We start from the raw sequence: 144,179 nt of genomic DNA on the forward strand, positions 1-144,179 counted from the left end.
CCGCGTTCTCGACTCGAAGACCTTGAGGAAGGCAGCAGCTTTCGTTGGCCGGGCGCACTCATTACGAAGCGAAGATTAGACCATGTTGAGCAGAACGCTCGCTTCGATTACTTTCGTCTTCGAAGGTCCCTGAGCGCATGCTCGTTTTGTTTCGCTTTTTTACCTGCATGCTTTGCGACTCCGTTACGCGTAATGTGAGAAGCCGCTCCTGCCTATTAATCGCAGTGCCCGTACTTACTTCCTGCTGGTGATTAGGCAGCCCGCTATTCGAAAGAGCTAATCTCGGGGCTTCGGGAACATCTGACGTCAACGATTTCTGCGAGAGCCACGTGCCCAGAATGAGCAGTCGCTTTAAACGACCGGTAGCCGTGTCATCTCTTGGTAGGGCCCGCCCTAACAGCTTATTTGCAGTTTCTGGAAATGGCTTAATTCACTCTGCTTGCGACTGCAGTTACGTTTTCTCTTTTTTTGCTCAAGGTGGCACGTGTGCAGATGCTGCCTTCATAGAGTGGCGGGAGGGTTATTTTTGAGAGCGCATAATTCGCCTTTGCGTTAACGTGAACGAAGACGAGAAGCTGACTGGTAATTTGTAGGCGAAGCGCATTTAGGTAGCCTACCTGGTTGACAGTTGAAAATGTTGGGAGGTGCGGGTTTGGAGATGAATAGGTGTGTGGGCGTGATTCATATTTTCAAACAATTACTTTTTAACAGCGAAGCTGTTTAAGCCAGCCGTAATTTGTGGTGTGCACCAAGAACCTGCCGCGCCGTAGCCATAGCAACCCGGAGGAGAAGACCGCGTGCATGCGCACGCGGTCTCCTCCTCGCTAGCTTCTTGCCTTCCCGACCGGTGATAATCTATAGCATTGTCACCGGACAAAATGTTTCATTATCGGTGATATAAGGTTGTATATTTTATTTTTATTTTTCAGCAGTGAAACGTGCCCATTGTTGTATTTCATTTTGTGTTTAAAATATCTATAAACCTTCTTACATTTTCAGTGTTGCTTTTTCTGTTGTGACATACTTATGTTCGGAGCATTTTCTGTGCTCGTTTGATCATGCGTATTTCTTGACTTTGTGATGTTGCGTTACTTAATTGTGACATATTTCTGTTTCTCATGTGAAAAAAAAAAAGATTACACCATCTTCCCGTAGGGGAACCCTGAGTAGTATGCGAAGCAGCCATGGGGTCGACTCAAGGTAGTTTTATCAGCTGTATAAACTTGGACATGCAGCAGCACCAGCAACGCGCAGAACTGTCGTCGACGCCGTCGGCGTTTTGCCCGCGTTCGCACCGAACACGCGCGGCGTTGGTAACTGTTGCCGGTGCCTCTGGGGCGCCTACCGTCGCGCCTCTAACCTAAGCTGCTTCACATTATCGCGCGCGGAGCCGCAGGTGTTGCCATTCGTTGCGCAATCCGGAGAGGAGCGTCGGAGAGGAGGAATGCCGAGAGGAGAGGAGATGAGACAAGGAGAGGCGAGGAGGATGCACATGCGCAGTAGGTGTGTGGACGCCGCACGGCGGAGGGAGGGCGGGAGTGACATAGCCCCAACCATAAGATGCTTTGCATCTAAAAAATAAAAATTACACCATCTTTCCGTAGGGGAACCCTGATCAGTAGTATGCGAAGCAGCCATGGGGTCGACTCAAGTTCCCATTAGTTTTCAGTTCATCGTTTCCGTTAGGTTGAGGTACGTAGCTAGCGGCTTCGCGAGCCCGAAGTTCGGGATCGGCCTGTCGCCGCTGCCGTTTCGTGGCAGCGGCTCGAGCCCTCTTCTCCGCGGCGCTGTCCACGGCGCTGACACTGGCGTTGACGCTGGCGCTGTCCGTGGCACTCATCGCGGCGTTGCGAGAAGAGAATGAGAGGAGCGGAGCGCGCGCGCGCGTCATTATACCGCGAGCTACAGTGGCGCCTCCCAGCGGAGTATGCAGCGCCTACCGTCGCGCCTCTAACCTAAGCTGCTTCGCATTATCGCGCGCGGAGCCGCAGGTGTTGCCATTCGTTGCGCAATCCGGAGAGGAGAGGAGGAATGCCGAGAGGAGAGGAGGGGGAGGAGTATGCGCATGCGCAGTGCGGGTGATGAGCGTCGGAGAGGAGATGAGACAAGGAGAGGAGGGGGAGGAGGATGCGATTGCACAGTGCGGGTATGGACGCCGCACGGCGGATGGATGGAGGGAGGAAGTGACATAGCCCCGACCACCAGATGTTTCGCATCTAAAAATAAGCCAAAACCATATCTTGGTGCCAACCTCCTTTTATTTAGTAATCTCAATGAAAAATTTATATGAGATAGGAAAGTGAAAACGAGCGAGCAGCGATGGAGTTGCATGTTACCATTGCTTTCTCACGTGACCACATAATGCGCGCTGAAGATAGAACTCGCGAGATATGCCTCAAAGGACTCATTTCAATAAGTCAAGCAATATTTTATACTGGTAACGGTGCACGAGGTCCCCGGGAAAAAACTTCTGCATGCTGTGGATTGAGAAGGATAGAATTCCACGCATCGCAATGAGTGTGTTCAAAACGAAACCAGTGGCTCAGTGCGCGAGCAAACGACGAATAGAAATGCAAACATCCTCTTATGGTTGTCTAGCGCTAAATGTCTTTATTGTTAAGCTATTTATTTGTGCATGAGGCACAAGTAAATTGATTTATTAGCGATACTTTTATTCTTGTTTTCTTTATAGCCCGCTTTTAAGTAGCCTGCCCCACCTGCCTTATCAAAATATACATCAACAAAGCAAACGCTGATATCGCAGCGCATCAACAGAATTATTGTCATTTTAATACGGAATTTTAATAAAAATATTGTGTTCTACGTGCAAAAAAAAAAGAAAAAAAATACACGATATGATTGAGGCACGCCGTAGTGGGGGACTCGGGATTAATTTCGACCACCCGGGGTTCTTCAACCTGCACCCAATGGAGGACACACGCGCATTCTTGCATTTCGCCCCCATCAAAATTCTGCCGCCGTGGCCGGGTCCCGTGCCATCTGGCTTAGCAGCGTGACGCCATAGCCTCTACGCCACCACGGTGAGTGCTTATAATGTGTAATGAGCGAGCACTTATTTTCAATGGCTTTACAGAAATATTGATGTGTTAGCGTGACGTGTCGGGGCCTTCCTATCGAGGCAGTTCAGCGTTGCCGGTAACCTGCAAAACAGGCGCGCACGCACAACGTGTAAGCTCGGGCTTGTTGGAACCCCATCGCAGAATTTCTGGCGCACAAAAAAAAAAAGAAAAAAAAGAAAAAAAGAAAACACCGACATTTTTATCTTCTTTTTTCCGACTGAAATGCACGCCATCGCCGGCATACGCACTGAAAGTTGATTAGAGTGGTACACGTGTATGCAGATAATGCAGATAACTGTCTGCGCATGCGCAGCTGTTGCTGGGACCGAGCCAGCGCGTACCCCCGAGAACTAAAATTGTCGGCATGCTTGGGTGTGTGGTGCAACCGGAACGAAGTAACTGGCTCTGGCCGACGCGCAGCAACACTCCGGGAACGTCGGAGTATAACGGAAACTGCTCCAATTCGCGCCATGTTGATCGAAGACCCGCCGCAGCGTGAACTCCGCTTCTGCGCCGGGCTGCTCTTGCGGAAACATCCCCGTGTCCTCCAGGGCCTCAGAATGCAGTCGGCAGTCACAGTTTCGCCATGTAAAGGCGAGAGAACCATCACGGCTTGTAGCAACGAGTCCTTTCCTGCAGGTGGACATGCTGGACCCCCTGGAGTCCAAGACGGGAAAATACGGCGTGCTCTCCCTGCGCACTCCACCGGCGTCACCGACGAGCACGGCTGGCGGCGCGGACTCGGCCTTCGAGTCCAGCGACGTGCTGGACGACGAGGAGTCACTCGACGCACGACGGTCAGTGCCTGCGACCTATAGGGCCGTGAATTTAGTTTCCCATCCTTCGAGGGCGGCGGTGCTCTAATGCCGAGCAGCAGAGAAGGACCATTCGAGAAGCTCCACTCGAGTGCCACTTATCGAGTGAGGTTGGTTTTCGAAACAGCGAGGAAAGGCCGGACGTGAAGAAGGGAAACGCCAGACGGCACTGTCTTTCTTCTTCCGTGTTTTCCGAACTGTTCCGAGAACGTAACAACTCGCCCAACTTAAGTGATTAAGGCAGAGCCCGTCAGAACGCATGCAGCGAAGAAAACAACCCATGCGGAAACAGGGTTTCATCCATTTAACGTAGCAGGGCCGAGGCTCGGGCTAGTTGACTGAAATATAAATTTTGAAGAGAAGCCCAAGACGAGGACGGGGCGCAGAGAAAGAGGATGGCTACAACACAACGCTGACAAATAGGTCGCGTCCTTTGTCATTGTGTCAGCTGTCTCTTTGAGGTCGAAAGTTTAGCTTGTTTTCTCTCTTTTTCGCACCGCCTAGACGCGGCGGATACATCACTGACGACACCACGCGGAGCCTGTGGAGCGGTCGCATGTCGGCACCGTCGCTAGGCGGCTCTGGCGAAGTTGCCTCTTCGCGGCGAGGCTTAGTTAGTGCCGCCACCGGAAACGAAGAACTGCCCACTTCCGGCCGGAAGGGCGTCAACTACCGTGTCCAGGATGTGGTTGTGCGCATGCGCAAGAGGGCCCACGGCAGACCTACCAGACTGTGGAGCGGCATCAAGCGTGAGTAGCAATCCCTCTTGTAAGTTTGACAGTGGAGAGAGAAAGAAAATAGGAGGGGAGGCAGGGAGTGCAATCAAATGAAAGTATGGTTAGCTACCCTACATGGGAATAAGAGAGCAAGGAAAAGGGAGAGAGGCAGCAGCGGGCACACGTAGAAGGAAGGGTGCACAGGAGTACTATAAACGATCACTCAAGCCGGTCAAACGATCACTCTTTTACAGCTGGCTCCGATACCACTCATCATGCAAAAAGAAAAAGAAAGGCAAAGTTAATTAAGATAATTAATTCAGGCACTCGAATCTAGGAGCTTCGGTGGGAGTCTTACCCTCGAGCTTACGTGGCAGTCGAACCTACGACCTTTCGCGTTAAGGTGAAGTTAATTAATATAGTTAATCGAGGCACTCGAACCCAGGGCGTTTGGTTATAATTAGGGCGAAGTTATTAAAGGCAGAGATAATTAAGGTAGCATCAATTAAGGCACTCGAATCCACGACCTTTGATGGGAGAAAACGAGTAATAAGAAGGAACAATGCATTCGATGGAGGAACAATGCAGTCTCGTCAGCGCGCAGGCCTTCGCCTTCAACATCTTTGGCGTATGCTAAAGTTACTGTCAATTTTAACAGAATGAAATAATTAGTTGACGTTTGCTACTCGCCGTGGTTGATTAGTGGCTTTGGTGTTGCGCCGCTAAGCACAAGGCCTCAAATCCCGGCCGTGGTATCAAATTGCGGTATCAAATTCGGGCCCCGGTGGCCGCATTTCGATGGGTGCGAAGTGCCAAAATGCCCGTGTACCGTGCATTGTGTGCACGTCAAAGAACTCCAGCTGCTCAAAACTAATCCGGAGTGCCCCGCTACGGTGGGTCTCATAATTAGATCATTGTTCCGGCACACAAAACCCCAGAATTTTATTTAGTTGACGTCTACTGGTCCGTAACGACCAGCTTATGCACACCGCTTCTAAAGTTACCTGTCTAACCGCGCGTTCCGTGTTAGAATAGGTAATGTCCTATCTCTTCAATTTGCCCAGCAAACTGGTGTACCACAAGGTGGTGTGCTAAGCTGTACCCTTTTCCCCTGCATACTGTCATAGTGCACGTACAATGTTTTATTTGTATATGTGGATGATGTGCAAATCAGCTACACATCTTGTAATCTTGATATCGGCGAGCGACAAGTAGATCTTGGGTTTAATGAATTCTCTAATTGGGTAGACGAGAATTGATTCAAACCAAACCCCCGAAGAAGTGTCTGTGTCGTCTTCTCGAATAAGATCGGTATATATTACCAGACCCCGTTATTGATCCTAATGGAGAACGTCCATCTGTGAGCCATGAACATAATTTTTTAGGCGTCATTTTAGATTAAGTTGACTTTTATGTCATGCTTGAAATATCTGAAGGACCTGAAGACAATAGATCCACTGAAGCTCTTGTCCCGCACATTTTGAGGAAGTGACCGGAGATGCCTTTTGAGCTTGTATAAAAGTCTCGTACTATAACTAGTCTATAACTATGCTACGCCTATAGTGCTTTAAAGATGATAGATTCCGTTCCCCACCTGGGTACAGATGTCTTAAGGGCTAGTCCTGTAGAAAGCCTCTACGTTGAATCCAACGAATGGTCTCTACATTTCCAAAGGACATATTTTAGTTTCTTCTATGCCCTGAAGGTTAAAGCAGATGTTGAGCATCCATGTCATTCCACTATTCTCGACATATCCACTGTCAGGTTGTTCCGTAACCGCCCAGCTAATGTGGATCCTTTGAACCTTTGTTTAGAAGCACTGGCGGAAGATTAGGGCGTCCCAATTTCAGGAAATGTCTTAATGGTTCCCACTAGCCTACCCCCGCCTTGGCAATGGCCAGGTGAGTGAGTACTTGATGCTTCCAAGTCTTTTTTACTGGTGTGGCCTCTGCAGCCCTGGGATCGTGGTTTTCAATATGTGGTGCATTACATCCTTAAACAAGTATTTTCACAGCTTGAGCATACACGATACTCTCGGCTGTTAAACACATAAGGCTAACGAATCTTAGCCGGGCTATTGTGTTCACGAACTCGTTGAGTGTAGTCAGAGCCCTTCTTAGTTAAAGAAATCATAACTCCGTTTTTAATGAACTATACAGCTTGTTGTGCTCCTCGTATATGTGCAACCAAATGATAGTCGTATTGGCGATTGACGGAGGTAATAAAGGCAATGTATCTGCTGACGAAAATGCTATATCAGTAACTTTTAGCAACACAGATGCAAATATCCGCACCCCTGTCACAGAATTGTAGAATTTCCCCTGTCACAGACCTAAAGTCTTTTCTACGCCATAATTAAGCTGAGGAAGTATTGGCAAGGACGGTGGAATACTCATAAATCAAATCAGTCACACATGGTTAAACCAAAATTAGGGAGCTTAATAACAGAGAAAACACGCACAGTACAAGGAAGTGCTTTTTGTAGATTAAGAATAGGACACACGGTACTCACTCTTACCTCTTGACTGGAAGCGATCCCCTGACATGTCGTACGAGTTTCAATACTCTGACAGTTATCCATATTTTTCTTCAATGCCTTGCTATAAAAGCAGAGAGGAAAAAGTTTTTCCCTTCCGCATATCGCGAACACAAACTCTGCACTCAGCATTTTTTCTTAGCAATTAGCTGCTTTTTAACTTGAAAACAGTTCAAAACGTTTTAGCCGGAACAAACATGCAGAAAATCATTTGACGGGAATATTTGTAGCATGTGCCTAAATCCATTGCCTTTAAGGGCCCTCTTGGAGGACTATTGCTTATGCCACCGACATGCTTTAGTGTACCATTATTCTTAATGAAATTCTATTTGTCATAGCGCACACTAGTCATTTTCATTATTTTAATAGCTATACATCATATGCCATTTACAGCGGTGTAGGCTTAGGCCGTTTTACGGTCATATAACACCTACCATGAGCACTCCATTTTCCACTTCATTCAGCATTCATTGACAGCACATCATTATGTGTCATGGCGCTCTTTTGTCATATCTGGCCCTTGCACCATTATACATCACACATCATCATGACATAAATTTAAATGCAAATATAGGGAACTCACGTCTGCGTCTTTGCATAAAATGTACATTATTAGACGGCTTACAAAAGCGTTTCTGTGTGTGTGTCGGGGGGGGGGGGGGGGGTGTCATGGTAGGTTTGGTACTACTAAAAGGGGTCACTTACTGTTAGACTTTGAGAAACACTGCTTTAAGGTATCTGTTGTGGGGTTTCACAGTGAAACAATATCTATCTATCTATCTATCTATCTATATATATATATATATATATATATATATATATAGGTGCGGGCTTCATTTTATCGACGTGTATTCAACCTGTTACTGCAATATTAACGAAAATATTTCTCTCAGATTACTTTATCAGTCGGCGTTGATCAAGTGTTTCTCCTTTGTGTACCTTTATGCGGTTTTAAATAACGCAAAAATCGAGCCCTCTCAGTTCCCTTTGCGCCCTTACGTACGTGCAACGCTATTCGCAAATTCCGGCCAACCTTGCGCTCGGCCTCGCGCAAGAATTTTAGCCGCATGAACCGTGCGCGCGGCGTGCGAGCGGCATGGTTCTTTCCGAGCGGCGCTTGGCCAAACAGCGTTCGCTGTCTCGGCGCCGTTCCTCGGCCTCTGCGCTACACGACCGCTGGGGAAAAAACAAAGCGAAAAATAAAGCGGGGGCGTTGCGGCGCACGCGCCCGTTGAAGGAGGAGGCCGGAGACGCCGCAGTGTCTCGCTGCTCTCCTCTCAATCGAGCTGGCGCGTCGATATCGATATGCGCAAACAACGGGCCAGCCTCGGAGGAGGAGACGGGCCGGGGACATTTCAGACCAGCTCCCCCTTCCCTCCTCTCTCTCTCACTTCGTCTCCAAACTGAGAGCGCGTGGAGAGAGGGGGAGAGAGATAGGCAGATGAGATGACGGGCGGCCTCCATGGTGCTTCGTATGGCGGACCACCTTATATAGCATGACGCGCGCTTCCTCCGCCCTGTTGCGCGGCTGCGATGTCCTTCTCCCACCAGGAGCGCGTATCGCAGATGAAGCACTCCGAGAGATCGGAGCGTCTATTGAAGCAGCGCCATGGGACGAGAAAAAAAAAGAAAGGAAAACCATACGCAACAGGATTAGCGCTGATTACTGCCAACTAAACTTTACTGGAAAAGCACTAGCCATTTACTGTCACGTCGAAAACGAGAAACCCATCCGCGGCATTAGCGCCGTTGTGTACGTTATTGTCCTCGTCCCGTCGCGCTGCTTCGAGAAATCTTCAAGACGAATGAAAGTGTATTTCGCACATGCGCAATAACGCTAACGTCTCCGGCATTTAATTTAGGATTGTATCTCTTTAACATGAACCATATCGTGCGGATCAAGTTGTTGCTACTCTGCGAGGCTGCGACATTTCTTGGAAGGGATGTGGGCCGATCACGAAGGCAGTGCAGTCTAGCACAGCGTCTCAAAGCGCTGGTTGTAGCGAGCAAAGAATGCGAGAAAATGGCAGGCGCCGCAGACGTTTCAAAGAGCGACTGTGGCACCACGTGGGAAGCATGCGGGGATTACCGTGGCCTAGAGATTCCATCCCGCCATCGCTCGTACATAACATTATTAGCTGATTTCACCCACTCTGCAGGTATCTAGCAGAAAGCTCCAAGTGTGTTGAGAGATAGCGTCAATGGTGTGCCCGAAATCGCAAGACACGAGGTCTGTAAACGACACTGTGATAAATGAGCGTCGTCCGCGGGCGCACGCTTGCGCACTTGTCGGGATGTCACAATCTAAGTTAGCACTGTCATGTACTGGCCTAGTTTATTTATTTATTTATTTATTTGTTTGTTTGTTTGTTTGTTTGTTTGTTTGTTTATTATTTATTTATTTATTTATTTATTTATTTATTTGTTTATTTATTTATTTATTTCTGTAGAACATAGAGAAATGGAATAGCCGAGATACTTTCTGCCTCAACCTCTTCACAGCAGCCAATTTATAATAGAAAAGAACAGAACTTCATTTGCAACCGGACGTAATCGTTGAACTTTTATTTTTACGAGGTAAAAACAAATCGCAAAACGCTGTTTGCTTGAAAAAATATCTTTGGGTTCACGCCACTTGCTTACACTCCTGCGTATTCCCGCTAAATGCATGCTATATACGTATACGAGTATATATGTGAAGCCGCAAGGATGGTCCACAAATGGTCCACATCCGCCTTGGCTGCGGATGTGGACCATGTGGTCGTGGCGCTGTGGACCAGTGGTGGCGCTGTCTGAGGCTCCCAGGGTTAGTTGGAGTCGATAAAGAAAAATACCCCAGAAAGTGGATGCGAAAACGGCGCCGCGGCAGATCGCACGCGTAATGCGAAGACTAGGTTCGTATCCCACCTGCGGCCAGTTGTATATTCATTCACTTTCATTTCCATTTATTTACCATTATTATAATTCAATCAAGAACCGCAGATAATTTCCCTGTCCTTGGTGTCATTAAAGTAAACTATTCACGCATGAAATTCTTGCGCCTGCTGCTGGTTTGCACGACTGCTCTTGTCATGGCAACTTTGCCATTGCGGAGCGATTAACAACTGCATCCTACTAAGGACAGTCTTCAACATGTTCTTTTTAGCGTAAACTGCATTACGGAAAACATAAACTTCATTCATAACTTAAGTGTTCAGACAATTACCTCAAATTGAAGTCGGCAGACATCTTTTTTTTTTCTTTTGTTTGACTGTGAAAGCTAGGCAGTGTCGTTAGCGCCACTTACCAACAGGACGCTGAGTGAAAGCGTTACTGGGTCTTTGGCCGCAAATAACATCCACGGAGCGAGCCACCAAGGATCTTTTCGAATATTTAGGTAATATAGGCCCAGATCCAATGCTGGGAACGGGCACTTCAGACACGAACGTGTGCGTCCTACTGTCTAGCTTCTTCATCACTCCGTTTCCCCATCTTTCCGACAAGAGTGGCAGGCTATATACAGGAAATGAGGCCGACCTCCCTGCGGTTCCTCAATGAATTCTCCTCTCTTTCTCTCTCGCGCGTTCAGGCTTTATTTTTCTCGCGTATAGATAGATCGTGACGAAGTTTCGATCAAAAACAGAGCCCAGTCCAAGTTTATCTCCTGGCGTCTCGCTGCTCTGCAGAGGCTAAAGACAGGCGGTCTCAGCGTAGCGTAGAGGGAAGTGGCGGTCATGCGTCACCTGTATCCTCGCGGTTGCCTAGCAACCAGACGGCGTGCACCACCGGCGCCGACGGCAGTTCCAGAATCTCGTCTTCCAGACGAGCCTCGCGTTCAATGCGCGGCCATGCAAATTGGCTGCATTGAGTGCCGGGCACGAGCCGTTGGCTGCAGTGGCCTCTCCCTCCGGATGCTCCTGGCCTCCGCCGCTCCTCCCAACATGTGCACTAGCCGAAATATCCGTGGCGGTGTGGTTTTTAGACGGCTGCCCTCGGCGCTTGCCGAAGTCAGAGAATGCCTGGCGGTGGGCCATGGCATTTGTACGGCTCCCCAAACGGCCGTGAATCGCCGCGCATCCCTGTGCAGAGGGCCCTGCCTAAACGCCGTCGCACTTAAATCTGTGCAGCGCAGTGGAAGTTGAGAGGGCACTGCCTAAACGTTAGTTTATTCTCTTTTAAAAGCGTGCACCACTGCCGGAGCAATGAGGAGTGCTCCGGTGCGTTACCATGAAAATACTTTAAAGCTGTCCCTAGGGCGCGCAAGGTAGTGGAGTCAACATCAGCGTCACACAGGCCGTTATGCAGCCTGTATCATTAGGTAATGTAGCGCTATTACGCGCATAAGCGAAGTCTCTTTTTATTTCCTGTTGTTTAGACGCCTTTCTATATGTCACCGTTTAACAATAATTTTATTCAATGCAGCTGTGTATGAACGTGTTCCTATTTATTTTATGGCTTCTTTATTATTGTATTTTATTCATTTGAATCTTCGTACTAGAATAACATTTTTGTGACTCGATTTCAGCTGCGTGCTCTAGGTACGTTTAATACATATTAATAATTTACATACTATATTTCATAACGGCGATATGTGGATTTTTATAGCAGAAGGGCCACAGGTGTAACCAACGATCTCCAGAACATTGTGTTTGCATTGTCCGAAGACAAATTGATCGTCATCACCTCGTGGCGATGATGTGTCATTATTTCGTTATCAATTCATTTAGGGAGTAATCACGTTGCTTCATCGTCTGCTGTTGTCATTACTGCCAGCATTCAGATGAGCGATGTAGTCGCGAAACAATGTCACGCTGCTGTCGAGAAGAGCCCCGGTAGTACACGTTAGCTTCCGTTAATGTAATTCCCCGAAGTAATACCGAAGGTTAAATTCTTGATTTGTCACCGCCTAATCGAAATTCTCCTTACTACACTAACTACTTCAGTGGCCCGTTGTCATCGTCTGCTTGCTCTTCCCAAAAGCAGACGATACTGCATCGGACCTGAACTGTTGGAACGTTGCACCTCACACGACATTGCGTGGTTTTACAAGTGTCTGGAGATGCTAGCTTCGTATGGGCTCTAGTTTTAACGTGACAGCGAGGCACGCAGAAGCGGGGACGGCAGCGTGTTTCAACGGGTCACATACAGCGCACGATACATACAGTTCCTCCGGTCAGCGAGCTCAATAATGAGGTGTTTGTAGGCGGCTGTGAACCGAGGGATCGCAGAACTTTCGCTACTGGCTTAATTAAGTCGGACGCTGGTCGTCACCTCTTATGAATGTAAACAACGTAATAAAGACCTGAGATTAAGCGTAGACGAGTAGTAGTTTCTTTTTCTTCTTTCAGTTGTTGCAGTGGTGGTATGTTTAGAGATGCGGCAGTTTACCACTGAATGAAAGTGCCGATTGAAAGCTGGATGGCAGCAATAACGTTTTTATGAATTCGTTTGCGACTAATACTCTCTCTCTCTCTTTCTTTTTTCTTAATGAGAATGGCTGAAGCCGACGTCGCGAGCGCATTGGCTCACTGCAAAGCTTTGTAAAGTTATCCGATTAAATTTCCTTTGTTCCAATACTCGCCATAGATGGCTAAATAGAAAGCAAAGGAACAGCAGCCATGTTAACTCTGGGTCCAATTACGGCGAAGCCGAAAAAAAAGACAGCTTCGTGAAGACAGCATTCAAGTCAAGATGCGCGAGGCGGCGTCAGGTCGCTGAGGCGTATTCCAAAAGCATTCCAGGGCTCGAAGCTATCTTCTTAGCCATACGAAGTACGCTGGCTTCGATGCTGGTCAGAGTTGGAACACACCAACTTAAGTTCTCGTAGGATGCCAGCGGAGCACGTGAGCGTGACGTCATCCGAGTATATAGTGTCTTGGAGTCGAGAAAGGAATTAGGAGTTTGTATGTCGAATTGAGACGATGTCGTCGGAATAAAATACAATCTTCTGTAGCTGGGGCAAGTAACTGATAGAACAGGGCGAAGCGGGGATCATAGGGAGACGCACTGAGACAAAGAAAAAAAGAAACACATCAGCAATCTGCAAAGTCAGCGTGCATACAAATCTGTACAAATGGTTGAACACTAGTCACCAACCCTGACGAGTGACTCATTCCACCGGCGTAGTGGCGCCATATATACCCATCGCGTTCCAAGAAACTTCTCGTTCCATTTTCTTCGAGGCCTTTTCGAGAAGCAGTCTTTTCCATCGCGACTCGTATTCCATACGCCATTCGACAGTGAAAGCAAGAAGATGCACTAAGAGAACATCACAAGGAAGATAGGAAAATAGGAATCGGGAAGGAGAATCTTCGAGGCATCGATGTCCATCGCACCCGCCGCGCTATACACAAGCTACGCACGGAGGAGCGCGACACGTCTCGGTCACCCCCGCCCCTTTGGAGCCCTTGAGCGCCTCGGATTATTCTCGGGCTCGGCGGTATTACTGGCAATAGGCGACGAGGGTTGAAGGGAAGAGGCGCGTCCGGAGACCGCGTTATCGGCAGATCGACGCGAATATACCCGCAGCGCATAGGGATGTGCGAGTCGAGTGCGTACCGTGTTTGCGTCAACAGAACGCGACGCTAACAAGTAGAAGGCAGGACAGCCTTTCTGATCACTTCGAGCTGCAGGCCGATATTGAGGTTATTTCTTCCTTGCGCTATTAGTGATTGACGAGCGTTGAAAGAAAGTTCAGCTCGGGTTTTACTTACGGCCTGTATGCACACACGCACACGCACGCACACGCACACACAAGAAGCGTACTTACGCTGCAGCTGCTCGTATGAGCAAGTGTCATCCAACGAGGACGCTCGACATACTTGTATCGCTTATCAAGGAGGCTGGTCTTCATAAAGAAGTGAGAGTGACGTCCCAACTCCCGAATAAAGTACAGGTGTGAGCGCTGGTGCGAGCCTTGTGCCGCAATAAAATTAGACTGGTCGTCTGGTATATAGCCGCCAGGTCGACCAGTTGTGCTCGTTACAGGCAGATCGGGTACGGCATAGTTTGGCTCCTAAGACTCTCCAGCTGCTTGCCATATGGTTTTTCGCGCTTGTTTTAGGGGCGAAGCTCCTTAGGGTCGAGCCTTGTCCGCCGTCGTCGCGCCGTCGCGCTGTTGTAGCCACGCTAGTACTCGCCGCTCCCGCTAGAGGCGCAACTGTGCTCTCTTTATTAGGGTGCCTCGATGCCCAGCGCCGCCGTCCAGGGTGGAGACAACCCCGCTGGCGCCGCCATATTGAGTCACACGAGCTGAGACTCAGCTACGCTTGCGTTCATAAATAGTGTTACTCGCGGCGCACTTCCAAGTGCTTTGCCTTGACTGAGGTATTTTTTATCGGTGTCACATCTGCACATCTTTATAACCAATAGCCATTAACTCGTCGAAGGTCCAAGACGTAAATGTATGGCGCCGGGAACATGCCCCAAGTTGCCTAATTCAATTTACATTTAATATGCCGTGTGTATGTTTGAAATACGCACTATTTTTTTTTTTGCGCTTCGATGCTTGGTATATAAGGTTTGCGACCCCCTGTGTGTGGAAGTTTTTCTTTTTCGCTGTTGTATTTTGGTTTACACGTCACGCCTCCTTTACCGTAGCCAGCTACTCGCACACGGCGGTTAGTTTCCCTTGCGTTGCGCGTGCTCTTCGCGTTCGGCGCAATTATTTGACGATATCTACGCGCAATATTGTTTTTTTTTTGCCCACAAAACTGTGTGCTGACAGGATTAAGCTGGTGTAAAAATAACTGCGATGTGAAAATAAGGTTTAGTTAGTGCTGTAGAGAAACATATAACGTAACTTGTCTGTGTCAATCTTGCGTAGTACACACAAGAAACCAAACGATGCACAAAAGACATTTACTTATAATGTCTAGTACAATCAATCATGAAAGAGATATGTACATGAAAAATTATATGTACCGTGTGGCGCCTGAAGGTTATGTTGAAAGACGAGAGAAAAAAAAAAAGAAATTCGCAAGGTAGGCTCGACACACAATTCGGGATAGTGAGAGTTTCTTTTTTTTTTATTTATTCATTACATGGGGGGGTTTAAGTGAGTACATCAATCTTAATACACACAATATAAATCGAAAACAAGAATGCAAACAAGAAAACGCAACCGCGGGTAATATTAATCAAGATATCCAGCCAGAATACATCAGCTACCATCGAATACGTCGCATCAGCCAAACACATCGATGGCGAGTACAGAACATTTTATAAATAACCATTAGAACACTGATAACTACATTGAAAAAATAAACAACACTGCATACATATCGCGTACAAAAACCGTAAATGAAACTAAGACAGTCAAATACAGATTAGCAATGTTTTTCACTTCGAAAATATAGTCCATGATGATGTAGGGCTGTTGACTTTAACAGACGGCGCCCATCCTGTCGATTTCCCTCGTACTGGTCCTCTTCAAAGTGTTTCTAAGTACAAGTAAAACAACAAAAGTGATTATTGATATGAAAAGTTGCCTTGTAAATACAGAGAACCCATTACAGTGCTTAAAAATAAATTTTCGCAGAAGTAATGCTGTATTACCTCGCTTCACACGTTTCGAAGAAATGCACAGGCTACAACAGACACCATGCCAGAAAGCGCCGAAACATTTTGGTCCCATGATGCCCCTTAACTCTACTACACCTGGGCATACCGTGCACAGGCATTTAAAGACTGTTACAGTACCCACTACGATCGGGAATGAGCACGAATGACCATCGGCTTACGAGCACCACGCTACAAATATATTCGTCTAAAAAATCAGCTATATAACGTAACAACCTGAGATCCCCAAGATATCTGCTGAGAACAGAGAAAATCGCAATGCTTCGCTTGCCACGTACACAACAGCCGCTCTCCCCAGAAGAAGCACTGCGTTCTTTAGTCCCAAATAACCAGTAGCGAAAAAAGAAACTGAGGAAAAAAAAAAAGACAAGAGACACACGATGTGTGCTTCCCGTGAAAAAGTAAAATAGGTGGTTTACATGACGATTTGTAGCTAATGTAAGGCTATTTCGCCGCGAAGCATTTTCGTCAGTTCTTAAAATAAGGGTACTACTAGCATAGACTGCGCCGATCAAAACGCCAAAAGCCTATGCGACGCGCGCTCGCAAACCATAGTCTACTCAGCATCGGTGCAGTGCTTAGTTCGTGAGCGAACGTAGGTACGTGAGCGAGGATCAGAGAATACTTTCTTATTTAAATGAAAAACACGATGCGATAGTCTAAACTTTCTTGACACTTACATCGCAAATGTAGGAGCTATCCGTTGCCTTCCTGTGATACCGCTTTACTTGGGCTTCCCATCTCTTCCTTCGCTCTGGGTATACCGGGGGAAGCGTAAACAACGAAGCCCTTTACGCGTCGATCCGGTGCACTTGGGAACACAACAGCCCGTCATGTCGACTCGATGCACTTGACAAGCTTGTCATTCATGCGGCTGAACACTGTCCAGCAAGTAGAAGCGTCAGCGAAGCATCCGCGGGCACTGTGTCTCGAACTAAGCACCGACACCAAGCACTCGCAACCGCTCGCTGTGACTCAAGATGGCGTCGCAGCGAGAAAGCGGCGGCGCGGGGGCGGTCAAAGGATGGCACCACCCTGAACGGCGGCGCTGGCATCGAGGCACCCTACTCTTTATCTTTCTCTCTCGTTCCCGACGCCCTCTCTCTCTCTCGTTCGTAGCTAGCGGCGCTGCGGTGCACAAGGGCGTTCGTTCCCGACGCACGCTCTCTTTCTCTCTCGTCCGTAGCTCTGGTTTACCCGAATGATCCCCCTATGCTTCGCCCACTCATCATCATTCACGTCGTGGATATGCGGTGATGAAAGACACAGCAAAGTTTAGCCAGTCTTCCGGCTACGAACTCATTAACTGCGACAGCAGCATGCTTTCACAGTGGACACCACTATCGTCCCAAGCGGCGCGGTGGTTAGCGCATCCTATTCACAACTCTACATTGCCGCAGTGACATCAACAGGGATGTAGCTTTTTAATCGCCCTATGGCAAAAGGGAGGAGGCTGCCTGATGACGACGATATAACCACAGTGACTTGACGAACATGGCTGCCGTAGTCAGTGCAAAGAAAATGAGGGTCGTATGAAAAACTGCTGTCACAGTAAAATGACAATTTCATGTACTCATTACATCCTCTGCAAGTCTCTTCTTACGTTCAAGTGTCTGACTGACCCCGGCTGGCACGTTTATTTTAAGGTGCAACTATGGCCGCAAACAAGAACATACACCTAAATGTTATCATCATTTCATATACAAGCCGCATGATTGTAAACAAACTGGTATTGCGCAGGCAAAAGAGCAGACCTTCGCACTTCTTGTCTTGGTCGCTGTTCACTAAGGGGGTAATGTGGGCTTGCTGCTGATCCATTGCGAGCAGTAAACGCATAGAGCGTTGCGGACAAGGACAAAAGAAGTAACAGGACACGCTTGCCTCTAACTTCCCGACAGTTTATTTTGAAGCTCGTGAGACGTTCTTATGATAGCCAATGAGTTCGCTGCACGTCGCTGTTCCCCGATTTGAACAACAGCCTTGGTCGAGTGACGTTTGAAACTTGAACGCTTCTATTATTCTTGTCTCCCAAACAAAATAATTCGAGCCAGTATATAATGCTTTCTAAATTTTAAAATGTTATATGCCTTGATGGTAGGTGGGGGCAGCGCAGCTGGATCTCACTGACGTCATGCTTTGCGGCTTGTCTGCAGTAAAAAAATGGCTACCACATTGAAGACTCCTTTATTTTTCGACATGGTGTTCAAACAGATTCAGCCATCTTTAAAAATGTGTATGGAAATTGCGTATACAATGTGAACTTTTGATTTGACTGAGCCGAATTCCTAACGACATTCTCGTGATTTTCCGAAACAAATATCTGAAATAAATAGAATGTGCCGCCTGAGCTTCGTGTTCAAGGTAGTAAAAGGTCATCTAAGCAGCCGAACTTCTGAGTACGTGCAACTTTCGTCGGCTTATGCTATCGGGCAACGCCACTTCCTTAGTTTTGTACCATTCAAATATAGAAACACTGTAGGGTGCCACTGTGGCAGAGCAATACGAATTAGATGAATTCCAGTACATTCTGTGATAGCTGATGCCTTTAAAAACTAATGTTATTATGTTTCAATGCTGAATACGACTGTATAGCAGTGGTGTTTGCAAAAAATAAATACTTTCGTTTCATATTTATTGTTCATCTTGCCTTTTATACATAATCTATACTACTCTGCTATGGCTGCTATGATCAGAGTTAGAACTATTCGAAATAAATAAATAATTTTAACGTTATTATTGTTTTCCAGCTATTCTTGGACCAGATTCGCCACCTATTTTCGCTGATAGTGCGCTTATCTCGAGAGGCCTATTCGCTTGTTGGCGTGATCTCATCTGGTAATCCTGGTGCAGGACCATGTGGCAAGGTCGGCGCCGACAGGCTAAATGAAAATAAGGTACAGGGGCGTTCGTAGCAAGCGAAGGACGTCTACGTTCAGAACTTGCGCGAGGCAGAGTAAGTAGCAATCGCGGGACTTAGTTTCATCGTCGAAGGCACGCGATATTATCGTGAATGAGTTACAGTTGTCAGCTGTTCGTAAATTTTATGTAACCTCATGGCAGCTTCTTCTGAACTCTATGGAGTGGCGCAAGCTAGCAATGTCATACCCTAGATAGCCTTATCCTGCTGCTGGTGTTGCGGCATGTTACACCACATTGCAGTTGGCGTGTACGGTGAAGTTGACTTCAAAAGTATAGCTGCGTTGGGGCTCGCCATTAGTTTAGGCGGTTCGGTTTGTTCCATAAGTTATAGAGCTCGATCGCCTAGCAAAAAAAAAAAAAATATTTCGACTATAATTCTGTCAGGTTTCGAAGAGCGAGCGTTAAGAACTGCTTTAGCTTAAGATTGCGGAAGACAGTTTAAAAGATTGGCTGTATTCGAGGAAATACGTTGAACGTTGCGAAGAGCGTGAGCGGCGCCTCCGTAAATTATAAATAGAAAGGAGGTGTAAAATAAGGCGTCAATACACAATACACACTATATATATATATATATATATATATATATATATATATATATATATAGAGAGAGAGAGAGAGAGAGAGAGAGAAAGGAAGTGATGTGCGAACATCGCGAAGGAGGGAACTTGGGTGTTTAAATATACAACACCGACAAAGCGGCGAAACGCTGTTCTGCTAAAAAAAAAAAAAAAAAGAGGGGGGGGGGTGCAGCATATACAATGAATGAGATAAGGATGCACATATAAAGAGCAGGAGAGATATGCGAACATCGGCAGTGTGAAGAACCTGGCTGCCTGTGAATGCAGGGCCCCGAACGCGACCGAAGGCTCGCTTAAAAGAAAACACAGAAAGATGAAATAGAGGGCTACAGATAAAGTGGATAGGTTGGGCGCCCACGAGGCACGTCTCTGTGCCGAGCCTGGAGTCACGTTCCGGCGTTTTCTCCCCGCGGTGTCGCTGATGCGCCGACGATGTTTTGAGAGTCCTTCGTTGCTCGTAGGGATTCCCGAGGGAAAGAAAAAAAAAAGAAACTGTAGGAGGAAGGCAGGTCGAACGGCGTGTTTGGAGTGTGCTTGTGCGTGAGCGGCGAGCTCCTTTCGCGTATAAGAGCGATGCGATCCTTTGCTGCGTCGACCCCTCCGCTGTATGGCTCCGGGTACGTGATGCATAAGTAAACCACCCAACCCCGTACCCTCACCTTTCTACCTCCCTTCCAGCGATCGGCGAGTGGAGAAGAAACGTGTTGTCTCCCTGCGGAAGCTGGAAAGAATAATAGAGGCAGAAATAAGTAAAGTGAGACAACGCAGCTCGGAGACTTCTGCGCGATATTTTTTCTTTGCTCGTTTGTCTTTCTTTTTATCTCTATTTCGTTTCTTGGTTTAACGCTTTCATTCTTGTTTTCCTTGCGGAGCTGGCCTGCAGGTGGCACAGCAGAGTGCGATCAGTATAGGAATCAGGGTTCGAGACGGTCACCCCACAAATGAGCCATCGTCGAAGTGGACTTCCCATCGATGCTATGACGCTTTTTGTCAGAACAGACCCTCGCCCGGCAGTTGCGATTCGAAGATCGCTTTGAGCCATAGATATCGCGTTGGTGTCATCGCGGATAGGGTCGTTTGTTTGGCGGAGAAAAGGGGCGTGATGTCGATCTAATGTTCTAGACGAACGTGACAGTCGAGTTAGAGCAGGAGGAAATCTGAGAACACGCGAGGCATGAGCGGGGGGAACCTCGGAAGGTAAAGTTTTGGCTCTGGCATCCATGGGGCACGCATCGTATAGAGCGTCAAACTTTAAACCCTTTCTTTTTTCCGATCGGTATGAGAGAATGTTATTGGCATTCACCCAACGGAATTCATTGACCACGCTGCTGAATTGCTGCTCATTTCGAGTTTTTCTTTTTCGGAGTAGTTTCAGATTTCAGCCGCCCATTGATGGGCTACCGGATATGTGGTGCGAGGGAGACAGCGTTGACAAAAATGAAAACAAACCTGTGCACATCTTCTGATCGTTATAAAGGGACGTGAAATGCTGTCTTTCGCCAGGTTTGCAGCTATTTACTATATAGACCTTGCAACGGCCAGATGGCGTTGTCACTACTAGCTGTTAGGGCTAAGAGAATGAAATGGCACACACCAAATGACGGGAAACACCTGCGCGACCTACTCGCTTTGATTTCCTTGTTTAGTTTTGATAAAGTCACGGTATAACCTAATTTTGCCTCATATTTTTTTTATAGAAGTCGGGCGTTATCCAAAGTTTTTTAATTGTTTAGTTAGTGTTCAGTTTCGTTTTTTTAGGGGGGGGGGGGGAGATTCATGTAATTCTTTCTTCACATTCAGGAAAATGTTATAAGCATCATCAGCATTGAAAATCCGGCGAATGACACACGGGCACTCCAAACACCTTTGAACTAGGGGACATCTACCTCAACGGCGTTCATGCGTGGTGACACACGACAAAGACGTATCTCCTTTTCAGTGATTGTTCCTTACGGAAAGGGAGATATCTGAGCTCCTTTATGGGCATGAAGCGGTAACTTCGTACGTAGCTCTTAAACAACACAAAGCTTGACGAACACAATGGTGCCTTTTTATTAATGTTAGTGCTTGCCAAAATGCTTCTATAGTTATCAGTGACGTGGCTTGACCAGACACACCTTTTCTTTAAAGTTTTGTCAGTCTCAGTTGAAGGCAGCAAAGCCTTTGCTGCATTGCTTACTGAAAACACATAACGGAGACCGCGTCATACCGAGTGCCAGCGGCTGAGGCGGGCTGATGAGGGGTCCTTCAGCGTAAAGCGTACGGCTTTAGCCAGAGGAAAAGTGCAGAGCATTATCCGTATTAATGTACACAACAGACTGCAATGCATTTGTATCCATGATGTTCAATCTGACGGAAGCCCAATCAAATCTTGTATGCATCAAGGTTCTGTATTGGGCCCCCTGCTGTGTTTAGTGTATGTGAATGAGTGTTAGTATTCCCACTACTGGTGAGCTGTTAATGTAAACTGATGACACGAGCGTCGTCTTCTCCCGGGCTGACTTGGTGGAGCTCGAAGCGACATCAAACAACTGGCTGTGCGAATTCAATCTATAAGTATCGTCTAACAAACTAAAAATAAATGTACAAAACACAAAATTTATGTTGTTTTCTCCTAAGTATAAAACAATAGATTACGCGTTAAAACGTCATTACGGTGGCTCATTACTTGATCTTGTTGATTATCATTTCTTTTTAGGCGTCTATTTTCAGTCTAACTTATGCGCGGCACATAAACAACGTTAGAATAAAAGTCGCAAAGTCCCTTGGCATGCTTAACCGTTCACGTGATTTGTTACCAACCTAAAGAAGGAATTGTATTTTTCTACCATCCATTCTCATTTCAGTTATTATGTGTTGGTGTGGGGAACGGGTATTAGAACTGACAAGGATTAGCTTTCTGCGTTACAAATGAAAGCACTTTGACTACTCAACTAAGGATATCACATTGATACGTCGCCCTTTAAGTCAAAGCATAAAATTCCACATATATGCCTTGTATATAAAATTAAGTTGTCAATGTGCATATATTGTGAAGTATCGAGACACTGCAGTGCCTCTTATCGTCTGTTCCTAAGCAGGAACACTGGCCATTAATTGCGCAAGACGCAGGTAGTTGTAGAAAGAGCGCGAACAAATTATTGAAGACGAACAATGGAGTATCAAAGTATGAATTCGTGTAATTAGCACCCTGCTATAATTGAATTGACACAAACAAGTGCAACTACACAAAAATTTGAATTCCATGTTCACTCACTTATCAATTTAAAAAAGAAGTCCAGAAATATGTATGGTCAAGTTTGGTTACGGCTAAACGTGTGTACTGCCGTCTCTCATACATTTTGAACTTATTGTGACATTTGCCTACTTTGTTCATGTTATAGTTTGCTGTACAGTGTGTGGTAAGAGTGTTTACTTATGTGCGTGAAATGTTACTATTAGTACATGATTATTGTGTAACCGGAAATTCTGTAATTCTGAAATTTTTGTGACAGAGCTACTTGGAAAATGAGCCTGCGCCCTAAATTCCCGTGCAAACGCGCGTGAGCACAGAACAGCAAAAAAAAAAAAAAAAAAAAAAAATCAATTGATGTGCCAACTATCCTTATTTGCAAAAAAAAAAAAAAATGTTTGTTCATTTTGTAACACGACTACTGTTGCTGTTGCGCCCAGCTTGAGCAGGACTCCGTCAGGAGGTTAATCACCTCCTATTGTCCTGACCCGCGGCCAATGTCTTGCATTGTTCAAAAACTAATTAACTGAATAAATTAAATGAATAGAAAGCGGGGTTACTTCAAAGGACTTTAGTTTGCCTGTGTGTCAAAGGTTTAAACTTGCCTCAGTATAATTAACTGGACATCAATACTGCTCTTGTTTCTGAAGTTGGGATTTTTTACCATGAAGTGTATTGGAACACTCAAGTCACGGCGGTAGCGGCGAGCGCGGTAATCAGTCGTCCAATCTGATCTCGCGGGTCAGAGTCCATCCACTATTTTATGCGTGTCTCACCGTATGCATTCCAGAATAATCACCGGTGCTCGAATACATTCTATAATGTGTATGACGCGATTCACTTCGCGCGCGCCATCTGATTAAACGCTATGGAATCGCTATGGAATCGCTATGAAATCGGTGAAAATAATGAAGTTTCGCATACAGTAGGCACGTCTTGCGTCGAGAGTTAGCTGGGTAGCAGTGATAATGGGCGAAAAAACGGTCACCGGCAAAAAAAAAAACAAAAAAAAAAAAAACAAATGTGTACGCGTGTCAGTACTAAAAAGCAGAGGCTAACTGAGGATAAGCGCTGCCACACAAGTTTGCGATGACAGGTAAAGCGGCAGGTTTTTTGGAGCAAATTAGGAACTAGCGCTGGTTAGGAGACGGCGCAGCGGTTTGAATGTGCAACTAAAATACCAGTATTCTGCTTTAATGGTATATGTTGTCAGGGCTAGATGGTTCATTCATGGGTGGAATAATAAGGGCAAACTTTAGACGTGGACAGTGAGACGGACAAGGAACAGACGCTAACTCGCAACTGAATTTCAGTGGTTTGGATATTGGGCCATTACACCAACACATTATGCTGGCATTTAGTGGTCCTGTGTGCGACCTAAATGTCTAGGAGTACCACTGCATGCCTACAAGTTCAGTGCACATTACTGGAGAGAGCGCGTTCCAGCCCTCCAGCGCTACACAAATACCTTTGTCTCCCACCGCCTTCCAATATTTGGAAGAACAGAAGGCTGCAACATGTTTTTCCCGACCAAAGCTTAGTTTTCTATTTCTTTCGAGTTCTTAAATGCGCAAGGCTTTACATTCAATGTTCTCACATAATTTTTCAACATTCATATGGTCTTCCAGTTTTGAACCTATGAGACGCGATAGCATTTTTCGATCAGTGAGTGCTGGAGGGTTAGGGTTAGAGCATTTGTATGTGCGACAGTTAGCCTCGCGGTTTTTGTTTTTCCGGGATGGCTCTCATTCTATATTATGAGCCTTCTTGCAGGTTAACCTGGTTCATGTCCTGCCGGAATTGGTGGTGTCTTCTAATTTCCTTTCTAGACCTTGTTTATTTGGGTACATGAGTTAGGTTTATTTTTCAATTTCTTTTATAACTCTTCGTTTTTCTAAAGATTATTTGTTCACTGTGTCACGAAAAATTTTTTACAAAGATTTATTATCGATTTTGTTGCCGCCACCGCCGTTTTATCGATCAATATACATCAGATTTCCAGGACATGTTGTACGTGCAAGAGTGCGAAAAATGCCAGTTCCCCTTTCTACAAAAAATTTTTGTTTGCAAATCACACTGAAACCTTGCCAGTTAGAACATCGCTTCGGAAAAAGAATATTTTCGTTTCGGCAATTAACTGTCGCCTTTGTAACGTGCCTGAAGCTATTGAACACTCTTTTATTGATTGCAAAGATTGCATTTTATTCTGGGATGTCCTCCATAGAAACTTGTAGAAATATCTTGATCTAAATTTTCACAATATCCGATATTTTGTTTCGTTTGATGACGTGCCACTCGATATGTGTTTACTGACAGGCCTTCATAGCCATGGAAAACTCGCATGCAATACCGAAATGCAGAAAGAAAAATTTCCTCGAAAACACATTTTTCGCAAATTATTACGTACTTAAAGGACATTTACGATCAAAAGGAATGTCAATCGGATTGGTATGCACTTTTGATTTGGTGTTTAACTTCTCCTTTCAAGTTTTTTTTGTGATGGAAGGTGTTACTTTGTGTGACGTTTTCGTTGTATGTACTGCTCGTCGACCTGTCATTGGCTATGACCACCTGGTGCTCGTAAGATTGTAAGTAATTCCTGTAGATACGTAACTTCATTCACGGCAATAAATACCATGTAGAAGAAGAAAAGTGCAATTGTGGCCTAAGGTTTTGTGCACCCGGCTGTTGCGTTAGACGACAAAGGTTCGATTCCCACATCGGCTACGCATTGTTTTTCAAAGCGAGACGAGATAGGCACCTGCCAGCGCAAAGAACGAAGCTCCGCATTAAAAGTGTATTTAGGGCGAGGTTGGTGCCTGTATGTGACCCCGGCTACTGCTCTTCTCTGACATGGTAGTTGTCCTCATTATGTTCATCACACACACACACAAAAAAAAAAGAAAGCACAGGAACATTCGCGTGCTCAAAGTTCGCGAGCAATAATATATAAATCTTCCCAACATAATTGTTAAATAATATAAATGTTCTTGGTTTTTTCTCTGCTCGTATTGTTGTTCTTTTGAAATTATTCTTGTTCTTTCTGTGTCCCTTGTGTCGTAGCACGTCAGCGTTGGGCTTGGAATGTGGCACTCAAGATTCAACTGCCTAAACGCGATGTTCATTCATGTGAATCAAGCGGCGTTACCTGTAAGGCACAGCGAATCCTGATACTGCTGTATATTGCACCGGTTTTTAACCTTGAAAATCCGAAACCGGGATGTCAGAGGAAATTACGTCGTGAAATTCAATAGGGACCCTGCGCCTCTGTTTACGATAATTGATAGCGCGTACATTATTATGAGAAACTAAACACGCTTGGAATTGTCACATGCTTCCGAAGCAGTATATTGCAAACGTGTGGTCCCTAATTAGCGATATCGAATTACTAAATGCATATGCACCCTTCCTATAATTTTTGCTTTTTCTGTGTGTATAGGTCATGCGCGTTTCTAAGCTGGCCAGAGCTCTCCAGAGGGCGTGGTTGCCTATTGTGGTGTATTTTCGCCACCAGTAGCATTCTACTTGGCTTCCAGCTAAAAAAATGTAAAAATGTCGAGAAAGGATGCTGTCTAGTTCTTTAACAGAAGTAATCACGCTATTGTAGCTCCAGTGCCTCTATGCAATATTGCGGATGAGTCGTCGGCGAGCAATACGTAAGGGCAGTCCTGTCCTGGAGTGGGCTACGCGGAGTCATCTGGGGGCAAGCCAGAAAACGAGGAAGAGCTCGGGCAGAAAGCTTTTTCGCTGTCGCGGATACTATTTCTCGTTAATGTGAAAGCACTCGTCGACATCAGCACTAAGCCTGGAGAGGCTCTGCGAGTGCAATGGCCAGGGCTCGTCGGGACAAAATTCGCCTCTCGTTGTCTTTCGTGGCGCAGCATACATAGGTATCGTATTATACAGCCTCTCTCCTCGTTCATCTATTTCTTGTTTTTATATTTCATTCCTTTTGGTGGGTTGGTTGCTGCAGATAAAGTTTTGAACGCGTTCAGTGGTTCACTTATGGGGATGGAGCAACAAAAACGACGCAGCCAGCGGTTCTTTTGTGCAACGACGAGGCTGCCGATTACAGCAGTTCATGTTAGTCAATTACGTGTTTGTGGGTCGTAGGCAATTAAAAGTAAGAAAAAGAACATATACATATAGATAAAAAATTGAGACGAAATTCTAGACTGTGAACTGTCCTGCTCTCACGGTAGATTCCTAAGATTTATTTTCATCACTTTCGTACTTTTTTACCGCTGAGCTTTCAAAGTGATGAAAATTTATCTTTTGCTAAATGACTTCTTCATATTAAATTACAGCTTGGCATAATTCATCATATTTATTCTGCTTCAAACTCTTCATCAGTTGCTCTTTTGTAGAATTGCGTTGCTTACGCGAGTCGCTGAGGTTCGGAGCTGCAAACATGGATTAGTTAGAAGCTTTGTCTTCGAGAAATGCTGTTTTCCTTTCAGTCGACGTACAAACCAGCCCGCTACTTAACTCGCAGCTCGTCTGTAGCAACAAAGAAAACATCGTTCCTATTTCTTGCATTTTCTGTGTTCTCGTTTGGTTTTATCAAATGTTAATTTTGATTACAAATGTTACATTCCATGTATTGTCACAACTAATTAACTTCTTTACACCCCATGCGCTAATATACGTACTTATGGGTGATATATATATTTTACTTGCCTCTCTCATAGAAGCTTTGCAGCGCTGCGGCAGGGGGCCAGCCATATTTGATCACGTGGGTGCACATCGAAGAGGTAGCATTGTGCTTGAAAAGCACGGTCGCGGAGCAGCCGTACGGTGGCGATAACAGCAATAATTTTCGAACACATCATTAAAAGGCACGCGTATGACCACTGGGTGGTAGTGTTGCAGCAGGCGGGTTTAGCCCGACGTCTCAAAGGAACGCAATGACCAGGCGTATCTAACTCTGGGCCCTCACTCGTAATGCAAGCTCGTAATGGGAAGAGCCTTCTTTTTGTAGCCTATAAAATAGCGTCTTCTTTTCTCTACCCAAGTGCGGGTACAGCCACATAGGACACAAATCGGGGAGGCCCAGTCTTAAATAACCAAGCTTGCGTGTAGGCGGTGCTTAAGTTGTAACGCGATGAAGTATTGGATAGTTTTTTCGCGAATGAGTCCTTTGACCGCACAGGGTTGATGTGGAGCTCTGTGGAGCGTCCCAAAATGGTTACGGATTGCGTCATTAGTTTGCTGCGAGTTTTTCGGGGCCCTTAGTTTCAAAACGTTATGCAACACAGTGATAGATAAGACAGTGACCCGTGTCCCGTGCATTAGGGACTCGTTAAAGACCACGGGTGGACAAAATTAATCCGGAGTTCCCCGCTATGGCGTGCCTCATAATCAAGTCGTGGTTCTCACAACTAATACCCCAGAATTCAATTCAAGAAAAGGTAGTCTTCGACGGGGTTACGAGGAGTGGTAAACAGTACTAAAAAGTCGTGCAGATTCTTGTAGGAGATGGTTTCTTTAGCCAATCAAAAAATCGGTTTACCAGCACCAAGTATTGGCTCACGTAAAGTACTCATTGGCGGCAACGTCGCTGTTTGCTGTCCACGCCATGTTTACCCGAAATTGCTTTCGCGAGCATCATGTAGGCTTCTGGTTGAACTAATTTGTCGTGGCTGGGAAACTGTTTTTAGAACATCACGCAGAAAACGCGATACCTAGGAGGCCGCTGCAAAGAGTACCACAAAAAAAAAAAAAAAAAAGATACAACACTTTCTTTTATTCTTTTGTTCGACGTCTGCTCATGAACACGATGAATCGCACGGCACGAAGCGATTTAGTTTTATGCCGTGCAATTTGCGGATTTGCAGTGACGCTGCCCCACTTTCTCATTTTTAATAGCAATGCCCGAAAGCATCTGGCGGCTTTCACATCGCTGCATAGTTTTGAGGAGATGGGTTGTAGAGACTATAGGAGCGAGAACAGCAGCGGATAGAGAGAGAGAGTGATAGAGAGGAAAAATAAGAATACGGAAAAGGCTGAATGAAGCATGAAAAGCTAAGATCTCGGTGAACCCATTGGGAAATCAGCCGGAGTTACCGGAGTTGGAGGTGGAAAGGAGGGAGGGGGCGGGGGCGGTGTAGCAGCGAACGAGCAATCGCCGCCGCTTACAGCTTGCGGGCGATGCAAGCGTGTCTGGCATTTTTTTTTTCGAACCCCCGTCTTGTGCCGATATTGTCGTCGCCGCCTAAGAAACAAGGCCCGAATGGGGTCGGCACCGTCGAACAGCTACGCTCTGCGCTCCAGAAACCGTGCACCTCGTGTACGAGCGACGAAGATTGGCGATGCTGGTTGTGTACGCACTTTTCATAAGTACTTTGTTGCTGGGTTACTCGGCCTTGCACGGCCAGGAATGGCTCCTCAGCGTAAACATACCGATACATGGATGCACTTCCTTTTGTTTTGCTAAATTAGATATACACACGTTCTGAGTGTATATACTGCTAAAGAATAGAAATCTTGGCAAGTGGATTACGTTCACGATGTAGCAGCGCAAAGAAGGAACAACACAGCGCTTATGCGGTCGTGTGTCCGTTCTTTGCGCTGCTACATCATGAAGCAAGACTTAAAAAATTTTATAAATTGTGTTTGTTTATTGATATGAGAGAGAGGAATGAGATGGGAGTGGCAGAGAGGTTAACCGGAAGAGAAGGTTCTAGTTTGCTACCCTAAACTTGTGCAAGGCTAAGACGAAAGAGAGTCTCAAAGAGTAGCGGTTAAAGAAAGCAAACGTGCAAAAAATATCTGGGGTGAGGAATGGCGAACAAAACTAAAAACGCGAAAAGCACCGAGAAACACTGAAGGCAGTAAAAGTCACGAACATTTGTGAAGCTGCGCACACTGCTATCTTATAATACAGCCACGTCTCTTTAAAAAAGAAAAAAAAAAGCGGCAGAATCCATCTCACGATGACTGTTGACGTTGCATTGAATCAATATGGTGACATAGCGTATTGCCACTGTCGAAGCGAGTTATGAGGCGTGTACTGTAGTGGGATTCCTCTTTCACGCTTCCCTAAGAACACTAGGCGGCATCTAGCGCCGCCGCCGGAAAGCCTACGCGTGGCCTCCGAAATGCATGGCGCCGAACGGTGAGAAACGCGCTATGCGGCGCTCCTCTGTCGCGTGTCTTTCTGGACACGCTGCGCCATCTTGTGGCACAGCCGAGAAGTCCGCGCCTGGCCTCCGAGACTAGACGCGTGGAACGCCGGTGCCTGCGAACGCTGAGCATTGTTCGCTCGCTTGTCGCACACCCAGTGGCACATACTCAGTGATCCAAGTTGGCGAGAGGTTCATTGAAGAGCGGCGCATACACTGTGTATTTACGGCGCAGCCTGCTAATGCGTCGGGTTGCTGTCCTTGAGGAGCCGTTGTGACGAGGGTACGATGCCGCTGAGCACGGGAGACAGTTAAGGACCTGTTTCGTCATCGTTATGCAGCACATCATAAGTGGCACATACCTAGTTACTCAAGTAGGTGTTAAGGATGTTCATTGAAGAGCGGCACACACTTACTGGCACTTATCAGTGACCCAAGTTGGCACGAAAGATGTTTATTGGAGACCAGCAATTTCCGAGGGGCACATACGTACTCAGCTAGTACTCCGAGTCGGCGGCAAATACTTTTTTCGAACAGCGGTACCTATCCAGTCCCGTATTTTCAGTGACCCATGTCGACGTGACAGAGGTTCGTCGAAGAGCGGCACGTACACATCGCCGCAAACTCGGTGACCCTAGTTGGCCCGATGGTTGGTTTCGAAAACCGTTCCCCCAGCACAGCATCCTTATGTGCTACCCATTCGACCACGGACTACCCAGTGATCCAGGTAGGCGGAAAAACTGTTAGATAGAAACGTACACAGATACAAACATAGCTCCCGGAAAGGGCGTCAAGTACCCCAAGAATGCTAATGCATTAAGCGTTGTTAATAACATCGATGCCTTCCTGCAACGTCGATTGGAGCTGACCTACAGATGAACCACATGCGGACGTCGTCTGAGTACAACGCAGACCAATCGGAAGTTTTTGCGGTAAAGCTGTCGTTACGCAATTGAAGAGAAATCGGCTAAGTACGTTAGGCTGCGGTACGTCCGGCGTGAAGCTTTGATATTTACCTTGCCTTACATTGGTTTGCAACACATTTGACCTGTTACTGAAAACCTGGAACATATATCGCAGGGATCGGCCACGTATATACCAAGGTCTAACATACTAACAAGAGCATGAGCCGCCGTAGTGGCTTAGTGGCTATGCATGGCGTTGCGCCGCCATGCACGAGGTCGCGGGCCCGATTCCCTTCCGCGGCGACCGCATTTAAATGAAGGCGAAATGCAACAACGCCCGTGTCCCGTGCATTGCGTGCAAGAAAAAAAAAAAACCCTAGGTGACCAAAATTAATCCAGAGACCTCCACTGTATCTACGGACTATACAACCAGCTATGCCATTACAACAACTTTCCCGCCAGTTGCGCTGCAGACGTCACTGACTTCTTGCTTCGCGACGTTATCTAACACCACGGCGCACTTCAAGTTCTCACTGATCAGACGGTAATTACTTGCCAAAGTCATCGACACTTACTTCGATCATGTGCTGCTAGACGCAAGCTTACTATTAGCAGACTTGTACGTAACGAATTGCACGCAATTAATTACTTGTAATCAAATGCATTTGTATCTTTTTTAATTTAACGAATGCATTTTTAAGTCCCTAAGAGACGCTGTAATACCACTTACATTTTACAATTACCCTTACAATACAATTACAACCAGTTACTTTATTGACGGGGCAAGCCGTAACAGGAGACGCCGCCTTTAGCACTTGAATTTGGAAGGGACTACAACAGTAGGATACTCGGGGTGATTGTCCAAAGTGGCAGCCTCGTGGAAGCGCATAACTATTTCGATAGGCAAAACTGCATTTTTCGCACCTCTCGTGGAGGCGCTTTCAAGCGGCATCCATAGACGGTAAAAGTTGCTACTCATTTCTTTGCTTAGCGCAGTCCATAATTTCTCTCATATAGACAAGCTTTTCACCGTTAAACGTAGATGTGTCTGCATGTAGCGCCACTCATGCACACACATATTTTAACGCGAAAGCGTTAAGGGCCCCGTGTCGCAGAAAATCCGGCGTCGGCAACCGGCGTGCGATGTCGGCGGGTGGCAGAAAAATAATCCCCAACCATGCAGGCCCTCCGAATATATTTATGCATATGCCACGCCTTCATATATGACGTGCGAGTTATATTGCCACACCATTCTATCACTAATGTTTCTCTTACCTTGTCTCACACTCTTGACAAAACCATTCCTCGGAATTTTGAGAATGACAATCCGCAAACAAATGTCATGAAACAAAACAGCCACAGCGCATGCCTTTATGTTAAATATTCTCAGACTGAAATATTAAAAGTTCGAAACAAACACGGGAACCTGAAAAAATGTAATTTCTTTGGTGCGGTTGTGCACTATCTCCGGGATCGGCCCACGCAAGAGGCTGCGTTTCTACCAGAAAGCTCGCCTACGTGCATAGCGTTCGCCGCCAGGGTTTGGCAGTAATCATTATGGTTGCATAAGCTGCAGTCGTCGGGAACCATGAGAAGCAATCGGGGATCTTTGAATGCTATCGCGTTCCACTCTTAAAACGAAGCTTAAGCATCCTCCAAATTTTTGCGATTGTAACGCGCAGTATTTCGAGGGATGAATGATAAGCTGCTATATCTTTAATTACATTACAGATTTAGCCACTTTTGCGATGAATGTTAACTTATTTCGGCATCCCTTACAATTCTTCGGTTTAATTTGAAATTTTCAGCATTTCTCTACCAGGAGCGTTTTCTCCTCACCCCAAGAATGAGACGCTACGTTTCATGAGGATCCAGACGCGAGCATTGCAGCATTGTGGGATCACGATATCGTGCGTAAAATCTTGATATGCTACACATCGTCATTCCTTCCAGCGCGCACATCGAGCGGGTTTTCAGTGTCGCTGCTGATGTCTTGAAAGAAAAAGAGGCGTGAGGAACGATTAAAATTGTGAAAGAACACTCGTTTAGTGAATTTAAACAACGTTTGAAGGGCTGCAAGAACGCACTAAAAGAGCCAGGCCAGCTTGTTTTACATATTTACGGTATTCGTGCAATATTAAAGCTCGAAGGAAAGTGACGTAAAAGTAGTCGATTACTTTTCAGTAATTGCGCAGTTACTTTCGTGAGGCAGTAACTGGTAACTGTAATGGATTACATTTTTATTGAAGCAATTTGTAACTGTTATCGGTTTCTTTTTCTGTAACGTGTACAAGTCTGCTTACTACAATCTACCACCCTCAAACAAACGGTCTTACGGCTCGGCCTGAACCGGACAATAACTGATATGCTGACGATGTATGTTTCCTCCTCTCATAGAGACTGGGAAACTGCTCTACCATTTTTGAGATTTGCTTATAATTCCTCGCGCCACGACACGGCTGGCAACTCACCCCTCTATATTGGTCCGCGAGCCGACCTTGCCTTTTTCGAAACTCTGATTACCATCACAGTCGGCTCAGTTGTACGCTCGTGATGCCATAGCCGCGGCGGCCCGAGCACGCCATATTGCCCGCCTTTGTCTCTTCGCTTCACAGACACGCCAGAAGTGCCGTTACGACCACCACCAACCAGGTGGTCTCCATCTCGGCGTGTTGGTCTTTCGAAGAAGCTCCTCTCGTGACACTCCGGCCCTTGCCGCATCCTCCGCCAGGGCGCCACCGCACCTTCCCCTCCCTCTGATGTCATCCATGTCATCCACCTCAAATAATACCTGTCTGGAACCTGTGAGCCGCACCAATAAGGCGCTTCTTCTACCGCGTTTAATGTCCCAGTTTCTATTGAGAGAAGAGGACATGGGTGGTGGCCTTGGAGACGACGATGACGATTTGGTGGTTGCTCTTCTACGCATGTTGGCTCAGCCATTCAAAGCCATCTATAAATACACCTACGCTTCCCGTAGCAATCTCGAAAGACTACGATTTTTTATATTTCCACAGCTAAGTTCATGTTCGACGCTTGTGATAAGGTACGGCATCCATAGCTCAGCGCTGCTACAACGGTGCAGCAGCGGTACGTACACCGCAGGTTGTGAATATGAAATGTTTATATGACATTACATTGTTAGAGATGATAAGGTACAATTTTTAAATTTCACAATGCTAGAGTATATACAATTATAGGTATGTACGTCACTCGACTTAATTACTGAATGTTCATCGCTTAATTTTTCATGGTTTCGACCGTGTCTTGACTGGTGAGATCACTACTTGTTTCACAGATGGATTCACCGGTTAAAGCGGAGCAAGCCTAATGTGCGTCATTGCTGACATCAATGCGCACTTGTGGAAGAACCTAGGTGCGCTGAGCCTAGAATCTGAGAGCGGATGTGTCGAACGATAAGTGATTGCACATTGTTTCATTGGTGCTCTGCTGGGTCTGAAGGTTACACAGAGCGCTATCTGGGCATTTGATATCAACTGTCCGCTCCAAATGTAGTTCCAGGTCAGTGTTTGACACATTGTGTTAGAATGCACAGCCTTCGGGATCGGGCCATGAAAACGGTCAATGTTCGACATGAAAAACCGGTCTACATTCGACAAGGACGCTTCGCATTAGTAGCGAGCTGCACAGAAAGAGAGCGACACAGCGCAGGCGAGATAGAAGCAAGAACAAGAGCAGCGAGGCGCAGGAGAATGAAAAAAAAAAAAAAAAAACATTGTTTCTGCACCGAGAACTGGAAGCAGTTACACGACGGAAGGACTGCGTCCCCGAAACAGAAATGGTCCCCGTTCACGGTACAAGTACACGATCGGTTTCGTGTCTCAGTGATGAGACACAGAAGAATGCCACGTATACACTTCTCCCACGTCAAAGGGGGGAGACGAGGGGACGAGAAAAGTGTACGAAGGAGGGAGAAAGAGGCGAACGACGCCGGGAGGAAAACACTCCTGCTGCGTGGCTCGTCGCCTGGCTTCGACTCGACGTTGACTCACCACTGGCATCCCGGGGCGCGCGAGGAGACGAAGGAAAAGTAAGGAGCGACCAAGGAACACGAGAACGAGCAGTGAGCACGTAGCCATTCGGTGCACAAACACAACCTGGAAACTATCGCTGCTGCTGCTTACTACCGAGCGGACTATGGCAGACGGTGCCCCCGGCGTAAAAAAGCATACGCGCGCTTAGCGATTGAACACAACACGTCGAGGGGGCAAACCGGTGAGAGGCGGCAGTATGTGTCACAGGCTAACCTCCATAGCCTCCCATCTCCGGCGTTTCTAGCATTTTTTTTACCTTTGTGTATGGTTTCCAGCGCGATGCGCGCTACAGAGACTATTGACTTAAGAGATCGGGACACCCTGATTCCTATCGAACCCGCCTTCCCGCTTTATGGCGTTTCCGACTGATTGGCGTGCTCGGGATTCTCCGTGTGCGCCCGGCGAAGTCAGCGGTGTCGGAGTGCGTGGGATGTTGGGGGGTGGGAAGCTGGCTGCCGGATGTCGAAGGAACACAACGTGCCGGCGTTGTCGGGCGGAAACGGGCGCCGGCATCAGCGCGCGTTAAACGCCGCAGTTCAGCTAAAGCCTCGGCCTCCGTTCTTTTTCTCGTTGCGCTTTTTCCCCTCCCTCTTTCTAGGGATTGAGGGATTCGGGAGAACGGGAGATGCTCGCTGCCTGTTGCCATGGGGACCGAGCTGTAAGGGCCGTAAAGAGAACGCGCCGCAGCCGCCGCCGCCAATGACATGGGGCGCATCTTTTCTTTTCCGATGGGAAATCCGGGCCGCAGAGGACACGTGCTTCTGCGTCTGTCGCGAGCGGCACGTGAAGCGACACTGCGTGGCATGCAGCGTCGGGAATTCATAACGGGAAAGACCGTAGACAGCCACGCGGCTGGAATTATGGACGCGTAAAGGGGGGAGAAAATGGTGATTGAGGGGACGGAAATAGCAAAAAAAGTTTGCTTTTTATTGTCACTTACGTTTTATGGAATGCAAGTGACAAATCATCAAGTTATTTCAACGGTTGGTCCTCGAACGATAAAGGTTGGGGTCACCTGTTGAAAAAAAATTAATTGCTGATTTAGATGTATATGCGAGAGAATTACCGAGACAATCTCTTTGAAGGTCCATGATTTGAACCGCATTCACCACATTGCAGAGTGTTGTTCAGGAGCTCACTCTACAGTGATCAGGAACAGACCACTGTCAGTTGCACTATACGTATACTGTGATCATTTTGAAGCTTTCCGGCACTTTTAAATATTGTCTGCTGCAGATAACATAATTATAGTCCTTGAGGTGGATTATTTAGAGAAGCCGACATTACTTGCACGAGGAATCAAACCACATTCAATCAATTGAGAAAGATAACTAATTAACTTCGTAATTAATTTCTTTACGGCAGATATTACAATTTACGAATTCACCTCTACCACGTGACCTACGTGTACCCATACTACGTCACTCACTTTCACACTTCACACACATACTTTTTTTTGCCGCTTTGACACTCCTAATGGTACTGCATTAAAACTGAATGCTTCATTGAATGCTTCAGACTATAGAATTGGTGGTAGAACTTGGACAGGATGGGCTATTTACTTGGTGGTTAAAATTGTTGATTACCAATTTCCGTAGCGCCTCCTTGCCAGCGCTAGTTTCCTATAGGCAGCGAGAAGGCATAGAAAAGCTTTTGGTCACAAACCATGGTTTTAAATTACATGATTACGGATCGGTAACCCTCGTATCTTCACGGCAAGACCCTCTTATCTTTACGGCGATTTTTTCTCGCTCAATCACTCGTTGTGGTCTCGGTAGCACGAGTTTGTTGAACACTGTTTGCACTAATAGAACGTAAAAAAAAAAAAGAAAAAAAGAAAAAGAATGCCACTAGAGCAGATGAAGAAATCAAAGCCACATCAGGCCATCTGGCTATTCAGTGTAAATCTGGTGGTTTGGAGGAAAAACAAATCCGATTGTTACAAGGTGTGACAAGACAGTGTGCGAAATTATGGAAGAAGACGAGATTATAAGACTATTCAAAGCACGCGCGTTAGTTGAGTCTTCGCTTGTGTTATCGGTCAGCGCACTTCGTTTTCTGCACGTGAATAGTGACTACGTTCCTCGATGTGGTCCCGTCAGTCCCGAGATGCCTAACGGCTTATCTCTTACACTGTCCGTTCATTCCTGTGCTTCGACTTGTTGCACCTGCGCATGTACTATGCTGGTCTGCGCGCAATGGCTGCTGAGTGGCTAGTCTGCGCTCCAGTGACATGTGTTCTCGAGTCGTTGTCTGCCCTCCACTCGATGGGGGCGAAATACGATAACACCCGTGTACTTGGATTTAGGTGCACGTGAAAGAACCCCAGGTGGTCAAAATTATTCTGGAGTCCCCCACTACGGCGTGCCTCATAATGAGAACGTGGTTCTGGCACGTAAAACCACATAATTTGATTTTATTGCCACGCACTGCAGCAAAAAGACGGCTGTTATAGTTCCTGGGTGGTGTTTTGACCCAGTTCGGTTTCAAATGGGCAGACGCTTCCCAGCTTACTCTCTCTGCGTCGCAGGTGGCGTGGTGGCCCGGTACCAGGCGGGCCGCAAGGTGTGGCCCTACATGATCAGCATGGCGCTGGTCTACATGGTGACGCTGTCCCTGTTCCCGGGCATTGAGAGCCGCATCGTGTCCTGCCGCCTGGGCACGTGGATGCCCGTGCTCCTGATGGCGCTCTTCAACGCGGCAGACTTCGTCGGAAAGGCGAGTGGCATCGCTGCATGCGTGCTCGGTGGACCACCCAGGGTGTTCAGAGTTCTCTGCTACGGTGCTCCTCGTAGCCTCCGTGCTACCTTAGAAAACCACTTCCTTATCACGCTACTATCCTAACTTTTGACCAAAAGTGGGCAATTTTTTTTTTTTTTTTGTGGCATGCCCTAGAGTGGCATTGTTTACATCGTGTTAGTGCCACTACCATGCGGCGTGAAACAGGATCAGGAGCGCCGATCTCATCGTTCTCACTTTTTTCGCGACGAGCTAAGTGCATCGAGAAACTAAAAGGGCCATCTTTACTCAACCTACCGAACAGTGGTTTTCGAATTCGATTCATCGGTAAATTCAGCCTTTCTTCTCTGCGATGAAGCCAACGAAGCTAGCTGCAGGTACCGGCAGCGCCATATTTAAAGACCGCAGTTGTCAACACATCTTAAAATTTTCTCCACCAAAGTTTACGGCTTTCTCCACGATAGTTTACGGCTTTCTGATTGCGCTGTCTTACGTAATTTGTGCAGCTATCTACCAGGAATATAACAAAACACTCAGACGAAATCGGCACGCCCACGGCATTGCAGCAGCTAGTTCAATAAAACGAAAATCATTTTTTTAAAAACGCGCGGGTGAACACAACTCGTCCAGGGAGCGGAATGTGTTAAACCCCATCAATGGACTTAAACCATTCGCCTCTATGACCAGGAGAGGCCTTAATAATTAATGTGTCGACTGTACAGGTGTCACTAGAAGCATGGTGATCCGACGAAACAATGGAGAAATGACGTTGACGAAAATAACAGGTCGCATTAAAAGTTTGCTCTACAATTCGCAATGATGTATAACGGGTAAATACTCCGAATATCTGTAGGGGACCCACCACTCTGAATATTTCGGTTTCTTGAATTCATTGCGGTCGCGATTGCAGTTTAGATTAGCGAGTCGGTAAAAAAATTTACTGTTTAACACACAACCATTCAGTTTAAAATGTAACGTCTTTTGGATAACTATACTCGATCGCAATCGAAGAGTTAAATCCAAGCTCCTCCCACGAAACCCCCCTGCACCGGTTTTCCGTGCCCTAAAAAAGTTCCGGCGGAATGCCAACATTGAAAGACAATCGCCTCCACTTATGTCACGAAACTAAGCGATCGGAATTGGTCGGATCGGGAACGCAAATTCTCTTTGAGTTGGATAGTTGTTTATTTGCCGCAGCGCTTTTAACTTTTCACTGAATATAGGTTTGTTCCCCGATGAGCACTGAAATTTCACGCGGGAAGACCTTTCGTCGGAGCTATGCGTTACTATTCGTGTGTATTATAAATCATGAAATTTGACTAAACCACACGTATTGTACGCAATCATTAAGGTTACTTGGGAAAGTCCATTGTTATTTAAAAAATACTGGCACATTTCATCGGAGTTGTAAATACTCGCACCACATGTTTCTCGCCGTAACAGGGTGACACTTAGCGAACAGGAAGAAAGTTGAGAAGCACACATAAAATGTGTTAATTTTATACTGTTGTTGAAACGCTGGACCTGGCATCATTGACAATGTTGTGACATTATGACAGCGAAATTTGCTGACGTCATGTAGCAATGAGGCTATAGGTATGATGACGTTGCTCATACAGATAAAGAAAAAAAAAAGCACTGCGTTTGTTTTTTTGTGGTATTAGAGCAAATTATTCAGGCTGTTCTGATGAATGCCTGTATTGTTTCCAGGGTACAGAGGGCTTTGACATTGATTTATCGCGATAAAAAAATGGAACTGTTGTCTATACCTTTTTGATATTGGCTACAGTAAAGGCTGTTGCCCGATTTCCACTGAGTGGCACAGCGATTTACGTCGTTCCGCGACCGCTGCGCGCTCCCCGGAACTTGTTTTCCTCAAGTGGGTCAGGCCGGAGTGATCGACGCCATTGTGGACAAAAAAAAAAAAAAAAGCAGGTTCTCCCCCGTTTTGTGCAACGTTTAGTCACGTTGCGTGTTTACCACGGAGTCACTTCCCACACATACAATGGGAGACGAACGGGAACAGTGCCTTGTGCGCAGCTGGAAATAAAGCAAAATTGCGCGCATCATGTGCCTCTTTGCATAGCAATTAATCGAAACGTATCACGAAAGCTACACTTAACGTAGACCTCAGCAAGCGCGTTCGATCTGCCGTATTTTTTTTTTTTTTTTTTTTGAGCGATAGCTTGCGTTGAAGGCGTTCTGACGTCAATGTGACGCACAAGCCCGACGCAACAACAGGGACACGTTATACTATTCTAGCGAGAAATCCAAAAGCAGCACCAACATACACTGTAAAAAATAATTTACACTATTAAACGTGAACAAGGGTGCAAATTGGTCTATTACTCACATCCGTACATCCTCTTCTGGGTGTAAGGGTGTCAGTTAGATTTACACCCTCGTTTACGTTTAAGTGTGTAAATTATTTTAGTGTTTGCTGAACCCCGTTGAGGTAACCTAAAAAGGCTTCGCAAAAATATATATCTCCCTTCCACTCCGTCGAACAGCGAAGCTGTGTTAGTTACACCGAGTGTTACATGTGCATGTATTGCATGTGATGCACTTGCGTAAGGACAAGTAAACGCAGATCTATAACACGAACTTATATTAGAGACGATCTTGGGCTACCTCAACGCGAAAAACTTTGCCTGTCTGTCACTCTATTCAACTGCCCGGCCAAAACCAACCAAGTTACTAGCACTGGTGGCACGGGGTCATACATGTCAACATTATGCAGCGCAAAGGAAACCTCAGGCCTATTTGAGGCAAAATATATGTACATAACCGTGATCCGAAGCGTTCATTTAATTAAGAATACACATTGGGCTGGTTTTTACGTTGGTAAAGGAAAAATCAACGCGGTAGAAATGGTGTCGAACGCTTTAGAAATGGTGTCGAAGAGACGCTACGCGTTAAAAACAAGCCGACTGAAGCCGCGGTTCCGTAGCCGGCTTTAACCCATTAAGTATCAAGAAAAATCTACCAATTACATTTTGCAGATTTTTTGTGTGAGATTATATTTTCACACTAAGTACATTCTCAAAAATTCATGAGTGCCGCTTTATTCTTTGAAACGCTACGATAGCGTACTTTATAAAATACGCTGCAGGCCTTTGTAGCAGCAAAACCTGATGTAGGTCACCATATGTACATGCTAAATTTTGGAGCTTCAAAGAACAAAAAGCTTGCAGCGAAGAGTGAAACAAACTTTGCGTAAGCCCTCATAACCTTCTGGTAGCAAAATGGGCATTTTAGTGGAAAATATTATTTGCTGGGAGGTGTTTTTACTATTCAAATGTGCAGCATGATTTCACGGGGAAGGAATTTGGTGTTGTTTTCAGAGGCGCGCGCGATGAAAATATAATATTGATGCAGATCTACACGTACTAAGGAACACAGCACATTTCTTCTTTAATTATTTACAAATGAAAATAGTACTGTACTTTACGTGATATCTTACGCTGAAGGCAGGTTTTTAAAACTAAAGCAATCAGCATTTGGTTCAGTGGTAGTTGAAACATTCAACAGACTGGTGCCATCTCCTCCAATAACAGTCTGTTCTTGCATGTCAGTCCTGTTGTATGATTTGGTGGGCAACATTTTCGATAGAATTTACTGACCTTTCAACAGATGGCATCTACGTCTACTTCCTTTTTGCGGGTTGCTCTACTTTCATTGCATAACTCAACTCAATTGGCAGATGAATATAGACCGTCTTTGTTGGTTTCTATTTCCTCCCACCTATTTTCCGATTTGTAATAAAATTGCTGCATAAATAATCTGTCAATTTAAATAACCTTCATATGATAATTAAATGCATTTTATTTATTTAAATTTAATGCAGCACTGCTCGCTATTTTATTGACTCTGAAGTTAAGATCGTCATCTTTCTCGGCAGCAAGATAGGAACCAGGAGGAATAATAGGAATCTTGATGTAATACTTAATATATTTTTACCTGCAATGGCCTCTGAAGTGTTTGTAGTCAGCAAAAAGTATTCACAAAATAGTGAGCAAAAAATAATGGTAGAAAAGCAACTATGTGTGTTTCCAGAACAAGCACACCCCTCTAGCGTACACATAGGCCCAGTGTACTTCACAAAGTACACCATACGTTTATTTTCTCGCGACGCTATAGATAAGTATTGTATATGAAACGTCATGTATGCATCGTTTACGCCATTATTTTCTAAAACTTCCACACACACCTCAGCTTCGTGAAGCATGTGATATGCTTGATAAAAAATAAAGAATGTGCATGCACAGCAGCACCTGCTATGTTCAGCGCTTCTCCAAGTTTGGCGATGAATAAATCAAATACATCATGGAGCTGACAGAAAGACTACAATGTGGTCGTCTTGGCAGGACTCTTTTTAGCAAAATGGCGTACTAAGGAACACATCATATTTCTTCTTTAATTATTTACAAAAGAAAATGGTACTGTACTTTAAAAAGTACGCCGGTCCTTAATGGGTTAAGCCAACAGTACTAAAATGTCCAAACAGATGGTGCGAGAACAGGGCGAACGCGGGAAATTTGAATTGAATTCAGCAAAACCTCCGTTGTATCCATCATGGGAGGAGTGAGAGGTGAGGGGAAGAGCGTGAGGGATGGGAGGAGGGAGAAGAGAGGGTGTTACGTATCAGGGGCGGCAGAAGACTGGTGTTTCGATGTCATTTGCAGCGAAACAAGGAGATATGCGGCCAATTTTGATATTGAAACGTTGCGAGGCGAGAAGTGGCAGCGACTTCCGGCGCTACTCGACGAGTGTCTCTGGTCGAAACCTGCCGAGCCGCCGCTAGAGGCATCGGCTGCACTTAGGGACACCGCGCGCGTCCGGCGCGAACGCGTGGAAACGCGGACGGCGTTGGCAGCATCTCTGCACGTTGCGCGTTATCCGTAGGGGCGCGCCACACAGAAACACGTTCTCTTACTCGCGCCCAGCACGGCTTCTCATTGGTCGCCTCCTCCCCCCAGACGCGACCTCTCATCGGTCGCCTCCTACCCCAGCGTGCCTCTCCTCCTCTGCTGGTCACGTGACCTGCCCTCCCCCCACGCGGCTCTCATCCTCTCCTGGTCACGTGACCTGCGTGACACCGCAGGTCACGTGACCTGCGTGAACTGCGCACCCCCGACCTACAGCAGCTCCGGTGTTTACAAAAAATCACAGCATACCACGAAGTGAATGATGATGAGTGGGCGAAGCACCGGGGGATCATTCTGGTAATCCACAGCTACGGACGAGAGATAAAGAGAGCGCGCGTCGGGAACGAACGCCCTTGTGCACCGATGATGATGATAAGTGGTTCTTGAGGGAAAGGGAAAGGTTGGCGCTATCTTCTGCAGCCCTTGAGGGAGCACGGCTCAGCGCCAATTGTGCACCGCAGCGCCCCTAGCTATGGACGAGAAAGAAAGAGAGCGCGCGGCGGGAACGAGAGAAAGAGAACGCGCGTCGGGAACGAACGCGCGGGGGAGGGGGGGAAGGGGGGCGACGTTTAGCTGCGGCACCAAGTGCCTATTTATATCAGAGGCTCCGGCAACAGTCACCAACGCCGCAGGCATTTTGAGCGAACGCGGGCAAAACGCCGACGGCGTCGACAACAGTTCTGCGCGTTGCCGGTGCTGCTGCATGTCCAAGTTTATACAGCTGATAAAGCTAATATCATTACTCCGTATAGCTCTCTACAAATTTGCTATCGCAATTGATGCTTCGCCTTTCAGGTGAAACTGCGACAACTTTTTAGGGGCGAAGCTCCTTAGGTTAGGGTGTGGGTCTGTCCCTACTCTGTAGTATGTAGTAGTAGTAGTCGTAGTAGTAGCAGTCGTCGTCGTAGTAGGTAGCCACGTCTACTTTTATGAGAAAAAAAATTCCGAAAGTTGTGTCCGTAGCGGAATCGAACCAGGGATCCCTCGCTTCCGAACGCGCGGCGCTAACCACTACGCCACGAAGCGCACATGGACACACGCACCACGATGGCAATAAATACCCAACATTAACGAAAGACTGCGCGTTTCTAACGCGTTTGTGCTAGCGCGTTACGGCCCGTGTAAGAAGCTGGTGTAAGACGCTGTGGCCTCTCCGCCTTACCCCCGTATTCATAAACGCTGATGGCGTCGGCAAACGCGGTGCACGTTCCGGCATGTGTAAACGGCTGCGTAAGACGCTGTGGCCTCTCCCCCTTACTAGAGAGTACTGCACGTTTCTAACGCGTTTGTGCTAGCGTCCCCTTAAGCGGGAGATGGTGCAATTATAATGAAGGGCGCTGTTATAAAATAGGAATGACGTCACATATGGCGCGTGTCATTGGTGGAAGTCAATCGTTCGATTTAGTGCGGCGAGACTGGGCGAATTACACGGAAGATTCACGGTTTACCGATGATTCCCTCCGGAGCTTCGCCCACTCATCATCATTCACCCCGTGGATATGCGGTGTTTTTTTTTTTTCTCATAAAAGTAGACGTGGCTACCTACTACGACGACTACTACTACTACGACGACGACTACTACTACTACATACTACAGTGGAGGGACAGACCCACACCCTAAGGAGCTTCGCCCCTAAAACATGTTTCGTTTAATTTTGAGCACTTACTATTGGATGCACAATTATATGAAACGTAAAAAGTATCAGCTGGCCGCTAAAGTTGGAGGCCAGACAACATTATCACTCGCTTTGGAACAACTTGTCGTCTGTTCTTGCTTTTCTTCGCTTGATTTTGCATTGTAGGTGAGTAAACTTTATTGAGAGATGTAATATGGGTGAATGAAAGCCTTTTATGTAGATTTTACTATAAGAACGCATTATTTGTGTAGCCATATCCACGTTTTAGACGAAGCCTCGTTCAACACCAGCCAACACAAGCCTCGCAGACACATATCCCGTCATTCCCATGAGGGGACGGCGCCCTTTAAGAAGCTCGCATAGACGGTCGCGCCAGTTTACCCTCTAGGTGTTATAGTGAGAAACTCTATGGTCGGCCCATCCCACTGCAGCGTGAGAAGTTTCGTACTTGCAGTCATACGCGGGGACTAGTGCATGTAACTGGAGAACCAGCGTCCCATTGTGTCGCTCGAGCAAGCGATGTAAAAGGCGCGCGTTCATTTTCTTCTTGCTTGGCCGACCGATGGCGGTCCATTCGGAGACTTTGTAACACAAAGATTGAGAAAGGTGCGCGGCAATGAATATCCCTATAAATTCTCAAAATTCTTCATTCATTGTCTTTTTCATTTAGGCGCTATGCTTTGACGGGCCGCGCATTTATTTGCTCGCAACAGAAGGACAGCGTTGGCTTTCCACGGGAAAAGAGTGAAGAAATCTTCGCAGGCAGCGAGATGCTAGACACGAGGGAACGTACTACCGCTAACACAGTCGCCGCAGAAAGTTCGCGGGGAGGTCGTCCTTCTTGGCCGTAATAGATCATAATGACAAACAAATGGATCGTCCCGGCCCGGTGACGGTTTATCGTCGAACTGCTGGGAAGAGACTTCCAGGTTCCGAGAAGCTATAGCGGTACCAGCCAAGTGAGCAAGAATTTCTCCGCTGCCAACACGCCGAGATTAATGAGCCGAGCGGAGAAGCATCCGCGCTCCTCGGCATTGCCCGGTTGCCAAGGCCCGAGCGTTTCTTTTTTCTTTCATTTTTTTTCCTTTTCCTAGTCGCCGTGTTACGAGACTAAGAGAAAACCGAGAGTGTGATGCGTGCTTTTGCAAGAAGAGGGGTTCGGTGGGCCGTGAAGGATGACCGGAGAGTGGCATTCCTCGCCAGCTACTCCTGTATATACACTATAGAGGATAGAGCACTTCGATGCGCTGAGGCTAGGACTACAGGCACGGTGGGGAGTGGCCAGATCCGACGGTGTGTGCGTTGCCGAACGTGGACTATCTACAGCTCGAAGCCTATTACGCTGTAATTACGATTACGTTGCAATCAACAATGATGAAGAGAGGGAAACAAGAGGTGCTTGTACAAGCTATATATAGCAGGGTTATGCAAATGGACAGATACTAAATGAGTGAAAATGATTTTACAACTTCCGGTAATCTTTGCTTTAAATCGAAGATTACCGGAAGGTTGTGAAAATCATTTTCACTCATATATATCCACTATGAACCTGCTCTTGCAGCCTATTCACGTCAGAAAGAACAGCCCTAACGTCTGCACTGAATATCCATCACAGACTGTCATACTTGGCTCATTGACTAACAGTGCTCGTGCATTCAGCCAAGCGAAGGCACCTTTCAGCTTTCTTGGAGACACTGGTCCCGACGCGATGCTTTGATTGGTTTTGTATGTCACGTGTTGTGGTGTGCTTTGTACATGTATCGTCTCTGTGACGTGAACTGTGCGCGTGATTTTCCCACCTGTAGTAGCATACAAGGCAGGTCGCGAAGCAAACATTTACAGGATTCAATAAAAAACTTCCCCTCCCCCCATCTCACTTTCTCGACGTTAGAAATTGTAATAATTATAGCTGGAGTACTACTTCCCAGTGCTGCGCAGTAGGCTTTAAGGGCCGCCTGATTAAGTGGCTTGGCCTGAAACCTAATTTTCCAGGTATTTTAAGCCCAGATGACTGCAGTCACTGTGTCGTCCTTAAACACCGTTTCGTAGCAGAATATTGTTAATACGTGGATTCACGTTAGATAGCTTCACATGTCTTGCTGGGCGAAAAGAGAAAAAAAAAAGAAAAAAAAAAGTACACTTCATCTTCTGTTTTCACAGTATATTATCGATCTTGCATGTCACCCATCAAGGTGGTACAGTGGCTCTGGCGTTTCATGTTGTCGTGCACGAGGTTGGGAATGTATTTCTAGCCACATTGTCGGGAGAATTCTTGCGCAACGAAATTTGTGTATGTACACTAGCGATCTCCAATTGGTCACATTTAGTCCTGGTGTGCCTGGCGGTCCTTCGGGACAAAGGATGCCTCAGCGACAGGCGTGCAGCTGTGGAGTGCTGTTCACGCTTCATCGTTTCTCGAGGCCGGGGAGCATCGCCGTCACCTGGGACTACCGGACGAGCAATTAGACCCCAGGCTGCGATGAGAAATCGGCCTCGTTCGTCGCTAAAACGGCAACGTCGTTATTGGTGTGTTTCCGTGAAGCACCTGCACCCGCCCGGACTACGACGGGGCTCGGCGGTAGCTTTCGCGACGGCCAGTCTCCTGACTGAGAAGCTGACTGTGGCGGAGAGGTCACTGATTCTTCCAACGTGCCACCCGTTGCCTGGTAAGCGGGGACGATCGAGCAACATTGGAGGCGGAGCCTGGCGGAACGGTGCCACATCATGGGCGGGATATTGCGAACTGGTCGAGGATGGTGATTGGCCGAGAAGAACCACAGTGAAATCCCTCGACGAGTGAAAGGAGATCAACTGATAAAAAGAGGAGCTTGAGCGTTGTGTGGTTGCTCGGAGGTGTAAACGCTAGGACATGCAAAGACGTTTGCATGAAGGCGGCTCCAAGAATCATGGAGCCCTTCGTGTAAAATACCATGTACAGTTGTATATAAAACCCTTTTCTGATCTCTCTGGACCTCTCCTTCTCCCGGCACCTGGCACGTCACCAGACATGGAACCTTCGTGGCCGCTCGGACAGTGGACTTCGCAACAGTACAGACCCTTGGACTAGGGCATTTCTCATATCCCTCGTGTTGTTAGCATAAAGGGGTACTGACATGATATTTCTGATAATTAATTTTTGTGCGGCAAATGAAAGTCCTAGGCCTCTAAATCATCGAAAAAATAGTGACAAGCCTCAGAGCGCCCTAAATAATTCAATATGGTAGCTTTTCTACAGCCAGTTCGTTTCGTTTCCCAGGAGGATACTGTGTCGTGTGTCATGACGTCACGACACAGTATGGGATCACGTGGGAGCAGGGCTCGCTCCGGCTTCCTCGGTCGCTTTAGCGTGGAAGCTATGCTATGCCTCGTAAGCTATGCTATTTACGCGAGGGCCAAGGTAGCAGCATAAGCTCCGTACAGTGAACAGGTGGCGCTGCTGCGCAGCAGTGGTGCCGTGATTCTGAGCGCCACATGTGGCGGGCGGCGCGAAACTGGGAAGGTGGGAAGACCGCGAGATTTCGAAACTACGTATACACGTCTCCGAAAGCCGCACATGAATCCGCGTTCCGCCGTCTTTTTTTTTTTTTTTGCGTGGGTGTACGTGAAAGTGCAAGCGTGGCGCTCATGTGATGGCACAAATAGTTTTTGCGGGGTTTAGGCCCATTAAAGGAATAGGCGAGTACTTTCATGGTGCAACGTTAACTAGCGGAGACAAGCTCTACGCTGCTTCGCATGTTACCTCTGTGAAAGAAATGAACGTTCACGCGAAGTGCCGTTCGCAGCAGGGAAAGCAACTATGCGAAATCATCCTTCAGCTGAGTAAAGCCTACGGTTAAACTAAAATTGAAGTCACTAAACTGGCACCCTGAAAACGCTGTAGTTGACCTATTTTTAATGGACGCCTCACTGCTGGCAATGCATGCCTCATTTCGCTCCGGCGCGTTGCACGCCGCGGCCTATCATTTGATGTCACACTGTTACTTTAGATTGTCATACAGCTCGATCTGGACCACGTGCAGCTACATGCTCACTCGTAGGCTGTAGTCAGCACAGTCATGTCAAGTGAGCTAAACTAACTCGATTCGGATTGTTGGACCAAGTGACCATGCTTGATAGAAATTGAGAAATATGATCCGGATCGGGCGCGATCTTGATTGACATTGACTGTGTGCCATCTGCAGTGCTGAAAAACGTGATTTATTAACTAGGCGATCTTAATTAACATGACGCGAATGTTCGTTTTTCACCCTGTAGAATGATCGAGGCTCATTAGGCCGCTTTCACAAGATACGATTTCGCTTGCGAATTTTTTTTGCTTGCATACGCGCTTTGCTTTTGCAATGCTATATCGCAAATGTAAATCAGAAGAAAAATCGCACCAAGTGAAACCGCGCCTCTCGAGCGCCAGTGGCCGAAACGAGGATCGTCTATGAATTAGCGCCCGCCAGCACAAAATAGGCTTCCTTGGCATAAAATATTGCTCATCTCACATGCCAGTGCAACGCTGATCATACCGAATGCTAAGGCGACGGCAAGCATCATCAAATCAGCACAATTGTGACAAATTTCTTTTAAATGTTCTGCAGCTGGCCATGGCCACTGGCGTCGCACAACGAGCTGTGAAACGCGCATGTGTTGCACGATTTACAAAACAAACCCTTCTCACAAATATGAAAGAAGCTGACATACTCTCCTCACAGCTGCGATCCATTTCTTTCGCCGTTCAATTTCGTAAGACTTGCAAGGAAACATGTACAATTTTATCTCGGGCTGGCCTTCGTTGTTGTGACAGTACTTTACGCAGCAGTATCACCATTCCACTTGCCTTTTTTTTTTTCACCTCCGTCAACGCTTGCCGATGAAGCGCATGCCATTGCATCGTCGCAAGACGTATCCAAAAAAATAAGGGAGGCTGGTGAACAAAGCAATACGGCTTCAACCGTGGCCGATACGAAGTGTAGCGCGCGGGAAAGAATACGCATCGAGCCGGCCCAGCTGCGGAGCCACCTTCCCAATACTGTCGCGTCGCTGCGGCAGATGGCGCCAGAGCAGCCGCAAACTCGACTGTACGGTGCCTATAGTGGACGACCGAGGGATTCGAAGCGAGTGTTAAAACGTCGGAATGTCCTGCTTCAACATACTGTGTCATACGTCATGACACGGTACCCTCCCGGAAAGGAAACTGAATGTAGAGAAGTTATACTAAATCAACAATGGTGCTCTGAGACTTGTCACTATTTTATTCGAGGTTTAGAGAACTTTAGACATATATGACTTTCATTTACCGCAATATATTAGTAGTCAAAATTTCATGTCAGTACCTCTTAGATGGATCCTTGCTGGGATAGTTCGTTCATCTGCACGGGACAAGAATAATGAGTGCGCAACGAAGATATCGTGTGAAACACGTAGACAATAGAGCCACTCGACGATGCAAGGCGAGCGTTTGTCTTGTTTACATGTTTCTAGTCCTGTATTAATTTCGCGTACATTAATCTTTCCCCGTATGTTCTTTTGCGTCGTTTAAGCCCATTCATCAAGCGTACGTCATTCGTGGATCCGCTTGTGTCGTTGCACCAGTACGCGAGCGCCAAGGGCTGGTGCAGCGTCATATATAAACGCTTGGTCTTGCTCTGCAGGGGACTTCGATCGATGGCCTCAAAGCAGTGTCATTTATGGGACAACATATGCGTCAATAAGGCGAGGCGACGTTTAGCTGCGGCACCAAATGCGTATTTATATAAAAAAAGGTCACAGTTTCGCCCTAAGGGCGAAGCAATGAATGTGATAGCAACACAGCAATGTCATACGAAGTAAGGTGAGCGGCTTTGGTAGCAATATGAATTGTAGTAAACATGAGCTGATTAAGTAAGCAGGTGTGCTGCGGCGTAAGTAGACCTTCATGAAGAGAGACTCGATGACCACGAGAAGGCGCGTGTGAAACGTTGGTGTTAATGAGAAGCGCTTCCCGTGGGCAGCGCGTGCGAAGGGACACACCTGTAGCACTGCACTGCCGACCCGGGCAGCATTGCATGTGTAGCGTGCGTTGGAAAATGTGGCCCGACTATTACTAACTGATTGAACAAGCGTGGTGTGAGCGCGCACAAACACGAATAGATCACACTGAATGACTGCAGCCAACGACTGTCAAAACGCTGGCAGCGAGCGCATACGCCGCAGCGGCAAAGGTACGTGCGGTCTATCGCTTCAACGGAAACTGAGCGGCGAATGCACGGCGCATAAAGGTCAGCCGTGTGGAGATAAGAGACGGTGCGAGCGAGCGATGAGCGCGGTTGTTGGGAGAGTAGAAGTGTGCCCCCCCCCCCCCCCCCCCCGCTCCTTCCGGCGCTGGCTTCCCGCTTCCTTGCTTGCGCGTGGGAGATAGAATGCGTTCGCTCTCCGCGACAGCGCGCGTCCCCGCACGCTTCCGCTCGGGCATACGGCGCGCGGCGAAGATTTTATCTATAGGGAACCTCACGGCGACGACGACGGCGACGCCGACGGCAGAAATCCGGTTCAAGTGTCCATATAATTGCTATCGCAATAAAACGTTGCGAGGCGAGAAGGTGGTAAAGACTTCCGACGCTGCTCGACGAGTTTCCCGTTCTGATCCAGGCGGTGTCTGATCTTGTCGAAAACCTCCGAGCCACCACCAGAGGCGCTGGCAACAGTCACCAACGCCGCGTGCGTTCGGTGCGAACGCGGGCAAAACGGCGACAGCGTCGACAACAGTTCTGCGCGTTGCTGGTGCTGCTGCATGTCCAAGTTTATACAGCTGATAAAACTATCTGTTGCATAGGAAAGAAGATGAGGATGGTTGCAGGGGGACATCAAATAAAGATGTTTTGAGGCAACAACAACAACCACAACAAGATGATGTTCAGGCATCGGATGCATCGTTCCTCTGTGTTCTAAATACAACATATTGGCGACGAGATTTCAACCCATGCAAGAGCAAGAGTCCTGGCGATTTCTGCTGCATCACCACAATGAGCATTCCGGGATTGAAACCGCCACCGCTGTTCCTGCCTTCGCCTGGTCATCCGGCTGTCCCATGGGACCAGTGGAAGCAGGCCTTTCAGACGTACATGGTGGCTTTTGGAGCTTCAGAGCTTCCAGCCGAACGCCGAAAAGCTATCCTGCTCACATGTCTTGGTATGGAGGGGCAGAGGATCTTCTCTACACTGAAGCCAGCGGACTTGCAGTCTGGCTCTGTTCTCGCTACTAGTCCTTCGAGCACAGGTGACACCGGGTCGACGAATGACGCGTATGACTCTGCAATTGCCCTGCTTTCGGATCATTTCAAGCGTTCAGTCAACGTCATCGTGGCTCGACAACGGTTCAGTCGCCGTGCTCAGCATGCAGGTGAGACAGCGGAAGAATACGTCTCTGCTTTACAAATCCTCATTGCAGACTGTAATTTCGGAAGCCTCGCTGATGAGATGCTACGTGATCAGTTTGTCTCGAAAACGACGAATCATCATTTACGTGAGCGGTTACTTTTTGAGGGCTCATCACTGACGCTCTCACGAGCTATAACAATTGCTAATCAGTACGAAGAAGCCGTGAGTCATGCTAAGGAATTTTGCGACGATGCTTCAGTTCGTCACGTTAAAACAGCGCAAAACTCTTCTCGGTCTTCTGAACAAACAAATGAACACATAACTTGTAATAAGTGCAATGCCAAAGCATCCGAGCATCCCGTACAAGGTGCCACGAACCTTCGAGCTTGCTATCGTTGTGGAGCGACTGATCATCTTGCAAACAGTCCTGCATGTAAGGCCCGCAAGCGCAGATGTCGTCGCTGCGAGAAGATTGGCCACTTAGATTTTATGTGTAGGTCGTCTGGATATTCAGCTAGAGTTCGACAAGTTGATGACGACGACGACGCTAGCTCCCAGAGTAGCGGAAAAACAGTTTGTGTTGTCAATGGAAACAAGCATGGCATTTACGCATCCGTCGCTGTGGAAGGTCATGCTATCTCGTTTCTAGTTGATACGGGATCTTCTGTCACTATCCTGACTGAATAACTCTATCACCAGTTTTTTGCAAGCACTTACCCTTTGAAACCTACCTCAGTGCAGCTTTTCGACAACTCCAAGTCAAAGATAAGAGTTCGAGGATGTTTTGTCGCTTCAGCTGCGTTCCAAGACAGAACTGCTTGTATTCTTCTGTATGTTGTATCTGAAGGCACCACTGTACTGGGCTTAGACGCCATTGCGGCACTACAGATGAATATTGAAGGTAAATCGCTTCAGTGTCTTGCATTGGCCTCCAGCACTCCTACATTGCCAGCTGAGCTACGTTCAGAGTATGAACACCTCTTTGACATACAGCTCGGACTTGCCAAAGGATTCAAACACAAAGTTAAGGTTCGTGATTCCGTTCCATCTGTTGCCAGCAAGCTCCAACGGCTGCCGTTTACCCTTCGTGAACAAGTGTCGGCTAAATTGCAGAAACTTGAAACCCAAGACATAATCGAGCGCGTTGACGCCTCTCAGTGGGTTTCTCCTATAGGGGTTGTTCGCAAGAAGTATGGTTCAATACGAACGTGTGTTGATCTGCGAGAGCCCAATAAAGCTGTAATTTTGACAGCTTTCCACTACCGCAGACAGACGAGCTGCTGCACAGCTTAGCTGGCGCCAAGCGATTCTCGAAGCTGGATTTGGCGTCTGCCTACCATCAACTAGAGCTTGATCCTGAGACTCGTGATCTGACCACCTTCATCACACACGATGGGCTTTTTCGTTTTAAGGGAGTATGTTTCGGCTTGGCTTCAGCCCCGTCAGCATTTCAAAAGATGATGCATCTCATACTGAAAGGGCTCCGCGACGGCAGTCTGTGTAAAGTTTGGAAGAAGCTTGGTTTTGTCTGACACGCTGGCGCATCCATTCGTGAAATTTACCAAATCCAGAGATTCCAGAAAATTTGTATCAGGCCAAGAGGAGAAAATAAAGTCCATGACTTTTGCAATTGTACTGTCAGATGCACTCTCCGCTTGTAATTCTGCAATGGTTAACATCAGAGAAAGAAGGCAAACAAACTCGTCTTAGGCAACCTCATTGGTTTCTCCTTGCAAAGGCAGTCGAGAGAGCGCATCAGCCACCACATTATCGCTTCCCTTACGGTACACTACGGTGTAGTTGTAACAAAGAAGTCGCGCTGACCAACGTGAAATTCGCACTGGCCGATGTCCAACACCTTTGGCTGACAGCACGGTGACAAGAGCACTGTGGTCGGTTCGCAAGACAAAGGGGCGACCCCAAAGGTACACGTGCCAATGTTCACAGGCCCAAACACATGCTAAGGCTTCACGTTCGCCTGCAGAGTACTTCCTCTCTTGTGGGCTCAAGGTACGGGAGGCAAAGGCAACCGTCTGTAAAATTCTTATCTTGTTGCAGCACAGCGCCCAGTTCATACCCAGAGGCATCGGTCGTGACGATGGCGGGTAGGTTCGGGTCAAAGAAATGTAGAACCTTGTAAGCTGTCAGCAGATGTCAGCAATCGTTGGAGGTGAGTCGAGAAATCAGGTGAGAAGACAGCGACATCATCTAGGTAGCACAAACACGTGTGCCACTTGAGACCGCGCGAGATAATGTCCATCATACGCTCGAACGTAGCGGGCGCATTACATAGGCCGAATGGCATGACATGAAATTCGTATAATCCGTGTGGTGTAACGAAGGCGGTTTTGGAGCGGTCAGCCTCTGCCATGGAAACTTGCCAATATCCAGACCGCAAATACAAAGAGGAAAAGAACTCGGCACCTTGCAAACAGTCAAGAGCATCGTCTATGCGCGGTACGGGATATACGTCTATGCGCGTAATTTTGCTAAGACGTCTGTAATCAACGCAGAAGCGAATAGAACCATCTTTCTTTTTGACGAGGACAATAGGCGATGCCCATGGGCTATGGGACGGCTGAATCACGCCACGCCGAAGCATATCGCTCACTTGTTCGTCGATGACGCGGCGTTCAGAAGCTGAGACACGGTAAGGACGCTGCCGGAGTGGGGCGTACGAACCGGTGTCGATGCTGTGCGACACTGTGTTGGTGCGGCCGAGAAAATGTTGATTGCAGTCGAAGGAGGCGGTAAATTCGCGTAGCAGGCTGACAAGTTGCGCACGTTGTGTGGTTGTCAAATCACCGGAGATTGACGCATGGGAGCACTCCAACGGCGGTCGAGTCGCATTGTCGAGCGCGGGGAGGGGTGTCGAATGTGCGACGTCGGGAGCATCGAAGAGCATTGAAGAATCCGCAATTTGAGCGTAACCAAGGCACTCTGCGCAATGCAAAGTAACCGAGAGGAACGACACATTGCGCACACACATCACACCACGGCCAGCACTGATGGCGCTGATGGCAAAGGGCAATGGAAGGAAACGGCGACGGGCGAACGACGAGTAGTATATATATATATATATATATATATATATATATATATATATATATATAGGGAACAGGGGTTTCATCTGGCGGCACAGGGGATTGTAGCTTCGGGGGGCGTAACTGTTCATGGGTCGGCGGTAATCATAAGTAGGCTGCATAAGGCGTCGACAAAAGCCCGCACCTCCACCAAATTCAAGGTGTTTATTGACAGGATTGAGAGGTCGACCTCGGTGCAGCAGTCAGAACCCTGTGAGCAGTCAGGACAAGCCCCGTGCGTAAAAGCGCTGGTGATGCGCCTGACTGACCGACACTTCGTCTTATTTCATACACCGGAGATGCACCTGGCTAACCGGCACTTCTTCGTTAAAGAAGTTTTTTTTTTTTTTTTTCAAGAAAAGTTTCTACGGCGACGGTCAAGAACTTTCTGCTACAAGTGTTTTCTCGTGAAGGCTACCCGAGCGAAATATTTACCGACCACGGACCGCAGTTCAGCTCGGCTGAATTTGAAGAATTCCTTCAGGAACATGGCATACGTCATTGCGTTTCTTCTGTTTACCACCCGCAAGCAAACGGGCTTGTAGAAAGGTTCAACAGAGTCCTCAAATCTGTTGTCCAGATGGCAGTATGCGAGCGACGTGATATCCGTGTCGCCGTGACAGACTATTTGGGGGTCTACCGCTGCACACCTCATGCCACAACGGGAGTTGCACCCACCGTTTTGCTGCACGGACGACTGCCACGAACACGCTTAAGCATTGTTGGATTACCGGATTCTTCGAGCTCTACTTTTTTTTGTGAATTTTCTTGGACTTTGCCGGTGAACTGCTGTTTCCTGCTTAGTTGCGGTGGAGATGGACTCTCACGCGCGTCCGCCGGACTCGGTAGTGCCCGCGGCGGCTGCCTCCAGGAAGCGCAACGGCACCGAGAGCGACACTGACAGCGACGACACGATGCAGTACTATGACAGCAGTGAAGAATCTGGTGACGACACCTTCGAGCTGGTGCGGAGCTGTAAAGCAAAGAGAAGGTTTGTCAGCACATCATCGAATTCGAGTGCGTCCACCATGAGGTCATCACGGATTACTGAGGTACTCACCATCCTTTTCACGCCAGTTCTCGCCACGGACAACCTGAGATGCCTCAACAGGCAAGCCGTGTCTACACATCTAGAGGCACTGGTCCCGAATGAAATCAAGGACGTCAGAGTAAACACCCGTGAGAACGTCGTAGCGATCGACGTAGAACATGCGGCTGCGTTAGATTCTTTGCGCAAGGTCACGGAACTTGACGGGATTAAAGTCTACCCTCATATTCCGCTGGTAAAAGGAAGCAGTACTGGCGTAATTTATGATGTCGACGAAACCATTGCCGACACCGATTTGTCGATCTTAATCAAGCCGGCTACAGAAAACACCGTCATCGCAAACGTTTTTCGTCTCGGCACGTCACGGTGTGTAAAGATCATATTTAAGGGTGAATCCCTCCCAACACATGTAAAAGTGGGCCACTTCCGACACGCAGTTCGGCCTTTTGTACCAAAACCACTACAGTGCTGGAAGTGCATGAAGTTAGGCCATGTGAGTAGTGTGTGCAAAAACACTTCCGTGTGTTCTCGATGCACGGGGCCGCACACCACTGACACGTGCGAGGCCAGTGTGCTGAAGTGCACAAACTGCAGCGGCCCTCATGATGCATCCTCAAATGAGTGCCCCTTAATTCGAAAGGAAATGGCAATTTTAAAGAAAATAGTTAGAGACCACTCGTCTCACTGAGAAGCGGCAGCATCTATTAAGCGACGAAGATCACGTCGCCGACGCCGTTTAAGAACCTCCAAAGCCTCTGTACCGCGCGAGCCACGTACATCACCACCCCCTCTCCCGCCCAGGCCAAACTCAGTCAGCTCTAAGGACAAAGGAGCTTCGAACAACACGGCAGCTGACGCTTGGCCTGAACTCCCGAGGCTACATGCACCTACGGAGCGGGAACAGACATCTACAGCAAGGGACACCTCGTCTATTCCTGATAAATTGACGGACCAGAATCAACAAATTGTTGTTATGCTCAGCTCTCTGGTGAGTGCTCTTCGTGTTCTTCTGGACAAGCTGCAGACACCAACAGCTAGAAGTGCATTGTAAGTGCTGGATGCCACCAATTCGGTTCTCGCAAGCCTTCAGAAGTCCAGTGCTTGAAAACTTATATAGCGGAACCATGGCTCGTCGACAACAGCAGCGATCTTTCCGGGATGATGTCAGAAGCGCCTCCATATTCCAGTGGAATGCGAGAGGCCTGAGGTCACGTATTTAGGATTTCCGACAGTTCGTGTTTGAAAACCGCTTTCCTGTACTGGTCATCTGTGAACCGAATTTATCAACTACCTTGAGACTATCAGGATATGAACGTTTCGTTTCAACCACTTGTGCCCGAAGTAGTAAGGTTCTGGTTTACATTCGCAAGGACCTTACGTATTTCGCCCAGCCCGTACCTCCACACGACGATAACCAATATGTCTGTGTTACTGTGAAAAAGAAGAGGCTGTCTTTTACACTTATTGGCGTCTACATTTCCCCAACAAGTCAATTCGATAGCAAAAGACTAAAAGATCTTATGGCTGCGACTCACGGTCCTTGGATAATAACAGGGGACTTCAACGCTCACCACCAGATATGAGGAAGCTCCAAGATAAATTCAAGAGGCAGGTCACTCATATCCTTTGCATCAGGCCACAACCTGCGTCTTCTAAATGACGGACGCCCGACATTTCTGCGGGGAACAACGCACAGCAGCTGCCTAGACTTAACACTGGTGTCATGTTGCCTAACTTCGAGAGTGCAGTGGTTCACTGATATCGAAACCCGTGGAAGTGATCATATTCCGACCTATGTGAGAATCGATGGACTAGAAGCTACATTACCCAATATATCTCGCCAAATTGACTGGTCAGTCTTTTAAGATCTTGGGGAAGACGCATGCAAGGAACCAATCGCACGCAGGCTAGAAGACATCATTGCAGACGCAATGCACGATTGTACGCGTAGCTTCACACATTCATCAAAGCGTACAGAGTATGACATTGAATTGGAAAGACTTCGTGCACTACGTCGTCGAGCTGAAAGGAGGTACAGGCGCACGAAGTCAATTCTTGACCTCAGATTAGCTCGGCGAATGCAAAAGAAGATACAGCGCCGGATGGATAAGCTAGAAGATAAAGATGGAAATGCTTTTGTGAGTCACTGGACTCCCGAAAGCCACTGTCCCGTGTGTGGCGTACCCTAAGGGGTCTTCGCTCATGTCCACAGCAACGACACCCATTTAACGCCCTTGCTCTCCATCTAAACCGCCGTGAGATAGACGTTGCAGAAGAGTTCTGTGCGAAAGTCGCCGGCGGAACAGTTCTACTCCCTGACATGGTTTTAGGCGACATTCCTGGTCCACGAGATACAAGTATGGACGCTCCTTTTTCTATGGAAGAGTTAGACGCTGCTATGGCGCTATGTAGGTGTTCGTCTTCGCCAGGGCCCGACGGAATCACATATAATGCTATGCGCCACCTACGTCGAGAAGCGCGACGAGAACTGCTCAACCTTTTTAATAGGTCATGGCATGATGGCGTCGTTCCACAGGAATGGAAACGCAGCCGCTTGGTACGTTGCTAAAAGCAGGAAAGTCACCGCTACAACTGTCATCATATCGGCCTATAGCACTCGCCAGCTGCGTCGGAACGCTCATGGAGCGCATGATCCTCATGCGTCTCGAATGGTATCTTGAACACCACAATATTTACCCTGACTCTATGGCAGGATTTCGACGAGGCCGTTCATCGATTGACAATGTCATCGATCTAGTGTCATCTGTTGAGCAGCAAAAGTCTTGGAAACGATTATCAGTAGCACTCTTTCGTGACGTGAAAGGCGCCTACGACAACGTTTCCCATCAAGCCATCCTAGACGCACTTTTGACATTTGAACTAGGAGGGCGAGTATTTCGATGGATCCAAAGCTACTTGACACAAAGGTCCTTGTTTGTACGCACAGAAGATGGTCCGACTACTGACCACTACACATGCCGTGGCGTTCCTCAAGGCGGTGTTCTAAGCCCTATTCTTTTTAACCTCACACTTCTCGGGCTGGCCGATTCCCTACCGGAAACAGTGAGTGTCTCCATCTACGCCGACGACATCTGCATCTGGGCATCAGCGGTGACTCGCCCGCAGGTTCGTGCAAGGTTACAGAAGGCAGCGACACAGGCATCTGGCTATCTTTGCACACAAGGCCTAACCATCCCGACAGAAAAATGTGTGTTAGTCGCTTTTACGCGAAAAGCGATGTCTGGTTATCCAGTGTGCATCAATGGCCAGCGTATCTCCTATAAGAGAAATCATCGGTTTTTGGGTGTCTTTCTTGATCGAGACCTCTCCTGGAGCCCTCAGGTTGCCCACTTGAAGAAGCAGCTCACATCTATGGTTCACGTTTTCAAATTCATCGCCGGTAAAACGTGGGGATCATCAGTGAGCTCTATGCTACAGTTGTACCGAGCACTTTTTATCGGCTTCCTACGCTATAGCTCTCCCGTGCTTGCTAAAACATGCAAATCAAATCTTCGAGCCCTTCAGAGCGTGCAAGCACAGGCATTACGTGTTTGCCTCGGCCTTCCGCGGAGCGCCTCAACAGAAGGAACAGTTATCACGGCTCAAGACCATCCGATCACGACTTACATGACCATCGACACGCTTAGGGCCCATATTCGCCACGCTTCACGGATGCAATCAAGCTCTCTTGCCTCCCTGCCAGAACGACGACCACAGGCGTCATTCTCCAACGTGGTCAGCATTCATAGTGCCTCCCTACCATCGGGGTTCACACCCTCGACACGTTCGCCGTCAGCGTTGTGGTGTTTAAAACAACCTGAAGTGCGCCTTTACGTTCCAGGAATAAGAAAAAAGATGGACCTGCCTACTTTGGCCTTGAAGAAAGCAGCTCTCGATTGCTTGCACTCTTTCTACTGACCGAATCCACATATATACGGATGGCTCTTCCACTCAGACCAGCTCCACCGGCGCAATGGTTATACGATCACGATCAATGAGCATCACATACAAGACTTCTCACGTGACATCATCGACCGCTTCGGAGCTTGTTGCCCTCCGAGGTGCCATTGATTATATTAACAACCAACCGGCTAATCGGTGGGTAATATGTGATTCAAAGGCGGCCCTACAATGTCTTTTGTCAGCTCTCCGTCGCGGGTCCTGCGAACAACTCGTCTCGGAGATACGATAAATGCACCACCATACGATCGCAAAAGGACACGACGTCGTGTTTCAGTGGCTGCCGAGTCATTGCGGTATCACCGGCAACGACATCGCCGACGAAGCTGCTAGGAAAGCACACGAAGGAGCAAATCTTGTTTCTGTACCTTTATCGAGGACTGACGCAGCCCAACACCTAAGCAAGCTAGCGCAAACTATGACATTGGAGAAGTGGCATACAACTGAATTCGCCCAACATTGGTTGCATTCTCTCGACCCATCTATGCAGCTGCAGCTGTTGCCTGGATTTCCGCGAAATGAGGAAACAATGCTGTGCCGCTTACGCTTGGGTGTTGCATTCACCAATGCTTACACGTGTTTGATTGGAATGGCTGATAGCGCTGAGTGTAATGCCTGCGGTGTCGATTAGGCTATAGAACACCTACTATGCTACTGTCCATCTTTTCAAAACGAAAGACATGACCTCTGCAACGTTCTCAATAGGCTAGATAGAAGACCGTTCACCTTGAGCAAGATCTTGGGACCATGGCCTCGAATATCACAGCTGCAAAAGGCCACAAAAGCGCTGCTGTGATTTTTAAAAACTACCGGACTGAGTGACCGTCTATGACCCGGACTGATTGATAATCAGTGATAGAACAGAGATCTGTTGCTACGTCGGCGATATCGACAGTGGACTTTCTATTCTTCTCTTAATCTCTCTCTCCCCTTTTTCCTTCCCCCAGTGTAGGGTAGCCAACCGGGCTTAGTCCTGGTTAACCTCCCTGCCTTTCATTAAATCATTTTCTCTCTTTCACCGGATTCTTCATTTCACGAAAATCCAGCACAGGCGATGAAATGGCTGCGCCAGCGTGTCAGACAAAACCAAGCTTCTTCCAAACTTTACACAGACTGCCGTCGCGGAGCCCGGACAAGACACTGCCGTCGGCGACTACGTCCGCGTGAGAAAGTCGTCAGTTCACGGGAAAATATCTTCGCGCTTTTCGAAACCGAAGCAGATTATTGAGCAATGAGGGCCAGCTTCATTTCTTTTGGATGACGGTTGAGTGTGGAACGCCTCCAAATTTCAAGCGATACACCCAGAAGTTGCGGAGAAGTTCACAGGCAATCGACCTGGTATTCTAGAATGGACTCTACGACTACCTGACGAGTATCTTCAAGGCAGTGCATTTTCTGCGAGTGAAAAACATGCTGACTGTCCATCTACGTCACGGCAAGAAATAGCAGCACAAGCCAGCAGTGAATCAAGTACTCAGCCGTCTTCACTGCAGGACAAAATGACCGGCCAACCCCCACGGAAGAGCGCACGAGTTAAAAAAACTCCGTTAAAGCTCAGGGACTATGCGTTACGCAAGCGATAGTTTTTTTTTTTTTTTTATCAACCGGGGAAATGTTGTATAGGAAAGATGAGGATGGTTGCGGGGGGACATGAAATAAAGATGATGATGTTCAGGCATCGGATGCATCGTTCCTGTGTTCTAAATACAACACTATCCTTACTCCGTATAGCTCTCTACTAATTTGCCATCGCAACTGATGCTTCGCCTTTCGGGTGAAACTGCGACATTTTTGAAATCCTCTGCGAGTGCCGGAAGTTTGTCATCTTTCGACACCACCTATAGCTGGGGTCCATGTCTGCACCGTTTTTAGTTTTAAACTTTCTTTTTTTTTTTTGTTGGGTGAGAACAAATCGCTATTTCTCTCACCATGAACCTCTCATGAGGGAACAATCGAGGATATTTCATAATGCATTTTCTAAAGTATGGAAATTAGAGTGCGCATTCCAATCGAGGACGGATTGGAATGAAATAACTACGTGAGATGAATTCTCTGCAGAGCGACGCCGAAAGAAGCAGGTGAATGGAAACAGAGCGTCTAACTGTTTTATACGTACTTTCGATGTCATGCAGCGAGCTTGCTTTTGTAATTATCTATCGAGACGAACTGATTTACATGAAGTGACCTTATTGTGCGTCCGTGTGGAACGAGAATAGCTGAATGTCGATACGAGTGACTGCGAACTACGGACTATGCGATCGCAAAGCAGAACACGTCGCTCTATTTTCTTTCTGCATTGCCTCTTCGTCACCGATACCCTGCAAACAAAAAGCTGCTGCGTCGTTTCATTTTTATTTTATATTCCACTCAGAATTTTGGAAGTATGCCAGGAAGCAGAGAATGCCGGAGCTTTGAAAGTCACGCATGCGCGCTTAGAGCTTGTTAACGCGACGCGTTGCCCTTTCTGGCAGCTAACGTACGTTGTTGCATGTGTTGTATGCTCGTGTGTTCTTTTTGTAAACTTATTTCGACACCCAAACACGATTGCCGCTTCACATGAGGCAAGTATACATGCTTCCTTCATTGAAACAGCGCTCGGAGCTGTGAAATCGACCGTTTAGGCGACAGCGAGAAGCATGTCGGCACGCTTTGTCGCGCTCGGTGAACGCGCCCCAACAAATCACGCGTGGTCGAAACATTCCTTTTTTTGTTGAGAATAGGTTATATGTATTTTTTTTCTCTCTCAAACTTTACTCTTCCGGGCCAGCTTTAGCATCAAGCTCATCATCCGCGTTGAACAATTGAAAAAAGAAAATGTCAAGAATCTGAAAAGCGCGAAGTTGATTCGTCTCTCGGTGTATCTGTGGACGCGCTTTTGGTTGAGCTGTGTAAGTGCGACATCTCGGGTTGAAGTGGAAAACGAAAGTGCTCCAGGCACTCACGTTTGCAGTGAGTGGTGCAACACAGAGGCGTGGCGTCGTGTGTTGGTGCTTTCGGTAGCTTTATATCGTGTGACTGTAAGTTAAGACTGTAAGGCAGGAACAACTGGTCACCTATACGTGACCAGTTTGTTTGTTTTTGACCTTTTATGACCTTTTGGGCACCTATACGTGACCTTGTTTTTGAAGCCGCTGAGGTAATCGCCATTTCCGTAAGCAATAAAAAGATCAATTTAGTTGTTGTCGCTATATACCGCCCCCTAACTCCGACTTGCAAATATTTTTGTTAGAACTGTCGCAGTTATAAAATAATTTTAACCATTTGATTCTCGCTAGGGATATCAATATTGATATTTCCTGGACTTCCGGATTACCTTGATTTACTTGCTGTAAATGATATGAAACACGTAATACATAGTTTTACTCGTGAAGAGATATCTGGTACTAGCTAGCGTCTCAAAGTCGTGCATTGATCATATATCTATAAAGTGCTGCGCATTTGAATCAGCAGCAGCGGTGATCCGCAAGAAAGTAGCCGATCATTTTATTGCGATAGAAATTATATGGACACTCCAAGCGGGTTTCTGCCGTCGGCGTTGCCGTCGCCGTGAGGTCCCATGTAAAGTCCATCGGCGATAAAATCGTCGCCGTGCGCTGTATGCTGAATGTGCGAGTGAAAGCGCGCGAGGGATGCGCGCTTTCACTCGCATATACAGCATCCCCTCCCTCCCTCCCGTCCCAGTGGGAGGGAGGGAGGGAAGGAGGGAGGGGAAGCGACGTTTAGCTGCGGCACCAAATGTGTATTTATATAAAAACATTTTGAGGTGAGAAGGTGGGTAAGATTTCAGACGCAGCTTGACGAGTGTCCCGCTCTGATCTCGTCCAAAACCTCCGAGCCGCCCCCAGGGGCACCGGAAACAGTCACCAACGCCGCGCGCGTTCGGTGCGAACGCCGGCAAAAACCCCGACGCCATCGACAACAGTTCTGCGTCTTGCTGGTGATGCTTAGTAGCTGATAACACTACTATCCCTACTCCGTATAGTTCTCTACTAATTTGCAATTGATGCTTCGCCTTTCGGGTGAAACTGCGACATTTCTTTACGGTGTTGTGTCTACGAGACGACCGCAGAGAAAGATGATTGTACAGCACGAACTGTGAACATTATAAATGACAAAACCATTAAGGGCTTGATAAACAAAGTGGACTGGGATGCCCTGGTAACTAACAATCATATTTTGACCTACGACCTTTTCGTAAAACAACTTAACACATTTTACGCTGCTTCCAGAAACAAAATTAAGCTAAGGCTTAGAAATTCGGATAAAAAGTGGGTCAGTATAGATATATTGCAACGCTCTTATGAAAAAGATAAACTCACATTCCTGTACATTTAATCCTTCTAACCTTAAGGCTGAGAAAAAAAAATGTATTTTTTTTCTGCTGAGTTTGAAGATGAATTTTTAAAAGAATTTTTATTTATTCGCTCACGAAAATGAAAGCACAGTAACAAGCTATACAGAAGGAGGTCCAAAAGCTCAAGGTTGCTAGGGGACCTCCTGTTCTAAATAAAAAGAACAAAACAAATTAGGTTAGAGAAAATGCAGCAAAGATGTAAAGTTGTCTCCAAATAATTACACACGACAGCAAAAGAATTTAAACATTATATAAGAGTATACAGAATTACGTTTTGAAGAAACAAATAACAAAACAATTCAGGTTAATGCAAATGCCGCAAAGAGGTGGAATTGTTAACATGTATTATTGCAAGAAAACAAGTAAACTGAAAACATGGCAAAACGCTGTACAGAATTACATCTTGTACTAAATTAAAAACAAAATAAATCGGGCAATAACCCCTATCACACGGCACGTGTAATGCCATTCGCCGCGAATGAGATTACGTGTTAATGCCATTTTTGTTGCTTCGACACGGGCATAGTGAATGACATTCACAGCTAATGGTGGCATTCGCCCATTGAATCATTTTCTCGAACTCATTCACGCGCGACTTGTGTAATCTCGATGACAGAGGCTTGGCAAAAAATTACAAAATCGATAAGTTAAAACGAAATGTAATATATTTTTGAATAACTATCCAAAGTTTACCATTCTATTGCTAACAATATCGCGAAAATATGTAAACAAGAAGCAGGATTTGTAAGGTTTCGTTATCATAGGAGCCTGCCGATAGACATTGCCATCAAATGCTCGCCATTTAGTTTACCCGTGTATAGACTGGGAACGCAAAACAGCAATGACATTCGGTATGAATGTCATTTGCTGTAAATGACATTATATGTGCCGTGTAATGTAGCCAAGAGGCAGAGTTTTAATATGTACTGTTACAAGGAAACAAATGGACCTAGATATGGTGAAATGTTATACATATATAATGTGTTACACCTAAATGAAGCAAAATGAGCATGTTAAACTACATCACAGCAGCGACCAGTTAACTAAATATAAGAATAAATGCTTTTTAAAGCTGCCGATACTAGGAGACAGCTTTATGTAAGTTGGAATACAGTTCCAGAAAGACATCAATAAACGTGTAATGGCAGTATGGGAAAAGGCATGTGGTCTCTTGAGCGAATTAATGGGATGGCCTAAGAAAAGTAATCTAGATGATCAGATATCATCTGCACTTGCAAGTGAAAGTTTCTTGGCTACTGCGAATTCATCTAACAAGATTTTTGTGTCATCGATTGAAGAGCTAGAACAGCATTCTCGGGTTCGGTAACACGTACAATGGAAGAACGCTTCCAAATTCTGCTTTCAGCCATCAGTTATGGATTACGAGTTATGGAACACTGTTAACTCAATATCATTAAGCAAGCCTCCTCGCAACGACAACATTTGAATGAAGCATTTATTAAATAATTATTAAAAAAGTTGTCGCAGTTTCACCTGAAAGGCGAAGCATCAATTGCGATAGCAAATTTGTAGAGAGCTATACGGAGTAACGATAGTAGCTTTATCAGCTGTATAAACTTGGACACGCAGCAGCACCGGCAACACGCAGAACTGTTGTCGACGCCGTCGGCGTTTTGCCCACGTTCGCACAAAATGCGTGCGGCGTTGGTGACTGTTGCCGGAGCCTCTGATATAAATAGGTACTTGGTGCCGCAGCTAAACGTCGCCTCCCTTCCACCCCCCCCCCCCCCCCCCCCACGGTCTTTCGTGCGTCAGAAGAAGGCGCGTTTGCTCTACATATATGGTGATTGTAAAGGAGGAAAGAGACGCCTACTTCTGCAGCCCTTAAGGGAGCACGGCACAGAACGCGCGTTTGTTCTCCGCCGTGCGTTCACTCCCCGTGAAAGCGCGCGTCCCTCGCGCCCTTTCACTCGCACATACAGCGTTCGGCGGCGCGCGGCGACGATTTCATCTCCATTGACGTCATACGGAACCTCACGGCGACGGCAACGGCGACGGCGACGCCGACGGCAGAAATCTGCTTTGGAGTGTCCATATAATTGCTATCGCAATAAAACAAAGCACGGAAACACTTTTTCCTTCCTGCATATGCGAGCAGCTGCCGGCCGAGCGCGCACCGAATAAAAAAATGTCACAGTTTCGCCCTAAGGGCGAAGCAATGAATGCGATAGCAACACAGCAATGTCATACGAAGTAAGGTGAGCGGCTTTGGTAGCAACAACGCGCAGAACTGTTGTCGACGCCATCGGTGTTTTGCCCGCGTTCGCTCAAAATGCGTGCGGCGTTGGTGACTGTTGCCGGAGCCTCTGATATAAATAGGCACTGCGTGCCGCAGCTAAACGTCGTCTCCCTTCCCTCCCCCTCCCCCACGGCCTCTCGCTCGTTGGAAGAAGGCGCGTTTGCTCTACATACATGGTGATTGTGAAGGAGAACAGAGACGCCTACTTCTGCAGCCCTTAAGCGAGCACGGCGCAGAACGCGCGTTTGTTCTCCGCCGTGCGTTCACTCCCCGTGAAAGACGCGCCCCTCGCGCCCTTTCACTCGCACATACAGCGTTCGGCGCGCGGCGACGATTTCTTCTCCAAATGACGTCATACGGAACCTCACGGCGACGGCGACGGCGACGGCCGCCGACGGCGACGGCGACGCCGACGGCAGAAATCTGCTTTTGAGTGTCCATATAATTGCTATCGCAATAAAATTAAAGAAAATCTACATCTGCATAGTTTGAATTGCTGTTTAGAAACAGGTAAAATATCTCAGGGATTGAAAGTATACACATTTAGATCAATGTATAGGTCTGAGAAGAAGTCGGACAAGAACTATCGTACCCCATAGCAATATTTCTGTGTCTCAATATTATAACGAAGAAGATCGTTTACAAAAGCATGGCTTCCATTTTTGTTAGAAATTCGCGATAAAAAATGATTCTCAGTATGGCTTCCGACGGTATCTTGGAACGGTTGAACGGTTTGCGGTGACCTGATCAATAATCATATAGATGAAAGTCAGGTAGTGCTTGGCCTATTCATAGATGTGAAAAAAGCTTTCAGTACTGTTCATCACACTATTAGGCTACAATAAATAGGAAGTGTTGAGTCCAGAGGATTGTTTCAGCAGTTATTTTCTTGTTATTTTACTGGTCACCTCCAAACCGTGAAGATAAAGGATGAATTCAGTGACTACCAGCTCATTGCGTATTGTGTTCCGCAAGGTTCCCTATTGCTCACATTTTTGTTTAATAACTATGTGAACGACTTACCTTATCTGAAGTTAAATTGAAGGTCTTTTCAATACGCCGATGATACAGCGTTTCTTATATCTCCTGAGTCACACTGCTGATTCATATCTCATCAGTCATGCTCATAGGCCAGTGGCTATGGCGTGTCGACGCTGTGCTCGAGGTCGCTGGTTCATTCCCGGCCGTGGTGGTGGAGGCGTTTTGATGGGGGCGAAATGCAAGAACGCTCGTGTCATTAGACATACGTGCACTTTATAGAAACCCAGGGTGTCAAAATTAAACAGGAGTTCCCCACTGAGGCGTGCTTCGAAATGAGATCGCTTTTCTGGCACGCAAAATCCCAGAATGTATTTTTTTTAATTTTTACCCTGCCCCGAATCACGGGTATGTGTGCATATTGCGTGATGAGAGATATGTAATCCAACTGGAACAAGAATCACACAGAATGATGACGAGGAGATAGGGAACGCATGTCCCGGTTTGCTGCCCTGCAGTTAGGGAAGCAGAGGCTCTACCTCCGGGCCAACTCCAAGCTCCTTATTCACATACCATCTTAAAGCACAAAGTCTGTCATTGTATAGTACCGCTGAACCATTGGGAATAAAATTTGTTGAATTATGACAGATATACATGAAGCACAAGTAGGAGTGATTGTGTCACTTTTCCCACATAATTGTGGAAATTGGTTGAATTTTATATAAAGTAGTACTCGGGTAGTTTCGATCACTCGCTTTGTTGTTGCTGCCGAGGAAGTTCGTGTCTTTATCGTGTGCCTGTATCTCCTTGCAATCAACAAGAAAGAACGCGAGCACTACCCAGGAGCCAACAGTTTTCTTCGAAACCTGAGCGTGGGTGAGACGTGAATCACATCGCGGGGAATCCATCCTGCGTCGGCGTAATTACGTGGCGTACTCGGCCTTCTCATTGCACTCGGCATTCTTTTCGTTTTAGAAGAAGAAAATAGAAAACAATGTGTAGTAAAAGCGCACCACAACAAATCCAAGCCTTAGCATCTCCGAACGAGGATCGTCGCTGCAGAAGAAACCACCATGCGGTATATATATACATACCCACTTATGTTTTCGCTCGGGCGCCTCGGTTCTATCGCAGATGCACTTTCCGGTATACGGGCAGAAGAAAAGCCTTTTCGGACAGGATTGCGCCGAGACATTTCTAGACCGTCGAGAAGGCAAAGGAATAGGGTTTGCGAGCAGGAGAGCTTGGTGAGAGAGTCGAGGTTGAGTCGACACGATGGCCGAGGGAAGTCCGGCGCATCGCAGTAGACTAGGCTCACTAAATGTGTGCAGCGCTGCGGACACGGAGGCTCCTATTAAAATTAGTGAGAGGAAATCTGGCGCTACGGTTGTTCAGCTATCTTGGGAATTATTGCTAGCACTCGTATTTGTCTAATCTTCATGCCTGTGGCTTCAGAAGGTATTTGAGTTTAGTTATTACGGCCTATCTGCCTTAATTGGCCTAAATTCCCGAACAATCACATTTTGCTGAACGCACGAAAGCAACCAGAATCTCCCCGCACGCAACCAATAGCAAATTGTTGCTTTTATAACGCAGTATTTTGTTAATGTTGATCCATTTTCGGAGTCACTAATTCGTTCGACGCCAAGTTTAGGCAAATGGACGTGGTACGCAAAGCATTCCAACGCTGGCTGAACCTCCATGTTTGCAGCTGCCACAGACACTGGCGCCCTAGGAACTTGCGTACAAAACTCCATGGCTACGAAGACTTACTGAGGCGTGGTCGATTCCCGGCAGGGGCGAAATGAAAAAAACATGCTCGCCTACCAAGCACTGGGCGCACGTTAAAAAATACCAGGTGGTCATAATTATTCCCAAGCACCCCACTACAACGCCCCTCAGCCAATGTGCGAGTTTGGAATATTCAATAAGGATTTGATTGATGGAAAAGCACCCGCATTGGATGACTTTTTCATTAGGTTAGAAATATAAATAAAAAGAAACTTTGTGGCATGAGTGCAGGTAAATGCAATTCAAAAAACTTCAATCGCGAGTCACACAGTTGTTTAGTGCTGCGCTACGTAATAAATTTTGCCGTCGATTTGCAGTGAATGAAGCAGTGCTAATAAACAGCGACTGAGGCAGTGTAATTCCGTGATAACCACCATGCAAACGGTTGAAGAACAGGTCAAGGTCCTTGCCCACGATTAATGACAAATAGATGACATTTTATGTGACAGAAATCGATGAATGCGCGTGGAAGCGTTGTCTGCTTAGTGGACTTACAAGCAGACTACCGAACTGACCAGAACGCGCGGCGTGGATCAAAAGTGCACTGACGCTGATTATTGGCTAACGCAAGCTCGCACCATTAGAGCGCTATCGGGAGGAATTACACTAATGACGCTAAAGGAACGAGCACTTAGATTCGACAGTGCTTGCGTTTTGAGGTTGTGGAGTGAAGATAGCAATGACAGGCGGCATGGTTTGTACATAGCAGATCGTCTGCACACTTGCCACGAGAGCAGACTATACTTAATGCTTCGTACACTTGCGGTATAACGGAGCACCTTACAGCACTCACTCACTCCGTGAATAATAACGTTTGTGCTGGAAACAATACGAGCAATTCTTATGCAAATATATGTCAACATAGCGGGAAATAAGCGCAGGTCATGAACCAACTGGCGATCGGGAAAAAAGGAGTCCTACGTCGTAGAGGTTGTACAGTTCTTTAAAATTACTCGCTGCTGGACTAGTTGATCCGAATTGTGAAAATAAATATTAGTGAGTGAGAAACAAAGAAGAGAACCGAGATAGAAACCAGTAAATGGGACAAGTGGTCAGTTCGGTTAAATTAGGAACAGCTTTCCAGCCAAGTTAGAATGGGTTGCGTCTGCCAAGTAAAGAAACTGAGGTGCTTTCAGAATACTGCACAGATTTAGCGAGAGGCAGCGTATGCCAGGAATGGAAGCAAGTGCCGAGAGCGCTTTTAAGGCGCAAGCCGCTCGCCGAATATAAGGAGGCGTGCGTGCTTTTTCGAAGGATCGGCCGAGCGTGTCATGGGATGTCGAGCCTCTTATGCTGCTTTACTCCACGCGAGACTGTGGGGTCGCAGGGGGGGGTGGTGGTTATTCTGCTATTTGAGGAGGACGGCGGCGGCATCTTGCGCCACCCTTTTTTGCCCTTCTTCGTATACGTGGCCGGAAAAGCGAGATGCACGGGTTTTCCTCTCGGTGGACGCGACGCCTTGCGTTTCGCGTCTTCACCCGTTTTTCGGATCTTTGCCATTTGCTGATTTATTGCTGTCCCTTTTCCTCGCGCCGTTGCCTCGCGATTTTGTTCAAGGACGTCCCGTTGGTCGGGATACGAGCCAAGGCGAAATACATGCCGGTCGAGCTATGAGCGCCGTCAGTGCGTTCTCGTCTTTTTTTGTTTCCTACGCTTTGCTTAAATGTGAATAACAAACTTGCGTGGTGAAAATCCGTACGTCGCGGCCTTGAGGAGTCCTCCATAGCTGCTTTTAACATAGTCATCACGATTTTTTACCCTCTTCTAAAATTATACACGACCCTCTTCAATGGCCTTTAGGATTGCGAAAATATGTTTGCACATTTTTCTTTGTAAGAACCGCAGTCCTATGGCGTACCCACTGTTTGCAAATATCTTCAATGTGCATTAACTTCGTCGTGATCTACTTCTTTCGTCAGTCGTTTCCTGTTAAGCCATGTATACCACAACGACGCCAGGACATAGAACTACATAAAGATGGGAAAAAAGAAATGAGCAACAGTAAAAAATAAAATAAAGGCCGGCAAGGAATACTTCGTTTTAATATCTAGACGTTTGAACGGAAGTCGGTTCACATGAGTCGCGAAGCTTTGGACGAAAAGTGGTCCAGAGCTAATTATCAGTGACATCAACAGGGGGCGTTGTTGGAGTTGCGTTTAAAGTGCGACCACGAGAAAGAACAAACGCTGGGAATAAAAAAAAAACAATTTTTACTTCATTCAGACAAAATGTAATTTGCAATAAACTTAGGCTTTCTGTTCAAAGAACAGACGACTATCTTACTGTATTAATTATAAAATATTCCTTTTTTTTTCAGCACCCTCTGAAAAAAGGGGCGTAGCGGTGTGCATAAAGGCGTTCTCCTGAAGTTCGCCTGCTACAACGAGCCCTTTCAAAAGACTTTGGTGCCTTGCTAGTGCACACATTCTTTCAATTCTGGTATCATGAGTCTAATGCCTTAGTCACACAGGACTCGTTGGATCCCGATGGCCTCATTTTTTTTTATCCTAGTCGAGCTCTATCGCGATCTAAAGAGCCTGAGTCAGCGATGGTCGACCGGCTCGACATTCTTCGGGACGCTGCGACCAGCACTGAAGAACGAATACTTTCCCCAGTGCGCAATGAAAATGTTCGGTGCAAGAGAGACAAATAAGATGCGAAAGGGAGAGAGAATGCAATAGCCCCCCCACCCTTTGGCTGGCTTGCGACGAAAGCTCTACTCATTTCACTTTAATCACTTTAACTAACCAAGTTGAAGCAAAACGAAATTGCTGCGCACGTTTCACATTATCGCACTAGAACCACGTGACTAGCGTATCGTACATGAAGTCTGAGCTTGATCTACCCTTACTCAACCACACGACGGCGGTTATCTCGCCTCTGTTTATTCCAGAAAGAATTTTACCCTAGTCACTACCTTCAATCAATTTTGCTAAAAGACACCCTCAGACATTTCCTCAGGCGACAACCATGCGCTGAATTTTGGCGTGTTAAGATGGAAAACAGAATCCATGGAGTAAGATAAACAGGAGTGCCGACTCGCCTTATCAGGTGTTCCAACTTATGTCCTGGAGAGCCAGCTGTTTGAGGCTCAAATCATAGATGACGCAAAAACTTGTTGTTAGCACGCAGAGCTGCGTCGCCTGCAGCGGGCCATGAGAGGTAAACTGGGCTTTCTGGTCGTCGACTAATTCGCAGTGTTGTAAAAATACGCGCGCGTTTCCGCTCTTGCCTGCGTGGCGCTGTGTGCGGGCGTGCTATCAGCACCGCTTGCCGGGTGCCGTATTCGCGGGATTTTCGTAGCTTTTAAATGCAAGAAAGTTTATTACAGCAGGTTCCAGTGTCATGGTAGTGGCTGTGAAATAATCTGATTTTGTACGTCGGTATCTCTTGGCTGACACTCCATTTGTTAATAATAAACAGGAATGAACAGATTCCTCACATTTGTGGGCGTACAGTATACAACTAAGAGAAAATCTTACGTCTAGCCTTGCTTGTGCGTACGTGTTTTCGTATCTGATCTGTGCTCATGAACTGTAGTTTACGGCATGATTCGGCTTGTTTGGGGCATGCTTCAGCCGGCATAACATACATCGTGTTAATCCTGCGACCAGCCTCACATCGCTACCTACAATTTTTCGTGTGTGTTTACCACACACTACACCACCGGTAGCCGCAGTGCCGTAAATTAATAAGGGAACACCACGTGCCCTCAGGTACACCAGCAATGTCTTGTTCTGTGCTGGAACTCTGCATAAAACAAATGCGATATCATTCAAAGGACGATCACGAATGTAGTAGCAGCCTGGCACACACGCAAGAAGCACTTGACATTGCTTTCGACTTAGGTTAGCTTAGTGCCCGCAAGCACCGAGCCACAATCACGAGCCAATATGCAGCTGCTGCTGCTCCCCCCGAATGGCGTGATGTTATCGCCTTTATCTCCACTAGCAGAACTGCGTTGGGTAACTTCAGCGATCTTCTGACATACGGACTTCTTACTCTTGGAAATTGGCTGATTGCATCTTTACTGACCAGCCATGGTTGCTTGGTGGCTTTGGCGTCACGTTGTTAAGCTCGAGGTCGCAGGATCAAATGACGGCCGCATTTCGAAGGGGGGAAAATGCAAAAACGCCCCTGTCCCGTGCATTAATTGGGTGCACGCTAAAGAACCTCAGGGGGTCGAAATTAATCCGTAGTCCCCCTATACGGCGTGCCTCATAATCAGATCGGGGTTTAGGCACGCAAAACTCCTGAATTTAATTTAATGCATCTTTAATGGTTGCAGTTTCAATCGAAAAACGCACCGCAGTGATATGCCGTTTCAAGCGGCGAAGACGGCAAAAGCGTTCTTCCCGGCCACCTAATGTTTTGATAGCTGAAAAGGTTTCTCAACACGTTCGTTTCTCGACTTGCCCACCAAGCGGCGTGCACAATTGGCGCCGCAGCCAGCCGCAGCTAGGAAAGAGGTAAAGGGAGGAGAGCGCATCGGAAAACCACGAGGTGAGCGGAGGCAGACGGCACTGGACGTTCTTTATCGCTGGCAGCGCCAAATGCATTGCAAGATAGCATAGTCGGCACTCCTGTTTATCTTACTCTGTGCCCAAAAAGTCTGAATCTTTTCCGCCGAAAGCATGTATTGATTCGAATCGCCTTCCTCAAAACATATAACTGACCACTCGATCCCATTCTGGAAATACACTAGTTGATTCTTTAGTGGCGGTTAACTGATGTCCTTTTTTTTACATTGCACTACTTGTGTTGGTACGTTTAGCTATTTCTGTACTTCGTTGCGTATTTGTTTAGTCGTTCTCAATTGGGTTGCATTTATCTTTTTTTTTTTTTGCATTTCACCCGTGCCTGATCTCCTCTGTAATGCTGTTATAAGCCCTGGTGGTAATGATAGATTGAATAAATGAAATGAAGTTAGGCCACCGATGCATGCCTTGAAAGCTGCTTCCCTCGTGCAAGCTAGCGCTCTGAGGCGTGAGGAGGAGGCAGATGGTCCGGGCAGATGTAACCTTGCAAAGGTGTGTCCTCAGTGCTAAGCGGGTTAACTCGCATACCAACAATTTACTTATTGAAGTGCCGAGCGTAATGTGCTGTAGCTGACGACGAAGACGGAAGTTTGCGCTTAAATGAGAAGGCCATGCAGGTGTTATTCTGTAAGTGTCCACCTAGTGGACATCTCCATTTTGTCTGCCGCTGACTTTCTGATTGGCTGGGCTGTGGTACGCGTCAAAAGAAGACAGGAACTTGCCAGGCTGTCCAGGAACTGGACAGCCTCGGAGAAAGTGTCTGGTATAACATCGATTCCCACAGTGCGTGGGATCAGCTTAGTTTGTTTGTTTTACTAGACATATCTGCAGAAATTTCTAGATTGTAGTCGAGATGTAGTCATGAGTCAAACTTTATTACGTCTTTTTCAAGATCACAAAGCTTCCGCTCTAAATAAAATGGGTGTATTGGCTGCTTGAGAGGCCTAATTTATCAAACTATTATAAGAATAAAATATGTTTTAGCGGACAAGTGGTAAAAGAAAAAAAATATTTTACTTTAAAAATACCTTTCGATATGCTGTTGTCGGTATTTTTCTTTTAAAAATATTGACAATACAATCTCACGCTTTTTAAAAGAAAAATGACATTTCCCCCAGTGAATGTCTCGAAGTCGTAGCGTCAACGCTGTTCGCAAACACAGCGAACCCTTTGGGAGAAGGTCTTCGTCCGCCGATTGTATAGGACGGAAACGTGAAAGTGACGTTGTTATATTGGCGTTTGCAATTTTTTTTTTAACATGGGGATTGTCGCCAATAATATTACTGTAGAAAAAATACTAAGGGCACTATTTCGTCCAGCAAAACACGATCGTAATGACGTCTATCGGGAAATAGCATTGCTGATAAAAGAGATCGGAAGGTAACAGAAAAAATGAAAAGGTTACATGATGAAAGGCCGTTGCCGAGATTTCATAAAATAGACTGCCAAAAAAAGTCAGCTGCGCGTATTATAAGCTCGTGGTCTCATTTCGTCTCTGTGGAAGTCTCGTGATATGGGCCCTTGCTCTTTGCACGTGTTTGCCAGACGCTCATATATCTGGTTGTTTTTGTCTTTATTTATTTTCAAAGTACTGTTGTCGCTCATGCTGTGTTTGTCTACGAAGAAGGGAAACCGAATTAGGGCGAGACTTGGGTACACAACGGCACTGACGGCAAGTTCGGGAAGGCTCGTCAAACAAACGCGAAAAAAAAGAGAAGACAACAACCGACGCGCTATGTTGCCACGGGGTGATGGAAAAAAAAAAAAAGCCTGAAGGAAAACTGAGAAATTCGTTCGCTGGAAGTAAAAAGGAGAAGGTTAAAAAAACGAGAGAGTAGTATGGGGAAAGAGTGTATATTAGAATGCTCTCTCACAATGCAAATCTGCAGCGTGTGTTTTCCTCGGAAGCGTGAAATTTTTAGAAAAGTGGGGGAGGGGGCGGGGGGGGGGGTGATGGAGGAGGCGTTTGTGCCCGTCTCCCGTTTCTCCGCCTATGCCAAAAAAAAAAGCGATATATATATCGAGAGAGAGAGGAGAGAGAAAGCGAATGGCCCCTAAGAAGGAGCCAACATTGGGCCGTCGTTGTACGGCACTGCTGATAGCAGAGGCAACAAGCAAACAAACAGTGTCGCGCGCGTCAAGAATTTTGGCTCGCAGCAAGACGACGACAGAAAAGTCTCCCAAGGCCTGCTTTCTCCCTGAGGAGCGAAAAAGACTCAAGGCCGAAACAACGTAAACCGATTTAGGGAAAGCCCTGCCTTTCGCCCACTGGCTCCAACTATCCCTTTTTTGCTTTTTTTTAAATCTTATTTTGCATGGCTCTTCGTTGCTTGTCATCAGCTAGTTGCTTTTTTGGGGGGGATGTTGCTGTGACAGTGCATTTTGTTGGCTTAATTTTTCATTTTGCGCTTTGTAGTAAAGCCAGGGATGAAGGAATAGATGAGTACAGATGCAGAGGTGCCAACGACGTAGGGATGTTGGGATGCATTACACGCAGCTTTGAATCTGATACGGCAGGTTCGTCTGTCGCCGAGGGAAAATGGGACAGATAGCGAGGGCGTAGGCGTGTTGACGGAACGGGAAAGGAAGTGGCAGTATAGGTAAGGAGGAAAGAACAGGGATGCGCTCGATTTAGCCATGCGAAAACCGGAGGGCAAGGAAAGGATGCGGAAATGACAAGCTGCTCGCTCGAGAGGTGCATAATCTAAGCGAGGAAAGCAAATATGCTAAATAACAACAAGCACCAAATGGCTAAGGCAGTTTTCGAAGCATGGTGAACCCACTGAAAGTGCATTCCGACAAGGTTTCTCGTAAGGCACCATATAGCGCCTCATGGGAGTTTTGTAGGAGCCGGAAACGAGTATTCCGGACTTTTTCATTTTTTTTTGGGTGGGGGGGATGCATTGCGCGCCTTGACGCATTGTCATGATTTCATCCCAGCATGCTATTTCCGCCTTCTGGCGTCATGTGAGTATCTAGGGACGTTTGGGACAACGTCCCTAACAGGATGTCGTAGGCAAAGTCGCATACTAATTTCGTTTTCACCCTTGTGAAACAGTTGTGGCTGGGAAGCCGTAGAACACAAGTTAATACCGCGGCATGATGGAAACGCCTGTGCATCTAATGCTGCCAAACTTCTACAGAAGCTGCTCTTGAATGTTCGACTCCTCGTTCGTTATAATTGCCTTCAGTCCTTTTTAATATGAAGTCGGAAACGATTACGTGAAATATTCATCCTAGATTTAAATTCATATGCATGTGGAACAGAATGCAAGTCTGTTTCCATATTTATATAGTCATCTTTCGAGAAATCTGAAACGAATTTATTTAGGCCGTTGATTCGCCACAGTCGACAAAAAACATAGCTGAAGTGCGTTTCGAATGCTGCGAGATCCCATATGCAACTCCAGGAGGCAGGATCAACACGACAAGCTACCCTGCAGTGTTAGTGTTAATGAGAAGAAACACGAGCACATGATTTCTTTCTTCCCGTACGAGGAGATGCTGCCTTCAGCATGTAGCCGGATTATTTAAGCAAAAAACATCTTTTTGACGTTAGCAAGATAGCAATCGGTAATAAAAAGCCAGCAGATCCCACGCCTTGTGGGCATCGATGTTATGCGAAGCAGAGTGCGGGGAGCTCACCAAGTTAACGGAACGACCATGAGATTTCGATGGAGGCGAAATGCGAAAACGCCCGTGTGTTTGCGTTGTAGTGCACGTTAAAGAACCCCTGGTGGTCAAAATTAATCCGGAGCCCTCCACTACGGCGTGCCTCGTAATCAGAACTGGTTTTGGCACGTAAAACCCCAGAAAGAAGGAACGACGATGAGAGCACCAAGACGTAGGCGGCTGTTTTATGACCTACATGACACGCATGTCATGACATTCATGTCATGACCTATCATGTATGTCCGAACCCATTTCAGTGGCTTTTGAGGGTTAATCTTTTTTCGCTGGATCATTGCCATTTTTGCTGAGTCATGCTCATGACTATGGCTTCTACCATCATAATTTTGTGTTTCCTTCACTTACTACCCACGTCCGAGCCCATTTCAGTGGTTCTTGAGTGTTAATCTTTTTGTTCCAGTCATTGCCATTTTTGATGAGTCATGCACATGACTATGACTTCTACCATCATCAATTCAATTCAATTCATTTTTATAGATAAGTAAATTAGTACATGGACAGTAGTATACAGGAAGGGGTCCCAAAGTGAAAACTGCTGGCGGGACCCTTTATGATGAATTAAATATCGAATAATGAAACGAAACTAAGACTGCATAGGTGAAAAATTAAGAAAGCACATGAAAGGCGAAATAAGTACAGTGATATCATGCATAATCATATAATAAAAAAGGTACAAAAAACAAACGGAGTACAAAAAGTACAAAAGAAAACCTACATAGAATAACAACCAAACAAAATAAATAATACCATGGTATAACATGTCAGCACAATAAATTTGAAAAAGAAAGTGACGAATACATTACAGACAATATCAAGTTAATTAGGACAGTTATTTTTTATTCAAAAAGGTAGCCCTTTAAGTCAGATTTAAATATAGAAAGGGAGTTACATTGTTCTAAGTCGGTAGGCAGGGAGTTTCATAGTGATAGATCAGAAAAAAGAATAGTTTGTTTTCCATAGTTAGTGCGTACCTTAGGCAAAAGTAGATTGCCCTTAAGCGAAAAACTGGGTGCAGTTAGCATTAACCAATACGTATGATGGAATTATATCGAGGTAGAGATATTGATGAAAAACTTTGAAAAATAATACACCAAGATTATAGTAATAGGATAGGCACAAAGTTAGTACGTGATTGTTAATAAAGAAAGGGAGTAAGTGAGATTGTCGAGGTGCAAAAGGAATAATACGAATAGCTTGTTTTTGAGAGATGGTAGATGGATATTATAGGTGCTGCTGCAAGACTCAATGCAATAATTGATGTGACTGTGAATAAATGCATAATATAAAGTGACAAGTATTGTGATATCAAAAAAAGCTCGAGCGCGAATGAGTTCCGGAAGTCCTGGCGCGGTTTTCCTAATAACAGACAAGATATGGTCCTGGAATTTTAGCTTAGAGTCGATAACAACACCTAAAAAGGTAGTGCTACTGTTAGTTTTGATTTTTTGTGATTGCATATATAGAGAACGTGAAATATGAACGAGGAAACAGAGGAAATCTGTTTGAAGGTCGGACATTAGGTTGTCAAGTTTGGTATGGAAAGAAATAATGGTGGTGTAATCTGCATATTGACACAATGATGTGGGGCTCCCGCACCGCGGGATGGCGCGCACAAAGGTCGGCGCCATGAAAGACGACGAAGCGCGTAGGCTGCACGCTCTTCTTCTGGTCCGCCATTAAAGAGAAGCGTCTGTTTTTTCAAGTCTCCGTCTACAATCTACGTTACATTTTTCTGGTGGAGGTGCTGGGTACATGCTACCGCTTCCAGATAGAACCCCGTCTACAAGCCCAGTACGAAGTCCGGTCGAGCTGACTCCTGTTCAGGTACGGACAAGCCGTCGACTTCAAGGACTGCCACCTGAGTACGAGCCTCTACCCAACAGAGTCAGAAGGATGAGTACATCAGTTCCATCTTCCTCAACCGCACCGACCGCGGTCGTCCTTAACCAGCCGCTAATCCCCAAATCCTTCCATGGGGACACCTTCGAGGATGTTGAGGACTGGCTCGATCACTTCGAGCGTGTCGCAGAATTCAACGGCTGGACACCGGAGCGCAAGCTACGCAATGCCTACTTTGCCCTCGAGGACTATGCGCGGACATGGTTTGAGAACCGTGAGGCGGTCTTATCAACATGGGACGAATTCCGACGGCAGCTAATCAGCACATATGCCAACCCCGATCGCAAGGAGCGAGCTGAATCTGCAATTCAGGCGAGAGTACAGCGGCCGAACGAAAGCGTCGCAATGTTTGTCGAAGATATGTGCCGACTTTTCCGACGCGCGGATCCGTCCATGCCGGAAGAAAAGAAGCTAAGGCACTTGATGCGCGGTGTAAATGCAAGAGTTATTCGGTGGCCTAATACGCAATCCACCAAAGACCGTTGCAGAGTTTCTCGCGGAAGCCATATCAATGGAAAAGGCACTGCAGCAGCGAACAAGGCTGTACAACCGCGACGTGTCGACCCTATCGCGTGACCCTCTCGCTATACCGTTTGACAATACCGACGCCTTGCGGGAGCTCATTAGGCTTGTTGTTCGAGAAGAGCTCCAAAAGCTTCAGGTGGCTCCGGCATCGGTACCGCGACTCGCTCTGGCTGAGGTCGTTCGGGAGGAAATCAGGCAGGCAGTCCAAGTCCCCGAGCGAAGCGAGACACCACAGCCCGAGACACGGCAGCCACAGCCTCGCATGTCGTATGCGGAAGTTGCGCGAAGTTCGTTGTCCCCGACTTTTCACGGTATGAGCGACGTCCCGGACTTTCATGGTGTGCGCGCCGTGGAACAAGCAACTGGCGACTTCAGGCCTCGCCGCACGCCATTCATGGCTGAAGCACGACCACCCCGCAAGAGCGACGTATGGCGCACTGCAGACCGGAGGCCATTGTGTTTTCATTGCGGTGAAGCCGATCACCCCTACAGGGCATGTCCTTACCACCGAGCTGGGCTCCGTGGATTTTCACTGAATGCACCGTGCCCGCGCAATGGCGAACGCCCACTGGAGATTGAAGCCTACCTCGCGGACGCCAGGACCTCGTTTGCCCCACGATTCCGTGACACCCGGTCACCGTCACCCGCCCGACACAGGTCTTCCAGCCCCCTCTTCACGCCGAGTGCTACAAGGCGTCGCTCACCCAGCCCTGCTTCCCGGGAAAACTGAGTCCAGCGACCTGCGGAGTTGAGGTCGCTGATGTTGCGAACGCTGAAGATCCTCCACTACGACGACCGCGATATGACGCAATTGAGACGCAGAGAAATCAGTGCAGTTCGGTGTCAGTATCTTGCGACGTACCAGTTACCATAGATGACCACGAAGTCACGGCGTTGATCGACACGGGTGCGGATACGTCTGTTATGAGCCAGAATCTCGCGCGTATACTGAACAAAGTTTCGACGCAATGGGCCGGAACTCAGATTCGTACTGCAGGAGGGCACCTCATAACTCCAATGGGCCGGTGCACGGCACGAGTCAACATTCGCGGTTTCACGTACATCGGCGACTTCGTCATTCTTCCTGAATGTTCAAAGGACCTTATACTCGGCATGGATTTCCTTCAGGCGAATGGTGCAATCATCGACCTGCAAGAGTCTAGAGTCAGCTTTGCTACTACACAAGCCATAGCGAACAGTAATGACACCGACCGTGACATCGCGCTTCACGTTGCCGACGATCACGTCACGTTGCCACCCAAGAGCAGCGTGCTTACCCTTGTCCGATACGACATGGAGGACGACGCCGAAGGAATTGCTGAGGCAAACATCCCCCTGCTTCTTGAGCACCACATTTGCATAGCTAGAGGGCTTCTTCAGGTGCGAAACAGATCTTCAGTCGTGTTGCTAACAAACTTTAGCGACGAGTATCGGCATGTACCACGAGGAACGACAGTCGCATTCTTCGCGAAATCATTGATGTTACTGACATTGGCACAATGGAAATCGCATCGTCTCAACAATCTGAGTTACCCAGCCTAAAAGAAAGGATTCACGTTAACGCTGCTCTGCCAGACCATCAGAAAGACCGTCTACTGAGTCTCGTGAATGAATTTGCCGAGTGTTTTTCAACGTCGTCCAAAGTACGGCGCACGTCCATCACAAAGCACCGCATTATTACGGACGAATCCGCACGTCCTGTTCGCCAGCATCCTTACAGAGTGTCGCCAGTGGAAAGGGAAGCGATCAAGCAGCAGGTGAAAGAGATGCTCCAAGACGACGTGATCCAACCGTCCACAAGCCCGTGGGCCTCCCCTGTAGTGTTAGTCAGAAAGAAAGACAACACACTACGTTTCTGTGTAGATTACAGAAAGTTGAACCGTGTCACCAAGCGCGATGTTTATCCATTGCCACGCATCGACGACGCATTGGATCGTCTACAACATGCCAAGTTTTTTTCTTCGTTGGATCTTAAATCCGGGTATTGGCAAATCGAAGTTGATGAACAGGATCGTGAAAAAACAGCGTTTGTGACACCTGACGGGCTTTATGAGTTCAAAGTTCTCCCCTTCGGTCTCTGTTCCGCACCTGCCACCTTTCAGCGGATGATGGATACCGTGCTTGCTGAACTCAAATGGCAAACCTGCCTCGTGTACTTGGATGACGTCGTCGTGTTTTCGAGCACGTTTGACGAACATCTCGCACGACTCGAGAGCGTCCTCGCTGCGATCCGTACTGCCGACCTCACCATCAAGCCTGAGAAATGCTACTTCGGGTTCCAAGAGCTCAAATTTCTTGGCCATGTCGTTGGTCGTAAAGGCGTCCGACCAGACCCCGACAAGTTAGCTGCCGTCGCCGAGTTTTCACTACCAACAGACAAGAAGGCTGTCCAACGCTTCCTTGGTTTGTGCGCCTATTATAGACGCTTCGTCGAGGGATTCTCGAGAATTGCTGAACCTCTGACCCGACTTACACGCGATGATGTGCCTTTCATTTGGGCGGACGAGCAGCAGCAGTCGTTCAATGAACTGCGCGAGCGTTTGCAAGCTGCCCCAATACTTGCTCATTTCGACGAAAACGCAGACACAGAAATCCATACTGACGCCAGCAATGCGGGTCTCGGTGCAGTTCTTGTGCAATGGCAAGATGGTGCGAAACGCACCATTGCTTATGTAAGCCGCAGTCTAACCAAGGCTGAGAAAAACTACTCAACCACTGAAAAAGAATGCTTAGCGGTTGTGTGGGCAATTAGTAAATTCCGACCCTACTTGTACGGTAGACCCTTTAAGGCTGTCAGCGATCACCACGCCCTGTGCTGGCTTGCCAACCTCAAGGATCCTTCAGGCAGACTAGCCCGTTGGAGCCTACGCTTACAAGAGTACGACATAACCGTTGTCTACCGATCTGGAAGAAAGCACAGTGACACTGACTGTTTGTCACGCGCACCGCTCCCTACGACATCATCGGACCCTGACTATGACTTGCCATTTGTCGGCGTTGTCGACGCCGTAAAGATGGCTGAGCACCAGTGCGCTGACCCTGAGCTGCTGCCGCTTACCGAGCACCTTCAAGGAGTTGAAGGTGTTTTACCACGCTCGCTCTTGCGCGGCTTATCATCGTACTGTTTGCGCAACAACGTCCTTTACAGGAAAAACTGTGGAAGCGGTCCAAATACGTACCTCCTTGTCGTGCCGTCGGCGCTGCGCCAAGACATTTTGCAAGCCTGCCATGATGAGCCATGCGCGGGACACCTGGGATTCACTAAGAGCATTAGCAAGGATACGACAAAAGTATTACTTGCCCCGGCTTTTTTCTTCTGTGCAACGGTACGTAAAGACCTGCCGCGATTGTCAGCGTCGCAAGAAACCGCCCTTTAAACCGGCTGGCTTTCTCCACCCTGTGGACGCTCCTCAAGCACCGTTCCAACAAATAGGAATGGATCTACTTGGGCCATTCCCAGTGACCTCTTCGCGCAACAGATGGATAGTCGTCGCTACCGACTACTTAACCCGGTATGCCGAAACCGAAGCTATTCCGCAAGCCAACTCGTATGAAGTGGCCAAGTTCTTCGTCCACCACATCGTCCTACGACATAGTGCACCGTCTGTTCTCATCACGGATCGCGGTAGAGCATTTACAGCCGAATTTATGCAGGACGTTCTCCAGCTGACCCATACTTCTCACCGCAAGACCACTGCCTATCACCCTCAAACCAATGGATTAACGGAACGTCTGAACAGAACGCTGGCTGATATGCTCTCCATGTATGTCGACGTAGAGCACAAGATGTGGGACGAGATTTTGCCCTATGTGACCTTTGCGTATAATACTGCTGCACAGGAGACTACACAGTTTACGCCATTCGAACTTGTATACGGGCGCCACGTCACCTCAACACTGGACGCCATGCTACCTGTGTCTGATAATAGCCCGACCAGCGAAAACGTGGAAGAGTTTGTGCAAAGAGCCGAAGAAGCTCGCCAGCTTGCTCGGCATCGTATCCGGAGCCAACAACGTACCGACACCCTTCGATACAACCAGGGTCGACGCGACGTCCATTACAATACCGGCGACTGCGTGTGGGTCTGGACGCCCATCCGTCGCCGTGGACTCTCAGAAAAGTTGCTCCGCCGGTATTTCGGTCCCTACAAGGTTATACGCCGCCTCAGTGACGTAACCTACGAAGTCGTCCCCTGCAGTTCCGACCCCGGTTCGCTCCGTCGTCGTCCTCACGCTGAAGTTGTTCATCTAGTGCGCATGAAACCATACTATGCGCGTACGTGAACGCCAAGATGCACCTGAGGACCTCCATTTATTATCGTGGCTGAAAGAACTTTTTGACGCGACCGAGACGGTCGCTTTTCGGACGGGGGGCAATTGACACAATGATGTGGGGCTCCCGCACCGCGGGATGGCGCGCACAAAGGTCGGCGCCATAAAAGACGACGAAGCGCGTAGGCTGCACGCTCTTCTTCTGGTCCGCCATTAAAGAGAAGCGTCTGTTTTTTCAAGCCTCCGTCTACGATCTACGTTACAATATAATGTGCACTGTGCAGAAGCTAGACACTGGGGGAGATCATTAATGAAGATTAAGAAGAGAATCGGGCCCAAAATAGAGCTTTGAGGAACGCCACATTTTATAGTAATGGGGTCAGAGTTAGCACCATTAATAGAAACGCGTTGTTTCCTATTGTTCAGAAAACTCCGTAAAATGTTTAAGGCTGGTACAGTTATGCCATAGCGCTCCAGTTTTATCAGAAGTATGTTTTGGTCAATAGAGTCAAAAGCCCTCGCAAGATCAACGAAAATAGTTCCAGGATAAATTCCATTATCATTTGTGTCAGTCAAGTAAGCAAGTAGTAAGTAGAAAGCCCCTCACCAAAACCAAACTGAGAATCAGAGAGAATATGAAACTTTGTGAGATATTTACTAAGATATTTACTAATCCTTTAGTGTTTCCTTCATTTAGTACCCATGTCCGAACCCATTCCAGTGGTTTTTGAGTGTTAGTCATTTTTCGCCCAACACGTAGGCGGCTAAATAGATAGATAGATAGATAGATAGATAGATATCTATAGATAGATAGATATAGATAGATATAGATATATCTATATAGATATAGATAGATATAGATAGATATAGATAGATATAGATAGATATAGATAGATATAGATAGATATAGATAGATATAGATAGATAGATAGATAGATATAGATAGATAGATAGATAGATATAGATAGATATAGATAGATAGATAGATAGATAGATAGATAGATAGATATTGTCAAAGTGGCAAATGTTCGTCAAGAAATGCGTCGCATTTAAAACGCATTTGAAAACGATCAATTGGGCCCCTAAGCTGTCGTCTACTCTGAGGAGGATAGTCCTGTCGGAGGAGGAGGCTAGTAATAGCGTGTGCTAAATATTCACAAATATGCGTTTTAATAGTCAGGTTCTCACATGCAGTACGGTGGTCGGTACATAATGTCATACACGACTCACCCGCACCACCTCACCCGCCGCGTCAGCTTTCACTTTCTCCGTGCAGCACCCATGCAGTGCGGAAAGGCACAACCACCAGGCGGGCTGTTTTCCTTGGTCGGGACGCTGGCAGGGTTTGCTTGGCCGTTAATGAAGGCACATCGCGTTTGAAAGCTGTGGCAACGTTTGACGATCTCGTGAATGTTTGACCACGCTTTGTATACTCAAGGCGATCGGATTTCACGGCCGTTGCTCCAACAACGCTTTCGTTTTTGCATTTTTATCTGGAGACAGATTACGGGCTCGTGGCGCTATTTTTACCCTCATTGCAGTCGCCGGCTGTAAGATGCGGTACAGAAAAAAAAAGAAAAATAGAAAGCGGTGGGGAATAGGCGGTTGTGCCACGTGAGTCGCAAGTGCTGCACGGACGGCGTGAAGAATGCGGTCTCTAGCTGTTCGTCATTTGACGATAAGCAGGCGAAGAAAAGTTACAATTATTGCGCACTGCACTCGGCACACGGAGAGTTTCAGGAAGCACGAATTGCAATGGAATTAGTATATTTAGGATTATTTGTTCACAAGGGAGAATGACGAGTTAAATATCTAGTGTTCTAAGAGCCTCACAACATGTGCGTTGAGCTTCACAACGAGATCCCGCTGTTTTAGCACTTCAACTGAACAATATTTTTTAGGAACTTGCGTTCAATATCACAGGATAATATTGTTCCTGCCCTGCTGAACTTTGTGGTGTCGTCTGATTGTCTTGCATGGCCTTGCGTAGTGCTGAAGTTGGTAGTGCTGTTGCATATTTTAGCTTAAAGTCAGGCGTTTTCGGTTTGACAAGTTGAAATAGATTTTTATATTAATGCTTCATTAAGCTCCACAGCTGAAATAAAGCATATTTAGCCGCTGAAATGTGAAAATGCGAAGAAACTACAATACATGTTTGGTCGAACACTTCCGTGCAATTGATCTGCAGTGCAGCGTGCCATTCGCCTTTGGGACAGTCTTCCCGGTAATATCGTTTCCCTATCTGATTCCACAGTGTTTCGTGAAATGATGCGTTTTATTCAATGGATTTGCGGTAAATAGAGCCTGACAGTAGGAGCCTTGAAATGCGGGCTCTTGATGAAGCCTCTATTTCGAGCCAGTAGAGCGATAGGGGAAGTACAGAGTTTGTTGGACGCACGTGTGTATTATAAGCGGCTTCGGAAGCCTCATGCACGGACCCTCTAGGCGTCTTCTATATACAGTAACTTTTTTTAATCTCCCGAAAAAATACTCACTCAGGTCACTCAGGCGGTAGGGGAGGAACCGAAGGACGGAAGTTGGCCACGAGCCCTACGGCAACACTTGACGTCAACAAAAGAACATCTGCAAGCGGAAGAGAGGTGGCGGAAGTAATATTGAAAACGGGAGAGGGAGAGACTGAAGCGCCTTGAAGATAAGTTAAACAAAACGACAAGCAAAACAATATTTCATTAGTCGGCTGCAGTAAACACTGTACATGTAGGCGACAGTAAATGCTTAAAGCGCGAAGGAAACAAAGCTATGGCTCTCGTCAAAAGCAAACACCGCGCCGCTCCGAAATTGCCGGCCAGGTGATGGCGCGGCCGGCGTTAGTAACTTCGGGTAAAAGGTCCGAATGAAATAAAGTTCAGGAAGCACGTAAAGGAGATTGTTAAAAAGAGACTGTGTGGAAAGCTCTTGAGGAAAATCGAGAACGACCAGGAAGGAAAAAAAAAAGAGAGAACGTTGTTGCGTGTTGAAGTGAGGACAAGAACTAGAATGCAGACTAGAGTAGACTGAGGAGACAAAAGGTATGACGGGAGAATAGACAGAACCGAGCAAACAAAAGAACCAAATGGGACGCGAAGGAAGACGATGCCGAAGGTAGTGACTGTGAAGAGACACTGGAACCGACTTACGCAGAAGGGATGGACCAGAATGAGGAGTAAGGCAGGAGAGATAAAATGGACTCCAAGAAAATAAAGTATACAAAGCGGGCAAACAAACAAGAAACAGGCATAACTGTAGCCATGGAGAATTCCAGAGACACTCAGTGAACTCTGGAAAGCTATTGGATATCGCAATACACGGCTGTTTTTGCAATAGCTACAGGGAGGCCTGTTATCCCGCCTACCTTCTCCGCCGTCATAAAATTGTGAAACCGTCGGAGGCGAAATTGAGAATAATCTCGGATGGTGAGGCCGGTGAGCTCACTTCGCAGTCCACTCGAGCGCTTCGCTGCCGCTGCTCTTCACCGACGATCTAATGGGCGTGGCTCAATATTGCCCTTTTACGAAACCCGACTTTCCAACGACCACCGGCAGGTCTTATTCTTCGCTGGCTGTCCCTACGTTATGCCACAACTTCTCTGTTGCGTTCAATTTTCGCGTGACCTTTTGAGTTCGTTGCGAGCCCTTTCAGGTAATACGTTGCCAGGCGAGGAACCTTCGCTTGCGTCACTTTAGCAGGTGATGTTCTTGAGTTCAGAGGAGATAATGCGTATCATCGTTGTTCGTTATTGTGCGCTGGAAATAGCCCTTCTATGTCTGTATACTCGCATCACCTTCCTTCCTGCTTTTTTTTTTCTTTCGCGATTCGATACTTCTTATCCGCGGCCACTGTACGTGTTGCCACCCGAAGCTATAAGCATCTTTCCTTGCGCTCGGAAGTGGCTACACTGATGTCGAGAGCTGCCCAACACTAAGGTCAGTTTCCTTTCTTGGTGCTTCTATTTCCAAGCTATAATTTCTTTCTCCGAACCCGACCTTTGTGTTTGCTCCTCGCGGTGCCCTCCTCCTCACGAAAGCCTCTTTTCTTTCATAACTTTCGGAAGCGACCCTCGAGATGAAAGGTGCTGCTTCAACACAATCGCGCAGTTTCTTCTCTTGCAAGTAGGTCCCTTGTCCTTCTCATCTTGCTGTTTCTTTAGCGCCGTTTCTGTGTAGTAATGACACTCCGGAGAAGCCACCTACTTGCCAACCAACTTTCCCGTACTCGAAGCACTCTCTGCAGATTGTGGCCGCAGTACTACACGCACGGCTTGTTCCGCGTCATGAACCTTTGTCGACTGAAAGTCGCTGTCCGGAGGCCTCCCATTGTCCGTCCAGTGCGCAAGCCCTCGGTTTTGGCCTGACTTCAGATGGCTGGCTCCAGTAATGAAAGCAGTGACCGTCAAGTTATGGTTGGCCGTATATGAATCTGAGCACCGGAAAAGAAGGGCGTACGCACCAGAGGCACTGGATTTTATATTAATTTTTTTTTGCTTCTGATATTTGCTAGCTATCGGTAAGTATAGTCGAAACGTTTCAAACTACAATCTTTCAGCACATATTTCTTCGTCCATGCTTGCGTCCTGATGCTACAGTGTTCCATTATCTAAATATATTTTTCTATTTTCTCTTTGCTTTCCAAATTTTGACAATGTATTGTTACTCCACTAAACGTAATGGCCTCCCAAGTGATGGCCTTAACATTGGCTTTGACATTTTCAGAGTGAACCGCTTGGGTTACCGGTTTTGTGAATATCTATACGGAAATGATGTTAAAATTAAATGCTCCTCACTTGCTGATGACAAGGCGCATGCGTGCCAATAGTTTCCGAGCCGGAACCACAGAAGAAACAGAACGATTTACTACCGCCTTCTGTAACCGGCGAGATTGTTCACCCATATGCGGCACAATCGCAGAGAAATGCTTCGCCAAGAAATGCTTCGCACTTAAAATCCTTATAAACTCGTTCAGCTTTCTGTTGTGCTGATATTTACGCAGTCTACAGATTTCCAATTGACCACATTGCCTCCCTCAATGTCTATTACACAACTGCGTGTAACACGTCGACAATATGCTCATAAGAAGCTGATCAAAAATAAGGTAAGGTCATAAAACAGAGTGCCAGACAAGAGTGCTTTTCGGTTATTAGTTGTTTACATGTGTTTTTTCAAGCGAAGCATGAATTGGCTCACAAGAGTCGGCGGCGGTTGTGGTGGTGTCACGCTAAAACCCTGTCGAAAGGCTGTCGAAAACTCGCGTCTCGTTCTCTTGCTATACAGGGTGTTCATTTTTAAGTTTTACGGAATATTTAGAAATCACCTGTGGCAGGTAGAATAATTCTTATCATTGAGCTGGGTTATTCGATCAGGTGGACATTAGTAGCTCGAGAAATAGAAACACATATTCACCTAAAGAACAAACAAATCACTAATTAACTTCTTAGTTACTTACTTTACGACACAAATTGCAATTTAAGAATTGTAGTCGTTGAGCTTGTCAGGCGCATCCACTTTCAATGCATTTCCAGAATGACACGTTTGGAGATCATCATCATCATCATCATCATCAGCCTATATTTATGTCCACTGCAGGACGAAGGCCTCTCCCTGCGATCTCCAATTACCCCTGTCTTGCGCTAGCGTATTCCAACTTGCGCCTGCGAATTTCCTAACCTCATCAGCCCACCTGACTTTCTGCCGTCCTCGACTGCGCTTCCCTTCTCTTGGTATCCATTCTGTAACCCTAATGGTCCACCGGTTATCCATCCTACGCATTACATGGCCTGCCCAGCTCCATTTCTTCCGCTTAATGTCAACTAGAATATCGTCTACCCCCGTTTGTTCTCTGATCCACACCGCTCTCTTCCTGTCTCTTAACGTTACTCCTAAGATTTTTCGTTCCATTGCTCTTTGTGCGGTCCTTAACTTGTTCTCGAGCTTCTTTGTTAACCTCCAAGTTTCTGCCCCGTATGTTAGCACCGGTAGAATGCAATGATTGTACACTTTTCTTTTCAACGACAGTGGTAAGCTCCGAGTCAGGATTTGGCAATGCCTGCCGTATGCACTCCAACCTAATTTTATTCTTCTGTAAATTTCTTTCTCATGATCAGGGTCCCCTGTGAGTAATTGACCTAGATAAACATATTCCTTCACAGATTCTAGAGGCTGACTGGCGATCCTGAATTCTTGTTCGCTTGCCAGGCTATTGAACATTATCTTTGTCTTCTGCATATTCATCTTCAACCCAATTCTTGCACTTTCTCGATGAAGGTCCTCAATCATTTGTTGTAATTCCTCTCCATTGTTGCTCAATAGGACAATGTCATCTGCAAACCGAAGGTTGTTGAGATATTCGCCATCGATCCTCACTCCTAATTCTTCCCAGTCTAAGAGCTTGAATACATCTTCTAAGCATGCAGTGAATAGCATTGGAGAGATTGTGTCTCCTTGCCTGACCCCTTTCTTGATAGGTATCTTTCTACTTTTCTTGTGGAGAACCAAGGTAGCTGTGGAATCCTTGTAGATATTTGCCAAGATATTCACATATGCCTCCTCCACTCCTTGATTACGCAATGCCTCTATGACTGCTGATATCTCTACTGAATCGAATGCCTTTTCATAATCTATGAAAGCCATATAGAGAGGTTGATTGTACTCCGCAGATTTCTCGATTACCTGATTGATGGCATGGATATGGTCCATCGTAGAATATCCCTTCCTGAAGCCAGCCTGTTCTCTTGGTTGAGTGAAGTCAAGTGTTGTCCTGATTCTATTGGAAATTATCTTGGTGAATATTTTATACAATACTGAAAGCAAGCTAATGGGTCTGTAATTCTTCAATTCTTTAACGTCTCCCTTCTTATGGATAAGTATGATGTTGGCGTTCTTCCAGCTCTCTGGTACACTTGAAGTTGTGAGGCATTTCGTATAAAGGGCCGCAAGCTTTTCAAGTATGATATCTCCTCCATCTTTGATTAAATCTACTGTTATTCCATCTTCTCCAGGCGCTTTTCCCCTGGTCATGTCTTTCAAGGCCCTTCTAACTTCATCGCTAGTTATAGAAGGAGCTTCTGTATCCGGTTCATCACTATTTCGAATGGAAGAAGCTTGGTTGTTTTGGCTACTGTACAGGTCAGTATAGAATTCTTCTGCTGCTTTTACTATGTCATCGAAATTGCTGATGATATTACTAAACTTATCTTTCAGTGCATACATCTTGCCTTGTCCTATGCCTAGTTTTCTTCTTACTGATTTCATGCTGCGTCCATATTTTACGGCTTCCTCAATTTTTCCCACGTTATAATTTCTAATATCCCTTACTTTCTTCTTGTTGATCAGTTTTGACAGTTCAGCGAATTCTATCTGATCTCTTGAGTTGGACACTTTCATGTTTTGTCGTTTCTTTATTAGGTCCTTTGTTTCTTTGGAGATATGCGCCATCAAACTCGCCGTAATAATGCAGTGTTCCACTTACTTTTTTACCAAAATGTTGTTTTATACATTGAAGAACAAAAGTAACTGGAATGCCCATGTATTTCGTCCCACACTTTCGTAAATAATATATTGAAAGTGGTGTCATCCTGGAAATTTATTTCAAGTGAATGCGTCTTCCAAACTCACCAGCTACAATCCGTAAATTGCAATATGTGTCGTAAAGTAATTAACTAAGAAGTTAATTAGTAAATTGCTGTTCATTAGTTGAATATGTGTTTTGATTTCTCGTGCTACTAATGTCCGCCTGTTCGAATAACCCAGCTCAACGAAAAGAATTATGCTACATGTCACAGGCGATTTAAAAAATTCCGTAAAGCTTAATTTTGAACACCTGGTATACCAAAATTAGCATAGAATGGTACGAATGCCTGACTAACATGACTGATAGGTCATGACATCAAAAATTGTCGCAGTTTCATCTGAAAGGCGAAGCATCAACTGCGATAGCAAATTAGCAGAGAGCTATACGGAGTGCGGATAGTATTTTTATCAGCTGTATAAACTTGGACATGTAGCAGCACCTGCAACGCGCAGAACTGTTGTCGACGCCATCGGCGTTTTGCCCGCGTTCTCATCGAACGCGCGGGGTGTTTTATTGCGACAGCATTATATGAACACTCCAAAGCGGATTTCTGCCGTCGGCGTCGCCGTGAGGTTCTATATGACGTCAACGGCGATGAAATCGTTGCCGCGCTCCGGACGCTGTATGTGCTACTGAAAGGGCGTGAGGGACGCGCGTTCACGGGGAGCGAACGCACGTCCGAGAGCAAACGCGCGCTCTGCGCCGTGCTCTCTGAAGGGCTGCAGAATTAAGCGTCTCTTTCCTCCTTTCCATATATAGAGAGCAAACGCGACTTTTAGATGCGCTCGGGGCAGTGTCCGTTCTGCGGCATCCGCACCCATACTGCGCATGCGCAACTCTCCCTCATTCTCCTCTCCTACGCAGGTGTGCGTGCCAACCAAGGTCGTTTGGCGTGTCGCGGGGAGGGAAAGGGAAGAAAAGGGAATTGGCGCGCGCTCCGCCAGGCTTCCCTCGCCTCATCAGTTTCGGCGTCCGTATGGGAAGGCCGCGCGTGGTGCGTTCCGCCGAGGAGCAGGCTGTGTTTGAGCAACGGCGCCGCGAACTCGCTCCGGGGCAGTGCTCGTCGTCGACGTGCCGATTCTGGCGTGAGGGCTTCCGAAGCCCAAGCGAAGCGTCAGCGAAGAGCCGTCGACCTTGAGTTTAGGGCAAACGAAGCGGAACGCCTGCGACAGCGTCGTCTTGGCACAAGCTTCGCTTACCGCCATTTTCTCGACAGGGAAAGGGCTCTGAATTTTTGTTAGCCGTGCCTCTTTTTCTTTCTTACTTTTTCTTTTTGTTGAGAAGTGCCTTCAGTTTTCCCGCATAATAGGTGAAGTTATAATGATAACTGCCGGCACATTGCTGGGTAAGTGGGTGTTGGTGCATGATTGAACACCTTGAAGGGGCCGCACAAGACGACAAAGACAAGAAGCAGGAAACACACAGGACCTATGTTTGTGTGTTTCCTGCTTTTTGTCTTAGTCGTCTTGCGCTGTACCTTCAAGATGTTGAACCAGTATCAATTTGCCCAAATGTCAATTCTTCTATGGCGCATGATTAATTGCCAGGATTATTACCAGAGACGAGGGACGACAGAAGCAACGTAGACAGTGCTGCGCCACCATCCTGGTGACACACCTGCCTGTTGATCAGTGTTGCTCTGCGGACTCGGACTAACTCCACTTTTTGTCAAATTGTGCGTTAAATTTGTGGTTTGTACCTGTCCTGTCGTCTCCCATGCGTTTTGTCTTTACAAGAGGTTAATACTTGTCATGTGAAGTAAATCGAGACCCCCCAAACAACACGTTGCGTAACGCTACAGCAGTAAAACAGAGACCAACACCTTTCCCGACCACCTCTTTCTGCATGCATATCAAGACGCGTCTCACTGGAGATGACTAGCAGTACGGCCATTATAATTATGGTAAAATTTTATATTGCATTCGTAAGGCTGCTCTTGAGTATTAAAACGCGATTGATTGGAGATTACATTCATTCAAATCATATATGAAGAAAAAAAGAAAAAAAAAAGCTTCATTAAGGCATTGCCTGCATTAGACAGGGGATCCAAACGTACTGCGCTTCTTTTTTTTTCAATTATGATGGAGCAACCTCTACTCTTATTGATGTTGGAGGAATTACGCCACGAGCTCGATCGAACATATGGAACAAAAACAATTATTAAAATACGAACAAGGCTGGCAGGTGCACGGCGAACTAATTACAAATCTCCTTTAATCCCGCAATACCCTACATCAACCGTCTTTTTTTCACTGCGAACTAATAACCGCGAAGATTGGGCCACATATTATAAAATAACATAAATAAGAATGCCATAGAATATATGCCTCTATTATTATAACAACGGGGAATTAGAGCTAAGCTGCGCATTGCAAAGGGTGCAGTGAAGAAAAAAAAAAGCTGGAAAAACGAAAGAATAACACTATAGTTCGTGTAAGCTCCTGGCCAATTTCTGCAAGGCGCAGCTATAGTTCCGGAGCGTTACATCGTTTCATCCACTCTCTTTCCTTCTCTGTCCACCTCCCACCTGAAATGGAAAGGAGATAAAGCCGGCAGGGGGCTGTTCTTGACTAATCTCACTGAGCGTGTATTGTTCTCGGAGATATCTCTTCGCACGAGCTCGCCTCGGCACGCTTGTCGGCGGTGGCTAGCTGCTGCTCCATGTACCCCCTCCCCCTTTCTCATCCAGCAAGCCGAGCCGACAACCAGAGTTCCCAATCACCCGTCGTACGCCCTTCTCATCGTCCGCTAAGCTTCTTTTCTACTTTCGTTTTTATCTCGCGTAATCCCAATTTTGATGACGTATCAAGCGCCGCGATGCGCGCACCCGCCGACCTCATCCGGGTGGTCGCCTCCTCGTCAATCCCCGGGGCGTCTCCTCCTCTCGTCCGGCCACTAATCCCACGGCGACGCCCAAATTTCTGCGAACACTCGCTGCATCGACCACTCGTATCTCATCGCTCGTCGGTCGTGCTTCTTAGTTCAGCGCATTTCCAGCAAATGCCTCACAAAAGAGATCCGCGTATAACATGTAGTAATAAAGCCAACAGCCAGTGTTCAATGCAAAATTGTCAAGGAAGACGCATCGAAGAGAGACGGTATACACGCACATTGGCACATACTTGCACATGAAGAGACGCACGCTCTTCGTAGATGAACGCGTGCACAGTCATACATACATACCTGCGCAGAGATGCGCAAGAAATGTGCGTAAACGCACGTGCGCATGCGCAGGACCGCGCTTATACTGTATAAGCACGTACAATAACGCAAGCGTACTACATAGCCATGTTTGCGTCAAACTACAGGCCTGGCCTAGGTGCTATACACTACGTGAGAATTCGGTATACGTGGACGCTAGATACTTCTGGCACGCAGCTAAAATGCTGGAGAAGCTGTTTCTTGTTTGGGGTGCTAATGCTGCAACCTGTAACGGCGTTGGTTAAGGCAGGAAGTTGGACCAGTTGGTCTGAGTTCTTTCACATAAGGGCAGCGCTGGAGAAATAGAAACACACAACACGACGAGAACATGCCCGCCATTTTTCGTCATGTTGTGCGATTCCGTCTTTCGAGCGCTGTAAATATGCGTAATTACATGTTAACAGAAAAATGAAACTATACGAGCTGTGTTAATTATAGTTTTACGTTTGTTCAATGTTGAAATAGATATCTTTCGACAGATTTATTCGAATACGCTGCGTTTTTCGGATAATGCGGGGCTACTAGCTCATCGTGCTGCAATTTTGGGACACTGTGCCCAACAAAACATTTATAGGGAAACTAAATCCGTAACGGACTAGATTTTCAATTTCATCTATGAGTAGAGTTGTGTCTGCAGACGGAGAGGGAGAGACAGAGAGGAGGGGGGGGGGGGAAGAGAGGAATAACAAAGAACGGTGCGCGATTCCCTGCCGTGCACGGAGGAGTTTGGGTGAGTAGTTAGAAAGAGAAAAAGTGTAGAGAGAAACACAGTGCGCATAAACAATGCGCAGTACGACTGCAAACGGTTACTCAGGCGGGTACACTTCAAGAACACTACAGTGAACGCTCAAATTGCTTTTAGCGCCAGCGAAGACTATGATACGTCATGGCCTCTGAAAACGCCCTGAAGTCTAGCTGCTTTGATGCACCGGTGTTTTTTGATATTGTTCATTTGCTTGCGTCTTGTCTATAGCGCGCTTTTGCAAGTTTATTATGAAATCACTTAAGTTTACTGCCTGTTAATGTTGTCCGGAAAGAAAATCGCTGGGCGTCGTGTCGAGGACGAATGCACGAGAGGTTGTCTAGGACCGTCTGGCACCCACAACAGCCGCACGTCGGTCTATCGGCAATACTCGTGCGGAAATAATTCGCGTTTGCTACGGCCACAGTGATCATAGGCGGTGCAGAAATGTTGCATCTCAAAAGGGAACAAATGGCGCAATAACAACGATGACTGACAGATGCATGCAAGATTCTGCTTGATCAATGCTTCCTCGCTGCTGGAGAGCCCAGCTGTGTTGGGGAGGAAGGACATAATGACAGAACGTCTGTTTTTAGCGCCTTAAAAATAGTCAAGCCTATCAGCTTGCCCAGCTACAAGTGCTTTTGAACAGAACGTTATGGTAGCGATCGTCAAGGGTGCCGCTTGGTTTGCTGTGGCCTTCATATTCGCAGGCTTGCAGTTGCGTGGACTAGTTGGCACCGGTAGCCTCAATAAACGACCGAGTTATAACTAAGACACTAACACGCGCAGTGACGGAAAGTGGACATCACAGTGCGCTTACGTTAGGCCTAACATTTTTTCGTTCCATCGCTCTTTGTACAGTCCTTAACTCCTTTACAGACTCTAGAGGCTATCTGGCGATTCTTCCCACTTTAGGCTAGCTTTATTATACAGGGCACACCACAACCAAACTGCAACATGCATCCTAGCACTTTGTCGCTGTGTGTTTAAGCTTTAGTTATAACGCTGCAGTGTCAACAATTCCAATATCCTAATCTATAAAAGCTAATAATAGTCATTATTAGCTTTTGTGGCTAATAATGATTATTTGGTGGCAAATTCATGATATTTAACTGGATGCAGTGATTCTTGAAACGTGGTAGGTGGCATAGGAAAATTGAGCTCTCAGATATACAGTAAAAATCTTGACTATTTCTGCTGGACCTAAGAAAAACAAGGTAACGCCCTGGTATTCAGGTGGTCAACCCTCTATGTTTAAAACACAGTACAACTTATTTCAAAGGTTATCAGCGCAATGAAATGAAATTAAATACCTTTATTGGCAAAGTTAAGCGGTACAACAATATTGTGATCAGGCATCTGGACCCTTAGCAGGATAGTAATGGATCCATTACAATGACGGGGCGATGGTCCCTGTTTCAGCCTACTTCTAGATGGAAGTGATAGGGACGCTTAGTGAAATATAAAAATTATTTGTCGTTGTGGTTGACTCGTTTTTACATCATTATTCTTATTATTCATCAGCGAAAATTTCAACGACTTATTCGCTAAAAAGATAAAAAATAAAAGTTATTTCAACTAAAATATATTAGTGTAGCGATTATTTAACTACTAATTACTTTTCTGAACCATCCACAACTAAAACTTAACTCCAGCCTATTAAACACGCTACTATGGGCTTTGCGCTAGGTTTTCCGTAATCAAATCAGAATTTTAGTTGTCAAACTCAACGAATCTAAATTGATACGTCAGGCTTTGCGGGGTTAAAGCTAAACTTGTGAGCAGTCATTGTTCCATGTTGTACAGCGCTGTAAAAGTGAAAATGTCTCTCAAACAACGATGGTCGTTTTAAAAGATGTGTGAAATTAGATGGAGAAGCCTGGAGAGTATAAATGGACCACGCTAGTATAAGTGGTACCATATATAAAAGAATAAATGCAAAAGCTAATAAAAATAAATGCTGACATAGCGCGCGCGCGGTAGGAGTTGTTCCGAGAAACCACGGAGATGATTGCTTCGACCCATCTTGTCCTACGCCAGACTTCGAGGTGCAAGAATCCGGAGCGTAATCCAATCCAATTTCGCCTCCCCCACCTTTTGCTGAAGACGCATTCCAAGAAGAATGAAGCGAGAAAAAAGACAATTCACGATCCGCGCGAAAGTGAGAGTGAACCGCGCACTTTTTTTCCCTATGATTGGAGGTGGCAATCCAATACAGCAAATATTGCCAGACTCAGCACTTTAGGCTAACGTTGAACAACGTCTGACTCCCAGTGTTGAAATTTGGGAATGGTACGAGTTTTGCCAAATGCTGTTTGGAAATACAATAAATTTACTGTTGGAAACAGAGGAACAACTCCTTAATGGTTTGCATCTGCGATGGTTCTCCCTGAAATAATGTTCCGCAAATTAATTACTGTCGCTATGCACTCCAGCCTCCTAAACATATTTCTGCACAATCGCATGCACCTCGATATTCCGTCTGTTTCAGATGAGTTGTCAAAAAACGCTTTGAAAAATTCGCGGAGACGTGCACAACATTCAGCCCTAGTACTACATAAGACAACGAAAGTAGCGCGTTATTCTTTCACTTCGTGACCCATTTGCGGCTGCAGCGCGCATTCTCTGCCGCGCTGCTTCGTAATGAGCGATCGGGGAGAAATAAGAGACACAAATGTCTTGCTATTCAATAGGCAGTTTTACTTCGTAAAAACGTCGTCATCGTCAGCCTTTTCCACAGCAGGAGGAACGCCTCTCTCGGTGACCTTCAGTTGCCCCTGTCTTGCGTCACTAGCTGGCTCAGTGTATGCCTACAAGCTTCCTCAGGAAACAAGTTCCACAAGGAAGCAAGCCTAACTCGCACCCACAGTTCCGTTCATCTGAAAAGTCAGCTTTTCTAATTTTCGCTTATTATCAGTTTACTGCATTTTATGGAGTGTCGGATTTTTATGCACCAAAGAACCAAAGCTATGTGTAAGCCACGATATATAGAGAGACAATGAAAGGCAGGAAGGTTAACCAGACGCCCGTCCGGTTTCCTACTCTGCACTGGGGGAGAGGGGATAAAAGGGTGAAAAAACAAAAACAAACAAAACATGCGCTGTGCTATTAATTCGTGCAACTTAGGGCTCATTAACGTGTACGTAACCCCGCAGCACAAGTGTGTTGCCTCCCATCCCAATCTCAATGTGGCAGTCATAGACTAGAATGGCCGCCACGACCTCATGCGCGAGGAAGACGAACTGTTGGTCGAGCTCGTTTCGCATAGATATCGAGGGGAATTAGGGCCAGACAATTGTAGAACACATACAAAGCGGAAAGAAGTGTTTAGGACACCATCTTATAATCACTAGTAGAAAAATTAGCGTAAAAATTGGGAAAAAAACATCGGGTAATGGAAAAGGAACTGACCTTTCTTCGGGTGTCCGTTTAACGAGATATCCCAGCTGTGATACACGTGCATGATAGTTATTCGTGTGCTCTACTTTCTATTTATTTTCGTAGGTTTGGTTGAATATGAACAGTCTATCACGTACTTGCAAAAAAAAAAAATGTAATCTAGTTGAAAGTCCAGCGCCCGTGCGTGTCGTCGTTTTGTTCTGTCCCTCGCCTTTTCGCACTGCGAGACGTTCGTCATGATCACGGAGCGGAGTAGTCATGACGCAAAACCAACTAGCCCACCGACGGGAGTAGCAGAACCGTTCGGTGGTCATCAGACGTTCGCTAGTCCCGCATTCACTGTACATGGCCTCGCGTGTTATGAATTGTTCGCCAGACACGTGACGAGAAAAGCTTTGGATGACTAAATTACGGGCACATCTGTGAAAAACCTCGTTTTTCGTATATAAAAGTGGGTTGTGTTAAGTAAAAAAATAAAATATGCAGTTTTATGTCGTAGAGCCACAATCTCTCTTTTGACTCCTCGGTTTCTTTACGCGAGTCCAAAGTGCGGTACGCGGGCGTTTTTTTTTTTTTTTTTTTTTGTTCATTCCACGTAGCGATGTGGCCCCCGTAAGCGAGAATCGAGCCCGCGACCTGGTTGTTAGCAGCAGGACGCCATGGCCACTGGGCCACCAGAGGTGAACGGTATTTATAAGTGATCGTAACGAAGGAAAACGGGACATTTATGGAGCAGCATAGCATGTAGATAAGAAATGAAAAGGCAACACGGTATCTCTAAGCTCCGCTTCTCGCTGTGCCGTCGCCCAATCACCCACTCGCAGGCGACCCTCACTGATGACAATGGCGCATGCCCTGAGCGCGGCCCCAAAGCAACTCGGTGTCTGACCGCAGGTGCTGGCGTCCGTGCGCTACGACTGGTCCCGCTCGCAGCTGGTGTGGCTCTCGTGCAGCCGCGTGGTGCTGGTGCCGCTGCTGGCGCTGTGCGCGTTGCCGCGATGGGATGCGGGCAGCTCCTCGGACCTCTGGGCCATGTTCTTATCCGTGGCGCTGGGCGTGACCAACGGCCTGCTGGGATCGCTGCCCATGATACTGGCGCCCGGCAGGGTTCCCGACGACCAGAAGGAGCTCACCGGTACGTGTCGCCGAGGAAACCCTGCCTGCTCAAACGCCTGAATAAAGTAGCGTGACGGCGGTGGGAAAAATTAGGCCAGAACTTGGCACCGCTAACTGTCTGAGTCATACTTAGAGTGTGATTACTGTTACGTCTCGACAGCTGCGCTCGTGTGTGTCACGGTCGACGTTGCACTCTCACTTATCAAAGGGCCGTTTCCAAATACCTCGTATGTCTTTCAAACTTGGTATTTCGTGCACACTGTGACGCGCTCTCGTACGTTTAACCGACTTTGATTTTTTCTGTTAAATAGCTCTGAAGCGGCTGAAGTCGGCCGATATTGCTGCTATAAAGAAATGCATGACTGACGACGGGATCGAGTCTGTCTTCCAGCACAGCAGTTCTAACCACGGTCCGCACGCATTCTTCTTACCAAAGTCACTCTTCAGAAAGTCGGGCGCGTGCGTCACATGCCAGTTTCTCACATTCTGGTCCCGTGACCGCTAGCGCTTTGGAAAACGCCGCCGAGCGGTCCTATGAGTTTCACGTTGCAAGTAATGTACCATAGCGGTACGTGCTGCCCGAGCCAACAAGCAGCAGCTGTTGATGGCAACGCCGCATGCCACCAACGTCCTGAACGACCAGAGACCGAGGAAGAAGCAGCGGCCGGCAGGCGCGCGCGCAGCAGCTAAGCCCAGTAAGGGTGCGTGAGAGAGAGAGACAGAGATACGGATCGCACACCGGCTTGCGAGAGCGAGGGTTACGTGGCGTCGCGGCGATGTCCTCTCCCCTCACGCAACACCTGGCGCGCCATCGCGGCAACCTTTCGCCCGCTCTGCTCCGTCGAAGCGCGCTCGTGACGTGGCCCGCGCAGCGAGTGGGACTTTAGGTGCCGTTTCACTGCTACAGACTACAGACGCCGGCTTTTTCGCTCAATAGGCTGATTGACGCTTTCGCATCAATAAATTCTGGGGTTTTACGTGCCAGAACCATGATCTGAATTTTAGGCACGCCGTAGTGGGGTAACTCCGGAGTAATGTTGACCACCTGGCGTTCTTTAGCGTGCACCCGATGCACGGTAGACGGGCGTTCTTGCATTTCGGCTCCATAGAAATGTGGCCGCCGTGGCCGAGATGTGCGCCCGGACGTCGTGCTTAGCAGCGCAACGCCCTAGCCACAAAACAACCATGGTGGGTCAGCGCTTTGAGACGCTCTGTTAGGCCAGCACTGCTTTCGGGATCGGCCTATATTTTTCGCCAGAGAAACGTGATACCTTCAATGAGGACTTCAAAGTGGTTTAAGTCCGCCTATAATGATATCGCATTAAATAAGGCGTAAACGCACATTGTACACAATTATGCAGTGGATGGCTAGGTTACCGTAAATACGCGGTTGCTGTCTATGGTATCCGGGCTCACGTAGGAGCTTATTTAGGGAAATGGGGCGATTCCTCAATTGTTTAAAATGTCGAGAATAATCACCAGTGATGACTTGCTGCACAAATGTCAACTTGATTTAACGGCGAGTTTATTCAAAAGCGTGTAGGCTTGTTTATGCACGGTAGGCTACACGCTGAAATATATTAATTGTGAGCGTAAAACAATGAACATCTTAACGTGATAGCGTTAAGGACCCCGTGTCGCAGAAAATCTAGTGTCGGCGTCGGGGGCGTTGCCCGGCCAAGAAAACCATCCCGAACCAGCTCGACCAGGCAGGCCCTCCATGTGGCGCAGAGGCGCTGGTGAACAAATCGAATTTCTCAACGTAAAATGCGTAGAAAATCGTAAAGTACGACGTAACCACAACCTACAGCTGTGATAGCGTCGGATTGTAATTTGAATATATGAGAAAGCATAATTCTTTTACACGGAAACTCAAACACAAGCCCCTTTTCCAGCATGTGTACCACTCATACAGCGGCGCGCCGCGGTTTCCTCCTTGCAAATATACCATCCAGATGGCGCTCGCCTCCTCGGCAGCCTACAACAGCGTTTCATGTAGGCTACCTACGGCAGCCGCATGCGGAGGCGAAGTTGGAGAAAAAAATGCACTTGGAGTGTCCACATAATTGCTATCGCAATAAAAAGAAGCTTCAGTTGCCGGGAAGCCTTATAAGTAGCAGGGATCTTTGAATGCTATCGCGTTCTACTCTTAAAGGCGAAGCTTAAGCGTCCTCCATTTTTTTAAAGTGGTGTTGTGCGGCTTGTACGCAACACATCTGAACTACAAGCAAAATTAAAAGAAGTCAGTTTTCTTTTTCAGCGAATCCAATCCCAATCGTAAAGAAAGTCCGTGCTCGTGATCCTAACAGTGTTTGGACGACTGCAGCGCCATATTTGCATCTCGGCACGAAGATATGCGCCGGATAACTGAAGTCGTGTGGTGTAACCGCATGCGACAGCACTCGGTGTGCCTCTGCGTGCTCGAAAGTAGTGATGAAATCTTATCCACCCCTTCATTATATTTTTATTTTCTCTTTCCAGGGAACATAATGACGCTGTCATACAGCGTAGGGTTGACCACGGGATCAGGACTGGCCTACCTGTTGGTGTATTTGATTCAAGGCTACGACTTCGGAGGGCCCAACTGCGACGAAAATTTTCCTGCCAGGCTTACCTCGGCTGCGCTCAACGAGACGACCACGTCATGGTCGACGACAGTGAATTCTTTGTCCTCGTTAGCGAGCGTCGGTGTGAATACTACTCGCCATTTGGACATGCTATAAGAGCACGAACTGCTGCGCAAATGTTATGAAGCACGTTCTTGAAGAATATGCTGCAGTAAAGGATGAAATGGTTGTCTCCTAAGCTGTTATCCCTTATTTTATACGGTGCCTAGTGTCAAGGTTGTAAAAATAAAAATTAAATGTGTTCAGAGGTAAGCAGGAACGTTCGTCACATTGGAAAGTGTTTAGGAGCTCACTTGACACACGTGCTGTCTCTTCGAGGAGCGAAGGGCAACTGCAGACGGTGGTCTAGAGCGGACCACCGTCAATCGCACTACACGCACGCACTACACGCGCGCACTACACGCGCGCGCACTACACGCGCGCGCACTACACGCGCACGCACTACACGCGCACGCACTACACGCGCACGCACGCGCACGCACTACACGCGCGCACACACACGCGCACACACACGCACACGCACACACACACACACTTCCCTCCTCCTATGCATGCGCCTGTAGGTAGATGAGTAGATGATGCGGTGCTGTGATGGTGGGCCAAGTTTCAAATTCCATCATAGCGGATACGCATTTTTTTATCATTATTGTGCTCTAGAGGATACCCGGCTGAACTACGGATGTATTAAGAAAACCCGGGGAGTGATCGTGAAACTGATTGCCATTAATTTCTTAAAATTTTCTACACTAACCAACTGGTTTTATTAGATATGTTGAGGGACTGTGGTTACTTAAAGCTGCTGGAAACTGGTTTAACATCCCTACCCGTTTATATACTTACCTTTTTTGTACTCTCTCTGTATTTTGTCGTACATAATTTGATAGCGCTAATTTCGGCGTCTCAACAGTTACAGCGCTTTAACTAATACACCGATAAGTGTACGTTTCGGGGAGAAAAACTGCTCTTCCGTCCTTATAGTCTCGTACTCTTATGCGAGGGCTTTGTGACCATTGACCATGAGAACGCGCGACTCTCACTGCGCACGTGATAGCATGAACTCTGACCTAATCACTCCTTCTGGGCACGCAAAATCGGTGTTCACAACGATGTCCTTGCGTGCTTTAGGATCAAAGCAGGGATTATGCACTGCCGCAGTATCTCTCCTGGAACACACAGTTCTCAGTTTTATTAGGAGGTTGACGCTCTAACTGATATTATACCGGAGCGCTGACTCACAGTGCCTAATCATGAAACACGGCTAAGCAGCAGACAAAGCCTCGCTAAAGCTCGAATGTGTTTCATTGCGAAATGTTCCATTCATTCGTTGAAAACAACCACAACAACAAAAGTTTACGCTTCGCTTAAATTCGAGTGCACATTCATCAGTAAAAGCGACTGCGAGAAACAGGAGTGCATGCAGAGCAGCCAGCGGCTCGACCGAATAATCAATTACTGTTAAAGGACGCTGTTGTGCGAATGAGCAGGCAGTAATTAATGGTTAATTAAAAGCACAGTGCGCCTCATCATGCATGCCAAGCAGGGCTGCACTGTTCCTTAGAACGAAGCGCTTGCGAAAACATGTGCAGCTCTTCTTTGATGCGGTGCATTCACACGCGGCTAGCATTGGCTGGCGGCGTTTTATAGCGCTGTTCTTGTGTATGCACCATGCAGAAGAACAGCGACACCAAACGAAACTATCGAGCGAGTTCGATCGGTTCGCAAAAACTCCGTAAAAATTGAATAATACAATTTCGTTCGAACATGTAATTGTTGCGATTTCCTTAGCCCGCAGGTTAGTTGGAGAAGGAAGCCTCTAAAAACATTGCACGCTGTGTGCTCTGCTTAGCACGATTTGTTCATTAAAGCTGAGGGCGAAGCAACAGAGGGTGTAGAAAAAGAAAAGAAAAAGAGCTTAACATCCGCATTTCACATAGTATGGCACCATTTGAACAGGCAGTAATTTTTCCGCCACTTAACCAATGTGAAGTTCCTTGCATGCACAAGAGAAAAAGAAAAAGTGAAGTACTTTACTGACTGGTGGAACGAAATCATTATATTCATGCAGGTACATATTTTTACAATAGCTCCAAAAATCGAAAGATTTCTACAATGAAAGCTTTAAACTGGAAAAGATAGGCAACTTATCACCGTAAGGACACACGTGATTCAGTAAATTGTCTTTATTTGTAGTCTAAGGCGGCCAAATATTTGTTACTTTATAGCAAGCGTGAAATTGCTACCTTGTTTACGTGGAAGTTCCAAATATCCTTCTAACAGTATAATCGTATGTGTAAGAGTGGAACTATTGTCACGTGATAGCAGACATGGTTCGGCCGCGGTGACACTGCTGAGCACGAGGTGGCGAGCTCAACTGCGGACCGCATTCGGATAAAGGTTGGAAAGCAAAAAACGTTCATTTATCAAGATTTTGATCAAATCTAAAGGACCCCTGGTGTTCGAAATTAATCCTGCGCCAGCCACTACTGTTTCCCTTATAGCCCGCGAGTTGGTTTGGAACGATAAACCCCGTGGTCCCCGCTGACAAATTGTGACTGTGTGTCCCCGCGTGCACCGTGTGACGTTGTATAAGTCTCTGTATGTGACAGGCGCACTGTGTGTGTGACAATGTGTAGTTTTGGCAACTTGTGTGACAGCGCCCACATAGCTAATCTTACATTGTTCATTATGCTTTATTTTCTCTCATCTCTCATACCCCCTGCCCCTCTTCCCCAGTACAGGACAGCCAGCCAGCAGTATATATAGATGCTCGCATGTTCACCTATAGAGCTCACTTTTATACTGTATATATATATATATATATATATATATATATATATATATATATATATATATAATAACCGCCCTAATTCGCTTTCATTCTTTATACTTCAACGTAGCGGCTTTACTGCCTAGCTCCACGTGCCACCGCCGCCGACTAATTGGAACACTGTTTCGCAACTGACCACTAAGACGTCACATATCGCCGTCGTGATGGAGTGTTCCTCTACCACGCATAAAAGAAGCATTTGCTACTTTCCGACGTGCGCTTTGACCAGAAGCCAAGGATATATCGGCGCCGTGGTTGTTACGTCACTTCTATCCCGTCCTTCTTCAAGCAAGTGCCGCGGCTACCGCTTGTATAGAGAAATGCAGTTTCACAATTGACTTCTGAACTCGCTGCTTAGCTTTGTCTTGTGCCATCATCCAAACACTTGGACAGAGTCACTATCGAGACCGGCTAGCAGAAACAATGACCGCGTGCCGCTGATTAGCAGTTGACCCTAGGTATGAAGTAACTATAGATGGCTTCACGGCGCCGTTACTCCAGTCACTCGATTTCTGAGAAGTTAACTGTCCGAAACTGCTCTGCACATGTGTAAGAGAAAGCGCGCTCCCTAGAGATCCATCAGTGTTTTTTTATTTTCTTTTTTACGTTCTCCTTTATTCTCCACAAGAGACTTTCTTGTGTGGTTTACGTGTTGTTCGGTGCATTTTACGTTCTCCTGCTATTCTCTTGTTCTATAGTCACGCAGATAGGCCGGATGGTCTGGCCAATGAACTACGGGTCGAACGATACAGGCGTTACAGGTTAGGTAATGTAGGACAATGACAAGTGCTCTAAGCTACGCAAAGCTATGGGTTTTGAAATATGACTGACAAGTGGAGGAAAGCAAGGAAATGTTATAAGGTTGTAAACGGTTATTTTTGTGGGGCGTAATCAACGATGAAAGTGTTTTGGAAAATGTATTTGCTATAAAACGACTTCCAGAGCACCTCAATAGCAGGATGGAGGTGGTACCAAACTCGTACCATTGAATCAGTTAAATTATCTTGCTGATCTGCAAGGGTAGTTATTTGACGGCAATATCTGCGCTCTATTTTTTGTTTACTTTCTGGTACCACCGGGTAGTGCTCAGGTGCTCAAGCGGAGTGATAGGTCGTCAAGCTAGTGGTGTTTGCTATGTAACTCATGCTGATGTGCTGGTAAAAAATATTCATTTGAATTACAAGAGGTGAAAGAGGTGAAGAGAAAGAGAAACAAGGAATACAGCGAGATTAACCAGGCGCACGTCTGGTTTGCTACCCTCCACTGTGGGAGAGCGAATAAATAAACAAAAAGAAAGAAAGAAGGGAAGAGAAAGACAGTGGAAAAGTGTGTCTGATTACACGAGGCTACCAAGGCTGCACTGCCAAGACCATTTCCGCGAGAAACTTGAGAAGCGAGCCGAGCACGCATTTTTCAAACCGAGAACATGTTCTAGTACAAGCAGGAGATGAACACTGCAAGAAACCGACTAGAGAAGTTGTAGGAAATGTGAGAGGATAGAATTTACGCTCGGTGTCATCTACTCCGCTTAACTGTAAGCTTCACCAGCCGCTCATCTTGGCCTCGTCATCATGACACAGGCCTTGACCTGTCTTAACCTGTAAACTCTCCGATCTGGTGCCACACCGTTGTGCTAATAAAACTTTTCGGACGTCTGTAGCACTCAGCGCCGCTGTTTTCAACGACGGCGAATAACGCTGCCTTCTCTGTGAAGCGCCAGCTGGTTTCCTAATTAAAGTGTCAGCGGTGACGGCGAGTGATGACCTTGGGAAACTCTAGCGGTGGCCTCGGCTTATCGGTGACCCGAATCGCGCCTGCCCTGCGCCCTACCGCCTCCCTCCATAATTCCTTCTTTTTTTTTTCTTTCGCGAAAGGAATATTTCGCAATGTGTGAACCCTCTTTGTGAATGGGGCAATATATTCTTGCGTCATCGGCTGCCCCGCTTAATCCGGATAGCATGCGATTGCAGAGAGTGAAAGCTTATCCAGCGAGCTGCTTCTGTCAGGCTGGTGGGGAGATCCGCTGCTCGCCCAATTCTCTCGCTTCTTTTTTTTTTCTGGCAATATACGCACTTCTGGAAACCAGAGCGGCTGATCTATGACGTCAGCTGCATGCGGCAATCATTTACTTTTCTTTTTACCTTCGGACTGTTGCTTGGTCTGCACGACAGGACCGGATAAGCTTGCAACGTCACCTGTTTCGGCGACTTGTGTCACGGTGTATAGGCCTTACTACGAGGTCACGGTATTAAGATGTATCAGGAACAGCGGTCGCTGTTAGGAAACGAAGATAGCTGGCGTAAGCGTGAGAGCTAAGTCAGTAGGCGGCTTCTGTCAGGTCGAAATATACGGTCGCGTTTTGCTAACATTTGATTATTTTGTTATGTTAGTAGAAGCCCTCGGCCTCGTTGTGGTGACGATGTTTACTACTAACCGAAAATCACTACTTTCGCAAATAACTCATTAGATCTAGCAACCGTAAATAACACAGGGTTTATGGGAGACGTCTTAGGACTCCGGTATGATTTCGTTGACGGGGGTTTCTTGAACGGGTAGCCAACCATTGGTAGACGAGCTTTTTGCATGCCGTAAATATCAAGTTGCGGTCGTCGCAGCCGTTGAACGAACCAGTGACTTTGGGTTCAGCAGCAGAGTGACATAGCCACGTAACCACCCCAGCGGGTTTACTACCTGCTGGAGTCACGCCCCGGAATGTTATGCATCGTTGAATAGATTAAATAAGGGGATCAACTGGAGAAGCCAGAAGGCCCAGTGTGCTTCCTGCTACTTCATTTCGTTTCTATAGGTGCGCTATGAGGGATAAAAATAGGCAAGAAAATACTGATGAACATGAAAAACACTAAGAAGAATCAAATAGTGGTGGGCTTATTGCTACACTAAGCGCAGAGTTGAAGAACAAAACACAAGTTCATACACATACACACTGTCAATACCTTCAGGCAGCGTTGCACAAAGAAAACACATTCTTCACATTGCAAGCAGCTGATCAAGAATACAAGGCATGCTGGAAAAGTATTAGACCTTCTTTATTTTGAGGAGAACTACTGAGTGTAAGTTGCCCACTCTATGGGTCGTGGAAGGAGAGTACGCAATGCGTATAACCCGAAGGTGGCGCCACCTTCGCTTGCGTTTGCTGCTGTGCAGGAGCACCTGTGCATACTGTCGCCTGGTCTCGACGCCATTCTAAGCGGGCAAGAAAGACCAAGCGATTTGAACAACATAATGTTTGGTACCATGCTTGTTGACAACCAAGCAGAAGCAATTCGGGTTATCTAAACAGCGTTTGGAGATGACCATGCCGCGCTATGACCACGCAACGGATACAACTGTAGTGCAACCACATCGACGAAGGCGAAGGAAGCGTTGGCGGAGAGTGAGCTGCGCTTTCGGAAACCTTCAGCGATCCATAATGAAGTGATTGTCGATTAAGTGTGAATCTTGATTATTATACATCACCGGTTAACAGCGGCAGAAATTGCTCACCTAGTGGATAGCAACAAATATAGTGTGAATGTCATATTTAACTTTTGTTCGGAAGGCAGTTGTTCTAAAGGCACTTCAGGACATGTTTTGCAGCGAAGCTGTATATGGCTAGCTTCTGACCAAAAGTGTGTGCGTCGACAACGTTTGTATAAACAAAATCCGTCGGCCCTTCCTCTCCGTGAAGATGGTTAACCAGCGAAGCTGAAACGCGTGCCCCCGGGGTTTATCACTGGGTTAATCCGGAGAGCTTAAAAAAGTATTTCTCAATTATGAGGTTACACACGCGTTCGGCTGTGGAGAGAACGACGTCACTGGCGGTATGCCCGCAGTTCGCCGTTGTCGCTTGCGTTCGATGTTTCGTGTTTGCTCGGCGGCGTGGTTAGCAGCATTCGCCCGCCATTGCCGCTTGCGATTCTTCGAAATTAAATTTCTTCAAAATTAAATCTTACCTTTACGTAAAACAATGAATGCCTCATATCAACTTAAGCGATGGCGCATGCCCCGATAAACGCGCCTCCAGATTACGACTACAGAAGTGAAATTCTACGCTGTAATTATGACTAGTAATGCAGTCAGCTGTGGAAGAAGACGACTATGCTCGAGACATTGCTGGAGAGAATAGTTTTAAATGCGAATAATTTCTTGGCGACCATTTGCCACTTTGACAGCATCTATCTATCTATTTGGAATCAGCTAGCGCAAGACAGGGGTAATTGGAGATCGCAGGAAGAGGCCTTCATCCTGCAGTGGACATAAATATAGGCTGCTGCTGCGCTGCTGCTGATGATGATCTATCTATCTATCTATCTATCTATCTATCTATCTATCTATCTATCTATCTATCTATCTATCTATCTATCTATCTATCTATCTATCTATCTATCTAGCCGACCACGTCTTCGTGCTCTCATGGCCGTTTCGTTAACTTGGTATGTACCAAAATTGGCATAGTATGACAACATTGTATGACGAACATAAATGATAGGTCATGACATGAGTGTCATGACATGCGTGTCATGTAGGTCATGAAACAACCACATATCTCTTGGTGCTCTCATGGTCGTTTCGTTAACTTAATAAGTACCAAAATCAGCATAGTATGACAAGAGTGTATGACGAGCATAAATGATAGGTTATGACATGAATGTGATGGCATGCGTGTCATGTAGGTCATGGCACGCATGGATGATGGTAGAAACGCTAAAAGACGATGGTAGGAGTGATAGTCATGAGCATGACTCAGCACAAATGACATTGACTAAGCGAAAAAAGATAAACACTCAAAAACCACTGAAATGGGTTCGGACGTGGGTACTAAGTGAAGAAAACTCTAAAGCTTAACACGATGCCTTCTAGACGTCTTTCGCAGTACGTCCTCAAGACGTACATAAAAGGACGTTTTGTAGTCGTCTTGAATAGTTGTAGAAGTTCTAGCTCATTTTGGCTCGTCCAAGACGGCTACAAAACGTCTTGTGTTCAGTGGGTTTACCGCTATTCCGATAAACAGTCGCTTCTAGTTACATGCACTTTTGTCTCCCCTCTGCCAAGATCCCTGTCAGTCAATATGAAAGCGTTGCCGCATTTTCAACTCTCCATGGCGAAAATCGTGCTGCCGCAGGTCCAAACAAGCTTCCACATTACCGGACTCTTTCTCTGCAGTGTCTGCGAAATTAGCCGTTTCTTCTGCTGAGTCAAGTGCTCACTGACATATATCTAGCCCGTAGGCTTCCGAAGCAGGGGGAATAGAATGACGTGAGACCACCCGGTTCTCGGAAATGGGGGCGGTTCACTTCCGCCTTTTCATAATCTTCAGCTTCCGTTACCCTTACGCAGGACACACCCAATATCCACGCCAACTGTGTGATCATATTCATACTTGGGGTTGCGCTTTCAACACACGGACGAAGGAAAAAACTATAGACGACACGAGCGCAAAATGCCCTCTGTTCCTGAATATATATATATATATAGGTACCATGAATTCATGCATAGGTATACGTATACCCGCCCAGCTTTCAGTTCTTCAACTCTGTGCTCGCTGCACGGAGAAGTATGGTCGCTTAAACCGAGCAAAAAAAAAAAAAAACCTGCGCACCAACCCTATTAATTGCCTCTTCTTCCATTGAGGCATGAAACGCACGGAAACACCAAAAGTCAAGTAATGGCAGCGTCATTATGCTGTATCTCGCCGCGTAAAACACAGGGCGCCAAAATGATAGACCAAAGGAAAGGCAGTGCATGTGCATGTTTTTAAGCACAGGCTCTGTGGCCAGTATGGGTGCTAGATATCTAAAAACCATATAGAGCAGCTAAAAGAAACGAAATGCATATTATATACGTATACCTGGATAAGGATTCGCACAGATATCTTTAAGACGTTTTTACAAAACGTTTTCTAGCCGAATTAGCAAGATGATGGTTAAACACAGCTTAACAAGATGCCTTCTAGACGTCTTTCGCAGTACGTCCTCAAGACGTACGTAAAAGGACGTTTTGTAGCCGTCATGAGTAGTTGTAGAAGTTCTAGTTCATTTTGGCTGGTCCGAGACGGCTACAAAACGTCTTGCGTTCTGTGGGTATACCGCTATTATGATGAACAGTCGCTTCTCGTTACATGCACCTTTGTTTCCCCTCTGCCAAGATCCCTGTCAGTCAATATGAAAGCGTTGTCGCATTTTCAACTATCCATGGCGAAAATCGTGCTGCTGCAGGTCCAAACAAGCTTCCACATTACCGGACTCTTTCTCTGCAGTGTCTGCGAAATTAGCCATTTCTTCTGCTGAGTCAAGTGCTCACTGACATATATCAAGCCCGTAGGCTTCCAAAGCAGGGGGAATAGAATGGCGTGAGCTCACCCGGTTCTCGGAAATGGGGGCGGTTCAGTTCCGTCGTTTCATAATCTTCAGCTTCCGTTACCCTTACGCAGGACACACCCAATATCTACGCCAACTGTGTGATCATATTCATACTTGGGGTTGCGCTTTAAACACACGGACGAAGGAAAGAACTATAGACGACACGAGCGCAAAATGCCCTCTTTTCCTGAATATATATATAGGCACCATGAATTCATGCATAGGTATACGTATACCCGCCCAGCTTTCAGTTCTTCAACTCTGTGCTCGATGCACAGAGAAGTATCGTCGCTTAAACCGAGCAAAAAAAAAAAAAACCTGCGCACCAACCCTATTAATTGCCACTTCTTCCATTGAGGCATGAAATGCACGGAAACACCAAAAGTCAAGTAATGGCAGCGTCATTATGCTGTATCTCGCCGCGTAAAACACAGGGCGCCCAAATGATAGACCAAAGGAAAGGCAGTGCATGTACATGTTTTTAAGCACAGGCTCTGTGGCCAGTATGGGTGCTAGATATCTAAAAACCATATAGAGCAGCTAAAAGAAGCGAAATGCATATTATATACGTATACCTGGATAAGGATTCGCACAGATAACTTTAAGACGTTTTTACAAAACGTTTTCTAGCTGAATTAGCAAGATGATAGTTAAACACAGCTTAACAAGATGCCTTCTAGACGTCTTTCGCAGTACGTCCTCAAGACGTACATAAAAGGACGTTTTGTAGCCGTCTTGAGTAGTTGTAGAAGTTCTAGTTCATTTTGTCTGGTCCAAGACGGCTTCAAAACGTCTTGTGTTCAGTGGGTTTACCGCTATTCCGATGAACAGTCGCTTCTAGTTACATGCACTTTTGTCTCCCCTCTGCCAAGATCCCTGTCAGTCAATATGAAAGCGTTGTCGCATTTTAAACTCTCCATGGCGAAAATCGTGCTGCCGCAGGTCCAAACAAGCTTCCACATTACCGGACTCTTTCTCTGCAGTGTCTGCGAAATTAGCCGTTTCTTCTGCTGAGTCAAGTGCTCACTGACATATATCAAGCCCGTAGGCTTCCGAAGCAGGGGGAATAGAATGGCGTGAGATCACCCGGTTCTCGGAAATGGGGGCGGTTCACTTCCGCCTTTTCATAATCTTCAGCTTCCGTTACCCTTACGCAGGACACACCCAATATCCACGCCAACTGTGTGATCATATTCATACTTGGGGTTGCGCTTTCAACACACGGACGAAGGAAAAAACTATAGACGACACGAGCGCAAAATGCCCTCTGTTCCTGAATATATATATATATATATATATATATATAGGTACCATGAATTCATGCATAGGTATACGTATACCTGCCCAGCTTTCAGTTCTTCAACTCTGTGCTCGCTGCACGGAGAAGTATCGTCGCTTAAACCGAGCAAAAAAAAAACCTGCGCACTAACCCTATTAATTGCCACTTCTTCCATTGAGGCATGAAACGCACGGAAACACCAAAAGTCAAGTAATGGCAGCGTCATTATGCTGTATCTCGCCGCGTAAAACACAGGGCGCCAAAATGATAGACCAAAGGAAAGGCAGTGCATGTGCATGTTTTTAAGCACAGGCTCTGTGGCCAGTATGGGTGCTAGATATCTAAAAACCATATAGAGCAGCTAAAAGAAACGAAATGCATATTATATACGTATACCTGGATAAGGATTCGCACAGATATCTTTAAGACGTTTTTACAAAACGTTTTCTAGCCGAATTAGCAAGATGATAGTTAAACACAGCTTAACAAGATGCCATCTAGACGTCTTTTGCAGTGCGTCCTCAAAACGCACATGAAAGAATGTTTTGTAGGCGTCTTGAATAGTTGTAGAAGTTCTAGCTCATTCTGGCTGGTCCAAGACGGCTACAAACGTCTTGTGTTCTGTGGGTATACCGCTATTATGATGAACAGTCGCTTCTCGTTACATGCACCTTTGTTTCCCCTCTGCCAAGATCCCTGTCAGTCAATATGAAAGCGTTGCCGCATTTTCAACTATCCATGGCGAAAATCGTGCCGCCGCAGGTCCAAACAAGCTTCCACAATACCGGACTCTTTCTCTGCAGTGTCTGCGAAATTAGCCGTTTGATCTGCTGAGTCAAGTGCTCACTGACATATATCAAGCCCGTTGGCTTCCAAAGCAGGGGGAATAGAATGGCGTGAGCTCACCCGGTTCTCGGAAATGGGGGCGGTTCAGTTCCGTCGTTTCGTAATCTTCAGCTTCCGTTACCCTTACGCAGGACACACCCAATATCCACGCCAACTGTGGGATCATATTCATACTTGGGGTTGCGCTTTAAACACACGGACGAAGGAAAGAACTACTATACACGACACGAGCGCAAAATGCCCTCTTTTCCTGAATATATATTTAGGTACCATGAATTCATGCATAGGTATACGTATACCCGCCCATCTTTCAGTTCTTCAACTCTGTGCTCGATGCACAGAGAAGTATCGTCGCTTAAACCGATAAAAAAAACTGCTCACTAATCCTATTAATTTCCACTTCTTCCATTGAGGCATGAAACGCACGGAAACACCAAAAGTCAAGTAATGGCAGCGTCATTACGCCGTGTCTCGCCGCGTAAAGCGCAGGGCACCAAAATGACAGACCAAAGGAAAGGCAGTGCTTGTATATGCTTTTAAGCACAGGCTGCGTGGCCAGTATGGATGCTAGATATCTAACAACCGTATTGAGCAGCGAAAAGAAGCGAAATGCATATTTTATACATATATCTGGATAAGGATCCGCACAGATATCTTTAAGACGTTTTTACAAAACGTTTTCTAGCCGAGTGAGCAAGATGATGGTTAAACACAGCTTAACAAGATGCCTTCTAGACGTCTTTCGCAGTACGTCCTCAAGACGTACATAAAAGGACGTTCTGTAGCCGTCTTGAGTAGTTGTAGAAGTTCTAGTTCATTTTGGCTGGTCCAAGACGGCTACAAAACGTCTTGTGTTCTGTGGGTATACCGCTATTATGATGAACAGTCGCTTCTCGTTACATGCACCTTTGTTTCCCCTCTGCCAAGATCCCTGTCAGTCAATATAAAAGCGTTGCCGCATTTTAAACTCTCCATGGCGAAAATTGTGCTGCCGCAGGTCCAAACAGCTTCCACATTACCCGACTCTTTCTCTGCAGTGTCTGCGAAATTAGCCGTTTCTTCTGCTGAGTCAAGTGCTCACTGACATATATCAAGCCCGTAGGCTTCCGAAGAAGGGGGAATAGAATGGCGTGAGATCACCCGGTTCTCGGAAATGGGGGCGGTTCACTTCTGCCTTTTCAAAATCTTCAGCTTCCGTTACCCTTACGCAGGACACACCCAATATCCACGCCAACTGTGGGATCATATTCATACTTGGGGTTGCGCTTTAAACACATGGACGAAGGAAAAAAAACTATAGACGACACGAGCGCAAAATGCCCTCTTTTCCTGAATATATATATAGGTACCATGAATTCATGCATAGGTATACGTATACCCGCCCAGCTTTCAGTTCTTCAACTCTGTGCTCGATGCACAGAGAAGTATCGTCGCTCAAAACGATAAAAAAATGCTCACTAATCCTATTAATTGCCACTTCTTCCATTGAGGCATGAGACGCACGGAAACACCAAAAGTCAAGTAATGGCAGCGTCATTACGCCGTGTCTCGCCGCGTAAAACGCAGGGCACCAAAATGACAGACCAAAGGAAAGGCAGTGCTTGTACATGCTTTTAAGCAGAGGCTGCGTGGCCAGTATGGATGCTAGATATCTAACAACCGTATAGAGCAGCGAAAAGAACCGAAATGCATGTTACACATATTTATGGATAAGGATCCGCACAGATATCTTTAAGACGTTTTTACAAAACGTTTTCTAGCCGAATTAGCAAGATGATAGTTAAACACAGCTTAACAAGATGCCTTCTAGACGTCTTTTGCTGTACGTCCTCAAGACGTACATGAAAGAACGTTTTGTAGGCGTCTTGAATAGTTGTAGAAGTTCTAGCTCATTCTGGCTGGTCCAAGACGGCTACAAAACGTCTTGTGTTCAGTGGGTTTACCGCTATTCCGATGAACAGTCGCTTCTAGTTGCATGCACTTTTGTCTCCCCTCTGCCAAGATCCCTGTCAGTCAATATGAAAGCGTTGCCGCATTTTCAACTATCCATGGCGAAAATCGTGCTGCCGCAGGTCCAAACAAGCTTCCACATTACCGGACTCTTTCTCTGCAGTGTCTGCGAAATCAGCCGTTTCTTCTGCTGAGTCAAGTGCTCACTGACATATATCAAGCCCGTAGGCTTCCGAAGAAGGGGGAATAGAATGGCGTGAGATCACCCGGTTCTCGGAAATGGGGGCGGTTCACTTCCGCCTTTTCATAATCTTCAGCTTCCGTTACCCTTACGCAGGACACACCCAATATCCACGCCAACTGTGTGATCATATTCATACTTGGGGTTGCGCTTTCAACACACGGACGAAGGAAAAAACTATAGACGACACGAGCGCAAAATGCCCTCTGTTCCTGAATATATATATATAGGTACCATGAATTCATGCATAGGTATACGTATACCCGCCCAGCTTTCAGTTCTTCAACTCTGTGCTCGCTGCACAGAGAAGTATCGTCGCTTAAACCGAGCAAAAAAAAAAAAAAACCTGCTCACTAATCCTATTAATTGCCACTTCTTCCATTGAGGCATGAAACTGCACGGAAACACCAAAAGTCAAGTAATGGCAGCGTCATTACGCCTGTATCTCGCCGCGTAAAACACAGGGCGCCCAAATGATAGACCAAAGGAAAGGCAGTGCATGTACATGCTTTTAAGCACAGGCTGCTGTGGCCAGTATGGATGCTAGATATCTAAAACCAGTATAGAGCAGCGAAAAGAAGCGAAATGCATATTATATACGTATACCTGGATAAGGATTCGCACAGATATCTTTAAGACGTTTTTACAAAACGTTTTCTAGCCGAAGTGAGCAAGATGATGGTTAAACACACTTAACAAGATGCCTTCTAGACGTCTTTCGCAGTACGTCCTCAAGACGTACATAAAAGGACGTTTTGTAGCCGTCTTGAGTAGTTGTAGAAGTTCTAGTTCATTTTGGCTGGTCCAAGACGGCTACAAAACGTCTTGTGTTCAGTGGGTTTACCGCTATTCCGATGAACAGTCGCTTCTAGTTACATGCACTTTTGTCTCCCCTCTGCCAAGATCCCTGTCAGTCAATATGAAAGCGTTGCCGCATTTTAAACTCTCCATGGCGAAAATTGTGCTGCCGCAGGTCCAAACAAGCTTCCACAATACCGGACTCTTTCTCTGCAGTGTCTGCGAAATTAGCCGTTTGATTCTGCTGAGTCAAGTGCTCACTGACATATATCAAGCCCGTAGGCTTCCAAAGCAGGGGGAATAGAATGGCGTGAGCTCACCCGGTTCTCGGAAATGGGGGCGGTTCAGTTCCGTCGTTTCACTAATCTTCAGCTTCCGTTACCCTTACGCAGGACACACCCAATATCCACGCCAACTGTGTGATCATATTCATACTTGGGGTTGCGCTTTAAACACACGGACGAAGGAAAGAACTATAGACGACACGAGCGCAAAATGCCCTCTTTTCCTGAATATATATATAGGTACCATGAATTCATGCATAGGTATACGTATACCCGCCCAGCTTTCAGTTCTTCAACTCTGTGCTCGATGCACAGAGAAGTATCGTCGCTTAAACCGATAAAAAAACTGCTCACTAATCCTATTAATTGCCACTTCTTCCATTGAGGCATGAAACGCACGGAAACACCAAAAGTCAAGTAATGGCAGCGTCATTACGCCGTGTTCTCGCCGCGTAAAACGCAGGGCACCAAAATGACAGACCAAAGGAAAGGCAGTGCTTGTACATGCTTTTAAGCACAGGCTGCTGTGGCCAGTATGGATGCTAGATATCTAAAAACCGTATAGAGCAGCGAAAAGAAGCGAAATGCATATTTATACATATATCTGGATAAGGATTCGCACAGATATCTTTAAGACGTTTTTACAAAACGTTTTCTAGCCGAATGAGCAAGATGATGGTTAAACACAGCTTAACAAGATGCCTTCTAGACGTCTTTCGCAGTACGTCCTCAAGACGTACGTAAAAGGACGTTTTGTAGCCGTCTTGAGTAGTTGTAGAAGTTCTAGTTCATTCTGGCTGGTCCAAGACGGCTACAAAACGTCTTGTGTTCAGTGGGTTTACCGCTATTCCGATGAACAGTCGCTTCTAGTTGCATGCACTTTTGTCTCCCCTCTGCCAAGATCCCTGTCAGTCAATATGAAAGCGTTGCCGCATTTTAAACTCTCCATGGCGAAAATTGTGCTGCCGCAGGTCCAAACAGCTTCCACATTACCGGACTCTTTCTCTGCAGTGTCTGCGAAATTAGCCGTTTCTTCTGCTGAGTCAAGTGCTCACTGACATATATCAAGCCCGTAGGCTTCCAAAGCAGGGGGAATAGAATGGCGTGAGATCACCCTGTTCTCGGAAATGGGGGCGGTTCACTTCCGCCTTTTCATAATCTTCAGCTTCCGTTACCCTTACGCAGGACACACCCAATATCCACGCCAACTGTGTGATCATATTCATACTTGGGGTTGCGCTTTAAACACACGGACGAAGGAAAGAACTATAGACGACACGAGCGCAAAATGCCCTCTTTTCCTGAATATATATATAGGCACCATGAATTCATGCATAGGTATACGTATACCCGCCCAGCTTTCAGTTCTTCAACTCTGTGCTCGATGCACAGAGAAGTATCGTCGCTTAAACCGATAAAAAAACTGCTCACTAATCCTATTAATTGCCACTTCCATTGAGGCATGAAACGCACGGAAACACCAAAAGTCAAGTAATGGCAGCGTCATTATGCTGTATCTCGCCGCGTAAAACACAGGGCAGCCAAAATGACTAGACCAAAGGAAAGGCAGTGCATGTATATGCTTTTAAGCACAGGCTGCTGTGGCCAGTATGGGATGCTAGATATCTAACAACCGTATATAGCAGCTAAAAGAAGCGAAATGCATATTATATACAGTATACTGGATAAGGATTCGCACAGATATCTTTAAGACGTTTTTACAAAACGTTTTCTAGCCGAATTAGCAAGATGATAGTTAAACACAGCTTAACAAGATGCCTTCTAGACGTCTTTCGCAGTACGTCCTCAAGACGTACGTAAAAGGACGTTTTGTAGCCGTCTTGAGTAGTTGTAGAAGTTCTAGTTCATTTTGGCTGGTCCAAGACGGCTACAAAACGTCTTGTGTTCAGTGGGTTTACCGCTATTCTGATGAACAGTCGCTTCTAGTTACATGCACTTTTGTCTCCCCTCTGCCAAGATCCCTGTCAGTCAATATGAAAGCGTTGTCGCATTTTAAACTCTCCATGGCGAAAATCGTGCTGCCGCAGGTCCAAACAAGCTTCCACATTACCGGACTCTTTCTCTGCAGTGTCTGCGAAATTAGCCGTTTCTTCTGCTGAGTCAAGTGCTCACTGACATATATCAAGCCCGTAGGCTTCCGAAGCAGGGGGAATAGAATGGCGTGAGCTCACCTGGTTCTCGGAAATGGGGGCGGTTCAGTTCCGTCGTTTCATAATCTTCAGCTTCCGTTACCCTTACGCAGGACACACCCAATATCCACGCCAACTGTGTGATCATATTCATACTTGGGGTTGCGCTTTAAACACACGGACGAAGGAAAGAACTATAGACGACACGAGCGCAAAATGCCCTCTTTCCCTGAATATATATATAGGTACCATGAATTCATGCATAGGTATACGTATACTCGCCCAGCTTTCAGTTCTTCAACTCTGTGCTCGATGCACAGAGAAGTATCGTCGCTTAAACCGAGCAAAAAAAAAAAAACCTCCGCACTAACCCTATTAATTGCCACTTCTTCCATTGAGGCATGAAACGCACGGAAACACCAAAAGTCAAGTAATGGCAGCGTCATTATGCTGTATCTCGCCGCGTAAAACACATGGCGCCAAAATGATAGACCAAAGGAAAGGCAGTGCATGTACATGTTTTTAAGCACAGGCTCTGTGGCCAGTATGGGTGCTAGATATCTAAAAACCATATAGAGCAGCTAAAAGAAGCGAAATGCATATTATATACGTATACCTGGATAAGGATTCGCACAGATATCTTTAAGACGTTTTTACAAAACGTTTTCTAGCCGAATTAGCAAGATGATAGTTAAACACGGCTTAACAAGATGCCTTCTAGACGTCTTTTGCTGTACGTCCTCAAGACGTACATGAAAGAACGTTTTGTAGGCGTCTTGAATAGTTGTAGAAGTTCTAGCTCATTCTGGCTGGTCCAAGACGGCTACAAAATGTCTTGTGTCCTGTGGGATATACCGCTATTATGATGAACAGTCGCTTCTCGTTACATGCACCTTTGTTTCCCCTCTGCCAAGATCCCTGTCAGTCAATATGAAAGCGTTGTCGCATTTTAAACTCTCCATGGCGAAAATTGTGCTGCCGCAGGTCCAAACAAGCTTCCACAATACCGGACTCTTTCTCTGCAGTGTCTGCGAAATTAGCCGTTTGATCTGCTGAGTCAAGTGCTCACTGACATATATCAAGCCCGTAGGCTTCCAAAGCAGGGGGAATAGAATGGCGTGAGCTCACCCGGTTCTCGGAAATGGGGGCGGTTCAGTTCCGTCGTTTCACAATCTTCAGCTTCCGTTACCCTTACGCAGGACACACCCAATATCCACGCCAACTGTGTGATCATATTCATACTTGGGGTTGCGCTTTAAACACACGGACGAAGGAAAAAGAACTATAGACGACACGAGCGCAAAATGCCCTCTTTTCCTGAATATATATATAGGTACCATGAATTCATGCATAGGTATACGTATACCCGCCCAGCTTTCAGTTCTTCAACTCTGTGCTCGATGCACAGAGAAGTATCGTCGCTTAAACCGATAAAAAAACTGCTCACTAATCCTATTAATTGCCACTTCTTCCATTGAGGCATGAAACGCACGGAAACACCAAAAGTCAAGTAATGGCAGCGTCATTACGCCGTGTCTCGCCGCGTAAAACGCAGGGCACCAAAATGACAGACCAAAGGAAAGGCAGTGCTTGTATATGCTTTTAAGCACAGGCTGCGTGGCCAGTATGGATGCTAGATATCTAACAACCGTATTGAGCAGCGAAAAGAAGCGAAATGCATATTTTATACATATATCTGGATAAGGATCCGCACAGATATCTTTAAGACGTTTTTACAAAACGTTTTCTAGCCAAGTGAGCAAGATGATGGTTAAACACAGCTTAACAAGATGCCTTCTAGACGTCTTTCGCAGTACGTCCTCAAGACGTACATAAAAGGACGTTTTGTAGCCGTCTTGAGTAGTTGTAGAAGTTCTAGTTCATTTTGGCTGGTCCAAGACGGCTACAAAACGTCTTGTGTTCAGTGGGTTTACCGCTATTCCGATGAACAGTCGCTTCTAGTTAAATGCACTTTTGTCTCCCCTCTGCCAAGATCCCTGTCAGTCAATATGAAAGCGTTGTCGCATTTTAAACTCTCCATGGCGAAAATTGTGCTGCCGCAGGTCCAAACAAGCTTCCACAATACTGGACTCTTTCTCTGCAGTGTCTGCGAAATTAGCCGTTTGATCTGCTGAGTCAAGTGCTCACTGACATATATCAAGCCCGTAGGCTTCCAAAGCAGGGGGAATAGAATGGCGTGAGCTCACCCGGTTCTCGGAAATGGGGGCGGTTCAGTTCCGTCGTTTCACAATCTTCAGCTTCCGTTACCCTTACGCAGGACACACCCAATATCCACGCCAACTGTGTGATCATATTCATACTTGGGGTTGCGCTTTAAACACACGGACGAAGGAAAGAACTATAGACGACACGAGCGCAAAATGCCCTCTTTTCCTGAATATATATATAGGTACCATGAATTCATGCATAGGTATACGTATACCCGCCCAGCTTTCAGTTCTTCAACTCTGTGCTCGATGCACAGAGAAGTATTGTCGCTTAAACCGATAAAAAAAACTGCTCACTAATCCTATTAATTGCCACTTCTTCCATTGAGGCATGAAACGCACGAAAACACCAAAAGTCAAGTAATGGCAGCGTCATTACGCCGTGTTTTGCCGCGTAAAACGCAGGGCACCAAAATGACAGACCAAAGGAAAGGCAGTGCTTGTACATGCTTTTAAGCACAGGCTGCGCGGCCAGTATGGATGCTAGATATCTAACAACCGTATAGAGCAGCGAAAAGAAGCGAAATGCATATTTTATACATTTATCTGGATAAGGATCTGCACAGATATCTTTAAGACGTTTTTACAAAACGTTTTCTAGCCAAATGAGCAAGATCATGGTTAAACACAGCTTAACAAGATGCCTTCTAGACGTCCTTCGCAGTACGTCCTCAAGACGTACGTAAAAGGACGTTTTGTAGCCGTCTTGAGTAGTTGTAGAAGTTCTAGTTCATTTTGGCTGGTCCAAGACGGCTACAAAACGTCTTGTGTTCAGTGGGTTTACCACTATTCCGATGAACAGTCGCTTCTAGTTGCATGCACTTTTGTCTCCCCTCTGCCAAGATCCCTGTCAGTCAATATGGAAGCGTTGCCGCATATTAAACTCTCCATGGCGAAAATTGTGCTGCCGCAGGTCCAAACAGCTTCCACATTACCGGACTCTTTCTCTGCAGTGTCTGGGAAATTAGCCGTTTCTTCTGCTGAGTCAAGTGCTCACTGACATATATCAAGCCCGTAGGCTTCCGAAGAAGGGGGAATAGAATGGCGTGAGATCACCCGGTTCTCGGAAATGGGGGCGGTTCACTTCTGCCTTTTCATAATCTTCAGCTTCCGTTACCCTTACGCAGGACACACCCAATATCCACGCCAACTGTGGGATTATATTCATACTTGGGGTTGCGCTTTAAACACATGGACGAAGGAAAAAAAACTATAGACGACACGAGCGCAAAATGCCCTCTTTTCCTGAATATATATATAGGCACCATGAATTCATGCATAGGTATACGTATACCCGCCCAGCTTTCAGTTCTTCAACTCTGTGCTCGATGCACAGAGAAGTATCGTTGCTTAAACCGATAAAAAAACTGCTCACTAATCCTATTAATTGCCACTTCTTCCATTGAGGCATGAAACGCACGGAAACACCAAAAGTCAAGTAATGGCAGCGTCATTACGCCGTGTCTCGCCGCGTAAAACGCAGGGCACCAAAATGACAGACCAAAGGAAAGGCAGTGCTTGTATATGCTTTTAAGCACAGGCTGCGTGGCCAGTATGGATGCTAGATATCTAACAACCGTATTGAGCAGCGAAAAGAAGCGAAATGCATATTTTATACATATATCTGGATAAGGGTCCGCACAGATATCTTTAAGACGTTTTTACAAAACGTTTTCTAGCCGAGTGAGCAAGATGGTGGTTAAACACAGCTTAACAAGATGCCTTCTAGACGTCTTTCGCAGTACGTCCTCAAGACGTACGTAAAAGGACGTTTTGTAGCCGTCTTGAGTAGTTGTAGAAGTTCTAGTTCATTTTGGCTGGTCCAAGACGGCTACAAAACGTCTTGTGTTCAGTGGGTTTACCGCTATTCCTGATGAACAGTCGCTTCTAGTTACATGCACTTTTGTCTCCCCTCTGCCAAGATCCCTGTCAGTCAATATGAAAGCGTTGTCGCATTTTCAACTCTCCATGGCGAAAATCGTGCCGCCGCAGGTCCAAACAAGCTTCCACATTACCGGACTCTTTCTCTGCAGTGTCTGCGAAATTAGCCGTTTCTTCTGCTGAGTCAAGTGCTCACTGACATATATCAAGCCCGTAGGCTTCCGAAGCAGGGGGAATAGAATGGCGTGAGATCACCGGTTCTCGGAAATGGGGGCGGTTCACTTCCGTCCTTTTCATAATCTTCAGCTTCCGTTACCCTTACGCAGGACACACCCAATATCCACGCCAACTGTGTGATCATATTCATACTTGGGGTTGCGCTTTAAACACACGGACGAAGGAAAAACTATAGACGACACGAGCGCAAAATGCCCTCTTTTCCTGAATATATATATATAGGTACCATGAATTCATGCATAGGTATACGTATACCCTGCCCAGCTTTCAGTTCTTCAACTCTGTGCTCGCTGCACGGAGAAGTATCGTCGCTTAAACCGAGCAAAAAACGTGCGCACAACCCTATTAATTGCCACTTCTTCCATTGAGGCATGAAACGCACGGAAACATCAAAATCAAGTAATGGCAACGTCATTACGCTGTATCTCGCCGCGTAAAACACAGGGCGCCAAAATGACAGACCAAAGGAAAGGCAGTGCATGTACATGTTTTTAAGCACAGGCTCTGTGGCCAGTATGGGTGCTAGATATCTAACAACCATATAGAGCAGCTAAAAGAACCGAAATGCATAGTTACTACGTATTACCTGGATAAGTATTCGCACAGATATCTTTAAGGACGTTTTTACAAAACGTTTTCTAGCCGAATTAGCAAGATGATAGTTAAACACGGCTTAACAAGATGCCTTCTAGACGTCTTTTGCTGTACGTCCTCAAGACGTACATGAAAGAACGTTTTGTAGGCGTCTTGAATAGTTGTAGACGTCCTAGTTCATTTTGGCTGGTCCAAGACGGCTAGAAAACGTCTTGTGTTTAGTGGGTCACGTGCTAACAACTTAAAGTTATCGCTCTGTGCAGGACGCGTCTGCGGGATTGGGAAGCTACTCGTAAGCTATCGTTAATTCTATATGTTGTCTATGTTTTCCCCGAAACTTGTGTAATCAGATTGTGTACCAGACGAACAATAATTTTGTGCTTTCTGCAAGGTATGCGAGCACCAACGGTTACGCTGGAATCTTCGACGAGTCATCTCTAAAATCCGACGCGCTTGACATGCTGATCAGATAAACAAATAAAGATACATAAATAAACGGCGCAATATGTTCTGCATCGTGATTACTCGGGATCAACAATTACACGCAGCTACCATGCTTATTATCTGAATGCTACTTGCGCGTGAATCCAGTATTTTGTTTTGCTTCCTTTGAGCAGAATTTGCAGTGCATCTAGGTGGCAGCCTCCTTGTACCGGGAACAGTGGGAGATGGCGGAAAAAATGGAAAGAACCAGCGCGATAAACTTGCTCTTATCACTTGCTTGCCCCTAGTGCTCGATCGCCATAGCGTTGCGGTCAGCTTCCCCGTCGTCAAACGCACAGCCCCGTGCTAGCTGTGCCCACAGATGCCGAGGGGGTCGTGATTAAGCGCGCTTGCTATAAACAATCGTGTGAAAGTAATAGAGATAAAGATAGAGAAATAAAAGAGAGGAAAGGCAGGGAGGTTAACCAGACGCACGTGTGCGAAAGTAAAAGATTGTCTTCTATAAGAGCTCTTTTAAAACTCGGACTGGCGTCTCATGGTTACACTGACGTTGTTATAATGCTGCTGGAATTCATCCAATGAGGCCCTGTCGGGGTTGAAGCAAAGGGGTACATATTTATTTGGCAGGTCGCAGTTTGATCAACAGCTGCGTTTTTGGGGCACAGTTACACATTTTTAAGCCTCGTGCTTTGATGTCTTTTTGGACCCGCCGATTTTCAGCAACGTTTGTAAATATATGATTTGCTAAGTTAAAATTCTGCCTATTGCAGTTGGTATAATTCTTCTTTTTACGACTGGCACAATTACACCGGGAGAGGGGTTGAGCGCTTGTCTAAGGAGATGACGCCTGTTTTTCTCATGTATCTGAAAAGGAAAATGGAGCTGACGCCCAATAAAAGCATCAGCTAGGCGCAACATAAAGTAACAGGCGACAACGTGAACGCACAATGTCAGAGCTTTACAAACTTTTTGGATTTCTTCGACGCGCCTTATGCGCTTCTAGGAAGCATTTTGGAAACAATAACAAGAACCATAAGGGCTACGGAGCAGTTCACTGACGGCTGTATACGCGGACAGAGCATTCGCTGTAGTTTTCAGCTTCCCAGCCCTACGAAAGCGCACATAAACGGCGCTGGAACACGGCGCCGAGGAACTTTGCGAGAGCGTCGATAAGTGCATAATTTCCGCAGTTCTGGGATATAGGTTTAGCTGGGATACGTGTAAGATGACGAAGTTGAAAGTAACACGCTCCCCGCAGCTCCATTTCACTTTTCAGCCAAAAGTGACACATCGACACTAAAATAAACAAACAAATAAATAAATAAATAAATAAATAAATAAATAAATAAATAAATAAATAAATAAATAAATAAATAAATAAATAAATAAATAAAAAAAGCGGAATGTGCACTAATATTTTGAATGCATATCCAAGCTTACAAAAAAAAAAAATCTGCTTCTTAGTAATGCTAGCACGGTTGCTGCTGTCCGTGTTGGTGGAATGCGTACAGTAGCTCAGGCGAGAACTTAAACGAGTGCGCCATAGAGATACCATCATACGGAGTGACTATAATGTGACTTGTAAATATTACGTTGCATGCAGTAAAATTGCACGATGTGCCCAAACGATGTACTCGCCGTATGGGTGACATGAAGGTAAATCCATCTCACGCCTAATGATACGCTTGTCATTACCAAGACCCGAAAGAAGGCAATAAAGCGTGTGAGTTAACGTCTCTCCATCTCAGATTGTTTCAGTTTAGATTTCAAAGGGATGTCACCTACGCACTGTGAAGGAAAGCTGGTTGAGGAGTTCCACGAATTGGGGAGGAGGGGGTGAATTTGTTCTGGCATTTAAGTGCTGTTAGCCCGATGCTTTTAAGCGGAGAGTAGCGCTCACATCCGACTAACTCCTTGGACATTGCTTTCCTTTTTAGACTGACCACAGCGGAATAAAAAAGAGAAAAAAAAAGGGAAACAATAGTTTCCTATAGTCATGATTGATTCGGCCGTACGGTGTGGTGCACATCCACGACCACCCGAGATGCTGCCCGCACATGTAGTTTGGGCAGGGAGGCCCATTTGGCAAATTGCTTTCGCCGACCGGCTGGGAGAAACAAGAGAATGCTCGCGTCGGCTGAGGCAGCTCAACTGCCACAATTGCGTGTGGCCACCGACGCACCTACACGTCCGGAATACACGCACGAACGTACACAATCGCACAAAATCGCACACAAACGCTCGGTCATTGAGGCGAATGTGAGAGCCGACAGCGCAAACATATTGCCATCGATGCGCATGCGAGGAACAAATGTACAGATACCAAAGAGAATGCCGACACTAAATGCAAAATGAAATAGGCAAAAATTCAGATGCGGGATCGAGGAACAGGTAAAAGTAACAAATTAACATGAGATACACTATATAGACAAATGTATAAGGGCATCGCCGCCAAATCAAATACGAGAACTAAATACGTAATATAACATTGCCCCTTAAAGCAACTAGAAGCGTGGGATGGTCGACCATGGAACACAGGGCCGGTATTTTGTAGCGATAGCTTTCCGGTAATAATGCCTTTTCGCGCTTATCGCACTTTGTCAGCGGTCAGAGCGACGGTCCGCTCACGTTATCAACGGGATCAGCCGGCCGTGAGAGGTGGATTATTTATTAATTTGATTTGATTTGTTAACATATACACAGGGAAGAGAAAGCGAGGAGCAGGGCTGGCAGCTGTCACCAGAAGGCGTACAACGCCTGCCTACTCTTCAGAAAGGAGGAGACAAACGTAGAAATGAAAGATAGGAAAGAAGGGAGGAAAGAAAGAGCGACATGACAATTCTCAAAGAATGAAGTACAACCTACAATAGGGCCCGTCGACTGTAAAATAAAAGAAATAGTTGCTGGGTTACAAACGTGCCCCTAAGTTCATTGCTTCTAGAAAAGTAAGGAGAGCGCGATGAGCTTGATCACGTCGAGACGCACCACCACTGGGGTATAAACATTCGTCTAGTGTCGTACACCGCAGGCCAAGGAGATGATAGTCCCTCACTAGCGATATGCGTTGCGCACTGAAAGCGGGACACACCAATATCAGGTGCTGAAGTGTCTCGCAGCCACCGCAAGACGTATACACGATGGACTGGCCACACGTCTTTGTCTGTATAAACGTTCGCGCACGTTCACACAACCAACGCTTAGCTTGAGTAGTTGCGCTCTAGCGCGACGAGGCAAGCCTCGACCGTGATCACATGGCGGGAAAGTTCCATTTGCGACGCGCTGGTCTGGATGCTGCTTGAGTAGGTGGCGGAGAATCAACATACCAGCGTCATCAAGCTTGCACAAAATCTCAGGCCAAGCACAGTCGTTATGAGTGCAAGATGAAGCCAGTCAATCAGCCTCATTTCCGGCGATCCCTACGTACGAAGGTACCCATTGAGCAACGAGAGATGTCCCACATGATAAAATTTTGTTGGCAGAGTCAGTAATGCTGCGCACAATTGGGCAATCAACCTGACTGCGTTGTAATCTGCTAAGTGCAGCGCGGGAGTTCGTAAATATGACAATCTTCGGAGTGGTTAACTCATCTTGCACGTATTTCAGTGCAACATTAATTGCTGCTAGCTCCGCAGTTGTTGACGAGACTGGATGGAGTATATGAAATATACGTCGTACTTGAGTCGAAGGGCAGAAAAAAGCTGCAAAGGCGCCTTGACTGTCACTGTGTACAGATGCATCTGTAAATACTTGAAGGTAATCTAGAAATCTGTCGAACATGTGCGACTGAGCCAATTGGAATATGGCCGAAACAGGCATATCAGACTTTTTGTGTATCTCAGGGATTGTAAGGTAAATGGGCAGTACGTGTTTGCTGATATCTCGCAGAGGCGAAGGCGTAACTGAAGCATCATGTTCAGAAATGTCAGTAATGTTCATAAATAATGCCGCCAATTTTTCCAATACGAGAAAACAGGCGGTGAATCATGAGATCAAGGAGCATTTGACCATTCTATGCGCTGTGCATACGCTCAATATGACATAGAGCCCTCTGGTCTGCTTGTAGCCTTAGAGGTAAATGATGTGCTTCACTGAGTAATGGAACTGATTACGCCTCACGAGGTAATCCCAGCATTAGTCGAAGGGCAACGCGATGATCACGTTCTAGTTGGGCCATCAAACTACGTGGAACGTCCAGGAATGGTAACGCATACATCATGCCTGAGAGTACAGATGATTGGTACACCTGCAGAGCCGTTGTTTGGTCACAGCCAGTACCTCTAGCAGTCAAGGCGGCCACATACTTAAGGATAGATAGCGATTTGTGTCATACAGTGGCGTAGCCAGAAATTTTGTTCGGGGGGGGGGGGGGGGGGGGCTCAGGTTGCAGAGCGGCCTCCTCCTTATAGAATTTGTCGAGGGATCAAATGCATGAATAATAACTGCATTGCCAATTCCATTGTATATTAGATGCTGCAAACGAAATATTGAACGCTATGCACTGTCCATTAAAACATGTATGTTGTCATAAAAGAATAAATTCGTATGCCCCAAAAATTGTGGCAGAAATAACTGATATCAATGCTTCCGCGTTTTTTTTTTGTCTAATTTATAAGTAAAGAAAACATCACATGAACTTTAGAACAGTTTGTTTTAGAGAAACGAGATGGCGCTCACGGCCGCGCGCCATACATCTACAAAGGCAAAGGAGATAAGGATAAGACGAGCTCGTACAGGCCAGTTACAGTAACGTCGGTGATATATAGAATGGCAATGCAAGCCATAAAATTAGAACTGTCGAAGTGGGTGGAGGAAAACGGTGTATTGGGGGAACTACAGAATGGGTTCAGGCAAGGCAGACGCTTAGAAGACAATATGTTTGTACTAACTCAGTGCATAGAGATTTCAGTAGCTCAGAAAAGACCTTTATGGGTAGCATTTCTAGATAATAAAGGAGCTTATGACAACGTAGACAGGGAATTGTTGTGGGATATTCTTCAATACGAAGGCATAGATGACGATTTCGTGGAGCTGCTGAGGGAGATATATCGAGACAACCAAGTACAAGTGGCATGGGAAGGCCGAAAAGGAAATGAAATGGTGGGAATTCACCAAGGATTGAAGCAAGGATGCCCTCTGTCACCATTGTTGTTCACGCTTTACGTCAAGGGCATAGAAAGACGACTGGAAAACAGCGAATTAGGTTTTGATTTATCCTACATGCGTAATGGACAAATGGTGCAACAGAAGGTCCCTGGATTGATGTACGCAGACGACATTGTGCTACTAGCGGACAATAAAAAAGATTTACAGATACTTGCGAATATCTGTGGGAACGCAGCGACAAATCTAGGCCTTAAGTTTAGCACAGAGAAATCACGGATTATGATCTTTAATGAACACACGAGTAACTTCGTGGTGTCAATTCAACAGCAAGTAATACCCATAGTGAAGCAATATAAGTACCTCGGCGTACACATAAACGAAGGAAAGAATTACTCAAGCAACCACCAAGATAATCTGAAAATAAAGGGGAAGCGGAATGCAGCATTCATGAAACACAGAGCACTGTGGGGCCACAATAAGTATGAGGTGGTGCGTGGAATCTGGAAAGGAGTAATGGTGCCAGCGCTAACATTCGCAAATGCCATTATATGCTTAAAATCGCATATATTGGCGGGTTTGGAAGTTAACCAAAGATCAGTAGGCCGGTTGGCTTTGGGAGCACACGGTAATACGACAAATGAGGCAGTGCATGGAGACATGGGTTGGGCCTCTTTTGAAGTCAGAGAAGCACAAAGCAAAATTAGTTTTGAAGAAAGGCTCAGGAACATGGATGAAAATAAATGGGCGGCTAAAGTGCACAAGTATCTCTACATGAAAAGCGTGGACACAGAATAGAGAAAGATGTCAAGGAAGTTGGCAACCAAGTACAGGATAATCGAAACTGTAAATAGACAACCAGGGGTCATCAGAAAGAAAGTGAGAGAAATAGAGACCGTGAATTGGATGCAAAGAATGGAAACGAAAAGGACAATGGAGATTTACAAGAATGAGAAGAAAGAAATTAGAAGGGAAAATCTGTACGATAACACAAAGGGAAGTGCCTTGCTATTTGAGGCTCGAGCCGGTTGCCTAAGGACGAAAACATATCGGAACAAATATTCGGAACTAGATGAGACATGTGTATGCTGCAGTAAAGATCCATAGACCACTCAGCACATCCTAATGGAATGCGACGGGATCCACCCAGCGAGAACCGTAGGTAACGTGCAACTCCCAGAAGCGCTTGGGTTTAAAGTGGAAGGAAACATAAACAGATCAGCCGTAGAGATCAGCAAGAGACGATTAGAGTACTGGTGGAAAAAAAGCAGGGAAAAGATGGATACGACCTGATCTCTTAAAATCATAGGCAGCGGTACAAGCTAAATTTTTGAAAAAGCTATACAAAAATGCTAGATAAAGAACATGTGTAGTATACCTGATTAAATCAAGCAGGCTAGGTGACTATTTGTCGCCACCCCGTTTCAAAGGGGATGCAAATAAATCATCATCATCATCATCATACCTCTCCTCAGCGACCGCGCACGAATACGAAACCATTACCGCTTCTACCTTGCTTCTATGCGATCAGCTGTCGGAAATGCAACTGAGTTTTCGCTAACACACTGTGCTCCAATCATGCTAGATTGAACAATGTGGATTGAAGACGTGTGCAGTAGTTGGCTACAAAAATAGTGACTGGCATGTTAAGGAATAAAATGAATCTGTGTGGCGAAGTTCGCGGACCGCTGCTGCAACTGTCCGAACGTGTTACCGGCACTTCGTGATGTACGGCTTTCCTCGAGGATGCCGAAATTTGCTCATCCGCCAGCCTTGTATCGCTAACCTTCAAAGAAAGGGCTTCATCCCCAGAACGTCGGCAAGAATGAGTACCACTCGTTAAACAATGACAAAGGGAGTAGCGCCGCTTCCTGTCATAGTAAGTTTCGCGCACGTTATCTATACACATCTGTCCAAATGGCAGGAAAATTTACGCCCACTCTATCGCCGACGTATCAAGAATAAGTGAATGGACTCACACTTGAATATATGGGCACTGTATACACACAATAAATGGCGGACTACACCTATGGCGAACCAATGGTCGAAGCTGAATGTTTCGTGATGGTGCGCAAGAGTAGGCAAGTTACTAACTGTAATATATATTTGCTACAAGGTATTACAATCTACAAAACAGCTACGTTTTAAGCCTTGTGCGCAGCAAGAACAAATCTATCGGATTCGGAACTGAGCACACCCGCGAATGATTAGGCAGAAAATAATCAGATAGTGGCCGCACCGAGGAACTTCACTGAGTCAGAAACTGACAAGCCACTGCTTCAAAATATTTGCCGAATAAAGAACAAAGAGCAAAACACGATAATCTTCACTGAATTCATAATCGGACAGCTTGGAATACATATTTAGCCCCGCTTTTAGAACAAGCACCGTATACGTTGCTTATGCCATTTGGACATAGCTTAATCAGCTCCGAAAGCGCTTTTGCATGTTCTCTGAAGCTGTGATCAAAGGTTCGTGTCGTCCATCTAGTCACCGTCTATGATATCTCCGAAAACAGAGACTTTCTAAGCCGCGCCGGCGTCATACACTTCCATTGTAAACAAGGAGGCAACCGAGGCAGTTGAGGCAAGCAATGGACGCGTCACCACGTGATCAAATATGGTTAGCGGCCACGGGATCGCCGCGAAAAGGGTCAATATCAGTTCGAAACCAGCAAAGCAGTACATGCAGCTTATATGAAAAACGTAAAGGCCATGAAATGAATAAGTTGAGGACAAATATTTTGATGAATCTTTGTCATTCAATAACCTTGTTTAGATTTTTCTACATATGCAACGCCCAGGAAGAAACCTCAATGACGCTATCCCTCGTTGCAATCGATTGCGCAGGAGCAGCTGTAACTAGTCGTGTATTGTAATTACACCGAGATAATACTCGCAGCAGTGAGTACAAATAAAAAGTGGGAGTTCTGCAAATTATATATTAGAAATTGCGAAGGTAGAATAGAATATACAAATGCGAAGACACAATTCGCTAGAGGGCAAAAAAAAAAAAAAAAGAGTCGCTGGAAACAAAGTTCACTGCTTGTATACACAAAACCTCGCAATAAGATATTTAAAAATACGTATGAGTCTCCAATAAGTCTACGTATTTAAGCAAACGTCAGTGTATATAATGCGTCAAAGAAGACAAATAAACATGTTGCTCAATCACAGATAGTAAACTTTGCGCACAGAAAGACAGATGATCTAGGCAAGAACATAACTATGATCGCAGAAATCGTGATATGTACTTGGGCCATGCAGCGGTCGCGACAGCGCCATGTGGGTAGAATAATAGAGGAATAATGCATAAATCAGTACGAAAATGTGTAATTTCACTGCCTGCACAACGCCAACAATTATTCTGCACCCAAAATTAAAGGAGGGTATTCCTTCGATTCAAAAAAGAAATAAAAGGAGGTAGCTGAAAATGAAAGAAAAGGACAAACGAAGGCCACAGATGATGCGGTAAGTTGAACTACCCAATATCCGAGTGTGTTTTTGGCGAACGCCGTGTGGGCCGGGCTTTCAATGAGCAAGGTTGGTCAAAATTGGTTATTGGTATTCTCGTAATTTTTGTATTCGCGTGATGATTGTGATCATGATAGAATAAACGGCGAAAATTTCTGCGGTTTTAAAAGCTAATGAACGGTCATACATTTTCATAATTATGAACTTATGGACTTGAAGGAACTGCTTTTTACTTGCATTGAGTTTTGCTGCTTCGCTATCTAAAGGACAAACTTCTCTCGCCGGGAAAGTTGAGCGAGGCGGTCAATGACTTCGGACACGTTGATGCCGACGTCTCTGTGGCTGTATAGAAGCGCCAGCCTAACCATGCGTTCCACAGACATTGTAGAGCGCAAGTAGTTTTTAAGGAAACTCTTGTTAAAAAAAATTCTCTCTGCGCTAGCAGTGGTCACTGGAGGGGTGACTAGAAGCTGCAGCAGTATTTACACATTTACATAGAACCTGCAGTCGCAATGAGAAAGAGCATTCCGGTTCTAAAACCTAAAACACTTCCTCGATGTAGTTGGCATCCTTGTTTAGGTACCTTGCACAAACAGTAGGCTGTTCGATTCCAGCGATGTCCGTCGTTTCGTAAGGAGGTATGGAGAAGCAGCCTGCTTTTGAATCTAGGCTTTCTTTGATAATGTCACCAAAAATTTCTATAATTTGGTTTTGTGCGTCTGGGCTTAAATACGAGGCATTACTGGGGCAACTTTCCAAATGGTTCTTCAGATATGTATCTCCACAATCAGCTCGCACTCGAAGAAGCACTCTGAAAATGCCTGTGTTTTCAGCAGGGGCATCGCTTAAATCCATAGGGCCCCTGTCCCTGTGGCCACGGAGAGCCAGACCTTGTCGCCCGCAAAAAAAAAAAAAAAATCTCAATAATAGGCCGTTTACTTTCTTCTGTTTTCACATATTTTACTTTGCCTGCCCTGGTCCAGCTGATCCATCACATTAGGCACGCTTCCTGAAAATGTTTGGAGACAATTATCAGCTGCTAGATAACAGTCACGGTGATATTTAGTATTTTCGTGTGTGTGGGAGATTGCGAGCGCGCGCTTCCATTTATGGAACGGCTTGGACACGAGCGTTGCAGTGCGCGCATGTTGGCCCAAGTTTATAAGAACATTAACCCCATAAAGTTCTAGAATTGAAAATCATTTAAAGCATCGCTTTGGAAATGTCAGCGCACCTTTCGCGTCAAAAGTTTATGAGAACTTTATACCCATGAAGTTTCGTAATTGAAATCCATGCCCTCCGTACATTCCGCGGCCGCTGCCAGATGCCGCAACGCGCCCGCTCGCTATCGAAAAGCCGTTGAAAGTTTGTGCTCGGATGGGGCTCCTTGCGTTACGTGACTCCAGGTGCAAAGGCGTTGTCACGAAATCCAGCCCCAGTTCGCAATGTTCGTGCCGAAATGTCCTTTCGAGCGCGAAAAAGACATTGTAGACAAAATCCAGAATGATTGCCGGCGTCGGTGGTGGTTTTGGTCAGTGGTGCATGCCCGCACGAAAAAATTTCGGGGGGGGGGGCTGAAGCCCCATCAGCCCCCCCTGGCTACGCGCCTGGTGTCATACGAATTTAACGGCAGGACGCCATGAGATGCGATCATCCACAATTAAGCCCAAATAACGGTGTTGTCGCACCCAGCTTATCGGCGTTTCGTCAAGGTACAGTCGGCTCATTGTTCGACGAGCGCGTTGTTTAAGGTGGTATGCTATTGCAGCCGACTTAGCAGGTGATATCTGCAGGCCAACTTCACCCAAGTACTACAAAGTCGTTTTCAGAGCTCTTTGCAAGCTTGCACGAAGCCGCGTGGCCACTTATCCACAGAGCAATATAATCTGCATAGATAGCTATGCTCACAGGGAAGTCACTGTCTCGAGGCAAGCGACTTGGAAGCGCGGCGAGTACTGTGTTAAACAGAAGCAGCGATAAAACGCTGCCCTGTGGGACACCGCACTTAACAGTGCGGGATTCAGTGGTTATTCCTCCGACACGCATTTTCATCCGGCGCTCCGATAAAAATTGCACAAAAAGCGGAGCAGACGACCCGAAATTCCCGCGGTTGTAAGAGCGAAAATAATCGCCTGATGCGGAACCGAGTCGAAAGCTTTCTGTACGTCTAGGAAGAGCATGTAGGCGGAGTGCTTGTTTCCTTTAGCACATTCAAGCGCTGAGACAAGGTCTGAAATGCTGTCCAGAGCTGAACGGCGGTGACAACAACCGCTCATCACATCAGGGAAAAAATTTAGCTTCTCTAGTCTGTCTTCTAGACAAAACAGGACCATTCGCTCCATTAACTTGATGACATCATATGTTAGGAATATCGGCCAGTAGGACTTGAGGTGTCGTGCAGGGCACCCGGGCTTTAAAATTGGTAATACAACGGACTATTTCCACTCAGCAGGGATTACACCAGTTCTCCATATCTCATCATACTCGTCCAGTATACGGTCATGAAAACTGTTATCAATGTTCTGTAATGCTTGATACGTCACACCGTCTTCACCTCGGGCAGTGCGTCGTTTGGAGAGGCTGAGAGCGTGTCGCAGCTCCTCAAGAGTGAAGTCTGCCTCGTCCATCTGGCAGGCTGGACCATAGAAAGCAGTCATGGTACTCTGACTTGTCAAAGAAGGAAGGTCGCCATTTGCGATGTCACTGAACATAGGAGTGACGAAAAGGTCTGCAAATGCCTCCGCTAGAACTTTTGGTGAATGGCCAGTCGCTATGCACAAAGCAGTCATAGGGTTCTTGCAAATTTCGGGAGTGCGGATAGCCTTCAGTATGCGCTAGAGCACTGCACGGGCCGATTTTTTCAGCCCGGGCCCGGCCCGGGCCCGTTTTTACGTTGGGTGGCCCGCCCGAGCCCGATCAAAACTTTTATGGCGAGACCCGGGCCCGGCCGGGGCCCGGAAATAATCTACGTTACCCGCCCGGCCCAGCCCGCCACCCCTTTACCTTAGGCCCGAGCCCGGCCCGAGCCCGACTCGAAACCGGCCCGAACCCGGCCCGAGACCGAAAAATAATGTTTTTCAGAGTTGAGACGCCCGAGAATAACTCGCTGCACGTTTCATGCACACCACCAGAAAGCCCGAGCCCGGCCCGGGCTCGCATCAAAAAACCCGAGCCCGGCCCGGGCCCGGGTCAAAAAGCACACGCCGTGCCCGAGCCCGGCCCGAGCCTGTGAAAAAACTGTACTACCCGGGCCGGGCTCGGGCTTTCGGGTAAGCCCGAGCCCGTGCAGTGCTCTAGTATGCGCCACACATTTCCAAACCATTTCCAGTATGCAGTGAACTACATAAGGCGGTCCAGCTCTTGCGACGAAGCTGTTTTGTATGCCGCCGCATGGCTGCATCAATGCGGTTATACAGAGTCCAGTCGGTGCGCGTCGTTTAGAGCGCTGTGCCCACCTATAAGCGCGGCGTCGACATGCGCGGAGCCGCAAAAGCTTAAGATCGGAGTTTGGTTTGCCAATACTTCGTCGTCGTTGTATTGTAGCTTGTCGTAAACACTCACTCACCCGTTTGAACAGACTGTCTTGAGATGGTGCCTCTGAGATAAGCTGATGGAAGTTATCCCAGTTTGTCACTGTATAGACGGTAGTCTCTCGGCCCGCAGTATGTGTTGGTGTTAACCAAATGGGCAGGTGATCTGAGCCCCACGGGTCAGCTTTGCATGACCAGGCTAAGCACACATCTCTCGTTGAAATCGCATGGTCTATAGTGGAATGCTCCTTTCCTCTACCTATCAATGTAGGTGAACCGCATTCAATAATCCGAGGCAATTTTGGAGAGTCATAAACAATAGCGAAACGCGCACTATTAAGATAACTAACGAATCGAACGAAGTTATTAATGATTCCGATTGCGCCGACGTGTTTAATACCGCCTTTGCTTCTGTGTTTACTAACGAATCTAATGCGCCTCCCGTTTCGTCATCGCATAGTATAAACTCGCCAATGCCACCCATTGCCTTCAATGTAGACGGTATTTGTGCGGTCATCGATAAAATCAAGTGTTCATCATCTTCCGGCATGGACGAAATTAACTCAAAAATTTAAAAAAAACACTAAGCTCATTTCTGCAGCCTATTTGTCTTTGATATTTGCCCAGTCTCTTTCTTCAGGTTTCATTCCAGATGACTGGAAAATCGGGAAGGTCGTTCCAGTCCACAAATCAGGTAACAGAAACTCGCCTCTTAACTACCGCCCCATTTCCCTAACAAGCGTCCCTTGCAAAATCATGGAACATGTCATATACTCTCTTATCATGAATTTTCTTGACTCGAATCACTTTTTCCATCCCGCCCAGCACGGATTCCGCAAAGGTTTCTCCTGCGAAACACAGCTGGCCATCTTCCTGCATGATGTTCACACTAACCTTGACAGTAACATTCAGACTGACATAATCTTCCTGGATTTCTCTAAGGCCTTCGATAAAGTCCCTCATCAACGTCTAATATTGAAACTAACAAGACTTAATTTGCATCCTGATGTTTGAATTGGATTATTGAATTTCTTAGTAACCGCTCCCAATCTGTCATTATAAATAATCATCTATCTAACCCTGTGCCAGTAACATCAGGCGTCCCACAAGGATCGGTTCTTGGCCCTCTATTATTTCTAATATATATTAATGACTTACCTTCACAAGTGTCCTGTAATATCCGAATGTTCGCCGATGATTGTGTCATTTATCGCACTGTGCGTAACACCTACAATCAAACAGCCCTGCAGAAAGACCTCTCCGCTATACTAACATGGTGTGGTGATTGGTTAATGTCACTTAATGTAAACAAGTGTAAAGTTATGTCTTCCACTCGTAGCCGTAATCCCCTAGTATTTCCTTACCAAATCGGAAGCATGCCTCTCGAATTAGTAGAGTCCTATAACTACCTAGGTATCACCGTATGCAATGATCTGTCCTGGCATAAACATATTTCTAACATCATATCATCTGCTAATAAAACACTAGGTTTTTTAAAGCGTAATCTCCGTCAGGCCCCTAAAAACGTAAAACTGCTTGCCTACAAATCCCTTGTTCGACCAAAACTAGAATATGCATCTGCCATTTGGAGCCCGCACCAAACATATCTTATCACCTCACTTGAATCTGTTCAGAACCGCGCCACTAGGTTCATTCACTCACAATATTCATATGACGTCAGTATTTCTGCACTTAAAACACAATCCGGATTAACACTACTATCTAATCGCCGACGCGTCGCTAGTCTTGAGCTCTTTCACAAGTTCTTTTTCAGTGTCCTTCATCATGCTCCATACATCATTACCTATAAATGTAGGTGAACCGTCATTCAGTAATTGCAGATCATTCTTGATAATAAGCTCGTTCATTTTTGCGCCCCGATTGTCTTGGGGGCGGCTACACCATCGCGGATGGTGAGCATTAAAATCTCCGCATAACACAAACGACGCACCACACCGAGACACTAAGCACTTAAGTAGTGAGGTATCTGAAGAACGTGTAGGCCGGATGTAAATGCTTGCCACCGTCGTAGTCACACCCTTGAGGCTCACAGTAACACCTGTGCACTCAAACTCATCATCACAGATGTCATCAGTGTCAAGAACTGTGAAATTCAAGTCAGCACGTACGTACACTGATGCTTTTGAAGCATTGCGCGTATGCGTCGCGTCCACACACTTGAAAGAGCCACAGGTTGGTTCCGCGCACCGTGGACACCCATGAAGCCTGGCAGTCGATATTCGTCTTTCCTTACGTTAGTTTCCTGAAGTGCTATAACATCTGGTGGAGTCTTCATAGCGATGAGTCGAAGAACTAGATCAGTGTGCCGTGGTCGCAGCGATCTGATATTCCATTGCAGCACAAAGGGGCGAGGCTGCTGACAACTGGTAAGATTGTTTCCGGTAACACGTCTATTGAAGACCGTCGAGGACTGGAACGAGGGCCTCCAAAAGTTGCTTTGCTGCTGATGCTGCTGGTGCCTGACGACCGGCGATTAAAGAGCTGGTGACGTTGACAAGCATCTTCAGAAGATTGACAAGTGCGCCTCGTCGTTGGCTGAGACTGGTTTATGCACTGTGTTTCCAATGTTCTCCACTGTGGTCGCAGTCTTTGTAGAGACTTGCTCCGACGATTTCGATGGCAGCGCAGGCCACGATGACTCTGAGAGGTAGAAGGTCCGCCCCCCCCCCCCCCCCCCTTCTTTTCGATGCGTTGTTTGTTTGGCATTCCTCGAACGCACTGTTTTTTGCTTAGTCGAGGCATTTCCAGTCGCTGGACCAGCACTATGGAGACGCGTGCTTTCATCTCCTGCTGCCTTCTTTTTGGCTTTCTCTTTTAGTGCCTTTTGTACGTCCTTCAATGAGGGACATCCTTTATCCGTTGCCAAATGTTCGCCTTTACAGTTAGGGCACTGATATGTCTGACTTTCACAAGCATCTACATGGTGATTCCAACCGCATTTGGCACAGACCAGATCTTTGGTGCAAAAACCCTGAACGTGACCAATCTTAAGGAATTTATGACATTGTGAATGCCGTGGTACGAAGGGGTGAGCAGGATAGCACACAAGTCCAGCCTTTATATGACTAGACAGTTTTCCACCGGCAAACATTATTTTCATACACTTTGACGAGCCCAACCTACGAACGCTAATCATTTTGCATGGTGGTGTGCAAACGATTATGCTCTTAAAAACGTCGTCTTTGAGATCCAAGTCGACATCAGAGACGACACCAGCTGCAATATACGCACCCTGTGGTACGTAGGGCCGTGTGCGGACACCACAAATTTCAGACAAGCCAACCAGAGTTTGCACCATCTTATCATCTGTTGTGTCAACGGCTATGACATTTTTCCAGGGGTTCACGCGAACTTCTTGGATTAGTCCAGGGGCAAGTTTGAAGAAGAAATCATTGAGTTTCTGTCGGGATATAGCATCCAGGCTTACCGTCGCGTCTACGGGCATGAAGGCTACTGTCGTAGTCATAATATACACTATTTTCGTTGTATATGGTGGTCGCTTCGCTTGAGGACGATGCCGGAGACGTCCGTCTCGAACGGCGGTGCTTGGCATTTATGAAAACATCCGAATCTTCCGACCTTGAGTCAGAAAGCTCAGAATCAGCAGCGTCTGATCCTACTGAAGAACTGAGTCTCTTCTGAGCCGCGGGCGGTCTGAGCTGGCCGCCAGACAAGTCCATGACCATCTCTTCCATGGCAAGCTCTGCGGGGAGGATCTCCCAGCAGAGTAGTAGACCTCAGGGTTCAGCACAAACGTCGTTGCTGGTTACCGATGCACGAAAAGCACATACATAGAGAAGAACATCAGCACCAGAAGAAACCACCAACCGAGCACGAAACTTCGTTGTCGTTTTTCGTGGATGATAAAACTAGTACAGAATAAGTCATATAAGGTATCGCTAGAAAATCGCGGCCCAGGAGACAGCCAGATAGTCATGGGTGCCGAAGCGAACATGTAAGTGTACACAGTGCATACTGCCTAAAAGAAACAAAGCCTTTCTCGAAGAAGTCGATATGAGAGAGCAGGTGTCAAAGGAAATTGTGGCCAGAGCCAAGAATTCATAAACCTTGTTTGAGGAATGGGCTACAACGAATGTTGTACTGCAGCCTGCAGCCTGATCATCACCGCTACACATGGTGCCCAAGCCATCAGGTGACTGGAAGACCGTGCGGTGACTACCGCGCTCTCAACAAAGTGGTTGGATCGGTTACCATAAGGTTGATAACGACTCATAAGGGTAGGTAAATGTTCAGGCTGGTTGAATCAAAGATCCAAAACAGATTACAAGGCCAATAAAGCATATATTTAATGAACCGTCAGCTGCTACAGTAACCAACATACGTCGCGTCGTTCGCGTGGCGATGAGCTAGTGGTGCTATGCTTATGCATACTTCAGTGGAGTTGGTGCACAGTATTTATAGCGTTTTGAGTAGCGCCTGAACTTGGTCTCTCACTTTCTCCAGAACTGCTTTTTCCAGAGCTAAACTTCTGCCCTGCTGGAACATTTATTTTCTTAAGTGCTTAGTTGGCTCTCCGGCATCGAATATTTCTTACACGTTATTGTAAAGCCCTGTCCTCTGCATGAGTCCTAAAAGGAGCGGAAATGTAGTACATGAGTCCAGTTGAACAAGTCTGGCGGCCGGTTAGGATGAACAACCACACGCGTTACCGAAACCTTGCGACCTATAGGTTATAGTTAAATTATGATGGCAAGCTCTTTGAAACAGTGAATACTTCTCTAGAAGTCGCTACCGCAACCTTGTGACCTCTATTTCATGAAATATACACTATTTTAGTTGAAGAGTGCACAATGATGATTTTATGACAGCTTCGGCGACACAGTTTTGAAGCGCCCTTCCTTTTAAACTCTAAAAATAGCGGTACAAGAGATACGGCAGAAGCGGCTTGCTGGTTGTTAATTCTCATACACCCATGACTAACCGAGAAAGCATTGCTACATTATCGTAAAGAATGAATAAGCGGTTAAGTACTGCTACGTCGTAAACAAGTATTAAAAATAAAATAAAATAATCGCTGAAGCTGTGCTCTGTGTGTTTTACTTTCTCTAAGGTCTCTTCCTGTTGCTTCCTATTGCTTTAGGATTGCGAAACAGACGCCTGCTTTATTGAACACTTCGTAATTCTCGTGGTTTCGCCAAGACTTCAGAAAAAAAAATCGTGATAAAGTATTAGTTGATCTGAAGGTAACGTTAGAATGCATTAAGACTCTTTTAGGCTTGACAACAAATGAACAGCATAAACATCTATGCCGTACAAGCAAGAAAGGCAGCCATTAGGCTAAACTTTCACTGAGCGACGCGATTAATAGGATGATGCGGCTGGCATAAACGAAAAGAAGGACGAATAAAAACAAAAGTACACCCTAATTGGCCGCCAAGTAAATTCCTCGTGGCCAAGAAATGACGGCAGAAAAAATGTACAAGAAAAAAATCCCCGACCTGCGGAGGAGCACAAGGGGCCGTCATCATCACAGCGGGGAAGCCAATCGCTAAGTGGTTCCCCTTCGCCCTCTTTTCTGCAAAAGCTTTCTTTTCATCCAGGCACCTCGAAGGCCTTTTTGGGGTGGGCAAAGCACTTTGAGTCTTACACAAAAGAGCGATGCCACTCCGCCCGCTCTTGGTCGATTCCTTTTTTTTTCTTTATCGCGTTGTTATCTTGTCCTTGCTCATTCGTGGCCTGAATAATTATTCCCGGGTGGGCCCGGTTACTCCATCAGCGCCGCAGTAGTGGAACCGCGACGTCTTGTCTGCGGCCTTCGTATCTGGTGGCTCAGACGGCATCAATCTTTCACCAGGTCCGTGTGCCGAAAGGCTTTCGTTTTGGACCCGAGAACTTCGTTGACCAGAGTTAGTTGAATGGCCACACGGCGAGGGTCATTAACGGCCCCAAGATTTACTCGCTTGTTTTTTTTTCTTCCTTTCCCGTGCGGCAAAAGCAAGCTGCGCTGTTCGCCGCTCTGATTTCAATTCCGTCGCCATATTTCCTTTTATTCTGCTTCCGTGGCGGATGCGGCACTACACGACGAAGACAAATTCAGTCTTCGAGCGCCACGTTGGAGCACGCCTCTTGCCACTGGAAATTACCATTGTCGCTGAGGGCATGATTTCTGCAAGATTGCTACCGTCGAGCAGCCGCCAGCTACATACGCTCTTTGTGATGCGTCCCATCGCACGTGCCTGGCCTACATTTTATTCTTACCTTTGCAGAATATGCAGCTTCATTTTTTACTTTTTAAGGAATATTTAAAGATTACTCAATTATTTACCGTTCGTGTAAGTAAGTGCTTGCAGAGCGCCCTCGAACGAGTTGTTTCTAATTTTCTGGAACACCCGCATCTTCGTGCCTTCGTATGTGAAAATCATGACCTTAATGCAATGGCTGTTCTGGACGTCCTCTTTTTTGTGTTGTTTTATTGGTAGCTTTTAATGTACATCGAGGTTGCATTCCCAATAGGCACATAAAATTAAGCTTAGGTACACCAGATGCTGTGATGGTACTTCAAGAAATACATGACTTTCTTATGGAAGGCGTGCGATTTATATTTCAATAACGTGTCAAGGATGTGTCAGGTTCTGTGCATTCAGCTCATGATCTGACATGCTCGAAAATTCTGGAGCGCCCCGAAGAAGCGTCTGCAAACAGCTGACAAACAGCAATCGTCGAGTCCCCTTGCACCGCCCATGTCCGCTATGGTCGATTGAACCTTTTTCAAAGCGATTTTTTAGAGCAAGTACTCTTGTAAGTACTGTCTGTGCTGCTTTCTTGCCAAATATACACAAACACTCTTTTTATTTTGTGATGGGCTGTCTTAAGAAAGAGTATAAAAAAATCCGGCAGATCCCACGCCCTGTGGGAATCGATGTTATGCGAAGCAGTGTGCGGGGAGTCTACCAAGTTAACGCAGCGACCATGAGAGCACCAAGGCGTAGGCGGCTCTTTCATGACCTACATGACACGCATGTCATGACATTCATGTCATGAGTCCTCAGGAGTCCCTTTAGCTACACCTAAGAGACCTTAGGGCGAAAGCCTTAGTCATACTCCTATGACTTCTACCACCATCCTTTAGTGTTTCCTTCACTTAGTACCCACGTCCGAACCCATTTCAGTGTTTTTGAGTGTTAATGTTTTTTCGCTAAAGTCATTGTCATTTTTGCTCAGTCATGCTCATGACTATGACTTATACCACCATTTTTTAGCGTCTTCTTCACCTAGTACCCCATCCGAACCTATTTCAGTGGTTTTTGAGTATTAATGGAAATTTGCCTGGACCTCTGGAGGCAAGGTGCTTGTGCGTAAAGACGAAGGATCCGACATTATTCATATTGCTCATGAAGGAGACTTGGATAAAATCAACGGTTAAAGACTGAGACGAACTAATGGCTTTTTGTTATTTTCTTCATGATGATGTACCCAGACGACAATGGCAGACACTACGCGGTTGATGATATTAATCGTGATTTTTCTTGTGGCAAGTTTTTTTTCTGCAATGCATGTAAACTGTCGAAGTATTCGACCAAAAGAAGATGACAATGCTGCTTTTTTGCATTCTTTGTCCGTTCAGTTTGACATTTTAATGTTCACTGAAACATGGCTATGAGATGATGACACTAAACCCCACTTTCCGAGCTACCGATCTGAGAATCTCTGTCGTAAGCAAAAGAAGGGCGGAGGGTTGGCTCTGTACTTTAGGGATACTTT

General features: G+C 46.4%; 1 protein-coding gene across 1 annotated transcript; it reads left to right on the forward strand.

Moving 5' to 3' along the window:
* The first annotated feature begins 3,410 nt into the window (after positions 1–3,410).
* On the forward strand, positions 3,411–102,400 carry LOC119452752 (uncharacterized). The gene is made up of 5 exons (XM_049667358.1): positions 3,411–3,877; positions 4,400–4,644; positions 37,050–37,237; positions 99,367–99,607; positions 102,070–102,400. Exons 1-5 carry the CDS (start codon positions 3,726–3,728, stop codon positions 102,309–102,311), a joined length of 1,068 nt encoding a protein of 355 aa, XP_049523315.1. The 5' UTR covers positions 3,411–3,725; the 3' UTR covers positions 102,312–102,400.
* Positions 102,401–144,179: the final 41,779 nt, after the last annotated feature.

This window comes from Dermacentor silvarum, chromosome 5, assembly GCF_013339745.2.
Source record: "Dermacentor silvarum isolate Dsil-2018 chromosome 5, BIME_Dsil_1.4, whole genome shotgun sequence".
NCBI classification, from domain to species: Eukaryota; Metazoa; Arthropoda; class Arachnida; order Ixodida; family Ixodidae; genus Dermacentor; species Dermacentor silvarum.

What these genes read in the sequence shown, in the direction of transcription:
- LOC119452752 (XM_049667358.1), top strand. Translation starts at nt 3,726, where the DNA reads ATGCTGGACCCCCTGGAGTCCAAGACGGGAAAATACGGCGTGCTCTCC. An exon ending in GAGTCACTCGACGCACGACG is followed by an intron (nt 3,878 to 4,399) that starts GTCAGTGCCTGC and finishes CGCACCGCCTAG; the next exon opens with ACGCGGCGGATACATCACTG. An exon ending in CGGCAGACTTCGTCGGAAAG is followed by an intron (nt 37,238 to 99,366) that starts GCGAGTGGCATC and finishes GTCTGACCGCAG; the next exon opens with GTGCTGGCGTCCGTGCGCTA.